Here is a 144179-nt window from a genome sequence, read left to right on the forward strand (position 1 = left end):
CCTAGACATATAGGAGAGCTCTTTCTCATACTGCACTGCTCTGTGTGTTTCCCTCATCAGCACTGGAATTTAACCATCGGAATTGGAGGGGGACAAATTTCAACTAGTCTGACCGTCATTACGAGAGCTATGAGGGCTCTTTTGTGAACTGCCACAGCTCAGCACCAGCCTAATTCCAGCACTGCTTCTTATGCTTTTTCTCTTGCTTGCTCTGCTCTTTTTCTTAATCTTAGTCTCCATTTTTCACATGCTCTTTTCTGTATCATTTTTCCCCTCGCAATTTGCATCACTTTTGTATCCTCCCTCTATCCTTCTCTTTCCTCCTGGATCCAGTATCTAGCATTCAAACCTCACTTCTTTTTTTCCCTCCCTTTTATTTTTCTTTTCTCTTCAAGTTTTCCTCTTTGGTGAAGACCCTTCTTGTTCTGTCAATCAACATTTAAAAAAGAAATCCCAGCAACTTTCCTCTCTGTACAAACTAAGACTTTCTTTAAAGAGACCATTTTTTATTGCAACTCAAAATATGCTCCCACTGATACTACAACTTCACTCCACTCAAGGTCATAAAAAGTAGCTTATATATTTTACCAGCCTAGTGGTTTTAAGTGTTTATTCTCAACAGATGTGAGCCTGAATTAAAATTTCCAGCACATGCCAGAAATCACAGGTATTGCTCCAAACAGACTACTACTCAAATGATTTCATGACACTGTCATTCCAGGAAAATGGTATTTCTAGGTATTGTATCAAAGCCCTAGACAAGCAACATTTGAAGCCCTAGTCATAATGCTTTATGTACTCTATAAAAGTACCTTTCATCCCCAAGTGTTCTTTCTTTTTTTATGAACTATCCCTATGTAGATGCCTTTGGGGTGGAGCTGTTGGACAGAAGTATCCCAAGTAGAAATTTTAGTCAAGAATATGAGGTTAGATTCTTATAGAACAAATGATCTAGGATCTCTGACATTTCTGCAATAAACAGAAAGCTTGTGATTTCAAGGCTCAGTAGAAAAACACAACATTGCTTACTTAAAAACTTTACAATTGTATAATGTGGAAATAAATGAAAATAGAAGTATTGAGGATTTTTTTTTTTTAATGAAAGATTCTTTGGAATGCATTCACAACAATTGGCTGTGATTTGAAACATCTTTTTGTATGTGGAATTGCATGCAGAGAAAAAAAAGCTAAGTCAATTAATTGCACGCAGACATTGGGCCAGGTAACATTCACGCCGCAGTCTCTTTACATAATACAGAACTCTCTGTACAGGAAAGAAACAGCAAACTTCCAAAATTATTATATCAAACTCTTGGCTGGGGTAAATGAGCACAACTCTTTTGTGCATTGAAAGTGGTATGAATTTATGTGGCTAAACTGTTATTTAATCACCAATTAATAACAAGAATCATGGCTCAATGTAAGACATTATCCTTCCGTCTAATTTGCCCCTGCAGTTTATAGGTCTGCCTTCCAAAGCAGAGGCTAGCCAGCAGTTTTCTACAGCTTCCACCTCTACTGCGTGCTCAGAAAGAGCAGACTCTCTGTCCAACACCCAAGTTATTGTAGCTGGGGCCATTTATTCCACCTAGAAAAAACACTTGGAGGTCTCCCACCTCAATGAAACATTACCATAAGCTCCCCTCCTCCGTTTCCCTATTGCACAGTAGTGGAGTGACTAGGCTCTGTATTTTCTCTATTCAGGAATCAGTTTCTCTTCTCTGAGATCAAGGGGATCACTTGCAAGACCATGCATGTGTAACACACTGGCTTAGCTCTACAGAGCAACACAGTCCTTCAGGGAACTATGACTTATTGCTATTTGTGCCCAGAAGACGCTTCCCACAGCAGGGCTGTGCTCCATACCTGGGTTGCTAGATAAGCTTGCCTGGGAAACTGCAGGTTTACTACTGGCAAGGTAAATACTCCTGCCAATAAGTCTGCATGTTACGATTGTCTAAATACAGATTGCTCCTTGCTCTTAACCAACCCATGTTTTTTCCTTTACAAACTGTTTGATTGTCTGCCTAAGCTTTTTTGAGTGTTATGTATACTAATTCATTAGCAGCATTTTCATGTAATCCCCATGTATTTATACATTCCCAGCTACACCAAAATGAACTCAGCAGGTGGTTAGCTAAAAATCACCTAAAAAAAGGCAAATGGGTTGCCATCAGTGGCAGGGAAATGGGGGAGGAGAGATTAATAGGGGTTTGCCCCGGCCTTGGCTCATCTTTTAATAATTAACTAATTCAGATAGCAAATGTACTCAGATTAGCAATGAAGCTGGAGTACCAACGCGTAACAAAGATTACTGTAAGTCAGTTTGATGCTGTCAATTCACATTTTTTAAAGAGCCGTGACAGAACCAGGGGCTTACAGTTTGTCCAAAACACAAACACTTCTGGATGCTGCACAGGTCTCTGCATGGTGGCTCTTCTGGGTGGCAATCACAAACCCAAAGTTAAGCTTCTCCTATGTTGTAGTGAAGCAGCAGTGTCACCCACATCTCCTGCAGAGTTCATGGCAAGTCTACTGTGTCTGTGTAACATGATGAGGAGAATATCAGTCTCTGCCATCAGAAAAACATTGTTATAAAGGCTAGGGTTGATTCTAGTATTGCCTTACTGGAGAGAAGGCTGGCTATGCCCTTTCATTAGATTTGTCCATTGCAGTAAAGGATGTTGGATCACAGTCTTACCTAACTTTCTCAGGCTGCTTTTGAGGATGAAGTTAATGGTTTACTGCATTTTTCAAAATCATTGTGTTTAAGTGAATTTTGCCATTCCTGGGAAGCTTCAAGGAAATTGTCTTGATAGGAGGACATTTTATTCTGTGTTTTGGGCTCATATGAAGTTACAGGATCTCAGCACACCTCTGCAAACCAAGCCAGAGTTCAGATACAATTGTGCTTTCCACAATTAAAGACACAAAATTCTCTTCCCAGATCCTCACCTGCCTGGTAAATCCCAGCTCTCCCTCTCACTGCTGCTATAGAGAAGCTACACACCCACAACTCCAGGGGGTCTGAACAGCGTTTGTGAGGATTTTGTGCATTCACATCACTCTTGCTTTACAGGCACATATAAAGTGTCCTTCCAAAAATTTGTGAAAGATAACATGCAACAGTTTGCCATCATTACTGCATCTGATAGGAAAAAAAATGCTGGGTTCAAATTGCCATTTCTTTGATGTGTAGGAACAGGCCAGACAGAAATTGCCAGAGCAGTTCTGACCAATACACCAACTGCCACTTATAGCCTATCATGAAAATCATCATATTTTCTCCTGTCAAAGCTTTTCTTCTTCTCCAAAACATTAGAGCTTAGCTTCCACTCAAAGTTCTTGCTTATGATCTGATACTTGTTGATGTTCTACCTATGTCCATAGCTCGTGCCTCTTGGAACATATTAAATTACAGCAGCACCATGTGCAATGACTCCTGCTTCCAGTCACCTGAGGAGGGAACTACACAAACCAAGAAAGAGTACCAGGGCTTACTAAGGAAAGCAAAGAACAATCTGAAATTGGTGCAAGCGAGCTGCTTGGGAGAAAATATGAAAGCTTTTTGGAATTTTATCCCACATTATAAAAAAAACACCGAGAGGTTTAGAAAGAGTTTAGCTATCCTTCCTCCTTCATTATTTCAGCAGCCCCTGCTTACCTGAATCCTGAAGAAAGTTATGGAGAACTTCTCTTTCCTTTTTCACTGTTTTTATTACCTCTTGCACCTGCTCAGAGCAGGTGTCAAGCATTCCCATTTCAGCACAGGTGTGAATACTTACAGGCTCAAGCAAGGAGCTTGTGAAAGGGACCGTTTGTTAGCTCCATGAGAGCCATAGATTTCTTTCTAGAGACAGTCTTTCTTTGGATTTAAGCAGTTCAGATGTATCTCAGAAAATCTGACTCAGCAGGCAAATTGTCTAAACTAGAACCCTAGCTCTGAACTCCTGACACAAATGACTTAGAAGAAATGAAAAGAAACTTCATAATCTCACAGAGCTACCAAAATTATTGATAGATTCCTTCTATTTTTTTCAGATAAGGAATTCTGCAAGTGTTTCAAACAGGCAGGGTGAAAACAGCCACTACCAAACTGTTTCCTCTTAAAAACACAGTTCTTGTTCTGCAGCCACTATTATGCTTTTGCAGGATAGCAGCATTACTTGGAGGTTTCTAATCCAAAGGTTGAGCTGGATGCCAGAGAAAGGACTGAGGCAATCAACTCAGTGAAACTCATTCCAGTTCCTCTTTGTTTCTTTTAAGTTGCACCTTCCTAATCCCTTCTTGCTGCTGCTGAGGATTTCATAGCCCCTCGGTGCTGCTGATTCTCTTTCCCCTCTGCTCTCCCCTGCCCTACCTGTCTCGGTGGCAGCTGTCACAGGCAGCTGTCGCAGGCCACACTGCTCTTCCCTTCCAGAGCTGCATGCTTCTCTCTCCACTCTGCACCTAGCCTGAGCAGCACTGTAGGAATAAACTCCAGTGTGTAATAAATAACCTAATCTAGTGGGTGACAAAATTCAGCTTAAAATTGTTAAACCCTCATCTTAACTCTTTTATATTAGATATTTTTGAACAGGGAAGGGAGGATAAAGGTAGAGATTTCCTTAATTTTTTTGCAGGTTTTTTCCTTTGAGTCCAGTGCTTTAGACAAATTATTTCCCACAGTACACGTGAGATGGAAAAAAAAAAAATAGCCACCCTACAGTAAAATTATAGGCAGTGCCTTTCTTTTTAATCAGATAAATTATCGCCAGCTGACTGATGAATCCACTCTGGAGAGGGCAACATGACACAGTTTACAACCTTAAGGATTACAGTAGTCCAGATGCTATCATCTTAATTGGAAAAACACAGTGTTGCCAACTGTTCATGTTAGAAAATGGAAGGTTGCATTATTATTATTTTTCCTTTGCCTCCACCCCTTTCTTTTCCTCTAAATAGCCAAGAACTATTAGATCCTTTGTATGGTTTTCCTTATTGGAGTCTTTTTATTGGCTGATAAAGACAGCCTTTTTGAGACAATGTAAGTCCCACTGCATGGGAACCGTGTTTTCATTCCCAACACTCTCATTTTCCTATCAAAAAGGGGAAGATAACAGAAATGCCTTTTCAAACATTCAAATTCACCCTCAGAAAGTGCCTGAGCTTAAGCCCCCGTGTCAATAAAACAGTAATTACATCATATGTGATTGGTCACAAACAGTAATTACAGTGGGGGAAGGGAAGAGGAATAACTAAGTAGCTAAGGTAATCATCCACAAGTCACGAACTTCCCGGTCTGACTTCTCTTGTTCTCCTCTTAGCTGCGTGCCCAGAACACCAGCACAACAGTCTAGAGCACTTCAAAACTTTTTATGTAATTACCTCATACTGCTGTGAAAAAATATAATTTTCTATTTAAAGCACACAGTGACTTTCAGAAGCATCTGACAAGGCACTGAATTAAACCAGCGAGGCTCAAGCTAATGCTCTAGCCATTGTTCCTTTTTTCTGTCCTTGGGTGAACCACTTAAATCACACTGTGTCTCAATTTCCCATCTGAAAAAATCCTCTTAGATTGTAGACTATGTCTCACCAGGTTTGATCCTTTTCTGGGGAAGGTACAGTCACAATGCTTAACTACATAATGTAAAATAATTCCAGTTTCTTTTATGCATGTGAAGCAGCTGGTGAAAACCTTCCTTAGCTCTGTCCTTCCTCAAAGTATCCCTTGTGCTGCGGCCAGTTTGGGAAGGAACAGGGAGGAGGAAGAGGGGGCTTGAGCCAATCTTTCGATGCAGGCAGTGATTTAAGGGAGTCTGTTCACATACAGTTCAAATGCAGTTCTCTCCTGCAAGATCGCTAGAGAGAACAACACTCCAACTGCTGGAGTATACTTATAACCCTGCCTCAGAGGGCAGGCAGCTAGGACAAGCTTTGAGGACGGGACTTTCAGAAGCATCCGAGAGAGTTAAGGACAAACCTCTTTGATGTCTTGGTGGGATTTCTGCTCCCACATTCCCTAGATACTTGGAAAAAAACCTTTGCTTTGTATTTGTTAATTTTTTAGAATATATGGAAGAAAGTCCATCTTCTATGAGATCAGAATTATCTCACAGTATTTCCTAACAGGAGATCTGTCAGTCACGACTGTCTAATTCCAGCCAATTGAATTGTACAGGTTTCTTTGCAGAGAAGATGGTAAGGGTAGGAAAAAAGAGTGAGATGCTCTGGGGGTGGTGGGGCCTTTATGGGCTGATGGAATTTTTATTACGTTTGATAGGAAGAAAGGAGACAAAGCTGTCAGTGCTGGAGGCACTTTGGAGCTGTGCTTGTAGGGTAAAATGGAGCACAAAATATACGTGAAAATAAAAAAATAGGTACTACAGCAATTAAAATGAGATATGAGCTATTAGAGGGGTAGAAAAAGGCTTAGTTTAAACCGCATAAAATTATATAAATAACACAACATAGCATAAAAAAACAAATTAACAAGTCCAAGGTTTGTGGGTTTATCCCAGAAGTCATAACACTAGATTACTCATGCCTACTGCAACCTTCATGCCTGATTTTTTATTATGATTGTTATAGTTTGTATGTAATATGACTGTGGATGTAAACCAGGTCACTCTTTCTAACCTTTCAAATTCTCATGTCCTCATCTCAAAACCAGACACAGAGTAGAACTGAAAAAGAGAGAAAGATGATTTAAGGGATGGAATGGTTTTCATACAAGTAATGACTACAGCTCTTTAACCTGGAAGAGAGACAGCTGAGTGGGTGTATGATAGAGATATTTAAAACATGAGTGGAATGGAGACAGTAAATAGACAATCAATATTCATTGTTTTTTCCAACACGAGGACTACAGTGCATGAAATGAAACTAGCAGGTAGAAGGTTTAGAAGAAAGAAAAGCTACTACTTTATCATGCAACATAGTTAAGTTTGGTAGCCCTAACAAAAGGGCAATATAGGTGTTAAAATTTACATTTGTTCAACAAATGATAAAATCATAGAAGAAAAAATCCATAAAGAGCTATTGAACAGGAAGGCAACATATTTCATCTCGGAAAGACTGAACTGCAAATTGCTGAAGGCTGGTAGAGTATGTGGACAGTATTTTCTTGCTCTGTTTTTATGAACTTCTGTGGGTGCTGATGGTGTTGCGGGTGACAATTGAAAATCCAGTCTAGTCCTGTCTAGTATCCTGGCTCAGCATGGCTCTTCTCAGGTCTCAGTTTCTGAGGTTTCAACGTGTGAAGTCATTTGACTGCTCTAGAGTCAAGGGTGATGGGTCATATTTGTTGCTGACTTGAGAGAAGCCTTTGGCACAAGTGCAGAGTCCGGCCTTCAGCTGCGGTTCAGTGCCGTGACCCTTCCTTCCAGTGGTCTCCATCCCGCTTGTCTGGTGTCAGGATGCCAGGCTGCATCTAGCACATGAACCTTTGAAAGGAGAGATGCTACAAACTGTCTGGCAAATGTCCTGAGATGTGAATGTAGCACCAGAAGAACACAAGACCAGTCAAACATGACATTGAAACAGAAGCTCTGAGATTTGACAGAATTGCTGTCCCTGTGCAGAAGTGGGGTTTGGGTCTGAAGGATGAGAAATGAAGCTGCAGACCCAAGTGTCTGTATAAAGAAAAAATTATTAAAATGAATAAAAGAAACAGGTCATGATAGATGATTATGCTCTGTTCCTCTCCTTATTGAGGGACTTAGAAGTAAGTAAACTAATATATTTTCCTTAATATTTCCATTTATACAATGTAGCTAATGTTATTTAGGCTTTCGTGGTCCTTTTTCTTTAATGGTCCCCACTCCTCCATATGTTGTCAAAAACCATATTGTGTGTGTTCTAATTAACCTTTTCCTTAATCACTGAAAATATGTTTTAAAATTTCACCCCTGTTGGCACTACAGGATTGGACACAAAGGTCACTGGATGACAACGCTGAAAACAAGGAGTCCGTGTGAAATGGAATGGGGACATGGTGCTTTCTGAGAGGAAGATGAACTTGTGATAACATAATCAGTTCAGTGCAACTGTTTAGCTAGGAGGTACATTCAAATCAACTGTCTATCCTACAGCCAAACAATTTTCCCTTTTTTTGCTGCACTGTGTTGCCAAGTAAATCATACTACAGCATGTTGGTTCTCTTCACAAGATGTCTGACATCTGTGTCTGCATTAAAGATGCCAGCTTGATTTTCTGCGAGTATGAAAAGCCACAATAAATCCAACACTTCACACCTTTGCTTGCTGAATGATGCTGTGCTGTAAAACTACTGGGATTTCCTTCACTTCCTTATAAAATATCCCAAATGAAACAGGAAAAAAATTAGTAGAACCTCCCTGCACAGATTTAAAATAAACCCCACAACTTTAATTTTATATCTTTGAGTTAGGTAGATGATTAGAAGACCAATCATAGGTCATGCACCCCTTCTGTCATTAGCTGGAATGGAAAATATTCTAATTAAAACTTCCATAAGAAAGCCTTTTGCAAGTTTTCAAAGTTCAGCAGACTTGGGATCTTATGAAGTGCTTAATAGCGAAAAAATTCTATGGAGAATTTTAAGTCAAGGAAGAAGAAACATGCCATTTCTTAATTAGTTTGTAGCCTGTTTCCCCATTGGGCAACCCCGCCTCTCAAAGCACTTTAAACAAAGCAATCTGCAAGTGGCTTCTTCTGCTACATACACATCTTTGCATATTCACTGGATGGGTGTTTGATTTGGCATTTGAAAACCATTCAGATTCAAGAGTCGAGGAGGAAGAAATCACCCATCACCATTAAAAATGGAGAGTAACCAGCAGATATTTTCATTTTATTACAGCCAGTAAATACAACCAGTGGCCTTTGATTCATCTGCAGTGTTCTGTTAGACCTTCTCCGCTTACTGAGAGATGAATATTTGAAGCTCTTACTATTGATTTCAAAGTGGAGCTGTACAAACCTTTTAATCTGGAGAAAAATAACCAACAGAAAATGCAGATCCTGTCTATTTACCTTCAAAGAAACAGAGAGAGAGATGCAAACCATGAAAAAAAAAAGGTGGAAAAATGGAGACTGAAAGAACCAAGACAGAAAAAAGGTGCATTTAGGGAATGGGAAAGACGTAAGTCTAGAAAGACAAATCGAAAGGAAATATCTTCAATGTTATTTTCTTGAAGCATCTATATTTTCCAACTCTCCAACCATCTAAATAAGTTACTATATTATTTTCTGTATTTTCCATTTTCTTGTGCAGTCTCTTCCACCAATCATCCCTGGAGCTGATTGCAAAAGGGAATCAACATCGATCAGGCTTTACTGAGACTTACTAACTAAGACCAATCCAAATTAAAACTCAGCCACTTTTTGTAATCAAAGTGAGATCTCTGACTAAATCTTCATGTTCTCAGCATTTTTTTGCTCTGCTATTTATCTTTCAGCCTTTTGTTTCCCCATTTCTTTTTTCTCATTGTCTACCTTTTGTCTTTTTTATATATCTCTATTTTCCCTTGCCTTTTGTCCTTCATGTTCACCCTACAAACATAAAGTAGAAATGGCAAAAACATAATCTGGAGTAAGCATCGTTAAAAGGGACTTAAGAGCTATTAACCAATTTACTGGCAGTGAGATCAACAGTACACAACCATAGCAGACACTAAGAAACAAGAGGAGATCTGTGCCACTGCGATGGTTCTCAGTTATTGATGGCAATCAAGTCAGGATTTTTCCATCTGATGGCTGTGTCCAGAGGTGTCTGATAAAGAAAAACTTTAGCATATACAGAGAGTTTGGAGCCTTTTAACTTTTCTTACATCTAAGACCACGTCCCCAGCTGCTGTAAATTGGCCTGCTTTAGTGGACCTACGTACAATATTCGGGAGATGCGAGAAGGAAGCAATCTTCGGTACATGGTGACATGAAGCCTTATTACTTCTACAAGAAACAGGAATGATGACATATATTCTTCAATGCCATCTGCTGGCACTTTATTTAATAGTGAATGCTTCACAAATAACTACATTTAACATTCTTATAAAAACAGGTGTCTGAAGATTCATATTGTTTAGCTTTCCATGACTGGACATACAGAAACATGAATCCGGATTGCTCATGACTACTGCTCCAATTCCCCCTCTAACCTTCCCCTCAGAGCTATCTGAGGGATGCTGCAGATGTTTTTCAGTGGCAGGAATGATTGAGCTATTTAAACAGTCTATTCCTTCTTAGGGGATCTAACTTTTTTCATTTTATTCACAAAACTTTCATGCTAGTAAGCATTTCATACACTAACTACACAGTAAAAATATTCTTCATCTGGTGAGCAAAGAGTCCGAGATACTCAAATTTACAGGGGATTTCCTAAATCTATTTGTATATAAAAACAATGAGAGTACTAAAAATTACAACCAATGTGCTTGCAGTCAGTGTTTCACATACAGCCATTAACTAGATCTTTTCCTTGCTCTTCCCCGTGTCTGTAAGCACAGTGCACAGAACGAATGCTGAGAAGGCCTGACAGGCTTTCTGTGTAGAGAGGAGCTGGTTGTGATGTTACAAAGCAGAGAGAGATTTGTAACAGGACCAACAGCTGAAAAATACAGAAGACTTGTAAGAAGCTTAATGTGCAATAGAGCTTGATGCTAGGGGTGAAAGGGAGGGCACTGGGACAACTAGTACTTCTGATCCCTGCCTAGTCTCCCTTTAACATAATGATAGATGATCCTCAATGAATTCTACATTATGGACCCCTGATTATACTCAAATTATTTTGAAAGCTTAGATTTATGTTAAATTAACACTTTCTCATGATTTCTAGAATAAGGCTGTCCAGTGCTGTCACAGACTGTAAATGAGCTTTTGCAGTATTTGGGGTTAGTCTTGTCTGGCCCATATTCTGTAAGAAATTTATCGAGAAGTTATGCCGCTAAGATTGTTTTCATACTTCTTCCACTTGAGAGAAACAGCAAGGAGATTACTTAATATTGTTAGCACTTATTGTATTCACCCTTTTGTGTATTATTTTAATTAATCGAGAACAGTCATAATTCAGAAGACCTTCTTCAAAGTAATCTGACTATAAGTCAATGCAAATTATTAACCTATTAATATTTTACATTTTACTGAAACACTTCGAACACCATACATCAAATTCTGCATTCACTTACCATCGTCCTTTTTTAGAGAAGCTTTTTTTTTTTTAAGCCAGCAGAGTTAATTCAGGAGGAAGATGTGGCCCCAAGTCACAAGGGATACAACCAGACTGAAATTGCTTAAATAGCACAAGAAGATTGAAATAGTTTGTGACATGTAGCATGTCATTCCCCATTGTCTTGCACCTTTTGTAGTCATTTATATCAATACATTTATACCAATGTCTGCAAATGGCAGACACATACATGATTGTATTCCCAGGAAACCCTGTGATACCAGACCCCATTCTTACAGATACTGCACAAAGAAATGGACTACAATTTATACCCAGTTATTCAGCTATGAAAGTCTAATGTGAGGTTCAGACCTACACAATATTCATATCCTTTTAAGTTATGCAAAAGCTGTTCTTTTTAATAATAGTGCCTCTTACCCATATTAATATATAAAAATATTGCTTGCATTTTAAAAAATCTATTTGGTCTTTCTCTGCAATGACTTCCTTAATTTTGTGAAGATGCATTGACTCTTTAATTTCAGGGCCAAAATCAGTATGAAACTAACGCAAAAATCTTTTCAGGAAATGGGCATGTTAAGATGCAGAGGTAACCATTAAGCTCCAAAGAGAAGGAAAAAGAAAAGGGAAGAAATTTGAAGATAAAGTCAAATGGTTGTTTGTCAGCCTACCAACAACCCCATCCTGACTACGTTTTACAAGCTCAATTCCTCCAATTAAAAACAAACAAAACAAACTATATTTTCTGAATGCATTGGATATATTTCCTGTACTCTCACCAGTGAGAGACCTGCAGAAGTTTAGTTACTGAGTTTCAAAGAAAGAGCACAGGCACTTGTTGTTGATTGGAAAGACTGAAACTTGTACCCATAGATTTGTATCATGGAGAAAACCGTCAAGATTTTGTACAGTGTTCAATGGTGCTAGTCAGATTTTTTCCAGCTGGGAACTGACTCTAGCTGTGATATAGCTATTAAGTCAAAAATGAGGACTGAACAAATCTTGATCTGGCTATCTAATAAGCTCAAAGATAAAATCAATCAAAGTTCAAGCTATTGGAAAATCAACTCCTGTTTAGGAACCTCTAGCTTAAAACCTTTTTGAATTATTTTCAGGCATGAAGATTTCAAGAGGCAGCAGGAAAGTATGTATCCTGCCCTAAAGATAATAATAGAAAATGAATCAGAGCTATCGAGTCTACCAGCAGAACCACCAAGGGAAAGTACCAGATGTGGCCACTGGTAGAAGCAGTGTATGATCTGGCACAGTGCTATATTGTCAACAGTTTGGCACAACTTTATTTTGGTCTGTCAAACACTCCTTGTGATGGCAAGTGAACTGTCCCACTAGAATTTAAAACAGGTAAAATGAAGGGGAAAAGGAGGAAATACATAGCGTTCCTCACGACTAAAGCGGTAAACCAACCTACTCTAAAAACATGCAGGCTGAAATCTGCCCTTAGTATAAATCCATAGGATTTAATTCAAGGATGAATTCAGGGTAAACGTTGCTATCTAGCCTCAAATTAGAATAAAGATTCTTAAAAATAGAAAGCACAACAACCTCATTTCATTTCATGAAGCTACACAGCTTTACATGCACCTATCATTTATTCCCTTCTCTTGATTACAAACTGTTTAACTTTTTGTGTCATTCCAAACTCATTTGGGCTTTGCAGTTCAGGAGATAAGGTAAAATATGTGCATCAATTTTTATGCAATTCATAAAGATGAAAAAGAAAAAAAAGGAAAATAAAAAAGTAGGAGTGAAAAAACAGAGAAAGCATCAGGGAAAGTAAAACTAATCCAGTAAAGATGTAAAAAGTAGGCTGAGGCATTAAGATAGGAAAAAAAGCATACCTTCCTTCTGGGTCAGGCTTCACCTTCCCAAGAGCCCAAGTCCCTCATAAATGGGTACTTTATTTTAGCTGGATTTTTTTTTTCCTGCCAGTACAGTTAGACTGAAAATATAATGTTCATGAAATGAACACTTGGAATCAATGGCAGCTAGAGTCACTAACTTTAAAAAGTTACTCTGAAATGGGTTACATCATTCATAAACAACATGTTGACCCTTTCGTTTTGATCAAAATTATCAGTATTTTTAGCAAGCCAGTAAACTATTTTGAACTCTCCCTTTCTCTCTGTTGACAGACAAAAGAAATATGAAATTACAAGCGAATGAGGAAAAAAAAAGTCTTTTCTTTGTGAGAACTAAAAAAAAAAAATCACTCAGAGGTTAAGATAAAAAGGACTCCAGTACAGTGAAGTTACCAGACAGAGAATTCCTTGAACTAAATGACAAGGAATACCCTGCCCAGAGGGGTTATTCTGTTGCAGAACGTGGCACCACGTATGTACCACGGAGAAAAGCACTCCTGCACTGCAATCAGGAAAGTGATAGGGACTATTTCCAAAAGTGTACACTATGTGGATAAAGTCCGTTCTCACTAATGTCAGCCAAAACTTCCAGTAGGATTAAGTTTTTAAGCCTTCTAAAATGGAAACTGTAATACTGGACTTTAAAAAAGAAAAAAAAAAGAAATCAAGCCTGAGGGAGGGCACTGAGAGAACCACAGTACGGAGGGCTCTGGAATCACTAAATGGTTTTCCAAATCTGCATTAATTTGTTCTAACAACCCAAAAGTTAGCACAGGTGGATTAGAAATAATACCTTAATATTGTGATATTGCAATAAAAATTACTATCCTAGTAAGAACCACTCTATTGCACCACAGAAGCATAATGGGAAAAAAAAAAGGTCAACATTTTCAAATTACTTAAGATATTTTTTGGGTTCATGAATATTAGGAAAAAAATTCCAACACCAGGATTTACTAGCCTATAAAACAATCTCTTAAGAGAAGTGAAGGAATCCAATGAGATTTATTGATTTAGGATGGATAGGACAAAGCACTAGAAGATGTCCTGTAGCGAACAATCTTGCATTGCCAGTGAGTTGCACAAGATGATCTAATATGTGTTTTCCGTAAGCCTCTGATTTAGCCAGATGCTCATAATTAAAAATATTCATCTGAGGGTGACTGAGTACTAAATAAGCTGCAAGTCTTTGGGAAAACCTGTCTCATGAACAGCCCCATTTTTAAGAAGAAAAATAGAGCCCAGTGAGTGCACCATATTGAAAAGTCAAATTAAAGTCACTGGAGACATTACAAGCCAGTAAAAAAAAATAATCAGAACAATCAGCTGTTAGGAAATGGACTTTTTCCTTTTCTTGAAAATGCTTCAAGTTTCTTTCCAATATCCCACTTAAGGGAAGGCTTTTGGATCCCTTCTTGCTTCTGGGCTGTCTACTTGATGTTACACTTGAAAACTAGGAAATTCTTGGCCAGAGCAGAAAAAAGCTCTTCTTCATGGACTGTAGGGGGGGTTTCAGTACAATTATAGAGAACTATATATAAGTTGGATCATACTGGCTTCCTCAGAATCAATATATCACAAAGTCCTGTTGCTGATGCATGGGCTTCTCTCTTTTACATTACACGTAGGATCCTTCAGTAAGAATAGGCACTGCACTTCGTGTCACATTGACGCAAACTGTTATGAGCTATACTACAGCATTGACACAAAGTTTCTAGCAGAAATGTAGAAAGAACACAGCTTGGATGTGACATGCAACCTTCTCTGAAGGTACCATTTCACAGGCTGAAATATTTTTTGATGCTGCTGTTAAATCCAAAACATAAAAGTTGGTTTTTGGATTTAACAATCCAAACTCAAAGTAGCTGTTTTCAGTTTGCAGTGAGGCACACACACTTCTGTCACCTACCCAGCAAAGCCTGGATTCTTTCATTTTCAAGAATTTTTGACCTCTCTTAACTCCATTTCTGTGGGCAGACACCCCACACTTACAGTGTTTGGGTGAAGTCACGTGTTTGAAGCAAAGGCTAGAAGTACCTTTAAACTGTTTTGTCTTTATCGTTTTCTATTGTTTAATATATTCCTCTTATGTGGGGCTACTTCCAGAGATTATCTGCAGGTACATTTTGCACGCAGCAAATGCTGTATATAGAGAAATTGCACAGGCATAGCCATGCCACGTCGCAGGGACATGACTTGCACCTGGTGTGTGCAGGTGCAGCGTGCTGTCCAAGCACTTCATGGACACAGGCAAAGGTGCCAGGTGCTTCTGAACCAGCCAAGCCTGCCTAACTGGGCCAAACTGTGAGAGAAAGGCTGTGGTTCTTGGAGGGTGATGTTCAGCAAGACAAGTGAAGAATTCTTCGAGCAGCTCAATTTATTTCCACTAAAAATAATTTGATGGAATTGATAAAGGGGAAATTTCAGTCTAATATTGTGACGCTCTCATCAGTGTCACCAGGACTGGTGAGACTTGTTCAACTGTGTAATAATCATCCAGGAAAACAGATGAAGTTTTGTCACATGAAAAATGGAAGAATAATTTGACACATCATTCAGATGTATACTTTCTGAAACAGTTCTGCACCGGCAGGTGGATAGGACAAACCAGCTCTTTTCCAGATCTGGGGCCAGCTCCTTATCAGCTATATATCAGCATCTTTTCTCTGAAATCAGGAGAGCAATCCTACCTTACATCTGACAGCTTGACATTGAATTTCTGTCTACCTGCAAAGCACCTCCACTGAAGTCTCACAGGGATTTTGACTCTGCAATTGCATGACATGAGACTTTCCAAAATAGTAATAGAAAACTGAAACACACCTTAGGAATAAGTGATTACTTCCTGCTAAGATACCTCTATGACAGTGCAAGATGCTTGTGACAACTCCATGTCAGTAGTGGAGGGCAGAACACAATCTAGTCCTTAATGGAGTTAGGAGGAGGAGGGATGTTTAAAATCATGTTGAAACATTCCTTTTCTTAAATGCAAAGCAGATTTCAGAAAAAAGTTGTTTCCCATTTCAAAGAATTTTACCTGTGAGCAGAGTTCTTTTCCCTTTAAGAGAAAAGACAGCTCTGAACAAAAGGAGTTGATATTAGGACACTCATTACAGGGCAATTGCAGTCTACAGCAAAGGCAGTTCTGGAACTTCCAAGAAAATCTTCTGCCACTTTTCCACTGGTCATAGATCACATTTTCCAGGCTCAGACATCAGAAGCCTGATAAGTGAGTAATCCTTAAAGAGTTTGCCTTCATCTTTGGCAACCTGCAGGGAAAGGGCTTCTCTGAGATCCAAAAGCTCACTGATGGTAAACGGTTCAGGTGAGACCATTTTCTCCAGCAGTTTTATCCTCACTGAAGTTAAACCCACTGCACCGAGTACTCAGTTGCTGTTTGAAGGGGAAAGGAAGAAAGAAAAAAGAATAAAATGCAATCTTTCTCCAGCTCAATCCAAATGCCTTTTCTGTAGACCTTGGAAACTGATTGCAATTTCAGCCAAAAGAGCTTATCTAGGGGGGCTACCTTTTGCTCACAAAGCATCCGGACCAAGAGATTGTATACAAAATGCTCCCTAGGAGGATTAAATCCAAGTGGGAGGCTCAGTTCGCTCTGTCACTTGGTTTGCTCCAGAATGGGAGGGAGGAGTATGTCGCAGTCTGTTATCAGCAAGGGCAGGATTCCACCATCGTAAAACCTCGCTTCACCTAGTCTGTGAGAAGTGAGAAGTGGGTCTGGAGCTCTCACCATTTCCCTGCCTGGGCACATGCTTGACAGCTCAGCCAGGCGTTTCACCCATGGCATTTCATCAAAGCTTCCACGTCCCCCACAACTCCAAATGCAGACACACACAAACACCCACAGAGTTTAGGAAGTAATAGGAGTGTGCTGACAAAAGTTCATCAGCAGCAAAGGCCTTTCTAAATCCACACAAATGTTTTCCATTAGCAAGATCTAACTGATGATGCTTACTTATAGGAGGCAAAATTGACAGTAAAGGAAGACAAGGTAAAAAGAGGAAATCAGGGTTAGACTATGTGATATTGCAGAAGGAGAAAGGGATCATACTCTATTTGGGAATAACAATATATTTATGTATTTGGGTAAGCTGTTTTTCCACCACTATGCTTCCACTCAACTGTAGAAGAAGGGAGGCTGACATCTGTGGTCTTTGCATTGTACTTTTCTAAGAGCAGGACACGTGCAATAAGTTATGTTTATTTTACTTGCCACTCATTTATCACCTCAACTAGAAATACCCCTAAAGAATAGCACTTGCATTGTAGCAGCTGACTAAAGGTTTTCCTTAGAAGAGACGTATGAGTCTTCACTTTCCCCCAGCACTGAGCTCTGCAGAGCTGCTGTCAGTCATGAGCTGTGCGTGGCATGCCTGCGTGGAAGCGAGGAATACCTTAATCAGAGCCACGGGAGGCCTTTGCACCCTGCTGCATACGTGAGAGGCAGAAAGGGGAGCTGGAACATGTGTCCTAACTGAAGGACCAAAGGTATGAATTTCAAATGCTTCTTTTCCGAGAGCCCTTGAGACAGATCTTAAGGGACAGCTTGGAATAGGACTAAACAGCTCTTTTACAAATCCAGACAAAATAAGAAGAAAATAAGGTACAGCTGGTCCTTGCAGGATACAGGTTACTTGTCTGGCTGGACAGTGGGTCTGAGGCCGTGCAGTTATTGCTTTACAACGTACATTCTGACAGGTATTTAAATGCATGCCCTCCCATGGCTACGGGAGACAACCTCTTGATTTTTGTTCCATTATAAACAGACCAAATAAAATTTTTTGTCATTCATTAACTCTCTAATATTTTCTTAATTTAATCTCTTCCACTTTCAATTATGAAAGCCTTTGAGATTTGAGTTGTTAGTCAGGCATGGGGGTTCTTTTAGGGGCTTCGTTTAAGGGCTTTTTGCAATGGTTTAATTAGCAATCAGAGGCTTAGCTGCTTTGCTCAGAGACACTATCAGAAAAAATAGTGATCCTCTGATATCAAGTTTGAAGAAGCACGTTTCTACTGATGTTTTATGAGCTGGGATAGTTCTGATTTTTTGTTTCATTCTCAACACCACTATCGTAAATATCTCAATTTTCTAGTTCTCCTCCAAACAGGTATTCCTTCTCTCCAACCTTGGATAAGCAGAACTTGAAATTTTCCTTACGAAAACAACAAAATTCATAAATTCTTGAGGTCAGAGAGGACCATTTGATCATGTAATACAACACTAAAGGAGACGTTTACAGTCAGGTCTGTATATAAAAATTATGTTGTAAACTTACATTGCAATAGAACCATATTTTATAACCTCACAGCACCAGGATGTGCAATTAGCTGCTGAGATGCTTATGCTCAACTGCACATGCATTTTTCTGCCTAGATTTCCAACACATTTTGAAAGATGTATGTACCTGATGCACTTTAAAGCACCTTTTCCTGTTGTAGAAAAATGATTTTCATTACGTAAAAATCTTTATATTTTGAACCCTTCATTTTAATACGTAGAGCCCCTCCCCTATGGGAGGATAGGGATCAAAGCTCACAGTATATCCACAGACTGGATAAAGCTTCTTTGTTTCAATGCATATAGTATTATCATGGAAGAGTTGACAGTATAGTTATCAATTTAATATTGTAGATCTTAATACAGGCTACATGTATATTTTGAATTTTAAACAAGGCTGTGTATAAAATGGAAACATAATTCATCAAGCTAGTTAATTAATCTTAGAGATGGCTGAAAAATAAATGCTAGCTTACTTCCTGCAGTAATGTTGACATTCAGAATTATTTTCTGTTGTGGGCCTTTTAGTGCAAAGTTATAATCTGAAAGGCTGTTAAGAAATATTTAAGAAAATTCCAGAAAGCTCTGAATAAGAAGTTTCGAAGTACCTCACTGCAATATTTAGTTTCAATATTTTCATCAGAAACATAATTGACTTTTTCTTATGGAAAACCTTCTTTTAGGAAATCCTTATTTGCTGCTAAGAAAACTTTCTGCCTAAAGTATTTTAAACTGTGATACTTCTGACTATTTAAAGTTTAGATTTGCTATAGATACTGTGAAGTATCATACATAGAGCAGATAAAAAAGTATAATCCACATCATATGGCTTTAAGGCCTTTTTTTCATGAACCACTAAAGCTGTTAAAAGCTGCTTTACTTCACTGGAAGTGAAACCTCTGGGATTGCATGTGTTCTGTGCCCAAGTGGCTCAGAAGAAATTGTCACTAGGATTTCAGATGAAGTTAAGATAGCTTAAGGCCATTAGAGCTCACTTTTCCAGACAGGCCAGGATGCTTTCATCATCATGGGGTACCAGGTACTGAACTAACCCTTCCCTTTGCTGCTTTGGCCAGGTGGCTGAAGAGGGGATGGGAAGGAACGATGAGCTGCTGTCCTGGCTCTCTTCTTTACGTCTTTGCAGCTGGGGAGGAGACACTAACTGGTATGTCAGCTATTTTCCCAAGGACAGCTTGCTGAAGAGGGGTGTAAATGAAGTGGGAAATATCTACAAGATGGCCAGACCCCATCCTCAGCTGCAGGACATCAGCATGCTCCCATTGAAATTTGAATTATTCTGCATGATACGAGCTAAGCATCTGTGTTCTTTTGGTCTGGGCAGCTTTAGGATGCTAAATTGATAGATTTAAAGCACGTTATCAGAGCAAGAGTAAAAGACAGTGGCAGTGATTAAAACCACAATGATCCACGTTGTGCCTTTTATATTTTAAATAGGGTGAGCTAGGTCATAAAATTTAAGTACTCTTGGTCTATAAAACAGAAAAAAGTTTTAAGGCAGCACCACAGAATGCCATGAGAGACCCTCTCAGACCTAGGAGAAATACAAGTAACCTAAAAGGCACTGGCTATGATTATATACATTACTTCAATTCAGTCTTTGGGCTCCCTGCTAGGAATGCTTGAAAGAGTGGCAGTGATGGTCAGTGGCTGATTTATGTACTAGAAGCATGCTGTCAGGGGAAAAAAAGTATATTCTGCCCTTTGTATAAGGCCTCAGCATTACATCAAAGTACTTTTAATAAAAATTATGCTGACAGGATTGCGGAAGAGGTTAATATCAATAGTTCTTCTAATGGAGGCAAAGTAAATATCTGGGCATCTGAGCTAGATTATTGCCGGCTAGCGTGTGTGCATGTGTGAATGTGCATGCGTGTGACTAAAATGACCGGTTTCCCCTGCAGAATGCACCACTGGGGATAGAATGATACAGGGAATGGCCTATGGTCTGTGTGTCTGATGGTAAAAATCAATGACTTGCCTTATTGAAAGGTGCCCTCAGGGGCAAAAAGCAGTGAATAGCTTATTAGTTTGTGTGTGCATGCTGGCAGATGATAAAGCAGCATTGAAATCAGTCATAGACCATAATAAAGTACCCATCCCCATCTTAAAGCTAGTGTGTACTTCTGTCTCAGGGGAATATGCCTCCATTAACCCAAACTGTGCAGTAACTCATCTTTAACCACAGTACAAATACGCAGTGGAAGAGGAACCAATAATGATTTCTTATGGTTACTGATGCAAAAAATATAGCGGATAAATTACTGGTGTGCAGGGCAAGATTATTTTTGGTATAATATTCCATAATTCTATTTTACTACTATCTGGAATGGTGTGGATGGACTCCAGCTGAGGATCTGGCCTGATACCAGAAATATTTTGCTCATTTCCAAAATAAAAGAGGAAAACACGGAGTGATGCAACACAGAAAAGATGCAAGAGACAGAATGTTCTGAGCTTTTTTCCCATCAGTGAACTCTGTTTCGGAGTATATTCAGGTCACCCATTCAGATACATAAGACCCACATACAACTACATTGTCACTGAAGTATTTATTGACCTTAAAATGTTGTCATGCTAGGCATTATGTGTCATGCCCTGGGATGCTTCGCTTTGATGGCATACATCTGATTAATGCCAATAATGCCTTCAGCAAACATAATAACCATTTAGTGTGAAACTTTCCCATAAGATCACTAGGGTAGATCCGGCCTAAGAAGTAGAGGTGATTTCTCCTGGTTGCAAGGTGAAAATACTGACTTCAGTAAGTATTTTCATGCTTTAATTATTTCCTAAGAGATCCTGACGGCATCTGTGCTTGTATCCATGGATATCCAAAACTAGAACAAAGTGTGTCTTTTTTAAAGGACTTGACACTTCAAATATGTAGTATTTTGTCTTGAAATATGTCATAGTGATAGCCATATGGGGCAGAATAATTCCCTTAGCTGGAGTAACTGATGTGTAGCATTTATTAAACAGATGGATAGACACGTGTACACTCACACACAGATCTGTTAACGTTATGTTAGTTGTGGCACTCCCTGAAGAACATGCCTCTGGAAACCACAGGCAGAAATCCTGTCATCATATTGTTATGTAGAAAGGTGCTAATGGCTTCCATAATGGAGCTTCTAATAAAATGCTATACAAAAAGACTTAAGCATATAGTATAGCAGTTGCATCCAGAAAGTCAATAGGGCTATTGCACCACTTAAGCACTTGTTCTTGTCTTAGAAATTTCTGAACTTCCCATTGCAGCAGCCGCTGAAGGAAGAGTGATCGGGCTACCTTTGCAACCATGCTGGTCCCAAAGGAGCCTTGCATCAGGAGTTTCCCAAGCGTAAAGTCAAGGGAAGCAAGAAGGAAAGTCTGTCTAAGCAGCTGGATTCGACTGAGATTTGTAAGTCTGCTGGAAAGAGTGGCAGAAGTATTTGTGGTTAGGACAGAGATATCCCAGTTGAGAAATCTACAGCTAGAAGTTGTTGTCCCCTTTTCTTAAGGAAGCAGGCCTTATCAGGTACAAAACGTATGCCTCTTACATTTAGGAAAATCCTTCACATTTCATCACAATGTAAAAGACCATTCCTTTTCTACTGCGGCAGATGTCTAGGGCTTTACTGACCGTACAGAGTAATTCAAAAGACAAACAAGAAACAGCAACAAAAATCCCCATCAAAATCATCATTGACAAATTAAACTTGTGAAAAACAAATGGTGATCGCTCTCTATTAACTACTCAGAAATTTTAACTTAAGAGAGGACAACACATCATGATGTAACCTGAAAAACTTTTGCAAAATATAGCAGTAGTTGTGAAAGAAATGTGATGCATCAGATGGAAGTGAGTGGCTGAAATTTTTCATTCTGCTTTGCAGAATAGCAGTTGCACAGCCCGATACAAATTTAATCTTTTTTTTTGTTTCACAGGTATGCATGCAGCATGCTATAAAGTACTGCTGAAGAAATAGAGCACTTGGGCTCTTCTCTTACGTTGTCTTCTTCAGAACAAGTCACATGTGATATTAAGCTGTAAACGTTTTCAATTATTCATGACTTCATTCCACTGTACAAAGCACTGTTTTTGGGGTGGTCTACATGTGTGAACTTGGACAAGCCCAGCTATGCAGGGGTAAAAGCATTTATAGCACTAACATGTTGTGAGGATTGATTGTGAAGAAAGATTGGAAAATGGCTAGTGTCTCTGGTAATATGGAGCACATATGTATCTAAGATTAATAATGATGTGCTTTATGTGATATATTATATAAAACATGTTTGAAATTTGTCAATATTGGACTACTCCATTATGGCTCAATCTTTTCCTTATCATTGCATTTTGGGCTTTCAACACAATCATGAAAGGATTTCAAATAACACTAGGAGAATACACAGGTGAACAGAAATGAAGGAATGGGAATTGCACTTGGAAAAGGAAGTGGGCTCTTTCTGTAAAGAAAACTGGCTTTTATCTCCTCACAGCTGACTGTATGCTGAGGAGTGCAGGCTATTCCCCAGCTAAATGTGCAGCAGCGAGTGCCAGATAGAAAGGCAAAAATAAATCCACTATTACTGCTAATTTTTAAGAGGAAACACAACTTCCTTGTACTGGTTCACAGTTTGTCTAGTTCTTTAAAAGATACACAGTGTTTTTGGACTTGTTGCACCACAGATGGAGAGACAGAATTAAAATGACTATGTTACCAGTATGGACAATTTTCCAGGAGGTTTTCCCCAACCAAGAGTAATATGCAATCAAGAAGACCAGTTACTGTACACTTGATTATAATGCTTCCTCCACAGAAAGTTCACACCAGTAACCACACTTGCTTGGTGCCTCAGCCTCTCCTAACCCAATTCCCTTGAAAGGAAAAGGATGAGTGATGGCCTCACCTGAGGACTGATCCCAAGCCTGCTGAATTCAATGTGTGCATTTATGTCAGCATTTCAGACGAGATAAGGCTTGTCCTTTTAAAACAGATCTTCCAGTTTCCTCCATTTACTGTGCTTTGGTTTGCTCTTGGAGAGCACTGGATTCCTTTCAAATGAAACTAAATGGGAAACACACTCCAGGAGCATACCTATGCATCCCAGTTTATGACAGGAGGTCAGTCCATGAAACTAGACTAGAGCTAATCTAAAGTAACCCTTCCTTCCCAAACACCCACACTGTAGGTACCAGGTCCTTAGCAGCCACTGTTTCAAGCTGCAGATATGCACCTACTGTGCTGCCCTCCTTGTGAACGCAGATATAGCTGAAGAGATTCCCTTCCGGACACCTGACCCCTGCGCAGCCTGGTAAAATTGAAGAGAACCCTGCACAAAAGAAGGGGAAGATTGGGTAGCATTATAAGTCATGACATAGGTTTCCAGCTAAAATGGGAAAATACATTTATTTTTTCTCTAGTTGGATCTTTCCTCAGGAGCTGCAATTTCACACACTGCAAAAGAAAATAAATGCAAAAATTATTGTGGACACTAACCCATCTTTTTTTTTTTCTTTCTTAGGAACCTTATAATAAGACTGTCCTGATTCCCCAAGGAGGTAAATTTGATATTTCTGCAGTGTGAATCTAGACCCCTTCTGGATATTAATCCACTTCACAGAGTCATTACGAATAATTTAGCATAAAAGCAGCCTTTTTCCTCACAAGACAAAGCGCTGAGGCTGAAGCATTTGTAGAGCAGTGTGAAAAACATACTGTAGCTGCCTTGGCTCCATTTGGATGGTGTATAAATAAGGAATTTTGGCTGCAAATCCTGTCAGTCTCTTAGTCTTATTTAGCACAAATATTCAGGAAAAACAATGATAATATCATTTGGCTTTCTTTTTTTTCCTTTTCTTTTTTTTATAGTGCTAAGTCAATGCATAATTACTGGAAAGCATTTCTGACTGAATTTTAGATGAGCATTTTGACAAAATATAATATTGGAAACAATCTTTATCAAACATTCATGTGTAGTGTGAGAGATAAAAACAGGAATCCATAATTCATACGGCAGAGTGTATTACCAAGTGTGAATAAGAGGCTGAATTTAAATGAGGAGGACTGAACAATATTTTCTGTGAGGCATCTGCTTTAATCATTTACATTATTCACTGGGTTTTCCAGAACTGTAAATCTTAAATATATATTTGTGTTTGAGAGAATGTGTATGTAAATACACACATATATGCACACATACACAGAGCATTATACACATCCACACATCAGCACATATTCACGCAGATACAGAAATGTGTGTGTATACAGAGACACAACAGCTTGATTCTGAAATCATTCTACGTGAATGGGAAGACTCCTATTGACAATGACGGATTTGGGGATCAAGACCTTAGTGCCTTGGTTTTTCCTCTCTTACCCTGAGTTTGCAGTGCTATGAATCGGATTAAGGTAAAAGGAAAGACAAGTCTTTATTTACCCTAAAATAATTGAAACATTTATTTGGTTGACAACACACATTACAGAAACGTAAAAAACCCACAGTGAATCCCCCTACACTGAGAAGAAATCCTAAAGACCTTTCTGTCAACTGTGGTATCCGACCGACATTCTTACCCAAACTGTTTTCAGGACTGGCTCCCTATACCTCAGGGTACAATGACAAGAGACACCCTTAGGTGAGCAGCTGTGCAGGGCTTGATCGCAGCCTGCATGGGGCCCCATCCAGATCCAAGGCTTCCCTTACCCCACTGACCCACCTTAACTCAGACAGGAAGGAATTTTAATCATCCCAGTGGTTGTTCCTTGACTCTGCCCATGCCACTTAGATGTTAACTCTTGCCAAGGTAGCAAAAGGAGTCACCTAATGATTGCTGGGTACTTCACTAAGCCCTAAACAGATTTTTGGTCCCTCATGGTTAAGTAGGCCATCTTCTCGTGGGGCTTTCAAATCCCAGAGTGGTTTTTTTTGTTTATGATACAATAACGCTTAGATTTCACATAAACTTATCTACTTGCTAATCATACTTAACACTTTCATACATGTACGGTTTATGCATATAGCAGTTACTGGCTCATTTTTGACTTGTAGGAAGGCAAGTGAGGCTGATAATGTTGATAAAGTTTGATGGCTTGCTGTTCCCCACACCTGTTTTGGAGGGACATCAAGATAGTCTTTCTTTTTCCAGTTGTGGTTACTGCATACAGTCTAGCCCTCTTACTGAGAATCCCTTTTCAGAGACTTGCTTAGGACAGTGTAGTACCTGAGGAAGACTCATGATGGCAAATAGCAAAAGATAAAGGCCAGCACTAACCCAGGTTCAGGGTCTAATGCTCACATATCGATTCTGACATTATATCCTACATAAGGAGTATCCTCTGTGCCAGCTTCTGTGTAACTATTTCATCTGCATAACTAATCCTTTTATTTCCATGTCCCAGTTTAGTGGCTGGTAAAGCAATATCACAAAGCAGTAGCTTTGTCACAAAGCTGTGTTTCAGGAGAAGGCCAGAGGACTAGAAATAGCTGAGCTCTACTGGAGGGACAAGGTCTGCCTCCTCTGATGGGGCTCAGAGATTGCCTGTTTAAAGAAATCTGACTCTGCTCCTTTCACTACTGTTCATTTGTTACAAAGAACCCACGTTTTTTTTTCAATAGAACTCTGGGTGTTGCTTTTTTATCCCTTCCACTTCTCACCCCCTTTCTATTTAATAAGAATGCGTTTCTTGAGTCTAGCAAATCTGTTTGCCAGGTCAGGAACAGCTAGTATTGCTGCACAGGAGGTTGTCTTACTCTGGTATGTATGTGTTTATTTAAATAATTATTACTTTCTTGGAGGGTAGCAGTGAACAAATGATAGAAGAAAAATACCAGAACAGTGCAGATCTTTCTCAATACAGCATTCACTGAGTTATGTTAAAGAAAATCACAAAGTTTTTAATTATGTACAGCAGACAAGTCGATGAGGAATCATGCATGAAATCCACGTACTCTGAAGACCAATGAAAAGGAATTTCACCTCTTTTTATGAAGCTGAGCCCAAGTGATTAAAATTATTGTGCCCTATCATTTTAATTCTCTTTCCTCTAAGCTTTCTTTAATGGTGCCCTCTTCCATGCTTAAGCAAAATGATGAATTAATTCAGTTTCTCCCCTGTGGGGCAGAAGAAAAGCAAGATCCAACACATCCTATTCTGCCAATATTTCATTCACAAGGCACATTACATTTACCCATTTTTTCCCTTCTTGATTGTTTTATACTGTTATCCTGAGGAATGTACACAGATCATAGAATTTGTGACTGTGAGTGTCGTGGTTTAACCTGGCAGGCAGCCAAATACCACGCAGCCGCTCACTCACTCCCCCCGCCCCCCCAATGGGACGGGGAGAGAATCGGAAGGGTAAGAGTGAGAAAAACTCGTGGGTTGAGATAAAGACAGTTTAATAGAACAGAAAAGGGAGAATAATGATAATAAATAATGATAGAATATACAAAATGAGTGATGCACAATGCAATTGCTCACCACCCGCGCTGACCGATAACCAAGTAGCGATCGGTACTTCCTGGATCACGCCTACCCTTCATATACTGAGCATGACGTCACATGGTATGGAATACCCCATTGGCCAGCTGGGCTGGCTGTCCTGATTATGTTCCCTCCCATCTTGTGTACCTAGCTCAGTCAGTAGGCACGGGAGCTGTCCTTGGACTAGGAGGGCACTTAGCAACAACTGAAAACATCAGTGTGTTATCAACATTCTCCTTGTACTAAATCCAAAACACAGCACTAGGAAGAAATTTAACCCTATCCCAGCCGAAACCAGGACAGTGAGACAGTCTGATAAGATGAAAAGTTAGATGTACTGCCAAAATTTTGCAACATAATTTGGAACAAAGCACTGCTGAGAGGATGGAGAAGAAGGGCAGGCACAGATTTGCTAGAAGAGAAAAAGGGGCTGAGCTCCCCCTCCATACTGTCCTGTCCGGGGTATATACTACTGAAGCAGTTGTAGAGCTCTTACAGCTTCCACTATCCTGGTCACAGCTGCATCCAGTGATCTTCCTTTGTGATATTTGGCTAGTCACTTGGGAGTACTGACATTGCCCAGCTTTAGCCCTTTAACTGAGATGGGAACCTAGCTCTGGCTGTGTCCCAGCTGTCCCTTTATAGCATCTGTGATGGTATCCTCAAGGCCAAATGCCTTAACCATACCTAGTCTGTGGAATGATCTTCAGGATTCTTACATGCTTCCTAGCTGGAAATCCAGGAAGTGTAACTCAGGGCCTTTAAACAATGGTCCAAGGGTTGGATGAACCATATCCCAGAGTGTCCCTGGTAGGGGTTGCCTGAATCCACCAGTCCATGTCCCACAGGGCTTTGTGGCATGGCCCTCACCACTATGTCTTCACAAAATGTCCTGCCACTCCGAACCACACAGTGTCTTTTCAATGGTTCTATGGCACAGGCAGAACATGCATCCTTTCCACACACCTGACTGTCACATCAGCATCTAGGTCCACTGTCAGCTTCTTGTCCAAGGGACAGGGATGGGAGGCAGTTTTGAGGCGGGAGGTGGTGTAGGTACTTCCTTTCAACAAGGTATGTTACTCCTGAGAACATATTTTGGAGACAGCCACTTTCTGAAACAGCCACTTTCATTCATGGACTAACTTGGTTTAGAGTCTTAGATAAAAAGCAGTTTTGTGTCAGAGTTATAAACAGCAAAATTGACAATAAGGCTACGAATAGTCACTCCTACTTAGATTTGCATGCATTCCTGCCTCGGGAATGAGCAACCACTGTAGATCCTTATCAGGGAAGTTGCTATAGAGCTTAAGATGGTAGATGATCCCAAAAGAGGAGGACAGGTATCCTGTATTTTGACCCTGATATTTCCAGGGAGGAGAATACTGAAATATCTGGCATACTAATATGGCTGTGGGCCTCCTCCAACCAAAGAATGGCCATCAGCCCAAAGAAAGCTTTTGATACCCTGACCCATGCTAATGTGGCCTCTGTAGTACGTGGCCTCTGTAGTATGTCTATCCTCCCAAGGATGACCATAGACGTCACTCCAGTAAGAGTGCTATTTAGCACTATGTATTTGGCCAATAGGGCACTTCATCAGTCAGTCTCTGGTCCATTTAATGACTGGGACTCCTTCAGGTGGAAGTATGTCATCCCCTGTAGAAGGCATGCCAATGCTTCCTTGTGTCTGAGTGACAGCTGGCTGCTGGAAGCTGGAAGTCTCGATTAAGGCTCTTTTGCTGTATTTTCTCTGAGTAATATCTTCCTAGTGGAAAACCCCTTCCATCTTCTTGGAAAAACCTCAGCAGCAAATAAGGAGTAATGCAGGTTGCCAGTGAATTTTCTGGGTTATTCTGCTCTCAGAAAAGGAAAGATTAGAAATGGGATTTGGTTTTGAACCAAATATTGGTTACAGAAAAGTGGTTAGGGTAAGGGACCTCTGTGTTTGGGTCCAAACTGCAGCATCATCCGTCATTCAGACTCCTGGCACAGGGCAAAACATTTGCACTTGATGCAGCCTTTGTCATGGTAATTGATGACTATATTGTCACATCTTTTCAGTAAATCACATCTTTTCAGAAGACCATCTTTCAAGAAGGTCTGGGTTGACTGTAGCAGGGTCATAGAAGTCATCAAGCAGGGAGAGAATAGACTGTGACAGTGGCACAGGGCACCCGTATGTTCCTGAAAAACATCTGTTTGAGTGCCCTTTTTGGGAGGGTAAATCAGTGCAGAAAAATGAGCCATAAAAGTGAGCAGGGACTTTTAGATGTCACGAATCATGTATTAGGAAGATGAGTGAAGTAGAGGTGAATCCTAGAAGGGCCTTGCTGAGGCAGAAGAACTTAGCCGTTGAAAGGTTTGTCTACCCATGTGATATGCAGATGGGATTCATTTTGGGTAGGTAGTTGTCCTAAAAGTTTGAAGTGTGAATTTGCAAGGGTGCTGCAGCTCAGGGAAAAATCACTGGTGGAGACCCCCAGTCAGTGTCAGCGTGACCATTAGGACTAAATGATGACCCACAAACTAGAGAGAGCCAGTGGACCTCTTTCACTGACCTACCACTTTTACCTTGGAGAAGATGAGAGGTGGCTTGAGGGCAGCAAGAAAATCCTCCTTTTGTGCTACAACGCACAGCTAGGCAACATAAAAAGAAAGAAAGTGAACAATGCCTCCATATGTTGACCAACAAAACAAAGGAGATGCCCTTAATTATGTTTCCCAGACTTAACAGTAGCACCTTAAAAGGAAGCAATTTTAACATTTTAAGCAATTGAAAAATGATCCAGCACAACTAAATCCATAACAGCGAAGATTAAAGAAAGTGCATGCCACTTTTTTTGTATGGCAAATTTCTCCTTAAGGAAAATAATTCAAACCTATATATACATTCATGAAAGAACAGATTTAGATTAGATATTCTGCTACAACTTGAACAAGAGCCATGTTAAAAGGTAGTTTTCTAATAAAGATTCCACCCGCATAAATAATGGATTACTGCAGCCTAATAAACCTACCCCTCCTACATAATTATGTGGGAAGTGTAATATTGTGTTGCCCTGGTCCAACATTCTCCTCCCCATCACACACTCGAACACACTCAGATTCCATTTGTAATTAACAGGAAAATTCTTTGTATTAGTTTTCTTTGCACTTTATAGAATAACAGAGAGATTAATTAAGAGGTCTGTATTTCTATTTCAAGGTTCAAGTACTTTCACTGAGCACACTGTGCTTTCAGAATCTGTAGTGTCAGCAGAATTCCTTACTTCAAAAGACATTTCTCTTCCTTAAATTTTCCTTTTATATATGCAATTACTAAATGGTTGTGAGCAGTTAGGAGGCCCAGACCACATCCTCACCTGTTGTAAATCTAAGGCCAGAGTCCGCTGTGCTGTGGATGTGTGCAAGGCAGGATGCATAAACATTATAAGACCCGGTGATACTGACTGCAGAGGCCCTTAGATCTTTAGCTGTCACCCTCTGAGCTGTCCTGGAAAATCTGAGCTTGGTAAAACCACCTATATTTTTATTGAAACCAATGGAACATCCCCACACCAGCTCACATGCCTGTGCTTCCCGTAGACAGTACGTACTACTATAATTTGGATGTGCGCTGTATGAGAGACATTACTCCCTCTGCAGCCCTTGATGTTAGTCATCTTCGCATGCTGTACTTGTAGACGTAGACTTGGACAAGGCAATGAAACCTCCTGCAGTAACCTAAAAACTACCACCTTTTTGTTTTCCTTTTTACAAATTTAAAATATTTTTTCTAGTCAATATTGAGGCTCACCCACACATCTAAAATGTTATCAGATTTTGCTCTAATGACTGAAATCAATTATTTCATTAACTTTAGAAACTGCTTAAAAGCACTCCTATACATGCAGTTAAAATTTGCTTGGCACACACACATACACATAGCAAAAAAAAAGCTTTAAACAATGCTCATACCTAATTGAAGCACACTGTTGTCTTTAAACATAGCCTTTCATTAGCAAACCAGGCAAATAAAAGGAAAACCACTCTTTTTCCTCTAATTATTATGTTCTATGACATCTTTTTCTACTTTTTTTTCCAGTGGGTGAACAGCCCTTTGAGAGGACTATGTATGTAGGTCCTAACCCTAAGAAATATTTATTTTTGTGCCTAATTTCTGTATAAGACTAGTGCCACTAGGTGTGAGAGTGAGACTGAACAACAAGGGCTTTGATATAAAACATTTAGTCCTGTTCAACAGAAATCTTTGAGTTTTGCTGTCTCAGTTTACATCTTTCCTTAAAGACGAACAGAGATTTAAATGACCACCCTGAAGAGGAGCCTTGATGTCTGCAAATGAATATACAAAAAGCAGAAAACAGCAGAATTATACTCTCTTCCACTTGTGCCCAGAAAAATATTTCTCTGCTGTTGTGCCATAACTAGTTCTGTGAAATGGGAAGTGATCTCTCTGGAATGAGAGAAATGTTATCCCGTGACAGAATTGGATGGAGACTGTGGGCCTGACTTCTGCTTGTTTGGTTCCTAAGCAGCTGAGTATTTTCAGTAACTCCTGTGGAGATCTGTAGGCAGGAAGAACACTCACTTACTAATAAAGGCACTGGCAATCAGGTGTTAAGGGGCAATGTTGTCCAGTGGACTCTTGTAACCAAGAATTTAAACTCACGGTCAGAGTTAAAATTAAGAAAGGAAGGGAATAATTTTCCAGCAAGGCAAGGGCCAAGGAGCTGCACTTTGAAGTTGCAGAAGTTCTTTCATGAAGACTTTATTGTTGACACCATCAACATACGGAGTTCTCAGGAGTAACAAAACCACTACCCTTAAAGCAGGAGGAGTGCCAAAGGCAACTGATCATTCTGGGATGTGCTTGCAAGGGCACTGTTCTTGTCCATCAAGGTTAGCTACAGGCTTACTTTATATGATCCTGCATGATGTTTAATATATAGTTATTGCAAATAAAAGACTAAGCAGCATATAATAATTGACAGACTTAGATCCAACCATTTATTTTTCAGTGCATCACTTAAAACTTCTTGAGAAATAAGGAATGTTTGTGTCTTTAAAACAGATTGCAGTGAAGTGCAGTAGAGTCAATATGAACTGTGAAGAAAGTTGTAGCTAATATGCAGCATATAAAAACATCTGGGACCAGACTCCCAGATGAGTTCAGCACCTACCCACCTTTCATTTCATGGCCATGTATGGCATTGCTTAAAAGCTGAGAAAAGGAATGTGGTTCCTAAATCTAAAAATGTTTTAAAGGCCTAAGGCAACTGAGTGTATGATAAAATATTCACTGACTGCTCCACACTAGGTAGTGTGAATATACTGGAATGATTAGCATATGATAACACCATAGCTTTAGACAAAGCCTGGATGGTAAAGATAACCCAACAGCCTAGCTCTCATTCAAGAAAATGGAGTAATAATTTGGAAAGCAGCTAAAAAGTTCTGAGCATTTTTTTAAGTTCTGTACACCAGAAAACTAAAAGACAAGCACTAAATCAAAGTAAACTTAAGAATCACAGGCCTTGCAAAAGAAAAGTCTTGCTTCTGTGACAGAAGCTGCCATGATACTGACAGGTTCCTCTCTTGCTCAGCCCCTGTGCTACCTTACCATGTCAGTCTTGGGCACGGGTGATACGCTTCAGACAGAGAATCCCACCCAGAGAGGAGAATAGCAAACTAAGGTAACCAAGCTAGAAATACCAAAATACAATTTTTTGGAAGGATGGATAGATTTTTGTGAAATGAGACTTTTTTCTTCTGGAACATTTGCTTAAATATTTTCCAGTCCAAAATAATTTCAAACCCAAAATGATTTTTGAAACAAAAGTTTTTGATCATCCTTATCTGACATGCATTGGAAAAGCTCAATTATTCTATTGAGAAGTATTCTGGCTGATGCTTACTTGCTCTGCTTGAGAAAGATCCCAATGAGATAATGTTCTTAGGCCTTTTTCTAATTTCCAGTTGGATTCTCAAAGATCAGGGAGCCACTTCGCAGTGCTTGCCCTTGTTATTGAGAGAGGGAGTCAGAAAGCATTATTATGAAAACATTAATTTTTTAAAAATTAGTAATAATAATATTCCCACTGTTTATATAGATTGACTTTAAATAAACATATATTAAGATAAGATTTGATGCCTACACCAAAGCACTGTTATAACATATATAATTTACAGAAAATAATTCATGATAATTTAATTAGCTCTTTGTTTCCCCTTGATTCACCACTGAACTGTGAGACACTTTGTCACGGATCTGCAGAGAATGAAAAAAATCAGAGATGTAGCGAAGCATGTATTTTGGAAAGTAATGAAAATTATGCACTTTCTACGTAGACTTTAACAGCCTGTCATCCAAGACAAGATCCCCATGGGTCTTCTAATCCCAAACAATATTTTGGGAAAATCCTGTCATCTCTTCCCACTACAGCCTTCTGTAATTGAGACTGAGAACTGTATTCAGTTAATCTTTGGGTCCACCTAAGTATTTATCACCCTTCTAAGTCTGCCTTTCAAGGTGCCTTTGTAAACCTCGCTGTTTTTTGAAGAGTAGACTGTTAAATCATGCTCTACTGAAGATTTCTTTATGCAAACAAAGTCTCTCTTAAAAAGCGAAAATAAAACAGAAACCAGAAGTATTTATTCCAAGTAAAGGAAACTCCATCTGCCTTTAATCAGTACACAGACAACAAAGAGACGGTGCAGATTTTCAGTCACGTGCTTTTGCACAGATGCGTAAACCAGAGATTGTGGGTATGTAGGACACAGGCACATACGTATCCCTGTGCTTAAGTTTATCCCCACACACCTCATAAATGACACACACATGCAAAATTCTCCTTCCTCACCAGTTTGTGTCCGCAGATTTGCATGGCCATTAGATTTTTTTTGTTTAAGCCAGAGTTTTTCTGGCTTAAAAAATCATTGTTTCATGTTCTTTTTTTAGGACGACTAAGAGAAAAAATGAACTTTAAAAAAACATCGTGACAGTGACAGTAGTTAGGAGGTTAACCTATTGCTAACATGACCTCAAACTGAGAAAGCTTTTCATCACCAGCTCAGATGGTAGCAAATAAAAATCATTATCTATCTGATGGTTGCTCAGAAATCCAGAAGGGCATGAGCGGAGTACCTCATTCCATTTCTTAGTGGATAAATATGGATTCACAGCATGCAAATGCTTCTCATGCTGTCAAATGTCACTAAATTAGCTGTGGTCAAGGGTTGATTAGGGATCATAAAGGATAATAATCTTTTTTCCTCATCCAAAAAACTGCTCTCTACTGAACAGGGCAGCAGTTAAAGGATGATATTAGCTTTTTTATATGTTCAATAGAGTTCAACAAAATACACTACGAGCCTGAACCTAAGGCTGTTTTATTTGGCACCCTTCTCACAATTGCATTTGTACTTCACTAAAACTTTGTAAATTAAAGTGTCTTAAACCATAGTTGCTTAGAGCTCATGTTTAACCAAACCTTGTTCTTGAATCACATTTAATATAAGAAAAGAAAACTACTTGTTTCCTGAAGCTTTATCAAGCATCACTCAGACCTATCAGGCCCATACTATCTGTTCATAATTACCTGGCAAGGTGATGAAACATGTACCAGCCATGCAATCTCCTGTATTGATTTCACCTCTCCTTCTCCCTCTATTCCCTTTCTCTCAGCCCTTGTGCACACTCTGTTTTTCCAGGAGCATGTCTGGATTACTCTGTGTCTCTAGAAGCATTTAGAGGATTAACCTATAACAATAGTCCTGTTACAGGACTAACAAAAGTCCTGTTACAGGACTAACCTATAACAATATGAAATCCCACCCTGTTCCCCAGAATTTCCCTTATATTGGCATAGGTTTATTTTCAAAGTGTGTGTTAGATGTTATATTGAGCACAATTTTTTCAGTGGGGAGTGGGGAACGAGAGAGCATTGGTCTTAAAATGTTTTTGTTTACATTTATTTTAAAACTTTTGTATTCCAGGAGGTAGGAAAATAGGGTTATTTGGGTTTTTTTTGGGGGGGAGGGGGGAATACGAACAGATCGCTCCTCAGCTATCTTCTGGCTGTATCCTTGGGACTGTGCCCAGTGTTGCTGCACATTGCTCAATTAACATACTTCATGTTTTACGAGGTATAAAGTTGCACCTCATGAGATGCATGACCCTAAGCCCAGTGGGACGTGGCCAAACTTGTCACATTAGTGGGCTTTCAGAAAACTGCTAAATTCATTGCTTTCTTTGCTGTAAACCTGATTCAAACTCAGGTCTCAAGCTGAGAGGCTGGTGTATTAACCTTATGGGCCCACTTGACTCTCTCCTAAGTATCATGATAGATTTCTTTTAATCTGCTGCAGAAAATAAATTGCTGGAGAAAAAAAAAAAAGTTTTGTACTCTTTAAAGACTAATCACTTTCAGGCACTGTATGGGCAAACAGCGAGATTCAGAATGAATCCTTTTACTGCATTACTCATGACAGCTTACAACACAGACTATTAAACATTCATCAATAAAAATTTAACATCCCATCTTCCCTTTGATATCCTCAACTGCTCCCTACATAAGACAACAAGAAGGCTTTCCACAGCTCAGTGTGGTGGCAGGACATCAAAGCAGCCTCCACAGCTAGTCTGCTTCGAACAGTTTCTTGTATTTAGAAAGCAGAGTTGTCACATGGGAGGGGAAAAAGCAATGCAGGATATTCTCTCTGGTTTGAATACATATAATCCCTCCCAAGGGGTGCAGTATGTCCATGTTGTGGCTCAGCAGCAAGTTGCAATTCACTTTTCTTCAGATAAGTATCTGACAGACCACACAGAAGCAGAAGAGAAGAGCTGGATATTTCCCTTTGTTAAACAATGAGCACTGCATGCCAGGACTTTAACTGCTGGAAAAAAGGAAAGGCTTTTGCTTGAAAAATTACCAGATTTTATTATATCCTGGATTGAACAATTTGTTGTAGCTACTGTTTGCTGGAGAAGTGAAGTTTGTAAACAAATAAATCTATTTGCTTTCCTGCTGCCTTAAGAAGATTTGTGCTTGACTTTGAAAAGCCAAGCAGCAAATTTTCAATGGGCAAGTCCGGTTCAGATTAGCAACTTCCATTTTCAGCTACTTAACAGAAAAAAAGCTGGAAAATTAGAGCTGGAAATTAAATCTAGAAATCTCAGAGGCAAGTTCACAAGAGAAGATTTGGGGCAGTTTCTGCACCTCCAACCATGCTCAAATGTCATTCCTCAGCGATTTTTTAATTCTCTCATGTCTACTCTGGCCTAAAGCAAAAGGACAGTGCTGCATGAATTTGAGGGAGAAAAAACTGGCTCAAACTTTAAAAAGTTGAGTCTAGGCTGAAGGTTCAGCCCAGTAATGTGATATCCATTTACCCACTTCAAATTTAGGTATCACAGATTTCACCCGTTCTCAGTCCCAATCTGGAACACCAGCAGGTGAGTTTACCTACTTTGTATGTACCATTATACCAGTGAGTCAGCTGGAAATAAAGATGATATTAAAAATAATTATTTCTTATTTCATCCATTTGCAATGTTTATTATAAAGCTTTAGTTTCATAGGGGAAAAAGATGGAATTTATGGAACGGCTGCTTGAAAACATACTATTCTCAGGCACTGAACCGCATTTGGAAAGTGATAATGTCTTCCTTGAAAATATCCCCCTCCAGTTCCCTTTCTCTCCATATACATCCGTCTCACCCAAATGACACAGGTTCCCTTTAATCTATTTGTTTCCCTGGAACTGTTCGAAGGGCTGTTTGATCTGGTTTAAAAAACACACCCTTTGGCCAAGCTGGGGCTGAGTGCAACTTGTCCCTCATCCCGAAATTAGGTCCATTCATCTTGCAACCAAATTAATTGTTGCTAGACAGACTGTACACCAGCAGCTCTACCAGAGCACCTGGCTATATCTTCTCCCAAAAACTGCTGGGCCTCAGTCGTATTTATTCGCCTGACCCTGACTCAAATCCCCTTGCAATTGGAAGACTTCTGTGATGCAGGTGGATTTCGGATCAGATGCTAAACTGAAAGGGACCTTAGGGTTGACTAGAATTCTTAGTTAAGTTTTGTCCCATCTGCCTTTCTCTGGCTTCTACATCCTGACGCTGGTCATTTTGACTGCCTGCTGCCCACCTGTGGCGGCCTGGGGTTTCAGGAGCAATGCTCCTGTCCAAAGTCTGCCTGTTCCAGGAGGAGTGAGGGGTCAGAAGCTGGAAAACAAATCTTACAGTGTGCATCTTTTCAAACAGTTATCATTTTCTCAGTCACAGCTGCACTAGGATGAGGCAGGTACCAGGGTAAAAAAGAAGACAGCAAAAGAAAGAAAACATTGTTCTCTTGGTGGTAGAAATCTATTTTTCAAGACTGGATTCTTTCAGTTTTCTTTTATCAGGTGACTGATAACTTCCAGAAGCTATCATTCAGCATAGCTTTTGATAGCATGTTACAGTATCAGCTTGCTAAATAAATTGAATTTATGTCAGCAAAGGGCGTGGAAATAAGAGGAAGGGGAATGTTTGTGGAATTGTTTTAGAACAATTATTAGGCCAAAAACTCATGGAGATTAATATATTCTCCTATTTTGTTTTTACTCTTTAAGAAGTGGGTTTTTTTGTTGTTGATGGTTGTGGTTTTTTTTTTTTTCCGATTTGGACATAATTCTGTATTCCACTACCCAGGACCTGTCTGCAATTCATTTAAGGGTTTTCTGTTGACTTTCAGGCACTAGCAGTGGGATAAAATGGGGAATAAAATGATCTAGGTAGGACAAGAGATTTCATTTAGTTTTGAGAGTCAAGAAGGACCAAACCAGGAACATCACAATTTCCACTACACCTCTTTATGTTGCTTCAGAGATGTAAAAATGTGTCAATACTATTAGAGCAGGCGCAGTGCTGAAATCCCACAGCTGGTAGTGCAACCAGTAGTGCAACCAATGGCAGAGATGCAGCTTTGAAAACAGTGCAGTGCCTTGTACGTCTCATAGTACACTGTGATTTCTGTTCTAATGCCAGTTCATCCTACACTTGGTTTGCCTCTGGAACAGACAAATATCTGAACAAAGACTATTCAGAATGAAGATTACTTATTTTATCAAAATTTTGTACATTTCCCAGTGACAGTCTAGTTTTCATAAGAATGATATCACTAAGGATACATTCACTCCCGAGACCCATTTCAAGAGAAATTTAAACAGGTAGGACACAATTCACCTAACTGCAGTTTTGCCAGGATAGTGAGACTAGCATCTTTCATTTCTCTGAATTTCCATGGGAATTTTAAAGACAGCTACCCATTAGCATCTGCCAAAACATAGCCATCCTTTCGAGCAGTCTCTTTCTTGCTCTTTCACCCAGTTTCCATTACATTCCTGAGCAAACGCAGTGCAAATACTCATCAGGATTTTTGGCTCTTTAAATATGCTAATACTCACTTAAAGGGGTGTGGTATGTGGGTTCAAGTCATGTGGATTTGATTAGTGAAACTTAATTGACTGAAAATTGTATGATAAACATGCATATTAATAATGACTTTTACTTCTTTACTACCAAACTGGTGCAGCAGCCATTTCTATTTTTAAGCAGGATATATTCCTAATATAATAATCACATGATATCCAGACTAAGGCTTTGCTGCAGGGCAGTGCTGCATCTATTATCTCAAATATGTAAGCTGTGACTATCATTTTAAAAGTAAAATTATCTCGATGTACTAGCTGTGCAGACAATTTTCCTTCTCTTGAAGTAGATTCCAGACAAATGTCTGTCCTAACTGCAAAGCAATTTGGGCAAATTCTCAGCACTTTGGTCAAAATTCACACCTGTGCAGAGAGACTGCACAGACCGATGTGTCATTCAAGTCCCACTCAGATTCCTAAAAGACGGTGAGAGGGGAAGGTGCTCAGCATGTCAGAAAAGCAGGCCCCTTCTTTTACGGTGGAGTTCACTGTTTTCAAGTGGCTAGGCTAGTGTTTCGCACAGCGATGAAAGCATTCTCTGGTTTAAAATCAAAAGCTTCATATTTGGAAAAATCCTTAAAGCTACTGAGGCACAAGTTTAGCTAGTTATAAATCTGCCCTGAAGAATTTTAGCTCTAAATTTGCAGGATCTTTTCAAATTTGCACAATCTTTTCAAATTTGCACCCAGCCATAAGTATCAGCAGACGTATATTTTACTAGTACAATTAGTAATTTTAAGCTCAAGTGGTATTAGTGACGGTATTATAGCAATATAATAACAATGAAACTATAAGCTGCTAGTATTAATGTACAACAGTCAGTCAACACTGACTTTGACATTTGTGTAGTAGAAGCAGAGTGTAAAAATAACTCATGACAGTGGTGGAATAAGAAAAACATCGATGATACCAACACAGCTGGTAGATTTCACCACTTTGCATCAGTTCTATAGGCAACAGGGGGAAAAAAAGCATGTTAACACATAGGAGCTCATTTCCCTGCTGGTAAAAGAAATTTAGGGTTGTGCAGTCTCTCAAACATCAGCCATCTATCTACCCCTGGTCCCAATGTTTCAGTGAAAAAGTCCTGTGCATAGAACAAATAGTCTTATAAAATGCCGTACTCTTGCATACTGCAAATCTGAACTAAGAAGAAAATGCAAAGAATTGAGTACAAAATTTTCCCATCCATTTGATTACCAACCACTTTCTTCCAACAACTGACAATCAAAAGCACATTAGCTGCTGTCAGTCACCATCACAATTTTTATAATGTTGATATCTGTATAGCAGGAATTCAATCAACATATCAACTCAGTTCACATATGTAAACACACAGAAGCTCTTTCAGTCATGATAACGCTAACTATACTAGAGATTTTAAAATAACTTCATTTTCCTTCCTCCAGCTGCTACTGAAATATATTATGAATGAGAGTATTTAAAATAACTCAGATAGTATCCGTAGTCTACAGGTAGCGAAGTAAAAGAACAATCTGCGGGATTAAACAAGTATCACACAGAGAAAACCACTATTGTCTAATTTATAGTGCCTGCCCTAGCAAGAAAGGAGACCAGAGAATACAGCATTGACACTTAAACCAGTGCATCTCAGAGAAGTCGGCACTGACCAACAGCACTGATGAAATGCAGTTGCCACAAAGAATGCCTCCCTCAGTTAACTCTGAAGTGAAAACTACTAGCACACACTACTGCATAGATACGAGAGGTTTTGTTTAATTACAGCAGTGGTCCCACGAGGCCGTGCTTGCAGGCACAGTTGGTTTGAAACTAGTCTGCCTGGGAGTGATCGCTGGAGTGGTACAATAACCTGTAAGTTGTCCTGAATTACTACTAACCACCAGTGTAATACCAAAAGTAACAGTGCTGAGTCCTGAGCCAACTCTGCATTCCTTAAATGTTTGAATATTTCTGTGTGTTCATTTCAAACTGAGACAAACAGCTTGAGATTCAAATGTCTCTGTTAAGAAGTTACAGCACAGTTGCTTAACCCTGTATTTGAGCTCATCATTCATTCACAAGCTTCTCCTCCCAGGATGAATTTGGCACACGACGTGCTGGTCCAGGGATTTCCCACCGCTCCCTCCACTCACGTACACACATTTCACACTAAAGCACTTGGCTGGTGTTGAGCTCTAGACTGCGTGAGTACCACTGCACTTGCTGGGCGGCAAACGTGCCAATAAGGAAGAAATTCTAAAGAGCAGAAAAGGAGAGATAGTAGGCATTTAACACAAAATATCTGACCAGCATATGTTTATATATAATGAGCTGTCAGTAACAAAAGTAAAAAAGAGGGCAATATGTTCAATAGTTCATTATAGTGCATTTCAGTTGTTTTGAAGAAATAATGGTGGAGCTGGTGGTTAACCACTGCTCTTGACATGTTACAGATGTAACCAAGGGCTTATAATAAAACCATGAAGTCTCCTGCTGTGAATGTTGTCCATTATTTGTTGAAGCATCACTTCCCATATAGCTGGAAGAGGGAAAACAGGCAGTACACAAATAACGATGTAAGGCACAAAATCACAAAGAAAAAGTCACAGCTCTATATCTAGGGTGACATATTGGTCTTAAAGAGACACTGTCAACATAAGACAGTCCACAGTCTAGAGCTTAAAATCAGAACCTGGAGCTTAAGTTAGTCACACTTCACATTAAGAATCCATTTGAAATGGTTTATAGAGGGTTAACAAGTGGTTAATAGATTCTTTAACCCATATTGCAAGACCTTGCAGGTTTTGTGGTGATTATAGATGGTTGCAGATGGTTCCACGTACATCAGTAGAAAGTGATAAAGATAATTATAAGTCACATTTGACCCTTTTATAAACAAGCTATAATTATTTATTAAAACATCCACTAATCATTTATTAACTTTTCATACATTATAAATGGAACTCTTGGTTCCACTGCTGATTCGCTGTAATTTCTCAGAACATTCAACTTACACAATTCTAAAACAAATAAAACAAAATCGGAAGTTACAGACCTTATGAAAATACTACCTAAAGTTAAGGTTCTGCAGCACGAGTTATGAAAGTCAACTTGAGTTACACAGTTCAGTCACTGTCACAATTCCTTCTACCCTTGTTACGATTATACACATTTATTTGTCACAGCAGAGTTCCATGATACTTAGTTTTTATGAAATAAATTCACAATCCTGATTAAAGAGTCACTGTCATATTTGGTTATAAAGTGTCCACACAACTTATATATTATGCATTAAAAATAGACAGGCAGTACTAGCCCAGAAATGGAAAGGATTATGATTATATCTCTTTTATGTATATGGAAACTGAGACATGCAAAGATAAAGGACTAACTTTTCCTGAGAGATCGTTGTCTTCAGCTGGAGAGTGTACACCACTGTGGAAAATGCCTAGCTTGATTTTTAAAGATGAGAAGCAGAATAAAATCCAGTGCTCCAGTTTCCCAGTGCTATGGGACATAGTTGTGCTTTTACAACAGGATCATCCTGTCACTGCTTGTGAGTATCAGAGATATATTTAGATCAACCATTTGGAGCTGAGGACACCTGGGACATATTTAATCCCATCCTCTTTGTAGATTTCTCTTCCTACTTCTGCCAATCCCAAATATTAAAAATAATAAAAATGTGAGCCAGGCATCAAAGTGGTGTTTTTTTCTTCAGTTGTTCTTTTTGAATTATCTTAAAAACCTATTAGTTTTTATCAATGGGTAATCACATTTTCCAAGCTTTCCAATCACATCTTCCAAGTGTAGGATCTAGAACTTTGCTTTGTAAGTTTTCAAATGAAAGCTAAGTTACTTCTGAAAAAACAGCCACTGCCTCAACGCTTGCTAGAAAATCAGAGGAGGTGGAAATACTGTATTTTTCACAATTTCTAAACATACAATTTTCCTCCTAATTAAACCAGACATGCTATCTAGCAGATAAGTCTGAGTTATACCCAGTTCCAAGGGAATCCAGGGACCACACATTCCAGCCTTTCTTGTGTCAAAAAAAGTTAAAATAATTTCTACAAATTCCTGTATGCCATCAGACAAAGATCCATCCTAGTGTTTTCATCACTTTTGTTTCTGAGTCTAAGAAGGCCCAAGAAATACACAAAAAGAAAGAGAAAAGAAAACAAGCTGAATTATTTTTAACTCAAAACGGCTTGACTGAATTTGATTGAAACACTGGGCAATGTTCCAGTGGTGAAGTGTGTGTTTTATACTATCCAGACTGCTTTGCCCTTTACTTCACATAACGCTAATGAGTAACAGAGCAACTTGAAAATCTGAGCACTGAGGTGCACACGCGTTTGGGTTAGTCTATTCCAGTCTTAAGAAGGATTATAAATTGGGAACTACAGCTCTACTGAGGTGTGCAGCTGCATTAATGGTTTTATATGTAATACTAAATCACTGTACCTGTTCCCAGGATTCTTAAGAATCAGACTACATTTGATTCCCCTCTCAAACAATTAGACTGAGCATCTACAATACAGCAGAACACAAAAGAGCAAAGGCAGGTTATCAAGTGTTAAGCAAGAAAATGCCTGTATACCCTCTCTACACTATGTAAACAGCCTGATTTTTGCAACCCATCCAAGACGGAAATCAATGCTGAGTATGTTCTTAGTACTCCTTATGAGCCAAACAATACTTCTATCTCTTGTCTTCTGGGGAAAGTGGCTAACACAATTGTTCTGGAATAATTTTCCATGGAGATGCTATATTAAAAATTTATAATATTCTAGAGTAACTCTTCTAAGATGACAGTGATTTCTACTTTGGAACAAGAAGGCCATATAGTTAACTCTTCCAGAACAGTTTATTCTGCAGTAGCTATACTGGTATGTTTCCTCATGTAAACATGGACATTGATGGATTCTCATCAGATGATTAAATCCTGTTTATACTTCTCTTAACCAAGGGAATATTTTCATTCTCTATTAAAATTGACCCAAGTCCATGCTTCTGTCAAAAGGGACAGTTCTGTCTTGTCCTTCAGTTGCATAACGCTGCTACTTTTCTTCTGTAAACACTTGTGTTTTTGTGATTGCCCAGGGATCCAAAAGAAAGAATGAAAATTAATCCAAGAAATGAAAAAGAGATAGTTTTCATCGGCATCAATACCTGATCTGGTTGCCCACAAAGCTCTGTAAGATGAGTGCTGACAGTAGAAAAGACATTGCATGTGCAATGAGAGTGGGGATATCCCATTTTGTATCTGTGTGAATTTATACTGGTTGAAAGTAATCATGAAAGTGCACCCTGGCATAATTTCCCTTTCCTTCTTCCCTTAAGATCTGCTTTTCTTTTAAAATTACAACATAAACCCTGGGGAATTCACAATTATAAAACAAGCAAGTTATATAGGAACATAGAATTCATATGACACACACTTTCTTTTTCCCCATGGGTAGTAACTTTTCGCTACTATGGTGAATTCTTATAAAATGCAAAAACTTTGATTGTATTTGTTTCAAAATATAGATTATCTAATGATGTTGTTTGCGAGACAAATTATGACAGCTGGATTACATAATGCTAATACTTTGTTTTAATTTACCAGTGGACACCTACTGAGTGACTGGCTGTTGTCAGGTCTTCTTAGTCAGTTATTTTAATGCAACTTGAGGTTGCATTTCTGTAAAATTGTGGCAGCTAGGTGAAGAAGTGAGAAATTACTTTCTAGATCCGTACAGAGGGATCTAGATTCCTCCAGTAGAGGGAGAGAAGCTTCTCTAGAGTTCAAGTCAAAGCAGGTGCTTAATGAGGGTACTGTAAATGACCAAAGGAACCTCTAACTTTTGCTTGTGACTCTACAGAGAAAAACTTGGCTTAAAGGAAAAAAATTTAAAGCTTATCATGTTAATAAAAATAACGAATGATGTATCTTAGATCTTAGTGGAATGAGTTGCATAGTCCCAGGTTTCACACTTGATTTATTCGAAGGGATTGGATGGAAATGCAATAAGACAGAGAGAGAGATACTCTTAAATCATAGGAATTAAGGTTAAGGAGGAGAAGCTTTGCTTTTCAATTCAACAAGCTGTATGAAGGAAAATGGAATTTCCAGAAATCCAAGACCAAATCACCTTGGAACAAAGTAATAATTTTATCGAGAAAGATTCTTCCCTAGCCTTTGACCAGTGTCTCTCTCTATTGAAAGAAGACCACTAGCTAAGAGCATTGTACCAGCACTTTCTGGCTTCTTGAATATTGTTCTAGGTCATCAGGAATCCTGAGATTACAATCTTGAATGTTGGCCAACACCTGGTTATGCTTTGTATCTTTCTTCTTTTTACTATTTTTGTCTTATGTTTTTTATTATCTGAGAGATGGATGAGGCTTTTATCCTTTGATTATAGAGTGTGAAATTGTGTTGTATGTACGTATGTCTGAATGATCCTATAACATCTACACAAGGAAGATGTCAGACAAAAGCTTAAGTATTCTTGAAAAAATATAATAAAAATACTCAGTAAAATGGGTCCTGTGTTCTGGGTTTAACATTTCTAAAAAATATAAAGCTGTCAACTATTGTATTTCTACTAATCAGAGTGTTCTTTTAAGACCCATAATGTAATATCTGTACCAATGGGAAAATGAAGGAAAGAGTTAGCCATCGCAATATAAATTAAAGAGTGGAAGCTTTCTATTTGGTTCTGATTCTGTGGTTCAAAAATAAGACAGTAGTTTGATTTCAGCAGAAAAATACTCAGTCATCTTCAATTTACATTTGGTTGACCCAGTTAAAATGATTTTTTCGGGTGTTCTAACTCTGTGAACACCCATGCTCATAAGTCACCCTTCAGAGTTTATAAGTCTCATTGGTACTAATCCAATACTGAATTCTAAATTAGTATTAAAACCAGCTCATTGATTTCCTCACAATCTGATTTGTATTGTTTTAGACAATGTTTATTTTGCTGTTATGATCAGTAGCCTAGCACTTGTGACAGCATTTTCTTAGGTTTAATTTTTTAAATACTTTTAATAAAATGCATAAAAGGGAGTTTGTGTTTTTTTCCATTAGTAATGCGTTTCGGGGATCTTTCAGATTCTAGCTAGATATAAACCAGTTGACCTGAAAGCCATGACCAAGCGTGGACTCTCACGCAGAATTAACATCCACTCTGTTATGCTGACTATACCTTCTGGATAGGCCTTGTAGCTAATGTTCAAACACGATAAACAGAAATTCAAATTCAGACTTGTTTTGCTGCTCTGCTGAAAATGTACACGAAACTTTCTTTTCTCCTGCATTATACCGGCCCCAGACCAAGTATTATCTGAAATACAGTAGATATAAATATATATTTAACCTCTGTGTAGCTACAAAAGAAAAGCCATGGGTGCTAGCAGCATTTGTATTTTACACACAACCAGTTGCCTCAGGCCACTAGAGGCTACTGCAGGCTAGTAGTAACACACATTTTCCAGACTATTCTGCCATTTATTGTTTAAAAAGAGAGGACATGGAAACAGGAGTTAACACACCTGATATGTTGAAGTAACTTGAAAAAAACTAAAATTAAGGACTATAAGGAGCGTCTTTGTCTACTCCAAAAAATTTCTGCCAAGAGTCTGAACAGTGGCATTAATTAAAAACATAAATTGTTTTTTACTAAATAGATTAATCAAACTTTGAATCACCTTGCACTCACCGTCTTAAAGCAAAATTTAGAATTTCCCTTTCCTAACCCTCAAAACCTCAAAACATTCTGTTTTGTTCCCAAACAAGTTTCTAAACAAATACAGTAGAAAAAACTCACTGTTGCCGTGGGCTTTGAGGAATCCTTTAAACCAAGACAAACGATATTAGATTAGAATTGGAACCCCTCACATTTATTTTATATCTTCTCTCATTTTCATAAAGGTCACAGAGATTCAGGCCTATATGTCATCTGTATGCTTTAGAAATTTTTTTATTTTGTTTTACCTCAGATGTTTCTGCACTAACATAACTTGTTATTTACAAAGAAAAAGTGCATCTACACTAAGCAAACGTATCCTGACCTAAGGAAACTCAGCGTATTTCTAATGAATATTGGCACGAACACTCCTCACTTCTGAGAACTGGACAGTAGTTTATAACAAACAAGAAGTGAGAAAATATATCATTACAATTTGGATGTTTGATGTTCTTATCTGGGCTATGATTTCAGGCCTTTGACAAGTGAATAATAAGCATAATATAAAAGTAATCATTAGCAGCGTTATGTAGAACTGTTCATCAGTTCATGAACGTATTTAACGTTAGCTCTTAAAGGAGGCTTTTAAAATGAGAGAAGAGCTGCTGCAAAGGAAAATTAAAGGACACTTGTCAAAAAAGGATTAGGAACTCTAAAGCTAAAGGATTAACATCAAATTGCTGCTGCAAATGTACTAATTACTTGATGCTTAAAGAATTTGCAACAGATTCACTTAGTAAAATAATTTTAGAAAGTTAACCATATTTTATATATTGAAAATATATATATATATATATATGTTAGTGGTCACTCCAAAACCAAATTTTCTCCCTACATTGTGTTTGTGCAGTAGCCAGCACAATAGGGATACAATAATGAGCTGGGCTTTTGAACACTACCATCATGCAAGTGAATAACGCAGGAAAGATGGTAGTGCAAGTGCACTAGTACAAGGGAAACTGAGTCAGGTTGTGCAAACTTTTAGGTCACTGGTCCAACTGACAGCAATTACCAGATTTTATTTACAACATTTTAAAAAAACTACCTGCTCTCAGTTAATTAGTTAGCTGCTGTTTCAGAGGTTTCCAATTCCACACTCTGAAGCAAATGGGTTTTTTCCCCCCAAGATGGCTTTATCTTATCTTGGTTTACTGCCCGTTTTCCAAATAGGCTGTGTAAATACCACTGGCAAAATTATCATAATAGTATACTTTAAAGTACAGAGGTTATCAACATCATAATACAGATCAGGAGAGAAACTGGACCACGACTTGCGCAGGGATTTATCACCATCTGGGACTGTTAGCAATGAATGGCTTCAGAGGAGCCGCATCTCCCTCCTGGTGAACTCCTGCTAGCGCAGGGCTATGCAAACCTCATTCAGGCCCATGGCCCATGCCTTGCTCTGCACTAACAGGCGTTGCCTCCGTGTTCGGCTCACTTTGGGCTGCAGGAGCAGACAGGTGCAGAGAGGTGGACACGGCATGCTACTGGCAGCATTAGTCTGGAAAAGATCCAGAGACAGCTGATGGCTGAGCTGTTCAGGATCCAAATGGAAAAATTCTACTGAACGGAACAGATGTTAGTAGTGCAGGAAGTTCGAAACAAAGGCTACGTCTGAATCTAAGTCAAGTTTTGAGTTACACGTGCTCTGATTAGGACAATAATTAATCGTCAGTCTCCAGGGCAGAAAAGTAATCCTGGATTTTTGGATCAAGAAACTGTTTTTCAGATATCGATGAACTGTCATTTTAGCATGTTTCAAGAACATTGTGGACCATATTCTCTGTTACTATGAACGAAAAGCCACTGAAGGAAAAGGAGTTGCATGACATTTTACTAGTAATGAGTTTGGCTTTAAAACGTCATTAACATAAATCACTGACACAAGTTTCATAAGGGCTTTCCAAGTCTTGACACTACTGCAGAGCAAAGAAATGAACATAATATTAATATGTCTCATTCTCAGAGTATAATAGTAGTAGTTTGCTACTCTCTTGGACTCTCACTCCTGAATCTTTTGGTGAACTACGCTGGGTTGTGCTGGCCAGACAGTGTCTTACTGCCATTGCAATGTACTTTTTGAAGCATATTACAAAGCAGCCTGTAATTATATTACACTGGTGTCTTCCAGAGAAGGTATAAAAGGGGACTAGTAGAATCGGTAGGCTGTTTTATTTTAAAGTAAGTTCATGGAAAAAAAAAAGACACTTAGACAATGAAACAGAATGGCATGGCCAGGAAGTCTGTAGAAGAGCCAGGGACAGAACCTGAACTGGTCAGATGTCTGTCCTGTGCCCCAAACAAGGCATGCTGATGGAAATTTTCATTTTCCTTGCTTTGAATTAGCAAAACTATCCATGAAAGTCACTGTTACACAGTAACATCCAGTCACAGAATAGAGAAGAATGGATTTTTCAGTCTGAATTTGTGACTGATTTTGAAGTTTGCATTTTTTTGTCATTTTAAGTTATATGAAGTTCTGTTCTGCTCTGTGAAGATTTCAGTAGGTCACTCATTACAATTAACCTGGGAAGAAAGGGCACATGCAATGGTCTGCACTTTCTTGTTTGTTTCAGATAAAAAAAACTTGTCAGAAAAAATTGTATTTTTAATGCAAATGTATTCTTGTACAACTCCATTGCAACAGAGATGAGACATTCTTCCACAAGAAAAAGAGGAGCTTGCCCAGTAGATAAAAAGAAAAAACATTATCTTGAAACAAGAAAAAAAAGTAAAGTATCTGGAAGGATTAAATCACGTGGAGAAACTCTCCAGTCAAAACAAAGTTGTCCTTTTGTAAGTTATTTTGTTAAATTTAAAAACAGACCTTATGCTGTCTCAATTTTTCTTGTTGTTTTTTTGAATACCAACTTGAAAGAGCATTAAATATAAAGTATATCTTTTTATTTCAGCTACTGAACATAAACTGTACATGTAAATTAGCAAGAAGATTGGGCTGAAGGGAAATGTAATTTCAAAGATCTAGTGTACTCCAGCATGAAACTAGAGGACTTTTATTTTGTTTATATGGGTTACTGAGAACAGGAGTCTATTTTGTGGCTTCCTTTTCCTTTATGTGGAACTTGCACAAGCTGGAAATGCTGTTTTCAACCCAGGGGAATGACAGATGCATTTAATTCTACTTCATTCACTTTAGAAGTCCACCTCTATTCTGCAAGGTACTCAGGCACAAACATAACTTTCAAATGTAGCTGTTAGCCCATAACTAATGTCTCACTGTCCTCACCGAGCCCTAAGCATGCGCTGAAACACTTTGCTGACGAGGGACAAACTTAAGCATGTGCCTAACCAATTTTTCAAGTTGAGATAGATTGAAATGTAATCTGTTATAGCTCCCTGAAGGCTAATTTGTATAAAATTTGAGAGATAACATTCATATTATAAATAGAAAACAGATCTGACTTAAAAATTTAGTGATGATTTAATCTATGCGGTGTTGTGTCAAAACAGGAGTAATTATTACAGGAAAAACTGGAGAACTGCTCATGAAATTAATTTTTATTTCTTGTTGAACTTCAATCTCAAAGTGTGATACCTTAGTTCTTGCTAGAATATATGCTATGGAAAGAAAATTTCCAGTGTTGGCACTGGACTTTTGAATAGAAGATCACATAAAGGATGGTAGTAATAACTCTGATTTCAGACATCTTAATAACTAAATCTCATAGAGTGTTATAATGATTCATTCTAGGGTCTCAATAAGGAGGAAAAAAATTGAAATAAAACACCTTAATCATAAGTCATTCAAATGGCAAATGTGAAACAGATTCCAAACCTTATATCCATTTCTTTTTGGTGTTATGTGAACATGCGTCTAATCTGGAGAGGTTCCTGATAGAGCAGCTATGATAATTGCCTAAGTCATGGACATATTAATAACTGTAACTGCATAGTCAGCCATTAAGAGCAGCTCATATTTTAAGAGGTGACAAACGGGTTTGAGTGTCTAGTATTCATAAAGAGGATGATTCTCAAAACCACTAATAACTTTTTAAAATGCAGATGGATAATCATAATGCATTTATAGTCATGCTATATAGCTAAAATTTATATTATACTTACGCAGACAAGGTTATCAAAAAAGGTATGTGAACTGACTTTTAGTGAGAGTTGGTCAAGGGTAGATATTTACATACTGCAATGATTTCATTTCACCCATATAGACCTACATGTGTAATTTCAAGCAGCCATTTCAAGAAATCTTAACCATCATTTACAAAGCTCACCACACCTTTTGATGACTCTCTAATCCCTGAGAGAGTCAGGTAGAAAAGCTTTTTCTACCTAATCCAACAAAAGGAAAATAAAGAATTTGTAAAATTCTTCCACATTCTATAGACACGGAAGAAAAGTTTCTGCTGAGATGGTGGCTGCCAATTCACTCTGGTTTTCCAATGTCATTCCCCAGCCTCTACCCACTTTCAAGTGCCTTTCAGACTTCACCATTGCTAATATTGGTATTAGTGCTGTCAGTTAGTGATTTTTACCTTGCTGCTACATTGGTGACGAAAATAATGGCAAAATCCAACTGTAGGGAACGTCTTCACATGCCATTAATGTTTATCACCTTTATAAGTCAGTACTTCTTACCACACAAATGCTAACTGTCTATATCTCCCCTTAGGATCTGAAAGGAAAAAAAAAATCAGTGCTGCGGAGTAATCTATCTGTTATAACGCTCACTGACTAAATCCCATGTTTTTATTAATATTAAACAAAAAATATGAATACAATGCAATGTGCCAGGATAGCATTAGAGAGGAGAGGGCAAGTGGCATGTATTAGTCATTGAGGTTAGCTTTTTGGCTTTCATTAATATCAGAGGAATGAGGAAACTGAAACTGCTTCTTCAATACAATCCCCTAGTTAAGTCAAAACTCACTGAGAGGCAAAGAATTTAAAATAATGTACTGTTGTAGCAGAAAAAACATACAGTAATGAAGTAAACCAAACCTTCGTTAACAGTTATCCTTATTTACATACTTGGATCAACATAAAGGAATCATTAGTAATTTGTATGAACATGTTACTCTATATCATTACGTTTCAGAGACAGTTTCCAACCCAACAGAAAGAATAAAACTTTAATCACAGTCAGCTGAGTTCAGTGCAATGCAGGAGGAAAATTTCATGATTAATTCTGTTGGCCCAGGCACAGGTGCCTGGAAAACAGATTAAATAAGTCCACTAAAACATCATTTGCCCTTATTAATGCTGAAGTCCCATACTGCGTATTCTCTAATCACCAACATTTTCCACAGTTTAAGTTAGATGACTGAAGCTCTTATATACCTTTAAAAATCTCATCTTCTTAGTTCTTTGTTCCACTTTTTACTTCCTCAGAGCAAATCTCTCCCTCTCATTGCTGAGATTCACAATACCAAAAATTTCTCATACTCTAAAAATTTGTTCTACTTAGTCAGTTGTCAAGAATATATTTTAGTACTTCCTGATTTCCTTCAAATACCATCATGAATAGTGAATGCCCATATTCCTTTTTGAAATGTCATTATTGTTCATATAAAATTAAAAAAATCTATTTTTTGGAGACTATTGCATTTTCTAGTCAATTTGTACTGTCTCATTTTCCATCATTTGTCCCCAGTAATCACATTGCTCAGCCCTGATTAACTTGATTCATAGCTTTTAACATATTTTAATTGTTTATAATTGATTTTCATGTCTTATTAATCATAAGAGTTATCTACTATATATTGATCTCAAACCTCCATTCTTCACTAGTTTTCTGCCTTAGTTCAAGGATTTGAATGCTTTACAAAAGATGGCAGTGTCTTCTCTGGGACTGATGGCCCCGTTACTTGGAAATGCTTTCGCTCTTTTTTTCCTTTAGAATGCAAATTCCTTGACCATTTTCCAATTGCTTTGTGTTTTGTTGATGGGTGGATTTGGTCTTCTGTAGAGTCTTCCAGAATGTGGGAAGTTTGTGGTTTGCATACATGGCCTGGAAAAAGTAATGTGGCAGAAAAGTTACAAAGACCCCTGAGGGCTGAAATGGAGTCTTATGGCAAGTAATGAGCTAGAGCAGTCCTGATGCTCATCTAAAGTACTTTGGGATCCAAAGTGGCCCTGGAACAGTTTGAACACCAGAAATTACATGTATGATTGACAAGCATATTTTCTACCCTCCCCCCAGCTGTGCCAAGTGCAGCTGACGCTCTTTTCCAAGGAATCTGAAAAACAGAGTTCTCTAAATTGAAGATGATGTCTCTATTTCTATCTATTGTCTCTGGATAAAGCATAATTATGGATAAAACAGAGGTTATTATTTAAGATCCTTCAATGAATACTTAATCTAAACATTGTTTGCTTGCAAACTCTTCATAGATTCTGTGTGAATTTCAGAAGTGGGACATATTCTCTGTTCCTTAACTGAATGGCCCCCCCTTTCTGCTTTCACTCAGAACTTGTTCTATTTGTCACAAATAAATTTTATTTTCTTAATAAAGGTAATTTTGGATGCTGGCTTGATACAGTCATTTATGAAACCTGTCTTTTAGAAAGCCCATGGATGACATAGGCTCAAAAGAGTCCATAGTTGAATTCATGAAAGACAAATGTATAAATGTTTTCCCTTTCTATTTCTCTACCCCTTGATAATAAGCCCTTTTCCTGAATACTCAAGAACAGCATATTTGCATTGCACACTGAGGAGTTAATAGGGAACTGCTCAGCTTTTTTTCCCTAAATACTCCACAGCACTCTAATGCTTGGATTTCTTTTTCAAAGCTTTTATTAAAAAAAAAAATCTGTGACAAGTAGTATTTTCAAAAAGGAATAGTTGTTGCATACCCAGATCAGTTGCAGGCAGCAACGTTCAAACACACTGTGGCTTTAATGTCCACTTGATTTATACACCTTTCCTCAAGGACTCTACCTCTTGCACTGCGAATAAGCAAGATTTCTAGTGTTTTCATTCCACTTATAATGATAATCATGTGGCAGAGGGCAAGCACTAACCAATCACAAGCAATATGATTACTATATAATTACTGGGTTTCTAATAAACAGGCTTCAGATTTGCTCTCGAAATAAAACAGCACGATTTAAATAAACAAACGTAACGAAATGTTAGTAATGGATATAAAAGGAGCACATTCTTGCACCTTACACTAGACTGATGCGTTCCATTAGCGAAATCAACATAACAAGACTTTTGTTTTCTTTGTGTCTGTCATTTTACAGTTTTGACAAGTAAACATTGTTTAAGTAAAGCAATGTAAATATTAAGAGGTCTGGTTTTGCTATTGAGGTTGGGAAATAATCAGATTTACTAAAACGGGATACAATCACAGATACTACATTGCATGGCGTCTGCGCTATAGGCCTTGAAAACCGAAATGGCTAATTAAATGTGACACTTGTTCACTGGAAAAAATCATGCCTGTGAACACAAGGGCTATCCAAAGAAGAGCGTAAGAACGTGCCAGTGTAGCAGAGACAGTTAACTGAGGGCCAGCAGGGCCCACCCAAAGAGAGATTTGGCAAGTGGGAGAGTGAGTCACAGAGCAGTTACACAATGTGAATTTGCATACTGGCCCAAAAGGGACAGTAAGTGAGAGAGACTTGAAAATAGCTTACAAATACAGGAGCAAACCCAGTGCGGCTAGAAGTTAAATGAAAGCTTTTATTGCACAGTATTGGAGTGGAAAGATAATACAAAATTTCAAAGTTGCAGGGGGACTAACCTATGGTCGTTTAGTGGTACTAAAGAGAAAAATCTCAGTGGGGTAGCCCAGTGGTAGCTGTGTGGGCTCAAGTAAAACACCTCCCGGATTACTAGAACAGCACGTCTAGCAGCAGCTTGCTACATCCTTGGAGAATATGCTTGTAATATGTCAGTGTTTGACACTACAGGCTGTCAGATATAAGGACACGGTGTGCCTCCCTCTCTCTCCAGGCTTTTTTGGGACTCTGACAAGGCTATTCATTCTGGCCCGGAACAGTTTGGTGGGATATTAACTCTGACTGGTGTGTGCCTACAAGGAGGTTTCAGTCCTGTGCCTCACTATCCTCTTTGGATGTACCTACATAGAAGCAGGTACAGTTGTACATACGTCAGGTTCAAGTGGATAAAAAAAATATACTTTCTCATTTATCTTTTTTTTTTTTAAAAGGAATACCACAGATAATTTCTGTTTTGTGTGGAAAAGCTATTCTCTTTATTGCATAAATATTTTTAAGCAAAAAAAACCCCACAATCACAAACCAGCCAGATCTACAAATAAGAATTTCTTTGCGGGGAGACACAAAAGTATTCAGTGGCCTGATCAGCACCGTACCCAAATTTCTACCATTAACCATTTTCAGCTGCTCCTCACTGCGCCACTAAGAATTTTTTTTAATCCCACTTTCATAAAAATATGGTGAGATGATGTTCATTTTTAATTCCTGTGGGCAAAATATAATACGTCATGCATTTTTTACCGTCTATATACTTGTTATTATCTTTACATCATTTCACAATGTAGTGATGTCACAAAATGCTTTATTACTGTCATTATAACAAAAGAAGAGTTGGAAAATTGCTATTTCATACTGAGTGAAACAATTATCTTTTTTCTAGACTCATGGTTGGGTTTTTTTTTTTGTTGTTTTTTTTTTAATTAGTTTGGCATTTCCTTAATAATCAGTTTAATTTGTACTACAAAGTAAAAATTATATTTTTCTGAAAATTTCCATTTTTTAATCCAATGGCAATGTTTCTTGTAGAATAAAAAAACCTGATGTTTTGGTCAGCTTTACACGTCCATTTATCAAACAATACACAGTAACTGAATGGTACAGTCACTGACTGTCCACACAAATATAAGTTTTATACAACTTCCTGCAGAGAGTGCTGGCTGTTTCAGCTCAGCTCATGTATACGTTCATACCTTTAACTTTGCAAGTCCCTAGTTTGAATTCATGTCAAATGCCAGTGGTTAGATCTGGACTTGTAGCAAGGGAGGAGGAAAATGACACCTGTTCCAGGCTTCCTTCTAACTTAGATTTGGAATGAGAGTGAACATCTGTTAACACTACTAGCTTTTCTTAATGTAGCATCATCAAGGTTCTCTAGAAATGTGGTACGATATGTGGCTCAGGCTTTTTTCTTTGCTATTTCTATCACTGAATTGCTTTTGTACAGATTTCCATATTCTAGACCGCATTAATTATTCATTATGTAATTTCTGTGAACAATTCTTGGTATCTCAGTCTCTCTTCATTTTGACTGGACGGACATATGGGTCACAAGGATCCTTGATTAAGTAACCGTGTCACTTAGTATCAGCTACTTGGAATAAACATGATTCTGAATTAGGCATTCACCCTCCATGACTCTTCTGTGATATTTCTTTTAAAATTTTAGGAACAATAAAGGCATTTGTTCCTGTAAATGAATACCGGGGAATCCTTAAATGTCAAAGTTTCTAATATTCGAACAAACGAATAGCCAAGGAAAAAACTGAAGTTCTATGTTCAGACTGCTGTTGTGCTTCTGATATAAGTATTTGTCCAGAGTTCAGAATTCTAACCATTGACTTCTGTTACATACAAATAATATCAGATTCTGAACAGGTTTTTCTATATAAAATAAGATTTAGGAGAAAAATTATCAGTTGGACTCATGAAAATATCTGAAATGTGACAAGTACTAAATGGTGTGTCACAAACTTTTATATGACATGCTGAATTTTGAAAAAATTGATTTGATTACCGAGTGATAGTTTTTAAGCTTTTGACATGATTTTTCACTTGTAAAGGCTTTCTAATGGCTCATTCACTTTGGGTATCTTATCACATACTTTATTTGATTTGTAATACAAATAATGAAGTCACAGAGCTACATGATAAAAGAATGATGTTAAATAAATATGTATGCCACAAAAAAAAGATATTAAAGAGCAGTATTCAAGACAGAATGATGGCACCATGTATATGAATGATACTAGGCTTGGCGATGCACAAAGGGAACAGCAGCCCTACTCTTGCTGCATCGAATGATGACTGGAATTGACCCTGATCCAAGATTAGCAGTCAGGCATGTCATCGGAAACTTTTACATAACCGTATGACAGATGTCAAAGAGCATACATGGGATGAATGCATCCTAAGAGTCAGGATAAGCTGCAGTTATAACTGATGTGCAGTCCTTATGCTTCCCAGGATTAAATAAGATGAGTTGCAGGGTGTGCTCAGTACTTGCAGCATACATTTGAATGGGATCTCTGATCTTTATTCTCCTTTCATGCAATTTAACACTGGAGCTCTTACTGTGTGTACTTTTAACTGGAGGAAAACTGTTCTCCATTCCAGATTTTAAGATCTTTTTTTGATTGATTTACTTTGATTGGTTTTACCACAAAACACCAATGTGACAGGGAATCAGTCACCTGCAATAAAATATTGCCATCTCCAGGAAGCAGTTATTCTGCATCTGCATAGCTTCCCATCAGCATTCTAAAGATCAAAAAAAAACTGATGAACTTGGGACAATAAAAAAGTAATGTTATAGACAAGATCCTAGGAATTATGTCCTATATCATGAGAAATGCCTGAAAATCTTTTACAAATTAGGATTGTTTTGTAGTTTATGCAAAATTATGGTATTTCCTAAACCTACCCCAAATATAAGATTTGTGGATGAGATTATAATTAATATTGATTCAATTTCAAGATAGAATTTGAAGCTCTGTCTTGCTTTTGCCCTCTGTCAATAGCAAATTGATCAAGAAACAATAACTTCAAAATGAATTGGCCAGTCTTTTGCATTGGCCAGTGATTTAACCTGCACTACCACCCAGAATTCTTTGTGAGCAAATTTTTTTTATTCATAATAGGAACGAGTAAGAGAGACTGTGTGGCAATAGAGCAGCAAAGGACTGGCTGCTTGTAGTAGGAGTACTTAAAAGAACGCAGAAGATGTAAATGCAATATGAAGTTTACAATTTGGCTTGGTCTAATACTTTTACTATTTCATGTCATATAAGTCAGCCTCTGTCTTTTTTACTTTAATGTTGCATTTCACAAATGAAGTGTGGTGGACTTTTTAGCTTTGCAAGAAAAGTTAGACTTGATTTACTTATGCCATTTAAACAGCTCACAAAATAGAGCAGTAAAAAAAATTTCCTTATTTGAATTCCATGTAGACTCTTTCCCACATCTAGTAACAGACATATAATAATAATAATAACAGAGCAAACGGAGAACTATGAGGAGCCCAGTCTTGGTACAAAACAGGAATCTACCATTTTAAATACATGGATTTATGCCAGTGCAAAACTGCTTTCTCAAGAACGGTATCAACCCAACTATCTACTTGACAAATGAGATCATAATCATATAAAAAGTCTATAAACAAAGTTCTGTGATGAACCTCAGCATAACAATTATAATTTCTTGTGTGGAAAAAAAAAATTTAAATTGCATCTGCTATTCCTTTTGGTAAAGGAGATGTGCTATGGAATACTTAATACAAGAAAGAGCTAGGCATATTTGTAGGATGAAGGACTTCCACCAGCACAGGCCTGGCTGAATCAGTCATGCTAACTAAATCAGGGGACAGAAAACTTGAGCAATGATAACAACTGTAACTGTAATGGTCTAGCTAAGGAGGGAGAGGGAATCCCTTATGAAGTCTCTCAAAAAAGGATTGCATGAATAAAAAAACCCTTTAGAAGCAATATCTACTTTTCCATCCACACACCTCATCAGAAGTCAATAAGCAGCCGTTCTCTCTGTAGGAGGCTCCACTGAATGAATAAATGAACAGCCATATTCTGTAGTATATTTCTGAATCGCTGTTTTGTTTGATAGTACTCACTGAACCCTTAGATAAATTTAGAGTCCTTGGTTGAGAACTTCAGTTATAAGGAGGACAAAATGGAAACGGAGCCAGAGGTACTTAGTTAAACTATTTAGCATAGTTGCATGAAAGCTTCTAATATCTTTTACTGAAAATTCAATTTTCAAGTAAGAAAAAAATTTCCTTTAAAGCTGTCAACAATGTTTTTCATTTGAGACAGTAAACAAATCCCAGTATTACTAAGTCTTGAACATTGGACCTGGGCACTTGGAGTAAGTCTTGGAAACAGTCCCACTAACAATTGTTTTTTTAAGACTCCCCAAAGACTCAGACACATGCAAGGTTATCTAGAAAAAAATGTCTGAAACCCTCATACAAGAGGCAGATGAATAATTTCACTGTGTGAAAATCTAAGTCTTATGGAAAGAGAGAGACAGAATTAGGCTAAGTAAATGCCCCCATCCTTGCTAAATTCCACTCAGATTGCTCTCAGTTTGAAAAAACATCATACAACAGAAAACCAGGTAGAATTGTAGGAAACAAACATTTCTTTCTTAGTTTAAAAGTTAAAAGTTTAGCATGGGCTGAAATACCAGAGGTTTTTTAATTCTAACCAAACCTCCTGCTTGTTCTCTAGGTTATTGACCATGTTTCTCCACTTACACTCCTGTTATGGTCAATGATGGTTCATAATCAAGTAATACCTACTGTAGATAGCAGAACTAAAATAATCAGCAAGAACCCCTGAGTTTTCATCACCCTTCCATCAACTGTAACAAATTGAGCTGGTCCTAAATTTGTTCAGGGCTGAAACTAAACTGACTGTATTATATGCACTCTTTTCCTACCAATGTGCTACATCAGGAAGCCTCAAATTAGCCTTTTAGCCCCCCCATCCCATTCATACATATGCTGAGCAGCCTGTAGCTCTCTCATTACCATTGCCCCATGCGTTACATGTTCTCTGTCACACAGCAGGAGACAGACTGAATTGTTGCATAGTTCCCCAACAGCATTGTTATTTCAGGCAGTCCTGTATATGGCAAATGACGTTTATTAGGCTTGTGGGTTGTAGCAATATCTAAAGCCTACAATGCCCTTGAGAAACATGGAAGAGAAAGTGTCTTCTTGTGAAACTGATATTACATGAAAATAAGCAAGAGTGGCCAATTTGAAATCCAAAGGAGTTCTGCTATCTTCTCCAGCGGAGCTGGAATTTCAGCATGTAACGGATATAAACTGTTACATTCCCAGGGTGTACGCTCTCGCTCTGTGCAGACACTCATGGTGGAGATGAAACAATGGTAAATTACTTAGGGCTCTTCCTTCTTTAACAAACATATCCACATCCCTCCCTGTGAGCCGTCCCCAGCAAGGTAGGGAAAAAATCAATGTTGTGGATGTGGCCCTATGTGTACAGCTCCTCAGTGCTTTGATGATCAAAGATACATCAAGGTCTGACCTTCCCAGCCCATCATACTCATCTTGACTTGATGTCACCATTGTTACGATAGCTGCATAACATCCTTTGTGCCTCCACAGACATTTGTTTTGTACTGCACAAATCCATACAAACGTATGTAGACAGCTGAAAGGAGCTTCTTTCGGACTTTACCTTAGAAAACCCTGTTATTCAGTAAGAGTGTGAGGCTATCAAGATCTCCTCACTTCACTATAACTTAACTTTGCCTCCCAAAGGAGACAACAAGCGCCTTACAAGAAAGGTCTCTATGTCCTTGGGGAGAAAGAAGGGTTGTAATGTTCTAATTGTAATGCCAAAAAAAAAGAGGGGTAGCTTTGTCTCCTCCTTATCTGTGAAGATAAAGATGAGATGAGATGAACTTGCCTTAGCATCTTTTGTATTTTTTAAATCACTTACCCCTTTGCACTTCAGCTGGATTACTATTCCCAACAGAGTGTTGTGAAACTATTCAGATAAAATATTTAAAAGTGTAGAACTGGTAATTTTATATTGTGAGTTATGAAGCCTTTATTTAGGTTCTACCTTTTATTAACCTCCAGGGTTCTCCTACTGTCCCTAATGACATTATATTGCATCAAAATAAAACCAATGCTTTTTACTGGGAGCTGTGCTATTTCTCACAACTTGGTAATGCTAATGTTTAAATTCTGAGTCCTCTTACTGCTGATTAAACCTCCAAAGACTACAGCAGAATTTCTGCTTCACTGCTAGAAAAGAAGAAAACCAGCACAGTTTGTACCAAAGAGATCACTTGAAGAATGTATGTAAGGTTACTGCATTTATGAATAAAGCAAAGCATTATCATTTTTAATAGGAATTAAACAGCTAGAGGGAGAAGTAGGGCAATGCTGTGATCAGTGCAAAGGAAAACAGTCTAACCATTTTAATTAACTGTATTTTAATAGCTTTAGTTATAATTGAATAATTTAAATACCAAGGGAAATAGTTAAATCTCCTAAAAGCTTTCTTTTTATTTACATTTTAAATACAGTTCATGGGGAAGGGATGGCACTGTGAAGGCTTAAAATAAATGAGTGGGGAAAACCTTACTAATTTCTGCAGCTGCTGGACCAACAGGAAATATTTATGGGATCTTAGTCATTGCTCTCTGCAGGAGCTCCAGTCCAAATCCGAATATATTTTCTATTTTTCTCCCCGCTTCCTCAAAATATTACACAATCTCTGGTGCTATTGCCCTTGACTGTTATAACCATAAAATGCACAGGAAGATAGACGTGAAGCAAGGATCATCTAACCCATTTTTTTTACATATGGACCAGTAAAGAGGATCACTGCAGAAAATGAAACTATTGGTCAATGCAGAGTTTCATTTAGACAGACCATAATAAACCGACACACACACATTTATCTTATATACAAAACCCAATACCACTCATAAGCAGAGCCCTTCCCTACTATACTTTTCATGTTGCCTGTAATGATGGAGACTATTAACTTACATGGACAAAATTGTGGAGATCTACTGTTTTGCAGAGTTAATCTGTTATGAGGCTCATGCTTCCTCTCACACAGACTTTACCTCTTCATGGTTTCACTTACTCAATTGCATTACACTAGTTTAAGTGAGAGGGTGTCCTGGTTTCGGCTGGGATGGAGTTGATTTTCTTCCTATTAACTGGTATAGTGCTGTGTTTCAGATGTAGTACGATAATAATGTTGATAACACACTGATGTTTTAGTTGTTGCTAAGTAATGTTTACACTAGTCAAGGACTTTTCATCTTCCCATGCCCTGCCAGGTGCGCAGGGGGCTGGGAGGGAGCGTGGCCGGGACAGCTGGCCCAGCTGGCCAATAGGCTATTCCATACCATATGACGTCATGCTCAGCATATAAGGCTGGGCAAAGAAGAAGAAGGGGGGGGATGTTTGGAGTGATGGTGTTTGTCTTCCCAAGTAACCGTTACGCGTGATGGAGCCCTGCTTTCCTGGAGATGGCTGAACACCTGCCTGCCGATGGGAAGGAGTGAATGAATTCCTTGTTTTGCTTTGCTTGTGCGTGGCTTTTGCTTTCCCTATTAAACTGTCTTTATCTCAACCCACGAGTTTTCTCACTTTTACCCTTCCGATTCTCTCCCCCATCCCACCAGGAGGGGAGTGAGCGAGTGGCTGTGTGGTGCTCAGTTGTCAGCTGGGGTTAAACCACGACAGAGGGGCAGGAGTCCACGTCTCTCTGTCACTCCATCAGTCTCCGAGACATACCATACCATCCACTGAGCCCACTGTCTTGCCTGCCATAGTGGCCAAAGGCAAATGCCTTTGCAGGGTAAACACACAGTGATATCTCTGTGATACAATCTCCTGGCATTCAGCAATTTTTGCAGTTTAGGGACTTCCTGAGCTAGAGGAAATATTTCTATGTTTAAATAATACAAAACAGAGTTCTCTTCCAGCAATGTATCTACATGACTTTTTAAAATGATGTAAACTTTTAATGTCCAAAGTATCCCACGGTGAAGTCTCTCTGTCATATCTCTTACAGTAAGAAACATCATCTTTTGCTGTTTTGACCCTGCCATTACTTGAGGCCAGTTAGTTCTTGTATTAGAAGAGACAGTAAAGGATAATGTTCCAGTCACTTCTGCACACTGGTTGGGATTTAATAGACCTCTGTCATATCCCCCCTCACTGATTTCTTTTCCAAACTGAAGAATCCTAGTCTATTTAATCTTTTTTTTGAAAGCTCTTCCAGACCTTTGATCATCCTTTCCCACACCTCCACTTCTCTAGTTCTCCTAAAACCTTTTCAAAAACAGAGAAACTCTAACTGCAGGCAGTATTCTGTTCACACATTTTTACCTCAGCAAAATAATGTTTCTAGTTTTCTTTCTCGGCTTCTTTATTTTCAACTGCATGTAAAATATGGAATGTATTATGCATGTACAGCATTTGGTAAGGACAGAGACAAAAGGTGTCAGTAACACTATGCTTGGAAAGAATTAAAATATATGTATAAATTAAAATATCTGTATATTCTTCATCAAAATATGTAAACTCAAACACAGTCAACTTAGGAACAGATCTTACTACTTTTTTTACCAGGTATCATTAATGACAATTTAGACTAAATGAGATTTCAGTCAGAACAGAGCGTTACTTAATGGAATTATTTAGTAAGTGTTCAAAAATCCTTATCCAAACGTCACCCTATAAATTTTGATAGGCTCAGATTTCTAATTCTAGCTCACGTGTTTCTGGAAATATAAAAAGAAGCATATTGAATCTCAGTGTTATTGTTTTTACTGGGTGCCTGCAGTGCATTAGGTGCCTCACAGGCAAGTAAAGAGATTGGAGTCTGTCCCAAAATGCTTCCAATCTAAACATGCAAATTTGATTAAGAGGTTGGAGGGTGGATCCAATGTAAAAACAAGATGATCAGTCTGGTGTGGTTGACATTTTTCATTAGAGGACATTTTGCAATACTGTAACTTTTTAAACTCAGTTCTTCTAGACGTTCTCACATCTTTGACTCTTAAAGACATTAATCCCTCATAATCATCAAGGTTAACATTATCCTCAGGTTTATTTTTCCTTCCCTTATTGTTGGAAAAGTCATGACACACCACCTTGCTGTAGCATGCTGTACATTTGAGGAAAACCAGGGAATAGGATGCTTTTATTGCCATGGATGACAAGCTGAAGAATCCCACAACTGGGAATTCTGACAGGATTCCAGAGGGCGTTTGACTGCCCCAGTGTACAGAATATGATGTGAACATCTAATCTAATTTACATCTTATGCCTTGCTATTACTGAAATACAAAATAAGAAAAAACATAATATGCTTCCAAAGTTTCAATCCTGGCCTGAATTTCTCACTGATTTCACTGGAAGCTTTACTAATTTTTATGAAACACCGGAAAATTTAAGAATACTGCTGAGTATTTGGGCAACCAGTTACACCACTATCTATTGACTCAAACTCATGTAGAGTTAAGTTTACATATATTCAACATGGAATATAATGAAAATTATTACCTTGTTCTCATTAGTTTCCTGAAATTCACAATTCACAGTAAAAACCAGAATCATGAAAAAAAGAAAAACTTTTTAGTAAACCCTAAAGAATTGTCATTCCTACATTTTATTATGGTCTAAGTGAAGTTTCATTGTTGTTTCTGTTTCATGTTTAACATGAAATATTTTACGTATTCCACTTGGCAACAATACACTCATATTATTTTTTAAATTCTAAATTCATTCAGAATTTTTTTTTTGTCTTTTAATTCCAAGTCAGGCTTTGTTTCTGAGAGGTAGAGAGAGAAGGCCAACAGTGGAGAATTATTATAACTTGGTAATACCATATATGACCAAAAAAACCTATCTAGGATCAAGTCCTTTCTATAGCTGGACAGCACTAGGAAGAACAAAGATGTTCAGCTGGTCATTGGCTGAGGACTTTTCACACTTACAAAAGATGATCAGTAAGCCTCTGCCAGAGAGGGAAAGTAATTTTAAAGGACAATATCACTTTGGAGTTATCACAGTGAGGAGAAGAAAAGACCATGAAAAATGGCAGCAGGGAGAAATTCCATATTCTAGAAGTGAGAAAGTAGAGAGGGGGAAATCTTTAATTCCTCAAAAGAGTCTAACATTTGTCCAAATAATATTAAAAACCAATGAGTAAGTTGAGGCAAGAAGAAGGATAATAACACTTTATTGTTTAACATCTGCCTATGTATATTAAAATAATTTTGCTAGAAAACCTGTGCAAACCCCAGCTATGCATATGAACTGAAGACAAGGCTGCCTCCACATTTGGAGCTTTAGGAAAATATACGTTTATGCTGCTGAGGAATATGGAAATGACAAGTCAGCAGTAATCCTGGGGCCCAGGGATTTCTAAGGATATGACAACATGTAGCCCTCATCTCTCAATCAGATCATGACATTCTACCAATTACATTATGAATATAAAGACAGACACAGCCAAAAAGTGAAGCAGAGGATGCAGTCTACCTAAATATCTACTGTTGACTTATACAACTTAGAGCACAAACTATGTCTGACATTTTAATATGGATGCCACAGGTCTCTGACCCATTTTGCAAATCTGCAACCCACTATCTTATTGATTAAAGTTCTGCAATCTTCCCCTTCTTTCCCTCCTTCAAGTTGCTTTGGGTGTCAAACAACACACTTGTTAGGGATCTGGCCTAATCCCAAATGACACATCTGGAAGGTGTGGGTGGCACTCATTAGAATATGCTCTCCAATAAATGTTCTGCTGAGGTTCTGACAAAATAAATGCTCATTTTCATTATCAGTCACTTACTCCTTGCCACTTCAAATGCACATCCTCCAAGGAATGGCTTCAATCCAAACTGACATCTGAATTACAGTCAAGCGTGATGCCAGATTTTAGTTGTTACCATGAAAGTGCACACGTAAAAGTGGAAAACAGAAATAGCTATTTACAATATAGAAACAGCATCAAAGGTGAGGCCAACCAAAAAAAGGGAGTAGTGTAATTAGTTACAGAAATAGAGGTTTTGCAAGAAAAAGACCAGAAGAGAAAAAGGAGTAAGAATAAATAGCAGCAGCAGTTTGAAGAGCCTAGCTAGGGACAGTTTAAGAGTCCCATCTATCAGTGCGAGCAAAGAATAGAAACAGAGTGATAAGAGCTAACTGTCTTCATTATCGAATTGTCCAGCAATCTGTTAGCAATATGTACAGCTGATTTCATGCAAAGTCTACATCTGTCTTTGTGAAGCTTGTCAGTAACCAGGAAAGGGATGCAAGGAAAGAATAATCAGGGAGTGTGTTTGTAGATCTGTAGTTACCATTAGTAGGAGAAGCTGGACATGCCGAAAATAAGTATGTGGTTCTTTTTGACATGAGACTGAAAGTAATGAAAGAATGTTTACAGTATGACTCTTTCTCATAGGGGAGAAAAAGATATCTATGATCTAAGCTGTATGACAGATGTCAAGAAGACTGATGTGTGGGTTAGGAAGATCCTTTTAATGACATGCTTGCAGCAGTTGGAAACAACTTGTCAGATTAATAGCAATTCTTTTTACTGCAGACCAACCCAAGGAAATGGAAGTTCTGCCTTGGAAAACACAGAGGGGAGAAAGATTTGTCTTACCACAAGCAAACAAAAGACTTTATTAACATGAGAGCAAAATTTACAGAGTGAAAGTTTTATTTTTTATCATTTTCAGAGTTCAGGGTGCAGTGGTATATGTTAAACTGTATCAGTCAAATGCTTTGGACCATGATATTTTACTCTTCAGCGATAGCCATGCACTGCGCCTATGCTTCAAATTCCCCAGTGAGTAGATAGGTAATACTAGATCCTACAGTTTACAAAGCAAGGCATAGAGCGACTAAAGGACTTGCCAAGGTCATACACCAATTTAACCAAGTCTCCTGAGTCTCATTTAATGCCCTAATTACAAGATCTTCCATTTCCCTTTGTAGTGAAACATGAGATTTACCTGGTGTGCAGTTGTGTTTGAGTTAAGAAGCCACACAGAGTTTCTTACAATGTAGGCCAAAAACATGGGAAGGAAGAAAGCAGAGGAGAAGGGGTTTTGTACTATGCTCCTTCATAAGCCAGAGTGCGATGTTCAGAGAAACTCCTAAGGCACTTAAAGGAATAAAATGAAGTTGGACTACAGCAACCTCTAGAGAGTATTCACAATAGGGTAGTAATTGGACCATCTGACTCTCAGATACAGCAAGAAAGCTGGATCTTTCTTCAAATTTTAACCGTTCTTTTTTAATAAGAACTTAGCCTATCTGCCATGGTAAACAGACTAAAATTCCAAGTCCTTAGTTAATTCTGCTTACTTGTATTTTTCCACTGTTCCAGCTGCAGTTGCTGTTTTACTTGATTTCCTTTCCTACTTGATAGTTTAATGTTGCAATGCAATCTTAAACAGATGGCTGCACTTCAGAAACAGGTGACTTCCCCAGAAAGGTCGGCAGTAACACACAATCCTTAGAGATGGAAACAATTATTTAAATGTATTCTTTTCTTTTAAAGAAAACAAATGCATGACTTCTGCAGACCCTTTTGCAGCAGTTTTATTCTGAAGTCTCTTCTCACCTCATATTTCAGGAGCATTGCTTTCCTTCAGAAAGCAAAGTTGTCGTTCCTTTCTCACAACATATTTTTTAGGTTTTAGTAGATGCTGGAGCATTCAGTACAGATCAAGGCCCTCTTACGCTGATCTCCGCACAGTCCCTTCTCTAAAGACAGACAAGTAATAGGTAAATAGATCTTGAGAGTTAAAGGATTTGTTCAAGGCAATGTAACAAATCAGCAGTGGAAGAAATAGGACCTGAAATACCTCAATTTAGGCAATGAGTTATGGATACAGATATTAGAAATATGTAGTCAGTATATCCGTATTGTAGACCTGAGATCAAGTTTGGAATGCAGTTTACTCCTCATTTTCTCTCTTTTTTTTTTTCTTTTTTTGAAAGAGGACATATAATAATTTAATGCATTTTTTCCAAAGAACCTCTTTTTTTTGCAAATTAGTATCTTCAGCAATTTATTCCCTTTTTTTTTTTTAAAGAAAAGGACTAGTTTAGCTTGGGGAAAGTAAATAAGATCTCTATGCTTAGATCTGCATTTTAATGGCAGTCTCTGTACCACAAATGAGTTTCAGATCATAGCTATGATCTATTATTATGTACCACTGAAAGTTCATTACTTTAATGTGTAAAACATGGATTAAAATGTGTCAGGAAGTGACTACAAAGTACTTAATGAATCAAGTCAAACTGGACTAAATGCTAGTGTAAACAGCATAAAAATAAATCTTCTGAAAATTAAAACCTATTTTCTTACTTAGCTTTGGGGTTTATTTTAGTTTGTTGTCATTTCTGTGTAGTGAACATTTCTTTTGGGGCAAAATCCATTCCCTAATAAGTTTAGATAATGTATATTTGCAATAAGAGAATAATAATGCAGAATGACTTTTACTATTTAAGAAATTGAGTCCTTCTAGCTGGCTATCATTTCAGATGTAAAATTTTCTCGACCTCAGGCAAAATATGTCATTTATAGATTGTAGCAAGTGGAAGATGAGTCCTGTGGTCAAAGTACAAGATGTAATTTATGGAGCTCAAGGTCTTACTCCAAGCTATATCATACTATTCACATGTGAAAATAAACAAGTCACAAACTCACACATTTAAGGACTAATATTAATTACCATCATAAGCTGAAGTTTTCCGAACTGCAACATGAAGAGTAGAAAGACACTATATATTTTAAATAGGTCTCACAGTAACTGGGAACCACTTAATGCTACATTTTTATGAAAAAGGTAAATGTGTCTGGGATATATCAATCTTAGTATTTCCAGCAGAAGTGGGGAAGTATAAATTGCATTGTGCAAAGTATAAACTATAGGTACAATTTACTCTGCTTTGCCGCATCATCCATGTTCAACACGGATTAATTCATGTGCAAAGAGTATGCAGAAAGGTTTTAGCGTAACTAGGAAATGACTTGGAAGATCTTGTCTTCCAAGGAAGTTGAAGAGAGCTTGGCTTGCTTATTTTTTTGAAAATTAACAGCTATGTCTGTGGTCTATAAACATATGAAAGGAGTCAAATTGGTCAACAGCAGAGCTTTCAATGCTTAAGTACAAAGCTGGTATAAGAACAAGCAGTAGTAAACTGGACAGAAAAGCTTTGGCAGAAAGTTAGATGTTTCAGTCACTAGACAAATGAAGTTTTCTAATGCAGCAAAAGAGTTGGTTTAAAGATGGAGTTTGATAAGTCTGCGAACAGGGTTTTATGCTGCTGCTGCTGCTGCAATAGCAGCAGAATGGACTTGATGACCAGAAGTTCTGTTCCTGCCAATGCTGCAATTTCGCTGTAAATCACCTCAAGTCTATGAAATCAGGATAATGTTCTGCTGTTTCCTCTTTGAGTAACACAATCACCAACCTCTGAGAACCGTTCAGATCCTGTGGTGTTGACTACCATACTAAAGGTTATACATAATCATACCCTACCTCATTAAACCATAAATCAAATTTGCAATAACTCAGCAATACTAAGGTACACAAACTGGTCAGACTATTTATTAGGCACTTCTTTATTTAATTCAGACAGATTTTCTAGTTCTGAATCATCTACCAACACAGAAATCCACTAAATTCATTATGGCAAGTATTTTTCTAAATCATTATTTCATAGGGTTAAGGTAAATTTGTGATGTAATAAGAAGTTTGCATTGTCTTGCAATTGTACTTCATCACCTCTATGGACAGATATATAATACAACTTCTGGGACACTCATTCTTATTATTCCACAAAAAACCCAAATTCACTACTAATAGTTGAAATTTTACTCTCAAATAGGTTTGAAAGGATTTTATTGACTGAGGTCAATAGGAAGACTTCCAAACTGCAGAAGAATCAGCACAATACAAGGAAGAGCTTTTATTCAGGTTATTTTTCCTTTTTTTACCGCACAGAAGAAAATAGCTATTAACATAAGCTCCATTATGCTAGCTGATATATTGAGGCAAGAAATAGTGATATGCAGTTTTGAGTGTGATGATTATTTGATGGGATTGTTCTACATTGTTTATGCTAAGCTTTCGGTTGAAGCTTGCAGATTTAATTTATGGAAAATGCCTAGAGTGTTTGACAGATGCTATAAAATCAAAATGAAATAATTAACTTGAGATGAGAATAATAGGTCTAAGGACAAAGACATGAAAAGAACAACAAAGTGATTCAAGGTGGGGGAGCAGGGAAAAGCAAAAGCAGTGGACTCCATCTAATTAGAGTTTTCAAAAGGTGACTGAAGAGTGGACTCATTGCAAAGGCTTTGTAAAGGCAAAGAAAAGGCTTTACAGAGCAAGAAGATGGAGATGCCAATATCTAGTTGGCTAAAAATCAAAAAACTTGACCGCTGGTAAAGATTTACCATTGGAACAAACTATCATGGCCCAAAAAGACTCACTTGATATGTTCAAGTGAAGACAGGAAGCCTTTCTTGAACAGACATACTGCTCAAGTACAAATTAAAGTAAACAAATTACTCAACTGACTACACTTAACCGTGTAAAGCACAATGGTCTGTGAAATACAAAAGGTGAGATTATAATGTAATACTAGAAGGGAGCACTGTAATCACTTCCTGCGTAAGATAGGTATTGTGTGAATCAGACAACAGACAGTCCTTCAGATTAAGGTGCTAAATGAATCAGTCTGTGATCTGCTCAATTTATGTGCCTCCTGAAATGTAGGACTGCCCTCCTAACAAGATCTGGACATTAAATTGCACAACTGTATAATCTTTTCCCCTCCTGCATCCCCTCCTCCCCATGCTATTTTGATGGCAGTAGTAAACTCAAATAGGAGGTGAACTGCTGATGCAGTCAGTATGGCAGATATTTGAGTTTTTTTACAATAACTGCAAGGCAGAGCTTGAAGACAATGTAGTGGAATTCATTAAATAATATAAAATGACAGGGAGGTTACCATTGCACAGCAATTGCACCCTACGGTTCTTATAAGGCATGAGGCAGAACCAAATGCCTCCCTGATCCCTGCGGGCATGATTATTTTACAATAACCATGCCCACACCCTGCAGCTGCTGTTTGCCTTATAAAATATATTTCATTGTCCTGTGGTGAAGAAGGGAATTGTCATTCTTTACTAATTAAAAATAGAAAAGGTGGCAGTTTAAGTTGGTAAGTAACAGCTATAGCAGACCTGACATTTAACATGAGTTAAGTCTGCTGGCCCTTCCACCTCATATGGTTCTGAGACATTGGTGCCTGTTACAACTTACAGCCTAGTAACACGTGAGATATAGTCTTAGTTTGGCCTTCTAAAACTAGGTCCTGTGGCTTTGTGGGGTGCTCTGAAGTTCCTTTCACTGAAAGACCTCCTCACATCTTATAAAGAAACTTAAAAAAAAAAAAAAAATTAAAGACCTGTTTTATTGTATCCTTAAAGCATGGAAGGATAAATCTCTATAGTGTAAGAAAAAATAATAATAATTGAATCATCATAAGCAAGAGTCAAAATGCTGTCAAGTGCTGTCTGACTTTCATGAGTAGATTCTGTCCTCTGGAAATACTACCATACCCTTGCTGTTTTACCAAGTTCAATAAAGGGATGTTGATATGAACAAGGACCAGCTAGCAAGCTGCAGGCAACTGTGAGGGTTCCTAGTCAACCAACAGCTTACATGTGGGCTATGCAAGGAGGAGCCACTTTCTGTACATCGGTGGCTTAATAACTTCTACAGTTTGCATGGCTTCCCTTGCCCCTTCTGGCTGCTTATTCAAGATGTTTGTAAAAAGTATTCTGTCAGATGCTGCTTTCCTCCTGAACCTGCTGTACAATCAAAGTAGACTTTCGGTATCAAACATTTACCCAGCAAAAGAAAGTGAGTTTATACTTGCAGGATTATGATGTCTGTGCTGCACAGGATAAAGCGGAAAATACACTGAATCCAAGAAAAACTGTCCATATTCATCTAGATACATATAATAGCAAAGTAAATATAGACATCAAGCAGTAAAACATCAGGATAAATGAAGATGGGGAGGGGGTGTAGACATTCTCTTTTGCCCCAAAGTCTCAAAACAAGCATAAGAGATGCACTTCTTATTGTGATGAAAAAAAACCTGACAGAACAATAGTTTGGAGAAAAACAGACTTGTGTAAACAGAGTTGCTTGAGGTTATCCTTACTATTCCTAGCATATGCTTGCCCACTATTTCTTATAAAATAATTGAGCTCACATAGTTGACACAAATCTGTTACCCCCAATAAATAAATTCTTATTTTCATAACTACTGAGTTATGCAATTGCCCATTTGGGAAGATCCAGACTCAGCACAGCTGAAGCTATTTATTCAGGTAGCATGATACAAACACCACAGCCAAATAATGTCAGAGCACAAAAGGAACTAACAGGACTACTTTCTAATGTAGTTTTTCAAAATACCCTTGATCAAGTCATGATAAAGCTTCTATACTACTATAATTTGTTACAGACTATATAACCTCTCTATGGAGCCTGAGAGTTGCTTTTAATTCATCAAACAGATTTAATCTTTCAAATGACTACCAAGTTCTCCCCCTCCTCAGCTTTTCTTGTAGTTTCTTAGATAACTTACTGCCTCTAATGGAACATTGCAAAATAGAGTGGCAGCTTTCTCTCTAATCAAGTTTTAGAAAATTATTCCTGATACCATTTAAACCTAAAGGAGAAGAGGAGTAACTTTACTTCATAGAAAGAGCACTCAATTTTATACCACCCTAGCACAAAGTTTCATGACAAGTCACGGTCACCAAAGGTAAGCCTGCGACTAACTTCCCCAGCTTTTAAGAGGACAATTGGCTGGGAACCCTTTACTCCATAATAGCAGCAAAACCTGATAAAAAATCTCTTTGCTTAATAGTGCAAACAGGCTAACTCAAACATACACCTTATCTGCCCATACATAGAAGATTAGAAGGAAAAGCTGAAAGAACTTTGTGCAAAGTTTGAATCTAATAAAGGGAGAAAAAAGCAAGAAAAGGAGGGTGTTTGTCTTTTTAGCTCGTGTTTTCCCCTGCTGTCCCTCACAAAGAATCTAACCCCTAATAGGAGCCAAACCGACCCCTTGGAGCACCTCCCTTTTACAGAGTGCTGAGGAACTACTTAATTCTTGACAGCTGGGTCAGCCCAGAGGCTGGAAATCCCTGTGCTTAGGGGATGCAGCTGTGGACTTCCCCCCAGTCAGGGGAGCTTTAACTCTTTCCAGGCCCATCTCCGGCCAGAATCCACACACGGTATCTGCTCGTAAAGCAAGATGGCACTGTGCACATGCCTAAATGCTAGAGTTCTCTGCAAATACTCTGTTAGGAAAGTATTTCTTCAATCTGTGTCACTGGAAATCTTCCTTACAGAAGATCTGTCACATTTTGTCACCTGCAATGTAAACAGTTTTTCTGAGAGACCGGTTTATGCTTTTTTGCTCTCAGCTGATATTCAGCTGAAATCCAGCCATGCTGATTAATAAATTAGTCAAATATGTAATACTAAAGTCTCTGTACTACTCACATTTGCAGAAGAAAAGAAACTATTTAAATCCATAAAACTCAGAGGAGTTAATGACAAAGTGATATTGAACCAAATTAGCAACCTAAGGGCTAAATTTGCCTAGATCCATTGCTCCATTAAACTTTTTGACTGTGTGGGGTTACATGTCAATTAAGCAGTCCAGCCTACTTAGTATTATGAAAAGCAAAAACGGATTGGGAAGCCAGCAGCTGAGATGAGATGTATGATGCAGAGCCCTTTCATCTACTCATTTGGTCATGGCACAAGAGCACTAGGAGGAATGTCTCACCCTCCTCACATCTTTGTATGCGCCTAGGCTGGCTCCAACCACCCCAAGAACGTTTTTCCGCCATGCACGGCATACTGCATATACTTTCCACAGTGCTGGTCCAGAGGAACCTCTGTATATGTTCATTATGATGGGCTCTCTAGACCATTAGGAGGCTGGATAACTAGCCAGAAGTGCACAGACATAGTGGTCATTACCCATTACACACATCATTACCCATGCTGCAAGAATCGTACTGGGCTGCTTGGCCCGCTCCTCCCACGGGCTCTCCCCTTCCTCCGACTGATGCAGTTACAGAACCCGCTATCAGTTATGAGTATGAAGCTGTGGGTCTAGTTTTTGCCATTTACTGCATCCAGGCAAAACTTCTGTGCCTGTATGCAGTGAGATATGAGACTGGGATATAACAGTATAGGTATGCAATGGGTATTTTTTATATATACATATTTCATATATAAATTAAATATAGTGCATGGCAACTCAGCACCTATTAATCAACTTATAGATATTTTAACTGCCTCTATAACCAACAATGATTGCAAGCTATACTGCCTGAGTATCACTTCAATACCATATATGCTGGACATGAAGCTCATGAAAATGGCTTCCTGGGCCATCAAATCCTATTCTCCAGAATACTAGCACCCATTTCATATTGCCCTTTTCATAAAGGTATCAACCTCTGACAAAGTTTATTAGAGATCTAATCAGTTTTATTCCATCTACAAGGCTATTCCAAGACCTCTCCCTTAGGTAGTAAAAGTCTCTTCAAATTTCCAGCCTATTTTAATTCATGGCAAGTTTAATTTAGTTAGCTCTTTTGTCTCCATGATGTTTATTCCTATGAAGTATTTATATAGTGCAATCATGTCACCCCCAAAGGGAGAGAATGGACTAAAACCAAGCCTTTCAAAAAGTGTTCAAAGCTATATTCTTATTCATTGTGTTGACTCTTGGCCTTGAATAAAATACACACACACAAACAGTTCCCGCAGTTTTTAAGGCTAACACAGCTCAGCCTCACAGGCTACCAGCTGTAGCTCCTTGTCTGTGTACAAGCCATGTGAAATTTGAAGCTGCCAAGATCTTCACGGTAAAAATAATCCCAGGTGTATAGGCCCTTTCTGGAAAAGTTGATCTTACATGGGTAAAGGCAGCAGTGAGACACTGTTCAGGAAAGGTCCAATTAATCAAATATTTCATAAGGAAAAAAGTAAATCAACTCTCAGCCATAATGAAAATCTGTGTTATTTAGAAACATGCAGTGGTATTTCACTAACAGACAGCAGAAACCCTGCTATGCAATACGTGCTTTAGAGCTAGGGAATCTGCCACTAGTTCATTAGTGGCTTTCCCTGCTGATTAATAGTGGTAAATTGGTGCAGATCAAATCAGAATAGCCAAACTGTCTCATACTGTTCTAAAAAATATCAAAGGTTAGCCCCTTCCTAAAGGCCCTCCAGTTACGTTGGTGTGTAAGCTCATGAAAAGAAATGCTCTTATGATTGCCGTACTCACCAGGAGACAAAGCATAGAGTATGAAGCTTTTATTCAGATGTAAAAAGAAGGCTGTATTACCCAATAGTCAGCCATTTGCATGATGATGGAGAAAATGAAAGAGAGACCCATGGAAAGCAATTCAACAGCTTGCACTAGAAAATTGTTGTCTGATACTGTGCATCTAAGCTTCAGTTGCAGATTTATGCTTTGGGTGGATTGTGTTATATCTCTGAATCTCCTTCTCTTAGAAGGGGGTAAAAATGGAATTGGATTTATATCCCTGTGTTTTCTGAACCAGACACTGGCTAATAATATAGAAGTCTAGGTACAGAATGACATTAAAGGCTGTGAGTATTTGATGTTAATCAATGGATGGCTGTCTCAGTGGGAGTTTGCTCATTTCTGCCTTAAGAGAGCTAAATTGCTACATCTAGCTATGCTGGGCAGTATTGAAACAAGCAGTCAATACTTTCTTCCAGAATCAATATATAAAAAAATAACTCAATGGAAGCAACCTGAGAAATGTGCTAGGAGAAGGAAAGTGAGCAGCAGTCTGTCTCGTGCACTATACCTCATGCTGGTTAACCAGACAAAAACATACATACACCTGTAAGAGGATACAGTATTTCAAAGAGAGTTTGCTTGACCCAGAATTGTCTATGTAAACTCCTGAACATTAAGACTGAAGATTAAAAGCAGAACAGGCAAATATTCCCCCTTCCATTGACACCTGATACAGAAAAGCACTTAATCATTTGCTTAAGTCTACCCCAATCCAGCCAAGCTGTTAAGCATATGTTTAAGTGCTAGAAAGTCAATAGGATATAAGCATGTGTTTAACTCCTTTGCTGAAAGGGGCAGTTTGCTGCTCAGGATGTGAAAGATGTGACATGAAACACTGCTTCCTGCATTGGCCTTTGCCCAATGCCAAATCCAACTTTCAAGAGGGGCAGCTGGATCCTTTCCCATCCTTAAAAGGAGGGAATGTTCAAGATGTCACAAGTTGTCTCCCCCCTGAGAGCTGCTGAGCACTGGGAGTCTTCCTGATCTGTTTCCAAAGGAATAAGATCTCTCCATAGGAAAGAGAGGGAACAGGGAGAAGTCCCTAAGAAATACCAATAGCCAAATTTCTGACCCAAGGCGGAAGATTGCCTTGCTGCATCAGCTGACCCTTACCATTAATCCAATATTTGGAGCACCATTAATCCAGTATTTGGGGAGCACTGGAAGGGACTTACTACTGGTTTGATGGGAGAATAAATAAGAGTCTTCCTGAAATGCTACGGTGCATTTCTATGAAGCAGTTGAAGTACAAGTGAGAGCTGCAGAATTCAATAGACTGAGTACAAAAAGACAGAGATAATGTGCAGTGACATGATAACACTGAAAGCATGCGGTATGGGTGTCTGTCTGTATGCTTGGGCTTGTGTGTTTATGTGTAGGGGAGAGCTGCACCTGTGCCTCAGTCCCAACATCTGTTTTATTAATGGGTCATATGTGGTCTTTACAAAAACAATTTTGTTAATGCGATTTGCAAAACGCGAGTCCCAGGAGTTTTTTAGTGGAAGAGTAGAGATGCACCACACTGATTTCCTGATCAAAAAGTAAACATGGGTGAAAAAAAAAATAGTAGTATACTTCAGAAGTAATATTATCTTCTTATACAATCCTAAAGGAAATTCCATTCATTTCTCATGGTCTCAAAAGAGCCAATTAAAGTTGCTGTATCATAAGTTCCTATAAATTAGGAAGGAAATGGAGGGTTGTCCTGATGTGCTTTTAACATCATATCCACTAACTTTTGGTAAAAGCTCTCTTTATATAAACAGAGAGGCGAGACCGAAGTGTACTCTGAGAGGCAGCATCCTGGAAATGAAGAGCACCTCAGTCCTTCTGTCAGCCCTTATTGTTGTGATGTGTGTCAGAGATCTTAAGTGACAGCTAGAATTTGGGGTCAGATTTGCTCTTAAACTCAATTTGCTTTATCTTTTCTGTAGTTTTTTTCTAATATAGTAGCTAAAATAATGGTTTGCTAGAATAAATGTTGTTGTTGTTTTTTTTTTCCTTAAACTTATCCATTATGAAAAGTGTGAGAGCATGGAGCCAATTTGGTTATTGCTGTTTCTCTGGAAGTGATGAATCTCTATTGGACAGTATATCCAAGCAACTCTTCACCTGAACCAGCAACCCAAAAATAAGCTTAGGAATCTCAGGAACATGAATATGTCTTCTCAAAACCTTCAAGGACTATTTTGGGTGCTAATATTCGCAGGCAGCATGTCCTAGGAGAAAAGCATTCTCTGGGCATAAACCATTAAAGTTTTGACAAGAAGCAGTGACAAAAAGAGCCTCAAAAGTTGCCCCTGGCAGCTGAAAAGAAGTGAGTGTTATTGGATATGACAGAAAGTGAAGTGGAGCTGGTTGCTAACCAGGTATATAGGCTGGAAATAGATGATTAAAAACACTGTGAGCCTTAAGTATTGGATCAAAGGAATAGCTGATTTTCTTTCAGCATCTTTCTAAGTAGACAAAAATAAAGCCAAATGTATTTTTGTTAGATCCTGCTTTAGCAGTGATCTTTATTTAGGACTGTAAGAAGACGATGACACTATTTTCTGGTTCCAGATCAGCAGTTGTATAGATAGCCCCAGTTTGATGCCCTCCGTTATGAAAAATCTAGCTCAGCTGATGTTCTTTATGCTTCTCCTGTCCAGAAGACATGCTTCGCCTGTCAGTCACCTGGGATACCGATTGAAAGCAACTAGAATAAATCATGCTCTTGTTGGGATAAGCAATCTACCAGTTTAGGAGAACTTTTTTGAAAAAATAATCTTTATATATATTTTTTTCCCCTCGTCTTTTTTACATAAGTCTTGTACAGCTTTTCAATTAGTCTTCAACTCAGCACACTATTTAAAGAACTACCTTAACTTTAGGATCATACTTAAATAACATCAAAGTCAGGCATATGTTTAAGAGTTGGTTTTGCACCATCTATTGAATTGTTGGACTCCATAAAAATCTATAATAATAATCATTTATCAAAACATCTGTAAGAATTTTGCTTACATGTTAGAAACCATTTATAAACTTAAATTCAATATAGAATTAGAAAAATGTGACAGAATTTTAACAGCATGGTCAACATAGTTACAGCGAACATTTAGCAAAATATGCTGGTTTTTATGCCTTGTATGTCTATACACAAACATACTCAAAATAAAAATATGTTTTCTGAAGCAATGTTAAATCTGTTTCCCAGATTTTTATGTTAATTTTGCAGCTGGGTATTCAAATGTTTATTTAATGCATATCATATTGTGAAAATGGCAATCATTTACACTAAAAATATAGCTTATAAATGAAAAAATTACTGTAAAAAATATATCTTTATTAATTTCATAATTGTTTTCCAGTTCACAGTATTTAATCTCTTTTCCACTACACAGTAGTTCCTGTCTGGCCCTTGTTCTCGTAGATGGTGACAATGGGGACACAGACAGTGTCTACTTTTGATTATTTAGGTGCTTTTAAGAATCTAAAATTTGGACCCTAAATTACCTGTGCAATATATCTGCACTTCTAAATGACAATTCACAGCATCTGAATTAGACATTTAAAATATGAAACAGTAAGTTGTCCCAAAAGTTTCAAACATAATTCAAAAAGTTAAGTGAAATTTTCTCTTCTTTTCATACCCAAGCTTGCATATAGCTATTTCATTCATAGAAAAAGTTCTCAAACCTTGTAATGAACATTTTTTTTTCCTTCACTTTGGGGAAAACTCTAGTAATAAATAAAAACCCATAAATAAATCCAGTTGTAAATCAAAAGCTATGGTAACATCAGGGTTATGGTGATTATGTAAAGATTTTGGGAAAATTAGGGAAGATGAGTGGTGTAAAAGGACATATAGTCCAGCTTTCTACCAAGTTGACACATGCCTCTCTGAGAGTTGTGTTCATAAACAAAGCTACCTGGGTTCAGTTTCATTCTCAGTATACCAAAATGAAAACCCAGTATTTGACACAAATTGACTTTCCACTGCTGAGATCTTGCAACACTTTAACTATATCGCATCTGATCATTATTCTTATATCCTAGAAATGTGATCAGTAATACTTCTTTCATACTTTCAGAGGCCTCTACAAAGAATCAATTTTTTAAAAAATCCACAGCTAACTGAGAAACAAGTCTTTGTCATATGCCTCAGGGCATATAATTGATAATAGTTAGCCCAAATGGCACTTATTGCAGAAAAATGTAATCAGCTGCACAGCAATGAAAAATCATGATAGGACTTTCTTTTACATACCAGTGCAGCCAGAAACATAACCTGGAAGGTCCCATTGGCCATTAAAAACTGTTCTGACTGTAGTGAGGTCATGTTAGGTCAGCATAGATGCATATATTACTGACTTCTGTATTATAAGTAGACATTAACTTGAAATCAGACGGCTATAACCCACTGGAGATTAGAATATGTGTCTACGCTTCATACAGCTGGAAAGGACAATGCAAGGAAGCGATGCACAGAACTATAGTTCCCCGTCCAAGAGGAGCAGATAGCAACTGGGTCAGAAACCAAGAAATACTAAAAGCAACGTCAACATGAAGATGCAAAGACTCTACCATCCTCCTTCTGGAAAGGCATTGGGAAAGACAAATAAAGCCAGCTGCTAAATTTAATGGCATTTTCTTTCTTTGACTGCACATTACAGTACCACTATGAGAAATTAAAATCCAGTAATTTCCCAAATTTCAAAATGATATCCTGGCGCCACTGGGAAGGATTCAACTAATTCGAGTGAAAATACACCCAAACTGAGAAAATCTTCATACAAAATGATTATTCAGTCATAGCATCATTAAATTAGATTAACTAATGGTTAATATAATTAAATTAATCATGGCTAATTGATTAAAATATATGTATAAATTTTTGCAGAATTGTACCTTTAATTGAAAAGAAACTTGGTCTAGGTATGTATGAATGGGAAATGGGGAAAGGTTGGGAGCAGAAGGTGAAATTAAAAGTGCAGTGTATTGAAGGAGGCCAGTAAAGCCTGAGAAGTAAATGCAACTAAAATTTGTGGGACTTTATGTTTTAAAATGGGAACATTGTACCATGTAAATCCAACAGGATGTTCCCAGCCTCTGGGTGAGAATCATATTATTGTGGGACGGGCTAATGTAAACACAGGATATTCTGCAAGCTCATTTTGGTTGCAGTGCACTTGTTATCACAGACCGTTTGGAAGCAGCTACTCTTTGAGCATTTAATAGTAATTAGAAACTTTCAAAAAATCAAAAGCAATATGAGTATAATAATATATTGATTTTAGCATTTTATAGTGCCCCATTTGGTTTCATGTTCTTGAAAAAGGAAACACAGATTTAATATCCTAATTCAGCTAAAAATAAAAGCAACCATTTAATTAATTAAAGTTCATGTCACTCAATTAAAGAGTAAGTTTAGAAATCAGCAGACCATTTTTATAGGTTTATAAAGCTATCATAAATACTTGCTGTAGTCTGATTTTTTCTGCAATTTTTAGTTTAAACATTTTAGGTTTTTTTTTTTTGTAACTAAGAAATCCATTTTCTATTTTGATGTTAGAATAAAAAGGAGAAAAACATCAACAAAACTTTTAATTGTCAATTTTTGAAAAGAGAAAGTTATGAAACTGGCTTAGAAACACTAACAGTACACCAGTGCTGTATAATCTACAGTAGGTTTAATTTATTTAATTTATCTCCAAGAGCTAAATATATCTCATTCTGCACTCAGGTCAGTGACCCATTACACATTTCAATTATAGTGTTTATCTATCCCAGTTTCCCCCTTTCTGGGTAGAAAACATCTTCCATCTTCCAAACATTGTCTATACAATGGAAGCACAGAAAACAGTAGTGGAAAAGACCTTGGGAAAAAGAGCTATACTTATGTAATACCTGACAAATACATCTAACTTCTTATAAGGCATCAATCTCATTCATTGATTCAAAGCCCCTACCACTAGGCAAGAAGTTTGCATTATATATATAACATAATGCAAGCTGTTTACATTAGTGGTTTAGTTCAGGGCAGTAGTACAGTTTTCAAGTCAATACCAAGTGTTATTTTAGTCCTCAGAGCATTTTTGGTGCCCATAAGTTAGAATCCATTTGGAGAAAGATAATCTGAAAGATCTGCTACAGGTGCACCTCAAATGCTCGCCGACACCTATGGGGAAAATATGGGTTTGAACCAATGATTCATCCTTCATGTAGTTTCAAACTTCATGGATAGTCGGGATGTTCACTCTAGGGGACCAGACTAAATTTAGTCTGGAGGAAAACACCGAAGTGCATTACTGTAGACATAAAGGCTTTAGTACCAACTGTTTAGATCTACTGCCAAGCTCCTGTTGTGCCTAATTACCTGCTAACATAGTTACAGCCTAAAACCCTTTTGCTTTAATTTAGGCCCATTACTTCTCCTTCTAGACAGTAAAACAAATTATTCTCTGAAAAAAAAATTATTCCCTTTGTCTTTTAAAATAACATTTACATTCCAGAACACTGTATCCAGGTCTTCATCCAGTCTTCTACAGACATCACAACCTAATCCTTCACTCTTTCAAGACTTTACTCCTTGCTTTTATCTGGAGCTGCCCTAAGTACTCCACACCGTCCTAGAGGTGCGGTGCCCAGCCTTTATTGGCACAGTATGAAATGCAAAGATTATTTAATGTATTTTACAGAAGATGCTCCTCTTACACATTCCAAAACAAGATCTGCATTTTTCCAATGTAGGAAATGGACATAATGCTGATTCATACTCACTTAAGATCTATTAGAAGGCATGGATCCTTTTCTACAAAATTGCCACAATTCTACAAATTGTTCTCCAGTGCATGTCTGTGAGGCTGATTATTGCTGTCTAAGCACACAATCGCACACTGAGTTGCCTACAAAGTTCACCAGTAGAGCTCTGTGAAATCTGGATTTTCCATTTCATAAGAAATTTTGCTTAGATTTCCTACAATAATTTATTACTGCTTCATTTCATAGGAAATATCATCATATTTAGACTTCAGAAACATAAGAAAAATGCTTGTGTTGATAAACTCAATACACTTCATTCTCATTTTCACTTGATAAAATTGTATATCTTAGTCTATACATAAATGATTGAAATACTCATTTCAAAGTGAAACATGCTTTTTAAAAAGTCTAAATGAAATACTTTTAGTAGTATGTTTACCAACTTTTAAAGAAACGCCATCAAAATTGATGTGCTTCAGCAAAATGTTTAAATGAGCTGACATTTTCCTATATAAAAATGTATTATGTCAAATAATTTTTGACCAGCTACTCTCTGTGTGATATCAAGGATAATTTTGTTCTGGATATTGATTTGAGAAAATATTATACATTAAGAAAAACCTCGAAGGTTGGTAACCATGAGGGGCTGGCTGTGTAAAATGTGGAGGATAGTATCTCCAACTGAGATAGGACTGTATTTCGCAAAAGCACATTAGAGAGTTTAGAGGCAGTACAAGCTGGCCAGTTATTAAATAACGCAATAGTATGCTACAAATGATCAATGTATGAAAAATGGAAAAACTTCACTGAAACAGTTCTTCACTGCGAACTGTTTTGAATAAACTTTCTTTTTTGACAAAGTTCAAAAATATCTCAGAACATAAGGTGTCATTAAATAATGAGAATAAAAATATAATTAAAATACATCAAAGTGATGAAAGATTAAACTTTTTTTCCTAAAGCCCTTGTTCTGTATTTCTTTTTCTTAGAAGATGTTGAGAATATATGCTTTCATTCTGACTACTGATAGTTCAAAAATCTCAATAAATGCTGTAACAGTAGGGCCTGAATGTTTCTGCTGTTGTGCAATGACAGTTCCAATGTAAGAATTTCTGAATGTTGGTGTTAGGGAAATTCTGATCCGGGGTTGCAAGATGAACCCATCTCTGTTAATCATCTGTGAGCAGAATTCATTCATCTTGTATCCTCAAAGCATGACACAAACATCACTGATTTAATAATTGTAAACAACTAGATAAGCATCCTTCTGTTTCATACATGAATAAAAATGAAACAGGATGACTGACTTTCTCGCAATAGCGACTCTTTGATAATTTAACCACCCTTTTTTAAACAATGATTAAAGGTGACGTATGTTAATTAATTAATATTTATACACAGCTAGCATAGGGCTACATAGTATCATCCATAGTTGCTGGACTTTGTACTTGAGACAGATGAGAAACGTTCACACACTCTGTCCTGAAGCTAAAGCAGTCACCCAGAACACACTGGAAAGAATGAAACATAACTGAATTACTTTCCATGCATTTCTCTTTCACACTCTCAGTCATACACAACAACTGAATACCTAGAGTGATCGTCTCTCCTTTTAAACTCTCTATCCACTTTCTTTTCCATTTTGTCTAACTACTTCTCAAAAACCAAACTGAGCCCTAGGCCATGAATCTCACCTGAGATTTGCTTGTGCTAACCTGTGTGCTGCTTGCTGGTTATGTATCTTCCTTCTGTATATTTTTATCTATTTATTTTACAAGTGAGAGCTGGGTCTGCTTCTCTCTATGCAGTGCCTAGCACCATCAGGGCCCACTCTCTATCAGCAGCCGTGAAAATCTTGTAAGGAATCTGTAGCTCCAGTACAATTTTTTGGAAGGCAAAGCTGCTGCTGTGTGTTAAGAGAAGAAATACAGTAGAGTGCTACCACTTTGGTATTCACTTTTTTCTGTTCTTTAACTAGCTTACTGTGCACTAAGATGGACTATGGCTCTGCTTCTCAGTTATGCTAATAATGCTTTGATAGCACAAATCCTCTTAAAGTAGATGTAAACCATTCCCTGAAAAACACCACCTATGGGGAACCCTGCAGCCCCTGCATAGCATCAAAAAGGCTAAGGGGTTTTACAGAAGCATTGCTTCCAGAGCCCAAATATGGGCAAAACTGGGGACTCAAGCAGTTTCAAGCTGTGGACTATACATTATTTCAGGGAATCTGCTAAAGGTATGTAAAGAAATTATGCATTCTGTCAAGCTTCAATCCTCGGCACACAGGTCATACCCTCCATTGGGAAACCCCTGCAAACTGGAAGTTACCAACAAACTTTGCAATATTAGTCTTTGCTTCCATATTCGGCCAGGGACAACAGAAGGTAAATTCATGTACAGAAAGCACAAGACTCCGTCTGTGCCAGGATATAGGTGTTTTAAAGTCCTGTCTATTCTTCTCCCACACTGTTAGCTGTATTAATACAGATTCAGGTGCCAGAGTATGAACAAAAATATCTGGATTGTGCTAGTGTGTTTTATAGAATAAAAAAAGTCATCTGCTAAAATAGGTGATTAAAAATATCTGCTTAGAAATAACCATTTGAAAGGTGATTACACATTTGTATTTTTTCTCTGACAGTTGAATGTGGCAGTTTATGGAATATATATACTTTTCCTCTTCCAAATTCCTCCCGGTAAGTAGAGGAGGTCATCTGCTTTTATTGCTAGCATTTGAACTACAGCAATTCACTGTCCTTTAGCAGTATGAAAAGCCTCTAATCAACTGGTAGTGGCTACCCCAGCTGGAAAATGCTGTATACAGTAGTGAAGATGGTACCTGTTCAGAATGAAAATGTACTGCTATACTTGCTTAAAGCTACAGGTAGCAAATCACCACTCCTTGCAGGTTAGTCAGTTTGGATTTGATCTTTAGAAAACTGGGGTTCTGAGAATTTGCAGCTCTTGTTTGCAATAAGTCGACTAAAAATGACCAAGGATTTGCATGCCACAGTCCTTTTTCTTCCCTCTATTCTTTTGAATAATTCATGAAAAGAAAAAATATACACTTCTGAATGGCACCCTATTTACCCAACAAAGAAATGAGTAGAAGATGTAAAGCATGCAAACATTTTTTTTTTATGTATAATTTTAGCGCAACAGTTGTTGGCAGTCTCCCACAACCATCTCTTCTCAGGCAGAAATTAGTCACTAGGAAATACAGACATGATTGTTTACCAGTAAGGACAGGACACAAGACATACCCTCTATAACCGTAGTGTATGACAATACTGTTGCCTGAAGATGTCTTCATAAATGCACTTAGCAGATGTATCAGATGGGATATTTCACACACTAATTCCTCAAGGCATTGTAAAGAAGAATTAATCAACTGTATGCAAAAGAAAGATGCAGAGAGGAACTATAAAAAGAAGGCACACACATGCAATTCTTACATTTTTATGGCTTTTAACAAGTGCAATGAATGCTACCAGATAACAGAGGTTGCCTCAATAAATGCACCCAGGAAACCAGTGAAGGTAAGTGAAACTGTGCATAAGACACTACAGCAGCCAGCAGGGAACAGCCTGCAGTCAGAAGATGAGGATTTGCACTAATGTAGTTGATAAAGTTAAAAAAACCTAAAACCAAAATCAAACCAAAACCCATCAGTTGTGATTAGACCACAGCACCACAACCATGCTAATGAAAAAGCAAAGGAGAAAGGGGACAAAGACCCAACCAATGACTTTCATTCCGATGTGAGGTAGTGCTTTGGGCAACTGCAGGGCAGGCCCTGACCTTCTGGCCCCACTCATGTGCAAGGCGGTGAGGAAGTGATGAAACAAAAAGGAGATAGCTAGCTGTCCACACCATGTACTAGGCCCACTCCACATAAATACTGAAATCTGATTATTCCTGCCTGTGAAAGTAGAGTGTAAATTCTGCTAACTTCTATTAAGATGTCTTGGCCAAGAAGAAACCAGAGTAATTGTACATGTGGAGACCAAATACCTGTACATAATGCTTTCTTTTCTGCAAAGAAGGAGAGGAAGAAACAGATGTGACAGGGCAACCTGTGCTTTCAACGCTCTCCTTATCCACGTTAGCTTTTCCCTGACCCTCCTCTTGAGTGGTGCTGCTGCCTTGACCAGTCACTCTGGGAGCAGATTTTGCGCTGCATCTCTAGCTCATAAGCTTATCTGTGTTACTACCTGTAAGGCTTTTTTCCTCTGGGAGACTGTCAATACTTTATTAAAATAATTCAAAAAGAGCTGCCTTATAAACAAAGCATTATTTATCATTCAGCCAAAGCACTTAGAGCAAAAGGATAAAACAACACACAGGACTATAAATATTTTTTCCTTTACCAAACGCTTGATCTTTCAAGCATTATTACCCTCTTTTCATTACGGCTACTCCCATCTTTGGCTAGGAGAAACATGTGGTATATCGTGTGAGACCATGAAGCCCTGTCAGCACTCACAGACATTTTCAGGGCAGTGCTGGGAAACTACTCAGCTCCCTTTCTCCCTTTTCATCACCAGGGCAGGGCTGGGAACTGTAAAATTTTTCTAGAAAGTTGGAACCAGGATAGCAGTACTCCACCCCATTAATAGTTTTCCCATCGTTTCCCTCAGGACATCAGGTATTTTTTAGATTATCTTTGCTATTACTGCATGTGGGGGAGGAGGGAGGTTTTCCCAGTGGTCTTCATTGCTTTTAACTCTACAGAGAGGAAAATGTTAGAAAGGTAAACTGAGATACACATGAGATGGAGAGATAGATAGATAGATATAATAATTTTTTGTTCTTTATTCTCTTAATGTCCATACTTTCCATGACTTCTGTGAATTAGTCAGAGGAACCCTGTCATGCAGTATACAAGTAGGGATATTAATAAAAACTTGTTTGATTTAAAAGCAATATAGACAAATGCCTAACAGGGAAGTTCTTGTTCTCTTTTTCTTTTTTTTTAAATAATGATCCATAAATTCTTGTTTGTCTTTAGAATACAGCTAAACCCTAAGAAAGAATGACGTACCACATATTTTAAATTACTACTGTAATAATCAATTTCATGGGTTCTCCAAGGTTGAGAGCAAATTAACCAATCAACCTCCACTTTAATCAACTCTTAGGTGATTAGGGCAAGTGATTTGCAAGGCAGCACGAACAACACATATCAGCTTGCTGAGTTTCTGCTGACTCAAGAAGCCTTCTGTGTTTGCATAATAGATCTAATAAAGATTGAGAACTACAGCTGTGGAAGGCTGCCTGATATGAAATATTCTGTGAAGGATGTTATGATGATAATCTTTTTACTGCTGTCATACAAATAACTCAAGTTGGATATATGCTTTGTTTGCACACATGCCCAATTACTGGCTAGTACCTCCCAGAGTGCAGCTTTTCAAAACAATAATAAAAACCATAGGCTGCCTCTACTTAACGTTAAATACATAATATGACTAATCAAGCAGTTCTGCTCAATGCCATTGTGCTTCTTCCTCAGATAAAGCTCTTCTGACCATCTTAAATGTCCTCCTGAGAAAAAATATACTTCTGAATGTGGAGTTCCTCATGATACAGTCCTCACCTGGTGACGTAGGGAGATTAAAGATAGCTGGTGATGCTGTAACCAGTAGGTGGTTTAAATATTTGCAGCATATTTTCCTGGGAACTGAAGTGCCAATATATCCCATGTTACAAAATTGTTCTCTCCAAATGTGAGATGAGACTTGGGGGAGAATTATGTCTTTGAATCCTGACAATATAAAAGGGTTAAGTCCAGGATGCAGTCTAAGTTATCCAGAAGCGTTTAGTATGCAGAACACCTGCAGATTCAGGTGTTCCCCCAAGAAAGATGCAAATGTTCAGTATTCCTGAAGATTTATCCTAATAATATTAATAGCAACAGCAATTGTTTGGGTACTTTCTCCAGAGATAACATGTGCAGATAAATCAAATAATTATACAATTGAATCTAGGTATTTAAAATAACAGAAACTACTTGTAACTACGCAGTGCCTCAGGTACACATACTCAGTTCCTCATGACTGCAGGGACAGTTACGTGCTGCCACGCAAGAAACATAACTGGCCCTTTTGCTAAAGCCATCTTTTCTCTCCTGCCTAACAGTTATATCTCCTGCCCCACTAAATCTCAGCAGTGCTTTCTGGTCTCTTTTTGCCTCAGACATATTCTCACAGTCATAATCTCATATAAATCAACAACTAAGTGCCGGGTAGTCAGGTCTCCGGTCCACTGGAGGATATGGGAATCTCAGCTACTTTCACAGGCTCCTGTCGCTCTGGGTTTCAGTGAGAACAGCAGCTTGACGATGTGAGCAGATCGTCATGGGGTAGCGTTTGTCTGAATTTTCAGACAGTCTCAGCAGAGAGAATTGCTTAGCTTCAGAAGCTAGACAAGAAACTTCCAGGCCCCAAAGCTGACTAAATCCTTAAGAACAAGAAATTGCATTGGGCACTACCGAATTGTGTTTAACAGAGGTTCCCTCCCACAGCTGACATGGAAGACTTTCTGCAAGTTACTACTGCTTAATGTCCAGCCAAACTTTGTATGTGCTGTGGCAGTTAACATTTTTTGACAAAACTGCCTTTAGCATCTTGGCACTAGCTTGCAGCCTCTAAGGTAGACATAACATAGGGCCCAGTCCAACACCCGTAGAAACCAATAAAGGCTCCAAAAGTTAGATGAACAAAGGGTTGATGTACAAATTTCCAGCAATAAATGTTTTTTACTCTGTATACAAGCACCCAAAACATGTTTAAACAAGTAAATTGAGATTCAGAGATGTAGAATGCTTTAAGAACCAAAACTGAAGGTATACTGTGTAATGTTACAAGGACAGTAATGCTTTTTCCTCAGGAACTTAAAATCTAAAGCTAACTGCTACTGCAAGATCAGGTTGAAATTACCAAAGGAGAGATAGGAAGGGAATACAACATGCCTTCTCCAATCTGGTATCCTTGCTTTACTTATTAACTGTGTTAAATACATGGTGAAGGAGAGGAGCAATGGAAAACTCACAGCTTGTGATGCCTGGGAGAATATAGCTAAGGTGAATTTAAGCTTTAGTACCACCTTCATAGGGGTGGGCTGTTGTGCCAGCTGAATAGTCGCCAGGTGTGATGCAGGCAGTCCTGAAGTCTGCTTACACCAACCAGCCCGTGAGGCAGCACTGGGCTGAGTCCCGCAAATCTGACCAGGGCACTTACCCTACTCCCCAGGCATGGATGTTCAGCCTTCTTATCCAGTCTGAAGAGCCTGGAAGAGGAACATGAACACCACCCATAAAGTATATGGAAATGATTTAAAATCTGCTGGTAACTTTTTCTGGTTGAAACTGTCTGACCTCCTCAGAATGACCAAAGGAAGAATCCAGGTTCATAGACAAACTGTGAACCATTTAACAGGATTTTAGAAAGGAAAGCTCTCTCTGTACATAAAATGTACACATATATGCCTTTCCCAGAGTAAAGTCTGAAACAGAAACAAAGGCAATACACGGGAAGAAGCACAAACTACAAAGAGAAAAACACTTTAGTGAATTCTGCTCAACAAAGGACACCCAAATGGTTTGTATAAGTCAAAATTTGAGACAAGGAAAAAGGATTACAGTATAAAGAAATAATAATTATAATAATAAATATTGTAATCTTTCACTTCATATAGTAATCTTTTACCTCAGGGCTTATTTTTACTAATTAGAAACTTATGAGTCTATCAGTATGCAAAACTTATGAATGCAACAGTGTGCAACATATATCAGCACAATATTGCTGTAAATATACACGACAAAGCTGCGCTAATCCCAGTTATATTTGGCATATAAAAACCACATTCAAATCTCGATGGCTATTGCATTTTTTTCTCTTTCAGGTCCCTCGTACAAAATTTAGAAAATATACACCAATACAATCCTTTCTTTAAAAAAGAAAAAAACATATATGGCTTAAGAGAAACACTAGTCACATAAAATTTTCCTCATCCACTTCCATGTATTATTATTCCAGATATCATTAACAGGTCTTCATTTGATATGAAAAACTACATCTCTAAAAATATTTTAAAATATGTGCTTGATTTTAAGCCATTTTTTCTTAATGTACATAGAATTCACACGTATATTTAAGTAGTTTTTTAATTGAACTGAGTTCTTAAAGACAGTAAAAAATCCAGCAAATAAACCTATTAGAAATTTAGAGGATCTACTTCTGAGTGGCCTGCAGCTTGCAAGCTAGTAACACACCAAAGGAGTTTATAATAACCTTCATTTTGTAAAATAGTATCCATTTTATAAAGAATGCAACTATCTTATTATGGCCTTCCAAGGTATGTGTTCAACAGAAATTCAGGAATTTATAGGTGGATTGATGCACAGATGATATCATAGTCTGCGGAATGCATTGCAACCGTGCAATCCATGCTGCTAGGGAACCACACACACACACACACACACAGAAAAACACAACTGATCTTCAAATCCTGTGACTTTGAATCTTCTTGTGATTCATTTTACTCCATAAAAAATTAAAATACAGGTAAGCCTGTATAAAACTATCAACTGAAAAACATTTGCCTTTTCACAAAGAAAACCAATAGAAGACATTCCTTAGAAAGTCACTCTTTTCTTTTTTTTACGTGTATTTATCTACAGATTTAAGTGTATTTTTGTTTAGAATAACTGATCTCAGAATTAATCAGATCAACATGCTTGTAAATGTGTATTTTTTTTTTCATAAACTTGTGTGGGCTACCAATCTCTATAGCCCTAATAAAAAGAACTGTGTGGCAATTAGCTCTAACCCACCCATATATATAAGCACTATTACATACTGGGAGCAAATTATTGGGGTAAATCATTAGAGTTATAATAACAAGATCTGGAATATATTGAATATCTGGTTACATTAACATGCAATCCAGCATACCTTAGGAAATTAAAGGAAACATTATGCAAAGAAAAATAATCACTGTTTATTTCTATTATAATACCTTCATTTTTCAAATCTTTTCTCATTTTGTCACATAAGACATTCTAAAATCAAGCTGTGAAACAAGAAATACTAAGTGGCAAATCTCTCAATCACATTTAGTTTCAGGAACTTGAAAAACAAGTCACTTGTAATGTTTCTCCATTTGAATTTTGTGGAAAAGACTAACTTTCAATTAGTGTTTTGAAAGAGAAATACCAGACAGGTACCAGGGCCAGCCTAAAAGTAGCTGGCAATAAAATAGCATCTGTTCATAGAAGTTTTCAGACCCTCGCGACTGCTCATGTGAACAAGCTGTTGTGGTTTTGTACTGTCTTCAGAGGGTTTTCTGCTACCTGTCTTGAGAACAAACCCAGATCTGCTCCCCACCTGTTTTGTGAATCTTCACGCACACAAGTCCTCCCACGGTGGGAGGACCCGTGGCCAGGCCACTTCGGGGCTTGGCCACCACACCTCTGGCTTCCATCCTGACTGCCCTCCACAGACCAAGCCCACGGTCAGCCCGGACATGGAGGTCACTAGCAGCACAAAACTGAGTGGACTGGGACGTCTTTAGGCTGTAGGAAGAACGTCAAAGGAATAATGCTCAGGGCACTTGGGAGTGAGCCAGAAGAAAAGAAGGGCCTACAAATCAGCACAAGAAATTACTCATCAGCACAGTAATCACCCACAGGGCTCTCAGGGTTAATCAATTAATACTCTATGTAAATCACACATGAACCTGTCACCTCTTTGCTGGCACTGTGGTCTTTAGCAGTCTGTCTGTTACTGGATTATTTTAACATTCCCGTGAGCCTTGTGACCCCATAAGGGCACTGCACTGTGGTACAGTTTCAAACCACGCTGAGCTCAGGAGCACTGCAGAAGCATGAAGCAATGTACCTTTCAGCACCCTTGTCTCACTGATCTTCCAGCCCCCAGTCTTGATGTGTAGCCAGAACTGCTCATTCATTATGACTCTACTAACAGCAGCATGTATTAAAGCACCAGATTTCAATACAACCAGCCTGCTCAGGTACAGAGAAGCCAGTATCTTTTAAAATATATTTCAAAACCAAAACCTAAACATTATCACAGTTCAGTTACTTATTTACTGCATTTTGAATTAAAGCAATGTTTGTATCAAGCATTTAGTTTACTCCTACTCATAAACTCTATTTCCTAGTTATTTGAAGCTTACATTATTTTGAACCACACTGAAAATAGGAAATAGTGTTCTCAGTGAAGAGACTTGATAACAGAGTTGAATTCTGTAGCTAGACAGACAGAGCATGATAATTTGCTCTGCATACAAACTTGCCACCAACTCCAAATTATCTTCTTTAGAAACTACATTAGTAAGGTGAGGCTACAGGCCATGGCTCCACACCTAATTGAAAGTTTAGCCTTTGCTCTCAGAAGAGGAACTTTACTCTTTTGTTGAGGATGACCAGGTCTCAGCTTCTGCCCTGAAGAAATCTATTCACCAGAGTTTGATATTTCTGTTTGTCCTCAATGTTTGCTCACTGTAAAGGTAAGCATGTGCCTAGTCTCTTCAAAGCTTGAAACCTATATTATTTGCCCCAAGAGGACAACGTTCAGTCCTTATAAAGTGACTACATAAATTGTTTTATGTAAAATGCTTTTAATTACATAAGTCTTTTTTAATCATATCATACATAAAGGAAACTAGCCAGAAGTCTTTTCCTGGGACTTATGGAATTAACATCAAACTTTGTCTTTAACTCTGGCCTTTAATATATAGACTTTAAAACATGGCCAAGAAGTTATACATCTGGCACCTTTGTTCTTACTGTATTAATCTGTTCCCATCCAGTATGAGGCCTGAGTTAACAAATCACTGATGCTGGATATCATCCTCAGGGAAGTTTTGACTTTGTACTGTGTTTTATATTGATGGCATGGTGCTGCAGAACTAAAAGAGACACCTGCCCTGGCTCAAAGGCATGTCTTTCACGTGATTCAACTAATAAAGTCATATGAATAGTAATTTATTACTGAATTTTATGCACACTGAAGTCACCATCTATATTGTTCAAGACTGGTCTGATCCTTAAGATGCTACAGGATATTATCTTGCAGTGCTGTGCCAAATAATCTGAGCTGGCTGTGGGTGAGTTAGGCTGGATACCAGAAAGAGTACGGCCATATTAGCATGCTGGTCTAATGCATAATGTTCTGATCTACCTTTTTTCTAAGCTAATATATCAGCTGAAATAATTTTGATGGAAAGTTACTCTGATCAAATTACTACTGCTTCTATTAGTTAGGTTAAACCCAGTCATTTATACATGAGTATCCCCTTCTGAGTCCTTGAAAGCAAATACAGTATGAAAAATATCATCAATGCAGGGGTTTTTTAAACAGCGATTTCTCCAGTCCATCCCACACCACGCAGTCAGCATTCAGTGTTTGGTCAGATCAGACACCGAGACTAGAGACAGCTTTACAAAACTCTGTTATTTCTCACCTGGGCCACACAGTTTTCTCTGAACTACCCAGAAAAAGGGATTAAATAGGCTAGTTGAACAGCTTCCTTTCTCAGTCCAGCGTAGGCCCTAGGGAGAGGACTGAGCTCAGGAATGTTGATGAGATTCCACATTTATCTTCCTGCTGAAGAGGTGGTTTCTCTAGCCTCTTCCTTTCATACTGTTTTTGCCTTTTCAGTCCTCTTGCACTACTTGCACTCAGCCAAGGTACTTGTAAAGACAATGATCTCGTTTTTGTCCTCCTCCTGAGACCTGGACTTCAGGGGGTTACGTGCTTTGTCATACACAGCAGGGCTGCTCTTGGTCTCTCGCTCTGAGTGAACAAGCGCGGCTGTCTATGTGCAGTAAGGGAGTGTGCCCTGTTTCCCCCTCACAGCCGACCTGCTGCTACCAACTGGATTGCTGCCAGAGGGATAACCCTGCTGCCTGGATTCAAAACAGCAAGTGCGTCCAAAGAAAAGAGTCCATCTGTTATCCTCATGGGGAACAGGAAGAGTTTTAATCCATGGGACGCGGCCTTTACTCCCTATTCTCATAGACAATCCCTTTTGTGTTCTTCACGACAGAATACAGAGTAGGACTCAGTGAAAGCAGATTTCTAGATAATGATACCAATTCAAATATATTTTAGTAGAATTCCCCCACATATTTGCTTGATGGCTTTGTGAGGCCAAAGTTGAAAGATGCTACGATTTTAGAGGGACAACATACAAAACTCTTTTAAAAACTGCTGCTATAACAGCTCCAAATCAGTGTCCGTTGAAATCATTGCTTCCTGCCCCAGTCCTTCCTTGCTAAAGGCTCTTATCCATTCTTGCCACTCTTCAAGATCTCACGAACCATTATTATAACCACTCAATTAGGACAGACGATTAGCTACTTTTTGTCACTAATCCTATGTTTGTCTTAACATCTCACCACCATTTTCAGTCTTCATTACAGTCTATAAATGGAAAATTAAAGAGAAATGTTCAAAATTCCTTACTGAAATTAACTGAAAAAGGAAAATATCTATGATGCAAGAACCATGGTCTGGTGCTGAACAAATACAGTTATTAAACAAGTCAGGCTAGTCAGGCTTATCAGGCCTCCAGTACTAGACAAGACTGAAAGCATCAACACGTCAGCTCCAGAGAACGACTGCCCAGAGAGGACCTGACAAGGGCTGGAAGCTGTAAGTATAAGAAGTAAACCACTATTTAGAACAAAATGGGTACCATTTTACAAATTCTATTACCTCTCTACTAGATTTATTACAAGAAAACAATTCCCACTTTCTTATACTTAATACTTTCTCTGAATGTTTTTTTTTTTGTTCTATACACATGCATGATGTTTTCACTGGCATTCTAAGTCACGCAATAACAACAACAAAAAGATTTAGCATACTAATTAAAATATTTATTCTAAATAACTTCTCAGAATCTAACCTTTATTCCTTCTCTCATTCCCCTTTGCTTACTTATCAATATGATAGGGCATGTAAGACAGAATATCTATTTGAGCCACTTAACTATAGCTGTAAATTATGTCTTTAACTTACTCCCATCAAACTGAAGTCCCATCTAGTAAAGGATTTGGTAAATCAACAAATGGTTACAGGACTGGTGCCACAGCCAGGGGTTCAGCTCCTTAGACCATGGGACTCGCTTTGAGAAACCCAGTCTGCTAGGGGCTGATGGGGTCCATCTGTCAGAGAAGGGGAAGAGCATCTTCAGTCATAGGCTGGCCAAGCTGGTGAAGAGGGCCTCAAACTAAAGTTGCCAGGGTAGGGGAACCTCAATCCATCCCACTCCTACCAGTTTGATGCCAGTGCCAGCAATAGATGCCCAGAGCCTGGAGAAGGATCACAGGTCAGCAGGAGAGCACCTGAAGAGCAGCACAAAGGAATTCCAGCCAGTAAGTCAGCTTCATTGGGGGCCCAACTTCAATGCTTCTATGCAAACGCACTGAGCATAGGCAATAAATAAGAGGAGTTAGAGACATGCGCACGCCTGCAGGGCTACGATCTTATCAGCATCATGGAGATGTGGTGGGATGGCTCCTATGACTGGAGTGTTGGAATGGAAGGATACAGACTCTTTAGGAAGGACAGGCAGGGGAGACGAGGAGGGGGTGTTGCCCTCTATGTCAGTGACCAGCTGGAGTGCATGGAGCTCCACCTGGGGATGGATGAGGAGCCAACCAAGAGCTTATGGGTCAGGATTAAAGGGAGGGCAGGGACAGGTGACATTACAGTGGTGGTCATCTACATGTCACCCGACTAGGAAGACTGAGCGAGTGAGGCCCTCTATAGACAGATAGGAGCAGCCTCACGTTCACAAGCCCTAGTCTTCATGGGGGACTTCAACCACCTTGATATCTGTTGGAGGGACAACACGGCAGGGCATAAGCAATCCAGGAGATTCCTGGAATGTATTGATGATAACTTCCTTCTCCAAGTGATAGAGGAGCCAACGAGAAGAGGCTGGTGGGGAATGCGAAGTTCAAGGGCAGCCTTGGCTGCAGTGACCATGAAACGGTGGAGTTCAAGATCCTTAGGGCAGCAAGGAGGGCACACAGCAAGCTCACTACCCTGGACTTCAGGAGAGCAGACTTTAGCCTGTTCAGGGATCTGCTTGGTAGAGTGCCATGGGATAAAGCCCTGGAGGGAAGAGGTGCCCAAGAAAGCTGGTTAATATTCAAGAATCACCTCCTCCAAGCTCAGGAGTGATGCATCTTGACAAAGAGGAAGTCAGGTAAAAATGCCAGGAGGCCTGCATGGATGAACAAGGAGCTCCTGGACAAATTCAAACACAAAAAGGAAGCCTACAGAGGGTGGAAGCAAGGACAGGTAGCCTAGGAGGAATACAGAGTAATTGTCTGAGCAGCCAGGGATCAGGTTAGGAAAGCTAAAGCCCTGGTAGAATTACATCTGGCCAGGGACACCAAGGGCAACAAGAAAAGCTTCTATAGGTACGTTGGCAATAAAAGGAAGACTAGGGAAAATGTGGGCCTCTCCAGAAGGAAATGAGAGACCTGGTTACCCAGGATATGGAGAAGGCTGAGTACTTAAAGACTTTTTTGCTTCGGTCTTCACCGGCAAGTGCTCAAGCCATACCGCCCAAGTCGCAGAAGGCAAAGGTAGGGACTGGGAGAATGAAGAACCACCAACGTAGGAGAAGATTAGGTTCGAGACCATCTCAGGAACCTGAAGGTGCACAAGTCCATGGGACCTGATGAGATGCATCTGCATCCTGAGGAAACTGGCAGATGAAGTTGCTAAGCCACTATCCATCACATTTGAGAAGTTGTGGCAGTCCGTTGAAGTTCCCACTGACTGGAAAAGGGGAAACATAACCCCCATTTTTAGAAAGGGAAAAAAGGAAGACCCGGGGAACTACAGGGCAGTCAGTCTCACCTCTGTGCCCGGCAAGATCATGGAGCAGATCCTCCTGGAAACTATGCTAAGGCATATGGAAAATAAAGAGGTGATTGGTGACAGCCAGCATGCTTTTACTAGGGGCAAATCGCGCCTGACAAATTTGGTAGCCTTTTATGACGGTGTTACAGCGTTGGTGGATAAGGGAAGAGCAACTGATGTCATCTGCCTGGACTTGTGCAAAGCATTTGACACTGTCCTGCATGACATCCTTGTTTCTAAATTGGAGAGACATGGATTTCATGGATGGACCACTCGGTGTATAAGGAATTGGCTGGATGGCTGCAATCAAAGAGTTGCGGTCCAGGGATTGATGGAGATCAGTGACGAGTGGTGTTCCTCAGGGGTCGGTACTGGACTGGTGCTGTTTAACATCTTTGCCAGCAACATGGACAGTGGGATTGAGTGCACCCTCAGCAAGTTTGCTGACGGCATCAAGCTGTGTGATGCGGTCGATACGCTGGAGGGAAGGGGTGCCATCTGGAGGGACCTTGATAGACTTGAGAGGTGGGCCTGTGTGAACCTCATGAAGTTCAACAAGGCCAAGTGCAAGGTCCTGCACATGAGTCGGAGCAATCCCAAGCACAAATACAGGCTGGGTGGAGAATGGATTGAGAGCAGCCCTGAGGAGAAGGACTTGGAGGTGTTGGTTGATGAGAAGTTCCGCATGACCCGGCAACGTGCACCTGCAGCCCAGAAAGCCAACCGTATCCTGGGCTGCATCAAAAGAAGCATGGCCAGCAGGTTGAGGGAGGTGATTCTGCCCCTCTACTCTGCTCTCATGAGACCCCACCTGGAGTACTGTGTTCAGCTCTGGGGCCCCCAACATAAGAGGGACATGGACCTGATGGAGCGAGTCCAGAGGAGGGCCACGAAGATGATCAGAGGCTTGGATTACCTCTCCTATGAAGATATGCTGAGAGAGTTGGGTTTTTTCAGCCTGGAGAAGAGAAGGCTCTGGGGAGACCTTATAGCAGCCTTCCAGTACCTAAAGGGGGCCTACAAGAAAGTTGGAGAGGGACTTTTTGCAAGGGCATGTAGTGATAGGACAAGGCTTTAAACTGAAAGAGGGTAGATTTAGATTAGCTATAAGGAAGAAATTCTTCACTATGAGGGTGGTGAGGCACTGGAAGAGGTTGCCCAGAGAAGCTGTGGATGCCCCATCCCTGGAAGTGTTCAAGGCCAGGTTGGATAGGACTTTGAAAAACTTGGTCTAGTGGAAGGTGTCCAATCCAAACAATTCTATGATTCTATGATAACTACACAGAAATTCAAAGTTTTAATTTGCTAACCCTCCTGATGACTTCATATGATAAGTCTTTGTGTTAGTAGGATGATTTTATGGTGCTGATCTTGAACAGGAAGGGACTTTGTCGCAGAGGTGAGTCTATAAGCAATCATAAAACAATCTAGCTATCCAGCCTCATTTAAAAGCCACCAAAGTTTCTTAACCCCTCTACTATTCTAGGACAACCGCTTCAGAACAGTCCTTCTAATTTCTAAAACATATGATGCCCAGTTGTATTTGTATCAGTCTTATCTTTAAAGACAAATAGTCCTTTTTCTTTTCTGGCCTTTCCTTGCAGCAGAAGGAGCAATCATTTTATCAGGCTAAACAAATCAAGGTTTTTTTTCCTTCTTTTATGGAGTAGGATATACATTTCCCTGTTCATCCCAGTAAACCTTTTCTGTTACAACTTGAAATCATCTTTCTTGCTTAAGAGACCAATGTACTCACCATTCCGAAAGAAATCTTACTTGAACTTACTGCAATGCTATCAGTGCTTGCCCATATGAATTATTTTACCAGACACACCCTCAGAACACACCTTTTTCACACCTGTATTGCACTGGTGACTCATAGTTCTACTGTGATCAACTAAAAGGCCCAGAATTATTCCTTCCCCCATTGTTTCCATTTGTATAACTTCTAGATTATAGTATGAGTTCCTGCTTTACAATTTGAACATTAAATTAAATCCCACCTCTATTAATACAGACCAGCATCCAGTTCTTTTGTGACATTCTTATCCTCCTACTTGTAGGTGATGCCTCCCTTATCCACTCCTCATCAAATGTCTTTAGCTCATGTCTATTTTCTGTGCCCAGGTCATTAATGAAAATATTAAGATTAGTCCTAAAAGTGGCCCTTGAGGACCTACCTGCCTGTAGCCTTACTTCCCCTTTCAGCACAATCCTCTGTCAGTTCTTTTTAGCCAGTGCCTTATCCACTTTACAGTTCTTGCACTAATCCCCATCTTGCCTGCCTTCACCAATAATTTCCCATGTGGCACCATATCAAATGCTGTACTGACGACCAGAAAGATTAGAACTACCACATTTACCTTGTCTTCAAACAAGCTGTTAGAGAAATCTGGGAACCAAGGGTTGAGTTTAGATAAAAATCTCGGTAAGAAATAGGTACTGTACTGGAGGGAATAACAGGAAGAAAAACACTCATGTTAGGGAGAAAAAAGGTAGGCATCAGGATGCCTTGGGCCTTTGAACTAAAATAGGCAGCATTTAGAATTTTTATGAATGACTTTGAAAAGGGAGAGTACAGTAAAAACATTGGCTCCTGAATTAATTTTTTTCAGGATAATATGAGTGAAGAGGATTTTCAGAATTACAGAAATAAGGCGAGAGAGAAACTCCCCATGAACAGGCAATTACACTGCAGAGTCTGATGATAAGTGAGAGTTGACCCACTTGTGTTTCAGGCAGCTAGCGCTGGCCTTTTTCAAATGGATCACTAACAGTGATGAAATAATTATCCATCTCTGTGACGTGGTTATACTACTAAATTAAGCTAATTGAGGTGCCTCTTCTCTCCTTTGCTCCTCAGCTCCTGAGTCTTCCAAGTGTATCCAACAATTCTTCTGACAGAAACAGATACTTCGTCTTCTGCTGCCTCACACGTTGTATCGTGCACATGCACAGTGCCTAGCTACGATGGAGGGAATGGTTTATACCAGATAACTCATACAGGCAATTTAGCCACCTTGTTTTCCCTGTTACTGATTTATTCTCACATAGATGAAGAAATTACCCCTGGTTTTCAGTGTGGACTTGTTGATTTGATATATTTTAGATTAAAAGTCATTCAAATTATCATAGTAAATACTTGCAATTGTATATTCCATTGCTGAATGGATAAATTCTCTGTTGAATACGACATCATGTTTCAACTATTACTTCACAGGCTTTTGGTAAATCACATTTTTTAAATCGACTTTTGAAAAAGAAAAACAACATTTGCATTGAAAAGTACGCTTTTTGATCCATATTCTTTTCAGTGAACATTTTCAATGCAAATTAAAATTTTAAAAAATCAAAAATATCTTTAAAAAGTGACAGGTAATTTTTGAAATGGAGTCAGTCCATCTAATTCTGTTTCTTTTGGACGAAAACTGACTCTCGCCACATACTCAGGTTTTAAAAGGAAATGTGCACTTGTTTTCATTTGTTAAAAGTGGTGTTTTTTTCAAATGGTAGGTTCAGAGGGTTCATATGAAACCAAAAGCCCTTCCTATCAGCTTGTGCAGACAATGGAGCAACATAGGATATTATGATCTGGCAAACTATGTAAATTCACACATCCTGCATGCTACAAGTGGGAACTTCATTTCAGACCTGAGTAAATTGGCATGGCAGAGGCAGTAGAGAGGCAACTTAAGGAAGGAATCCTAGGGATCAGCCCAGTAGCCCAGAGTGGCCCCAGCCTTTTTTCCCAGCCTCAGGAATGAAATAACAGATGTCAAGATCCTTTGTTATAGCCCTGTTGTGACCTGCCTATAGATTGGGATGTTTGAATTTCATCTCCCTGCCTCCACTAAGAATCTATTTGAAAGCCTGATGACATTGGCTTTGTGTGGGTGAGGTGGATTTCCCCTATAGTGCATGTCGGCACAGTAACACTTGAAATGCAGAACACAAACATTTTCTTAACAGTGCTAAAAGTCCTCATTATTCAAAGGCATGGAAAAAGGCCAGAAACTCTGTTCAGATTACCAGTGAACCATTCAAGCCAGCTGTACAAAAGTAGATATTATAACATGTGAGAAGATACAGAGAAAAGTGATGACTCCGTTGACTGTAGGAACAAAAGCAATGACAGTATAGATAGTTTATAGTACTTAATGCCTATAAACTGAAAGGTAAGAAAAGATCAAGAGGACTGTATTAATTGAAATATATCTGATTTTAAGATTATGGCTGCTGCTGAGAGATAATCAAGCATACATTTTAAAATAGTGGGTAAAATGGAAAAGAATAATTTCATACCTGACATTGGAATTACTTACCCCAGAAAGAATAATGTCTCAGATACTGCCTGACCAAGAAATGGTGCAGAAGCAGGGAATTTAGGGTTCTCTCATGTCCTTCAAAAGACAATCCGTACCATTTTAAAGAAAACAATATTAAAAGAAATGAGCCTCAATGGGCTGAAGAGCCTTTTTTCATTCCAACAATCCTGATGTTCTTCATAATGTGTCTTTTTTTAAACATTACACCCCTCAATTAACTCATAATTGCTGTCCGTGCCATATGAATTATGCAGCATTTGATGTAAATTCAGATTCCCTGGCACTGAACAAATCTAAGGGCGTTTCAGAACCTGGTGTAATTACAAAAGTAATCCCTGTAGACTGAGGAAGAAAATGAATATCATCTACTTTTTTGATCCTGGTTGGTTTGTATGGTACTCCTGTGCTAAATTCTCCTTGGGCTGCCATGAAAGTGCAATAGCAATGAAGATCCTAAACTGGTGTAAATGAGCACAGTTCAGGAGAAATCGATGGAGCTACCCCAGTTTACATCAGCGGTAGCTGTGGCTCTAACAAATTTCTCCTGATTCAAATTTTATTCTTGGTGAGTCGTTTACTGAAACTCTCTTCCTGAACTAAAATCTGAGTGGAAAATATTACTGACAAAAGCAAAACAAGTCTTGCAATATATTATGCTCTGAATTATTCAACTGTTGAAAGATACCACATTTACCCAAAACAGCAGAAACAGGAGGAGGCTGCAGAAAATTAGTGCATTGAAATATATGGCAACTTGTAGAATAGTGGACAAAGTAATATTTCTCTAATTCTTTATGTCTGTGTTTATTTCTTTAACCATGTTTATAAGAGATAATAAATAAGATATGTTAGGAGGGAGTCTACATTCTAAGTGATTTCTGATGATCTCTGAATGCTAAGAGTCTCTCAACAAATATAAAAAAATAGTTATCTAATAAGAATTATGTACATCAAACTTTTTTTCAGTCTACCTAGCACACAAAAATTGATTTCAGAGGGTCTTAGGCTGGGAATATATTTGATCAACAAACATCCAGAATTCACTACACCCTCCAGATTTAAAAAAACCCCAACATACTGTTAGCCTTGATATCAAGGTGATCGGTGGGAATTTTGACTAAATACAAGATGAGAGAAAACAAACTAACCATGATAAGGTGCTCAAGATGGACTTCCATATGCATTTCTTAGCTAATGTGCTATTTTCAGTTTAGAGAGGAACAAAGTAACCTATCCTAATTCTCTAACTTTCCAAATCTGCAGATAGTGGTGAGGTGCGGTATGAGGGGAGAGGAAGTCCTGGAGAAGCAGAGACAAGGAATGCCCGGAGGAGCAGGAAGAGCAGCAGAAATAGACAGAGAAGACAAAAAACAAGGAGGGGAGACAAGATATCAGGAAGAGATTATGAACAGTATCACAGGTGGCTGGCATGTCAAATCAACAGTTCTTAAAGCCTACAAGCTTTCAGTGTGCATTTGCCCCAGCTCAAGTGAATTTGGGCTAATGTAAATCTTTGCTTTTAAACAAATTTGACACTGAGCTTGACTAAATTCAATCCTGAGCTTTCACAATTTATTTTTCCTTCAGTACAAGAAGATATAAAAATGCAAGACAAGACTGAAGGGAATTTTGGCCAGAAAGCCTCAAACCCCCCACTAGCAGCTGACATATAGAGATCCCTGAAGAGTCTGAGGAAAGAAAGTCTTGTAAGACTCTCTTCAAACCCTTACTTTAATTAAATATTTTCAACACAACCATCAACATAAATAAAAACAGTTCCTTTTTTAACTACTTTAGTTCAACCATAGCTCAGATTCAGTGATTCAATGATATTCTTTTATCTTCTTAATCTATTTGACAAAGATGTGCTGTAACCAGTGCACTTACAAGAAAGCAGAATTTCTGAAATACACCAAGCACACCAATACAACTAATAAGATTATAATCTTCAGCAACTTTGTCATTATATTTGCTGTGCCCAACCACTCTAAGAAACTTCTCAGGCTGCACAAATAGGAGGGAAGATGGGTTATAAGGCCATGAAGCACTTGTGTTTAGCATCCTGCTGATGACTGCGCTGTCAGGGATATTTATGCAGGCCTCCTGATGTATTACCCGAGTAGCTTATGATCTTTGATACAAGATATGTACAAAATACAAAAGTGTGAATATTTCTACTTTACAGAAGATAGGTGAGAGTCAAGAAAGATGATGTGATTTTCCTGAGACAACTCAAAAAAAACCCCTGTGAAATCAAGGGTACTGAATTCAGCACGGCCAAACTTAGGCTTCCTCCTCTACAACATGGGTTAAGTAAAATGCTACCTCCAGTTTTAACCTGGCAATCACACTCATTTGTCTAACAACTATGGGGGGGAAGAAGAAGGAACCAGCTCCTTTGTGAATATACTGTAAACACAGAACTTTTTACAGGAATAAAGATCCGAAGAGTCAAACTGAATAGAAATTAAGTGCCATATAATTAAAAAAAGTGACTAAAAAAATTGCTGGCAATGTTCCTCATCCTTAGTATTTCTGGCTTCTGGGTGGTTGGTATTTCCTTACTGCCTGTAAAGGGAATCATTAATATTACCCCTGCTTTGCTGCCTCTTTGTCTCCCCCTCCCCCTTCTTTTATCTCTTCATATAGAGACGAGTGCTGTAGTCTCTACTGAAAACTGAAGTATAACCATCTAATTGTTAATCAGCCAGTAGAGAGCGGCTGATAAAGCAAAATGCCAGGATGACTTCCAGTTGAGAGTGTAAAAAATTAGGCAAAAAATTGATGTTTGGTGTACTTTTACCATAACTTCTCTTTCTGGGTACTTATAGCCTTAAAACCATATTCTTAAAATCAAATATCCTTCATTTTCAACAAACATTATTATTCTAAATTGGTTGTCAGTTGGTTTGCATTGACTTTAACAGGACCAATAGTTAAATGACTTGCCCAAGGTTGTACGGGAAGTCTGTATGAGGACGAGGAAGATTTTATTAGCTGTGTATATTAACATGTTTTCTCTCTGGCTGTGACAGCTCTAAAATTTATTGCCGATTCCTAGGTAGTGCTCTCTGTATTGCTATCCTGAAATAATCTGAAGCAAAATTATTTGCTTTCAGGGTTTTTTTAAAATGTCCTAAAAAGATGAGGGGATCTGACTTTATTTCCTGAAACTTGGAAATAAAGTTGCGTTGCTACTGAAACAACATTCAAGAGTGATTATGTTTCTGTCTAAATATTTGCCAGTAAAGCTTTTCATTCCCGCCTCCCCCTTCAAAGTCTGCTACATTCAAAATAGTTAGTCACACCACGGAGCACAGAGATTCCTTTCTGAACATTAGCCATCCAATCCAGCTTTTTTTAGAAGCCACCAAGAAAACGGTGACCCCTTCCACACACATATAATACAGACAGCCACTCATGCATTAACAGCCATAAACCCCCAAAGGTCGTTTCCATGACAACCCCAGGGTCCTTAATGACCCTGACAGTTCAATGATTTTGTTTTGTTTGAGAGTGAAGGAATAATAAGTCTTCTCCCATCACCCCCTACCCCCTCCGCTGCACTGATATGCTGTTCATTATCTGATCCTAGGCTCAGCCCTGGAGACAGAGCGGCAGCCAGCTCTGAAAGACAAGAGCCTCACTGCAGACAAAGAGCAGCGAAGGAGCTGAGCGTGCTCAGCATACTGCAGCAGCACCAGCCTCATTAATTCCATCACTAGCCCAATGAGTTTAAGTGAGTGCCAGGGGTATTACAATAGTTTGTAGCAATATGTTGCATAAGTGAGCCCCAAATCACTGTACAGTTATTTAGAAAGTGCATTTTGCATACCACTAGCAGGAGTGCTTTTATTAATGATGTGTACCAAAAACACAATAAGACATTGCAGCTAGTCTGCAGCAAGACCTATAATTTTAATGATGTGATGAATAAGGCAATTAATGTACTTCAATCTATTTCCCATATGTATCACATTTAACTTCAGAAAACTAAAGAGATATCCAAGGGAAAGAAGTATAATAATGCATCACTAAATGAGTAGGCTATTCCTAATGCTTTGAATGCACATTTCTTAGTTCTGCTCTTCAGCTGAACCTTCTATTCTTTAATTAGAAATCAGCTACAGGCATATGCAGACTTCCATTCCCAATATTAAACACAGTGTATTCATTAAATGGTCTAGAAACTGGCTCATTGTTGATCTGATGTCATTCTTTATGAAATTCCACTAAAGGCCGCTTCCATTGTTTACATGAAATTATACACATTCATTTGCTCACATTCCAGCATTATCTCATCTCCACTATGCTCTTACTATTAAACCAGCCATATTAAACCAGCTCTTTGGTGACCTATTTTATGGACGGATGGATCTAAATTGCCTTCGTTTTCCTTCACTTCATAGATTAACTGTGCATTGAACATAAATGGTATAAGTTAAAGCTTCCAAAAGGTTCGTCTAACTAGTATCAACAGCCATTGGCCCTACAGCTTTCAGAGTGGCTGCAAGTCGCAACTGTGCGGAGAGGCCACAGTTGTGTCTTCCTCTTCCTACTTGTACGAGATCTCGGGGCAGCATACTGGGACTGAAACACTTGGTATGGCCGAAAAGTCCCTGGTTTTTCTTTATAGGTAAATATGTGACTGTTAGGGTAGCTTTGTACCTGTGACATAAGAGGTGATCCAAACTTTCTAATGACAGAGAGAGAAGTCTTTGATGTGCTTTAGATCAAGTTCTATTCATTTCTCTGTATTCAACTTTATTGTATAAGGTTCAATCCTTTGATCTAGTGGTGATGGTCTAGCCATCTAACTCCAGATGGCTTCAGGAGAGACTTGGATTGGCAGAATACCTCAGGGTATGCTCATCCCTCAGAACACAGGTCCCATAGTGTAACCATCCATAAGGACTGTCCCTAACTCTTTAGTTCAACACTCTGCTTTTTATCCAGAAAAACATTTTAGGCAAATGAGTATTCCCAAAGAAGCCATCTCCCGCTGTACCTCAAGTCAATGAGCTGTTTGATTTTTTGCTGCTAATCATATGCTTACATTCAGTCCTTACTTGGGAAAAAGTTACTCGGTACTCTGTGAGATAGAAAAATTAAGAAGAAAAATATAAAATTTTACTTTATTCTGAAGAGTGGAATCTAATGTGAATTAAACTACTTACAGAGGAAGTCAGAGTTAGGACCGGAGCACAGGCACTAGACCCTTCTGCACTTTCCTAGCACTCAATTTCCACTTCCTCAAATATAATGATACGCCTTTTAATCTTGCCTTCACTCAGTTTATTCCTCTTCACTACAACCTAATGCAAGGTCACTGGAAAGTCAGAGTAAGAGGCAGCACAGCAACCTCCAAGCCTCATGCAGGAAGGAAAAGAGATTTAAAGAAAAAAGTTAGCATCTTGCTTCTACAGCTAGTTGTTCTCAGCAGCATGTCTTCATTGTATACTACAAAGGAAATCCAAACTACCAGTTACAGACATACTATAGCCTATGTGCTCCCCAAATATGACATTTCCTCCTGCCTGCCATCTATATTTCTCTCCCTATTGACAGAGCTTTCCAAGTTCTGCAGGGCTTCCCCACAGAGCAATGTACACGCCTTTCCTAAACAAGCTCTTTGCCTTTCAGTTTTATTACCATGTTCTATGCATACCCTATGTTAAGCAGAAAAGTCTTGGTCTGATAGCAATTAAGCGTGCCCAGAGGCATGGATTCTCTCCTCCAAGTGTGCATGCAGTTCTCATTAATGTTAATGGCGGCTATGCACCTTATCATAAGGAGGAGCAGGAAGATTCCTAAAAGTACCTAACACCTGGGGAAAACCTAGCTGGTGAGCACAATGATGTTGTGTGCATGTACATAGGACATAGTCCTCTGATTCCACCTAGTTTTCATAAACAATGTAAAGTCTTAGGTCATGAGGGAAAGAAATTAAGCACCAAATATGTCAGGATTCTTATACAGCCTCCAAATGTAACTACGCTGTCTTTTTCTGGCCTTATAACAGTATAACACAGTCAGCTATGAAACACAATGTGTAGCCCTGCAGAAATTTGGAGAGTTTTTATTATTTTTGTCACAACTAGAAATACTCAGCGAACCTGGATGAGATTAGGACGCTACTGAAGAATCTCTCCTCAGCAAACGCGTAGCATAAGTGTGTCTTCCCCAGTAAGCTTAGACACAAAACAGGCAAGACAGACAAAAGAAGTGATTATCTCCATTTTACATGCTAGCAGCAGAAGCATATACAGATAAAGTCACTTGCCCAATTTTACAGTAACAGGAGGCAGGAATAGGCAGCAAATTTCCCGAGATCTATCCAGCTCTTTCACTACATGAACGTCTTTCCCTCAATCTGAAAGCTTCCCCTCCCATCTCATTCACTTCAAAAGTTCATGAAACAAAAATGCATCCAACAGGATTTTTCGTGGGATTCCCTCTTTGTTACATTTCATCTTGTTACAGTCATATAGCACATGGTAACAACCAACATTTCAAATTCCTCTTCCAGCAGAGAACAAAAGACTCCCACTGGACCAGGTTCTACTACGTTTTAGTAAGGATACTCTATCTAGAAAGTGAAAGATTGAAGCAATACATAAGACATGTCCCTGCAGCTTTCACTTCTGTTTATAATCCCAATTTGCCAGGGACAATTCTAAAAGTTGTTATTGTACGCAATTATGTACAAAACAAGCATGGTGCAGAAAGAAAAGAAGAAAAATGTGGTTTAAATTGAAGGTCCATGTGGGAAGTGGCACATCTGAATATGTATGAGGCAAGCCTTTCCCAAGAGAATGTTAGTAATGAGGGAAAAAAACCTCAAAAATACAGTGTCTGCAAACCATGATTCCTCTCTTCCAACACCACAATTATTAAGTATAATTTTATTCATTTATTTGGAAAACATAGGATTTCAAGTTTTCACATATATACTGTCTTGTGAAATAAAATTGCTGCAAAGTAAAAATATTTTAATGGCTAGAGAAGAGATCTAGGAGTGAGGACTGGAGAATTCTATTCTTTATTTTGCTACTGCCCTCCTGAGCAAGTTACTTCACCTGATCTTCTGTAATGTATGTCCTAAATGTCTCAGGTGATGTGAAATGTACTTAGGGTTACAAAACATTTTAAGATAACCAGATGGATGATGATTCAGCATGAGCATAAGTGTAAGGTAGTCTTAGCTATGCATAGTTAATTATTTGCATTAATGTAGTATCTCTCTTTGCTTATATATAAAATAAATTTGTGTTGAACCAAAGAGAAAAATTTCTTGAAGTGGTGTAATTTAAGGAGCCATTTGGAACTCAGAAATATGCATTTCCCTTTTTTTTAATGGTATTGCTCATAGCTATAATTTCCACGGTAATGAAAAGACAGGCACCTGAAATGAAAGTGTTAGAATAACAAGCCTTTTCTATTTAATTGTTAAAAGCAGGACAATAACTGCTAAAGTTCAGATACAGCAGACCCGAAAAGACATTTTTTTATCACCTGGCTTGCTCAAACGTAATCCGTGGCAATTTGCCCAGGCCTCCTAAGGTTGAATAAGAAGACACTACTGTTATTCCTCCCAGTACTAGTTGTTTGTGCTAGTCTAGGCACAGTTTGATGTCAAGAAACAGGACTACTGCCAGGAGGACAGGTATTTAACACTGGAATAAAATATACTGGACCACAGTAAACTCAAGCTTTGATACTCTACTTATTTATATTGGAATTATCATGAAACTTGGACATACACTGTACTTTATTTAGGCATTTTGCCAGAGACACTATCATTTCTTTACTTTTTATCAACATAAAGTGCTTCTACATTATTTGCAGAATCGTTATCAAGTTAAAGATAATTTCATTAGGTTCTACAACTAATGACACGGGAGTGTTCTTTTCCTCATCCGGACCAAGCAATCAAACATTCTGTACTTCCTTCCACCACCAGTCTGTGAAACCAGCTCTTGTGCTTCAGCTCAGCTGAATTCCAACCTGGCCCTAACAGGAAGATACTTCAAAAGGATCCAATTCTCAAGAGCATGATATTTCAAATCAGCTGAGTTCAAACTAATTTCAAAATTTCTCAATTTCTTTTCATTATAATGCAATTGTTTGAAATTACCTACTTTATTTGAGCCATCAGGATGCACCTGAGGGCAAAGCATTCCCAAGATGACACAGGTAAGTCAATAATGTGTTTGAATTTCTGATCCTCATCTGTATAAAACAAATTGTTTTAAGAGACCTTTGCTTTCTTCTGATTCTGGGACAGTAAGTTATTGACCTGCTCTCCTAAACCAATTTATGAAAAGCATAAGAGTTTACCTAAAAAGCATAGAAATTTCCTAGACATAAGGGATCATGCCTGGTATAGGCATCCTGCCCCAACCAACCTTTCCTAAGCATCACTACCTTGACTGTACACTGTACCAGCCACAAGGAATAACATATTACAGTCACAGCTTCATTGCCACCCAGTGAACATCTGGAACAGAGGGATCCAACTCTGGTCTGCTTTATCAAATCAGAGCCAGAAACCCTAACAAAAGTTTTGCAATTGGTTTCAACAAGAATGGTTCCTCACTGTGAGAACGCTTTTAAGCTTTTCTGATCTATGTTATAAAACACTAACCTTACTAATTCATCCCCAGAGAAGTGATCTAGATTTTCACCTGTCCACATCTATGTTAGACAAAGAAAAACTTTATATCTTATGCATTTCTTTTCTTTTCATTTTCTACCTCTAATTTGTTTGCTCTGCTGCTTTTGTGACTGATGAGAGCAATATTGGTAATCCCACATGTCAATAAACATTAGTTAGGTGCCAAAAAATCAAGAGATGAGTTTTAAAAAGCAAGAGAGTTTTGCTTTCAATTTTATACTGTGCAACAGAAAATTTTGAGAGCTTGCCACATGGAGATAGTTTGAACATAACAAACCTTTTCTTCATTTTGCAAGTAGTTGTAAGACAGTTCTCCTGGCAGCATAACACTGAAATGAAGGAGGCAGCTAGCAAGCCAAGAGAGCACTAACAAATTTGACTTAGAGGTAGAATCCTTTTTATTGATGATTTTTTTCTACTTTCCTCTCACTCTTGTGCTCTGTAGCACAGCTGAACAAGGAATCTTTTTATCCCTTTCATATTGTGTTTCCCGAACATGTATGCTATAACATGTCTCATATTTTAACACAGGGCATTCAATGTTTCAATTAATATGAATTTCAATAATCAATCTTATTAGATTTTTTATAAAATGCATAAAAGTATAGTTGTGTCTGTGTCTGCACATACTTCCATACCTATCCATCCGTATGTTTTCATAGGAACATGAAAACATTTTGGTTAAAAGATTCTCAGATTACTCACCTCTTCTGTCATACTCAGGACTAAATTTACTGTTTCCATTACCTCACAAACATTGCAGTATGCTGCTACCAATTGCCATCATGAATGTATTTTGTAAGCAAGGCCACGCTACACTTGTGGACCAAATGGTGTATGCCAAATGATTATGCAGGCCTTGAGGCACTCTGAGTGTATAAACATTTACAGTACAACAGATCTTTGGCCAAGTAATTGATTACGGGGCTATGAATGTCACTGGATTTTATTTATAAAAATCCCATAACATTGGCTCTACTTCATGCAGAACTAGCACTGGCAGGTTTTAAAAGTAGGATGCTCTTAGGTGAATTCAGGAGCAAGCAATCTTTGGAGCAAATTGTGTAGAACAAATAGGAGCAGGTCTCATCCCAGCTACCATTTTTCCTGAATTCATGATATCTGAAAATTAGGCAAATGTATCACAAAAATACCCTGTCTTGCTCTAGCATAAGTGAACATGAAGAGGACTTCTCCATAGGGAATATTACAGGAAAAGTACAATGACCTTGAGTTATGTCAAAAATAATGTAAGAGAAAAAAGATAAAACACATCAAATATATTTTAAAATAAAACCAGTTGAATGTTAGCTTTAAATACAAACATTGAATAGAAAATGTCAGATGCTGGACAAGCGATACATTATTACAGGAAGTATTTTTTCAGTACTATTTACTTTTTCCATCAAATCTTAGTTAACTGTTTTGAAAGGTAAGGAGAAATTTCTGTGAAAAAGCAGAACGACATATAGTGATAGTCAGCTGTATAACTCACAGTAAAAGTCAGAGGCACCATTTTTATCTCTAGAGATGGCACTCTTATACACACACATAGCAATAAAGAGCCATGCATAAGAATGTTGGCCTTTAGTTTTACATCTGCAAAACGCAAGTCCCTGACCCATAAAGTCATACGGACAGTTAACTTTGCGCATTGTGCTAAGCCTGTTGACATAACACCTCATTCAAAAATGCACATAAGGGCACATTCAGACGTCCTTCTCTGGAGCTGAATTTGCTCTCCTGATTACTGATTACAGTTTAAACCATTTTTTTTCCTTTCTCTTGCTGCTTAGCTAGAAGAAAATAATGTGTGAGTGCTCCCTAATCTGCTTCAGTGCAGTCGGACACAAAGGGTAAACTCACCTTAAATGACTGATAGACAAAAGCCAGCTGTAGGTTGGAGGCAATGACTTTAACTATTCCAGTTGTTTGTAAAATGACTATCTGTCTAAAACCTATGCCTTTGCAGAGCTGATAAAGAATGTGCTACCCTCCACAGCACTTGTCACAAATCTGCTCAGTCTACTTCTCTCGGAAGTACCAACTCACACACTCTAAAAGTGGTCTCTAGACACTGTTCCCTACAGGCTCGGTGATTCCAGATCCTCCTCTTTCTACTTTCCTTGAATCTTTGCATTATGGGTCAAAGTTTCCTTCTAAGCATCATCTCCGTCAGAGATACGTGTTTCTGTGAGCAGGTAGGGGGAACTGTGAGCTTCGCCATGTTCAGCAGGACAACAGTGGGGCAGGAGACTCATTCCAGAGTTCTGAGTTCACCAGGTGACACCACCCCGCCAGCTGTCTCCAAACCCAGATACACCCTGAGAGAAAAATGATGCATTGTTCAGAGTAAGTAAACAGTAAACAAACCCGGATTTGTACAGTTCTTGTTATATTTGTAAATGGCTGAGAACGTATACAGTGAAAAACTGAACAGATAACAATTCTGTGTCTCAGTCTTGATTTCTCTCAGAACCTTCTTCTGAGCAAAACCATTCAGGAAGGATGGGATTCTGGGTTTAATATCCAAAAACACTTTTCTAGAACACTGATACTAAATGTGGCACCAATACTAAATGTTGCAATTTAAAATGAAACAGATGAATTCAACTTACCCATGATATAACTAGAATATAATTTAGGAAGATCTGTCGTATGTAATATTGACACTACAATAGCACCCAGAATTACAGTAAACACTGTTAAAGTACTCTGTGACTATTAGGAGCAATGCCAAGCTACTTCCTGGCAACTCAATGGACCTGAAGAATACAAAGGTGGTTTTGGGTTTGCTTTGCTTCCCTTGAGGTCCTGCCCTGAACAAAGGATAGCCAGACTACATCCAAGGTCTCAGAACAGCTAATATGTTTTTCCTTGTGCAGGATCTGTAATTGGAAAGCTTTTGGAGCAGCGGGAGGGCAACCATGCAGTTTTGAGAGACTAGCTAGCACATTTCACCTGTCACACAAACAAGAAACAAATCACTTCCAGTGGTAAGAAGCCAACAGCAGCATCTCTAGAATAGATATGGAACAGAACTGCTGCTGTTAGAAATGATAAAGACCTATTGATCTGCTAGCCCAGCCACCTGCAAATTTAAGACTGTACTCTACAGGATGTCTGCTATTGGTTTTTTTCTAGACTGGTTTCAAAAGACTACATATTGATGATCTCACCACTTCCCTTGTGGTTTTATTCCAATTTTCACATATCTCCCTTTCAAGGGGAAGGGGAGAGGGGGGGATTGCTTGATATCCAGCTAAATTAGGAGTTCCTTAGTCTGTAACTAGATGTCCCTTTAAGTAATTTCTTGCTTTCTTGATGTTTACTCCCCTACAGAAAGGTCTCCTTTTTACCTTTATTTACCCAGCTTTGATATTGCCTCAGAAATCAGCCATCCCCTGAATGGTCATTCTGGTCAAATGCCCAGCACTGGTCATTTTCTGGTTGCCCTTTCCAACTTGTTAGACTCTTTCTCTCCAAGTTCTGTGAGCAGCATAATTTTAGCAATCATCTGTCCAGGCTGACAGACACAGAGAATAAGAGAAATCCAAGAGTGGAAGGACCTAATTAATAGAAAACTAGGAAAAAGCATGTAAATGCACGGTGTTGGAGCTTAAAATTAAAATAGGGAAAAACATGTTGGTTTTTTTTTAGAACCTTTGTAATTGTTTCATGTCAGAAGCGCCCAAGGCTAACCGGCCTTTGGTGGATTGATAAAGGACCAATGTGTCGGATCTTATTTAGTGGAAGAACCTAATTAATTATTATACAGAATTAGATGCCATTTAACATTGCTTATATTACTGATGACTCGCTAATTTGGCTGGCTCTGATGTAATTACAATTAATTTATGTCCTTAATCCTAATGCTCTAACCTGGCTTTGATTTAATCAGGCGATGTGGAGGTATCACAATCAAAGCAGCATTGAGGAGCTCACTGCTAAAAAGAGATAATCACACCTTCCAAAACATATCCTTCCTACCACTCACATGTCTTGAAACACTGAATTAGAACAGTGAAAATTCTCAGGCAGAAAATGTCAGATAGCAAAGCCTGGTTAAAGTGCAGAGAAGAGCTGAGGACACTGCTCAAGATTCTTCTTTCCTTTCTCTCAGAATATGCAAGAATAGTTCTAGTTATTTAGCTGCAATCTATAGATCTCTGGATAAGCCTGAAGAACAAGTAAATCTTCATGCCATGCCATCAAGACAGGACAGGTGACAGACAGTAAAGCTGAATTGCTTATATCATCTAGAAGAACATATCAGTGCAAATGAAAATAATAGCAACAGAGAGCTCAATTCAGGTTTGCCTTGGTGAAAAGACAAAGCAAAAGCAAGTAATGATCCCCTTCTTCTGGGCATGCTGGTCTTTTGCACCACTTATGCATCCCTAATTGTCAGCTCCCCTTGGCCCTTTACCACTGCTGCAGTTTGGAGATAGCTGTCCCCTCTGTCTCATCCCAGAACAATTGGCTTTACAAGGAATCTTAAAGGTGGGGAGAGACAAACAGGTCTCTCTGAGCCATTTCTATGCTTGTTAGAGAAGTCCCTTGCTGTTGGTTTGTTCTCTGGTGCAAGGGAGACAAGCAGTTTTGAGGAATCAGTCTTAGTCTTCAGGTGTTTTCTGAGAAACTGGATATAAGGCAAGCCTGGATCCATAGCACGTCATTTTGCTGTGGATTTCCTTCCCTCCTTACCTTGCTTCCTGATTTCCCATTGGGCTGTAGATCTGCCCCCAGACCCTTACAATACAATGTAGTCCCTGCCTTATTTTCTCCTATTACTACTCATGTGTTGCATGGGTCTGAGAAGTTTCCTGCTTGTTATATTTCTACACTGCTAAACTATTAATCCATAGGTCATTAAGTTAATTTAAGTAATTCCTGGGGAGGTATTTTAGCTACTCATTCACTCTTTAGCGTATAACTTACATGTGCTCCACTATGAAAAGGTTCTTTGCTGCTGCTGGATTGAAAGGCACAGAAAGTCACTCTCTCTCTCCCCCTTGGAGGCCAGCCTGACAGAAAAAGCAAGTGACTTCAGAAAGCTGAAGAAAGACTACCAGAGCAGAATGCACATGGGGGCAATGCAAACCTGCTTATTCCTTTACAAACAGCACATCTTCTTTCAGCCCAGAATAGCATACGTTAGTGAGGTTATCATAACACTGGAACACAGTTCACAAGCTGGAATGCCAGAAAGCGTTCAGTTTCCAACACAGGGAATTTAATTGCAGTTACCTTGGTTATGTTGCTTTGCAACCATCAAACTGCTCTTATTTCCTATAACCATGCTGCCGTTAACTGGAGTACAGTTACAAAACACTAAGCTTACCGTTACTGATGGCAACCGAAGGAACTGCCATAACTTATCGTCTTGTGTTTTGTTAAATAAAGGACACTTTTTATGAGAAAGGACACTAGCTTCCACTTATGCTTGCCTGCCTACGATACCTTCTACTACATGCAAGGCCAAATTTGTGAGCCCGTGTGAAAGACTACATTTAAAAGACCCACATCTTCCCATCTCTCCTTTCGTTAATTCATAGCGTACAACCTTTGCCCAGATGTAATGCAGAGAAGGTGAGCAGGACTTCCCCCTCATCCACCCTCCCCTTGTCTCGTACATATCATTGTATTCAGGCTCCTGCACACTCAAGTCATCCCAGTTCAGTACAGCACCTAACCTTATCAAATACGTGCTAAAGTCCTGCTAAAGTCCCTGAGAGTTAAGCATACGTTCGTGTGCTTTGCTGAAAAGAGACAGGCTGCTTAAGCAGAGCGTCAGAGAGTAGCCTGCATCCTCTTCTATGTACAGATTGGGTCCAAATTGTTCCAAGCAATTTCATTAGTCAGTCTCTAAGACAAGCCTGACTTTATCAAATTGTCACAGTTTGCACAGAGGAGAAAGAAGAGAGAGTAGTTTTGAGAGGGGAGGAGAGCTGTCCCTTCCGTGTATATGAAAACATCTCCCCAACAGCTGAAAAAACTGCAGATGTGTTGTTTTGAGATGCCTTCTCTCTCTACAGCAGGCATGCTCCAGAGGAGATAACGGCTGCCATCCCACCGAGAGCGCTGTTATATGATCCTCTTTCAGTTATTTGAAATATGGACTTCACTCAGAGGATTCTAGGAATAGCTGCTCCAGCTGTTCTGGAGAGATAGAAAGCTGTCACAGGAGACATCGTTAGACTCTGGTAAAATCAGCAGCTGCACTAAAGATCTCACATAAACCCCTTAATGGTTTGTACCATTCAGTCAGGAGTCAAGGAGAAGTGAAATGTGGTCTATGACTATAAGGCAGTTTGTATTCCATGCATCAAGGCTGTGCTTGAATTTGGCAGACAGAATAGGAAAGACCCTAAACAGATCCTTTTATCAAGTGTCTGAGCAGTTACTTGATCTAAGAGGTTTGTATACCTGCAACCAGCAATGTAAATGTCTGAGACAAATTACAAGGCAGCAGCAGTGCTACAGTGAAGGATGAAAGTGCACGCAGAAAGGCAAACAAGCAAAGCATTACAACAGCCACTTAATGGCAAACACATTTATTAACATCAAGTGCGATGTTTGTAGGTTTTCCCTGCCACAACCAGCTGCAGATGCCAGCTACTTAAAAAGATGAAACAGTGCAGTGAATAAAATAGAGGGATTTTTTTTTTTCTCTTTTTTTCAGTGTAGTCTGCCTGCATTGTTGGCAGTGGAAGCAGGCTCCTAGCTCTGTCTTCGAAGGAACAAAAGCCATGCTGGCACACAGCGAGCAACTTGATTTCACAAGGCCTCCTGGGAAGACTGTACAGGAGCACAGCTCTGTGTCTGGCAGCTGCATCCTTGAATAAAAAGAGGAGGAGGAAAAGGGCACGAAGGAAGGAGCACACAAGGTCTCCATACCATACATGAGAAGCTTTTACACACAATCAGACATCCTTGCCCCAAAGTATTCAATAAAAGAAGTGTTCAAGGTGAACCACTATACTTACTGCACGCCACAGCGGCACATTTCAGAAGCTACTGTTCTTTTATTAGAAATGCTTCTCAAAGGTTTTATTGCCACCCATAGATTGTAAGTGTTCAGGTTTTTTAACCATAGCAAAAATAATGAAGCAGTAGAACTAAATACAAATTTGAAAATTCAAGATACTTTATAAAGCAAAATTAGCATTCTTTCCTTTTCTTTTTTGCTTTTACTCTGGAGAAATATGCAGTCAAAACGCCAGTGAGGAATGGTCATATTTCAGTGGAGTACATCAGCTTATTTCAGTTGAAGGGATTGACTCAAAATAGGTATTTTATCATGCCAGTAGTATGACATGGACTGAAAACAGCTACAAAAACGAATGCATGACCCAATAGAAATTCAGACAGAGATAAAGATATTCATATTAGTACCGGATTAGCTCTGAAATCTGAGAGTGTGAGGCAAACCTTCCATATCTATAGTACTGAGTTGCATCAAGACCTTGATCTGAGTAAGGAAGGTACAAGTAAAAGCTTGCTCTTTTCAGAACCTTAAAAATATTATGAAGTTCAATGGAGACAGGACAATTTTCTTTCTTAAAATTTTCTTAAAATTTTCTTAAATAGAGTCGAGGATTTTCTGTGTTTCAGTCCTAGAAAACTTCCAGGCAAATTAGAAAAAGAAGAGGGGAAAATTGCTATTACTGTGATAATATTGGTGTCTCAGCACATTTCCAGGATTGGTCTTTTCATTTAACTCCAGTGTATTTAGACTCATGCAGAGAATTAAATTAATCATTATACAATGGAAATTAGGACAAATTTCCTTAAGGGCATATTGACATTTTATCCCTCTTGTTCATTGGCATAGATGTAAACAGGAGCTGCAAAAGAGCGAGATCTCTTCTCTTGCCTATTTCACATTCGTAAATCACAGCAGGGCTTCATCTGACAACCCCGTTCTTCCAGCATGGAAGAATGAGGAAGGACATGCACTCCCTGAAAGTAAACCTCTGGCAGCGCGGCCAAAGGAAAAGCAGTGTTCAGTTCTGTAAGCGAGATGGTGAACCTGAGCCCAGTTGATCTGAATAGTGGGGATCTTGAGCCTCTTAACCTCTTTTAAACTTGTTTCTCTTAGAGTTTGTGTGTGGTATCTTATTGCAGCTTCTGTGTCAATAATGGTCCCCTCTTTTGTCCCGCTTGACAAGCCATGCACAACATGCTCTATGGCTCTGAAGATAGTCTTATTCTCGCAGACATAAACTGAATAATCATCTTTCTGTTTCAAACATAGGCTCCATAGCAGTTGGCATATTTATTTCTAATCAACTTTTAAAATGGCATCATTCAGAGGTGCTTAACCACATTACTTAATTTTCAGTCTGTATTGCTATCGATTTCTAATATTCTCTCCAGATATAGGACATTACTCAATAAAGCATTTTGTTTACATAATACATTTATCTGCCAGCCAAAAAGCTGGGAAATTCTAGTAATGTTTGTAAATTTAGGATTACAGCTCTTTCATAAATGAGTTGATACAGCCATTTACTGACATGATGCATAAGTATACATATGGTATTTTTCAAGAAATCTCTGAAATAAAAATGAACATAAAATACTAGGAAAATTAACTTTTGTTTAAAAAAAAACAGAAAAAATAACCAAAATCTTTTTTTTTAAGGCAGACACTAGCTCTATGTCTGAGTTCCTCTTATTTTCTATTCAGACCAGGGGCTTTCTAGGGTTCATTGCTTTGGGTGAAGAATGTTAGTTCTTGATGTCTTGCAAACAGAAATAAATAGAAGATACATCTGGGAAACTGAGGAAATTGCAAATATTATAGTTCAATTTAATTATTAGTTACAGGACTGAAAGAACTGTGGATTTATCCAGTGAGGAAAGAAGAAGCCAGAAAGAACACAGAATGCTTTTAGATATTTATCAGTTGAAACCCTGATAAAAGTGTGAAAAGTGGTTGCTGTGAAAAGCTTTCTGTACAAAGTTTTGAGCCCACTCTCTCTGAAACGTGTTTGAAGTGGACCTCACAAGTGGTACACAGGGTTTTCAGCTCTGGCAATTCCCAACATCTGATACTAAGCAGTTACATGGGAACCTCATTTTCCACTGAAATATGAGCACATTTCTATCTCTCTTTGCAAGGAAAGACATGAAGAATGTGGATTGAGTATTCAAAACTTGAGAGCTCAAAATAGAAAAATCAAATTAAAAAGGACTTCATTGTTAACAGTCTTATGATGATGATATTCTAAAAAACATGCACAAATTTTGGTACACAGGTTTGATAATTTTTGAAAACTTAGTTTTGCCAAAACTGAGCTGTTTTAAGTGAACTGTAGAAGAATAATTTGCTTACTTATTACAACAATAATCAGAAGGCCTGTTTGCTTGTTTTTAAATAAAATTATTATTTTCCAAAAAGCAGCTCAGTTCAATGAATTTAAACCATTTGTGAATTCATTACAAAGTCCTTGAGAACTTGAAGATTTGTCAAAAAAAGTATAAACTTGATGTAAAATATGTACATTCACACAGTAAGTATTTAAATAGCCATAGTGCCTGCATTTGATCCATTCTGACTTCAGTGTTCAGCGCATGATTTCCACATTCCTATTTTAGACAGACGGAAAGTCTTATTCTGAACAAAGTTAGAGTCCAAATCAGAGAAGTCAGTTATTAACCTCTACAATTCATCAAAAGTAATGTGAACACCCTTTGGTTAAGAAAAATGTGATACGACATGCTAACTACTTAAAAGAAAGACACAACACAAATTTCATAGGAGTTGCTTGTTCACATAACTGAAGAGCTGAGCAAACAAAAAAACCTCACCTATAGGGACTAAGCTGTATTTAAATATGTTTGCTTTTGAATTCACTTTTGTGAGAACTTCAGCCAAGTTTCTTCAGTTTAGAGAATGACAATCATAAATGAAGTTAACAATATTTTCACAGAAAGCGAAACTTGAATGAGCCAATGTGGAAACTGGTCCTACCAACAACTATATTCAACCAGGGGAAAAAACGTCACCTGTGTATGCAGCCAAAACAATTCAAATTGCAAATATAAACAGTGAATAGCAAATACTGAAAGGACCACTGTCAGAAAACAGTTTGTCAGCAATTCACTGCCTGAAATATACTAACAGCAAATATTTGCTGAATAATTGCAATCAACAAATTTGTTGAAACACATCCAGTTGACAGACAATTTATCAATGGAAAAAAAAAAGATAAATATATGAGAGAAGTCTTTATAGTTCTTTCATTAATCTTTGTGGCCCAACACCACAAACTTGAAATTTGGAGAGTTACACTGGCCCTGCTGCCTCCACTGTGCTTACACTAATTCTAATGCTATTTACAACATTGCTAGCCAAATTATTTCCATACAGCTAAATAGTCTGCGTCTTCAGATTAAACTTTGTACTGTAAGATTATCACAGACAATACTTGCTTTATTTGGTTATTCTCAAACTATATATGTCCGTTAAAAACAGTAATTAAGTCAGATGAAACACTGGAGAGGGAGACAGCTCTCTTCCCGGAAAAGAACAGAGCCTGCTCGAGCTCGGAAAGCTAAAACAGCTTGTGAGGTGGCAGGGGAAGAGAACAAGAGGATCATTACAAGGAACAGAGGTCCTGATGCTCACATGCAGAAGTAGAGAGTTTGCTGGGAGTCCCAGGGAGCAGATAGTAATGCATTAGAGGACAGCAATTTTCAGGAGGGATGGGAGAATCTGTTGCAATTCAGAAAGTCACCACGGTATAGCTACAGAAGCATTTTAGTAGCTCAAAAGTGCATATTTTTTTTTTTTTAAGCAAATTTCCATATTTTCCACGCTTACCATGCATTGATTCACATCATGAAGCTGTTTTGGAACATGCAAGTTGGATTGCTTTTAGATGAAATTAAACTGGAAAATGTCTTCCAGGAGCATCTCTGATGTGCTCTGACAGCTAATGGGCATTCAGTCCATAGGACTAGACTAGAGCTAGACCAAAATAACCCCCTGAAATGTGTATGGGTGGACGTCACTGACTCAGCATCAAATATTTTGCTCTATAAAAACACTCCAATTGCCTTAGAGTAGCTGTTAACATGGATGTACCTTGAGGTGATTGAAACCAAGCCTAGAATTAAGGATACATATAAACACACAGTGGGCAGGATGAGATTGGTTTATAAATCCTGTATTCTGTCTCACCTATCCATTTCAAGGTTTTCCTAGTGTTAAGTATCCCCTTTTAAAGTACAATAAAATTTGGGCTTTTTGAATTTAAAAGCATTTTGATCTATCTGGCATACGCACACAAGGAAAAGGTATAGTCAGGTCCACTTCAAGGTTCTTGCCTGACCATCATTTGGTCATCTGAATGTCATTCTTTCAACACAGTTGATAACTCCTGGAAATGCTGTCCTACACAAACATTAGTAACAATAATTCTTATTGGTCCAGCATTCTAACTCTTTTTTGATGCCAAACTTGGTATTAGTGCTTGCATCTATCTATTTATAGACGTAGTCCTGCTCATATGCATACACTAATAAGTGACAAGCAGTCTTATCTGGTCCATCATTCCTAAGGTATTACCAGAATTCCAGCCGTGCACAGTAAGCTGCATGCCATAAGGAAAGAAAAGGGGATTAAAAAATCAGCCTAACTCCCATAGACTTAATAGATACATTGCTGTGCCCAGAAGTGGTATTCTTTTACTTCTGAAATGGGGAATATTTACGTAGAAGAGAATAGGTACGTTGGGGAACAAGTAAGGAGTATGAATAAAACTAAAGAAATCAGAGAAGACTTGGCATAAATAAGTCAATTACACAGGCTCTTGAACTGAAATCTTTAATAATGCATAAAGTAAAACACAGACATGCAGCAGAGCTAATGCTTGCAAATGAGCGAGTCTGCGATGCACAAACATTTTCCGAAAGCGAGGATAACATAAAGAATATGGTATCTAAAAAAACCCCTGCAAACCCCACCCCAAACCAAACCAGGAATTGGAAAAGAAAATAATTTAATAAAATAAAACAGGATTAAGAAAAATGTCTATTCACATTGCATTTAGAAAAATTTCAACAGAGAAAAGAAGTTGAAACCTAGTGGAGACCAATATATCATAGTAAACCTACTGTAAATAAATTAGCATGTTTCCTCAGAGTCCATGTTGTTAGCTCAAGCTCTTTGCAACCCATCCTCTCTATTGTCATCCAGCTAATTTCATTCAGTCAATACGTATGTATGGAGTTAGTTAGGGATCCTGGGGATAGCTCTACTGTTTCACTTTTCCTGCTAAATCTGAACTGCCGTAAGGTGCTGGAACTGCAGCCCTGAGGACTAGAAATCACTCTACAATTGCAGAAGAGCTGAAACAGTGCAAGTTCCTTTACACTAATACAGAAATGTATTTGAGTAGGAGACTGCAATTAGATGGCAAAGGGCAATTGGATCTCTCTCAATTCTACCCTGGTGCCGCTCCTAAGGCTACAAAGAGGTGCACAGATTCCACGTGGACAGCCGAGGAGATGCTGCAAAGACACACCACCAATTCCAAACAGCTGCTTTGCACAGCTCAGTGCAGGCAGACTTTCTCATGCACAGGTAGCCCTCCTAAATTCACCAGGGTATCATATGGTTGCAGAGACCTGTGGTTACAGAATAAAATACTAGAACTGAGTTATATCACAATTTCTTGGGATTTTTATCACAGAAGTCCTTTGAGTAAATACATTTTCCTGTTGTTTTATATCTCTTAGCTTTACAGTGCTGATTTGAACACTGGAACAAGAGCTGAGAGAGAAAGACGATGCTCCTCCCACAAAGAGAATTCCAAGACCACCTTTTCTGAGAGTGAGCAAATGGCTTAACTTTTTGGTGACATTTAAAATCTATTACATAGAATTTCCTGCTTCATGAAATGTTTTAAAGCTAAATTTATAATTATAAAATATACCATGAAAGAGTATTTATAAAGTACTACTTACTATGTTTGGGCAGAAAATTTAGTTCCATCAAAACTAAAATCCTTGTGGTGGTGCATTCCCCCATCCCCCCTTTTCCTCTGGGCTATGATATGATCTCAGAACCTTCTGTTAAGCTTTAGTCATTGTGTATGAGTTGGGCGGTTAAGCGTCCCTTGGCCGTACCAAGCACTCTTGCATGGCTAAGGTGGGGAACAACACTGATCGTACCAGGGACACTAGCTACGTGATCAAGGTAGGGAACAGAAACAAGAGATAATTCGTCATCTCTGACAGCTCTGAAGTTCTCCCTACCTGGATCATAGCTCAAGGGGAACAATACCATTGTTACTACCCTGGACCACCTCGGATAGTAGCCAAAATGGAAATTTACTGATGACTAAAGCCAATCATCTTGCAAACCTATAAACAGCGGTACCAAGTGACACCCTTTGAGCTCTCCTGGACTGCAGCGGGCTGCATCCAGAACCTCCCTCTGAGTGGGACACCTCTCAGGGTCTGCAAACTCGAATTTGCGATACTCGGAGGATCCCCAAGATTTTGGGCTGAGACACTCCTTGGGGCTCAACTCTTCGCCCGTTGGGAAATGCCAAAGCATTTAACGTGAGTATTTCACAGGACTCGAGGGGAATTTTTAACAGGCATACCTTTATAAATTAACTAACTCTAGGCCTTTCATTTAGCTTTGGTACTGTGGAGAAGAATTGTGGAATCGGGAGCTTCAGCTAAGATCGGATAGGACTTTGGCCTGTGCGCTGAGAACTAGCAGACACGTACATATGCTTGAGAAAAGACCTGAACACCTGGGCTTAGTTGTCCCTTCTGTAAGGAAACTGTAAACATCAAAATGAAAAAGTTCTCAGTTAGGAATGCTGCTTGCAGTTACCCTGAGGTGTGGCCCAATGAGTACCAGCTGATTCAAGAGCCAAAACAGGTGAAGGGAATTGTGAGCAGACATGTGATCGTTGCCGGAAGGAAGATTTAAGAGAGGCAATGGAGAGTGACAGATGGGTGAGGCAACGGAGAGAGACAGAAGGCTGAGGTGATGGAGAGAGACTGTGGGACTGCCCTGTTATGATGGAGGTTCCAGTGTTGCTGCGCATATATATATATGTGAGGGTCTGTGCTATCTTACACCACAAATGGCGCCCGAACAGGGACTGAAAGAGGAAAGCCTGAAGAAAGAAGGTCTTGAAGAAAGGAATTAGAAATATCCAGTGGTGTACCCCTGTTGAGCTGGACGGAGGACAATTCAGAATTGATGTCCGTGTTGTAGCGTAAATAATTTCTGTAGACCGTAACGTTATATGACAAAAGAAGATAGTTAAGATGAATATTTGTCTGACTAAAAGGAGAATGGTCATGCCCATATTGGGATTCATCATTACTCCGGGAACGCACTCCCACTCCGACCCTGAGTCACTCCGACATGGTACCATATCCATATGCATATATATATATATATGTACTGATTGATCTAGCTCTTTTGTGCGCTTACAGTTATAATCTGTAGTTACATATGTATGTATTGATTGATCTAGATCTTTTGCGCGCTTACAGTTATCTGTAGTTATTGATCAATCTAGATCTTTTTGCGTGCTTACAGTCATAATCTGTAGTTATATATATATATGTATTAATTGATATAAATCTTTTTGCGCACTTATCTATATAGTTATTAACAAGGATAATCTGTAGTTAAGTTGTTTTACTCTTTGTAGTATTTGTAGCAACTTGACTAATTCTTTGTGCAAGCTGTCAAATTGATCCATGTTTAAGCATTGTAAGACTCTTAAGTTGCTGCTAAAAAACCCTTAACCCTTTAGTCATAAACTGTTGCCCAGGTCTGAGACTAAGGGTAGATCCAGCCGCACCTAGGTTCCCTTTTGAGAAGGAGTTTAGAAAACAAAGGGGTCTACTCTGAACCTCGTGACCCAACAGGAGGTCCTTCCTATCCCTTTCTGTATTAGACATAAACCGTTGTCCAAGTCTGAGACTAAGATTGGGTCCAGTTGGATCTCTTCTGAACCTCATGACTCAACAGGAGGGTCTCCCTTTTACCTTTTTATCCTTTTATCTTTTAACCCTTTTACTCTTAATCTCTGTACGAATCATTCCAACACAATTTTAATACAATTTTCCCGTGTGTAACTCAATCCATGTAATAAGTAATAGAGTAGACCTTGCCATCAAATTCTGTTAAGTCACGTTTCTATAAATTTCTATTAAAATCACCCTTTGCCAATAACTTTGCCAGTGATTCTTTATGCGGCCTTAAAACCACCCATTCGTGACAATCCTATTCTACAATTCTGATTTTTTTCCACACAATACAACACATTTGAAAACAAAATTAAGTTTGGATCAGTTGAAATGCTTATTTGATTATTTCAAGATATTTAACTGTGCTTTCAAGTATTTTAAAGTTTTGAAACACTGGAAAATTTCTCCAATATTTTAGAATGAAAATTTGATCTTAAGTCACATTTTCCTGCCCATAATTTTGTCTTAGGCAAATTATTATTTTCCATATAAACCCGTATTTTGTTAGAAAAATGTGTCAAACTTTAAACAGAACATTCTATATTCTGTTAAGTCAAGACGTAATTATTTTGTACTAGTTTCATATCTCACTTCAGGTCACACAATGCAAAGGCTGTCCTCCTTTTACATATTTTACCTTTTGCTTTATTCATGAATACAGAAGTGGGATTTTACAGGATCTGACCTCTTGGTCAAACTTCCACTAGCAACTGAAAGCAATCATGGCAAGGTTAAATGTTGCTGTATGCAGAAAAAAAAAATCTGTTACTCCATCTACAGATCAGGCAGGAATCATCTTTGTTTTTGTTTTGTAATGTGGTCTGAAAGAATTCCCACCTTAACTAAGCAAAAAATAGTAAAAAAATGGAATGTTTCTTACTACACCAGATTTTCACTGTTTGGGGAATATTCCACAAATTATGTTATGCTTCCTAGATGTATTTTTATTCCATAATTTTGCAACGTGAATCATTTTAACCTGATGCTCGTGTGCCAAAAATACAGGAGAGATTAGTATTTTGAAATGTGCACCATACTGCTTATTTAATGACATAAAATATTGGTAAAGTTTTGACTTACCTGAAAAAAATCATTAATATCACTTCCTGAGACAGCACCAATTTCTATCTGCAAGTTTTACAAAAATTCAGCCAAAAACTGAGCTGCGAAGGTAATTACATATTACAGGCTATGAAGTCATGCACTGATTTTCAAGTTTCTTGTAACTTTTACACTATAACAATACAGAAAAGTAAAAATTATGTATGTTTACTGATTTCATTACAAATATAAATAATAAGGAATATAAAATAATCTATTTGGATATAAAATAATAAAGATGTCTCTTCAGGGATCCACTAAGCCTCCCAGCAAATTTAATTACCCAATAACTGCAATTAAATTAAATCAAATACCAGCACCATTAAAATAATGAGCCAACAGAAAATAAGCCAAACAGCCAGGTACCTGTAAGCTCCTCCTACACCTAGGAGGAGCCCCTCAGTGCTTTTCCAAAACTGTAACAGACTGATGTACGACCAGAGATTGAAAATTCAGGCCACTTGGTACCAATGGGGCAGTCAGCTACAGAGGTTCAGATCCCTCACAAAATTTGTCCTTACAGCTACCTCCTCTACCACCTCCTCATAACAATGATCCAGCTTAGATATCTGTGGTGATTGCAGCTATAACTACAAGGCACTGGAAGAGAGATAATTCCTTTTGTAAGAAGAATTTAAGCCTCTTAGGACTTTTAATATCATAATCAAATCTCCAATCACAAGTTTTACAATCATCCGTTTAAAAATTACCTTTATCGGTACCGTGATACCTATTAGTACCTGAAGCAGATCCAAGATCACAAAGTTCAACATGCCCTAATATGTTTTCTGCTCGGGTTTTTGTCTTGCCAAAAGAAGCATCACAACAGTCTTGAGATGAGTGGCAGGAACAGTGATGGCAAGGCCAAAAGCTGAAGTGGTACCTCCCTACCAAACCCCCTATCTGAATCCCTGGTCTAATATGAGTCTTAACTAACAACTTGATCTGCTCCTTAAGTGGAACAAATAAATAAAAATATATACTCTCCCAGTCAGAGGGTATTCTGTTTGGGACTGCTGAAGCCCCTTCCTCCAGCCTCCCCCCATCACCTCAGCCTTTCCCGGTTAGTTCCCATCAATGTGCATCCTGACTGCATGAATACATGGTTTTGACTGACATTACATACCCACTTTGTAATTTTGTTTAGGGACCCAAAATCAAGATGCGTCTGTAAATTTTAAACAACTTTCACTGAAAAATGCGGTCTAGTTGTAGTTATCACCCTTATAAATCCCAACTATTTTCACTTGTCAAAGTAATTTCTGTTTGCTTAGGAGGGATTGCCAGCACACTTCCTTAGGACATTTGGATTCAGAAGCTCCAGACTATACCATTAGTCTGCTGAGCAGCTTTGGAAAACTTAATCTTACTGCACCTCAGTTTACCTATTTGTTAAGTGGTGGAAATGAAAGTGTCATTCGCACAGCAGTCCAAGATCTTAGACTGAAAGTGCCATATAACATTGTCTGCATGTTATTTTTATTTCCTGTAAATAGGCATTTCTTATTCTTAATCTCATATTTTAATCTTATTCAAAAAATCTCATATTAAGATGCCAAAAAGCATCCAGGTTAGCTAGAACATGTACCATCTCAAAAAACTTACATAGAAAGGAATGAACATTTTTCTAGCCTGTGATAAGTCTATCCATATGTTCAAACATATCAAGATTTTCTGTGTTGGGTTTCTTTGGGGGGGTGGGGATGGGATTTTTGTCACCATCTCTTACTATAGTCTCATAGATGGACACCTTAAAATATGGGGCAAGAATTAGAAAAGCCACTGCAGAAAGAAATAACGAGGACAAAAAATAATTCCAGACTATAAAATTTATAAAAGTCACAAAAAAAGACATTTAGAAAGAATGGAGGTTTTGGGGGGGGGGGAGGGGGAGGATAAGGAGAGTAAAAAGATGTGGCAGGAAAGAGAAATATAAGAGAGGAGACTAAATGGAATGACACAGAGAATTTAAGAATTGTGCAGGGTATGAAGAGCCGTAAGAAAAAAAATCCACTGTCAAGCCAAGACACGTAGCGGAGATGTAACTGTTCGTATCTGCACTTGAGGGCATGAAATAATTCCTTTTTTAATTTTGTCTTTTTAATCCTGTCAATTGGAGCTGTCACTATGGATGTAATAGCAGGTATCCCAATCACAATATCAAAGACTCTTCACTGACACTCCTTGAAACAGCATTAATATCTGCTCACTAAGGGTAGTCCATTTGAATGTTCTCATGCAATGTTGTAGCTCCCCTTTAGTCAGGTATCAAGCTGCTATTTCACGCTCTGCTTGTAAAATTATTAACAGCTGGCCTAACGTTAGATCAACTGGAGTATGGTTTGCTAGAACAAGACAGTGCTTAATAAGACTATTTCCTACTCTATCAAGTTATTACCACCTTTGTATTTCCAAATATCAGAAATGGCCTTTGAGCCCAAAGCAGGATCTAACTTTTCAAGAGCGACAGACCTGAACTAAGATGTCAGACTTCGATTTTGGGGAAAGGTGAATTTCAAATCCAAACTTGGATCCACAAATGTTCTCTGCAAATAACAGGCTCAGTAAAATCCAGGTAAAAATGTCACAGAAAAAACTCTTGTTCCTAGCATCTTTTATATTCTGTGTTAAGGAACCTTGAAGTGGATGACAATAAAATGAGAAATTTTCCAGCAAAATTGGAAAATTCAAATCTTTCCCACTCCCCACTTCCCCAAGCATATAGAGCCAAGCCTATCTTTGGGTACAGCGGTTCCAGGCAGTGCTGTCTGCTACTGGCAGCTCAGGACCCTACAGAGTGTAAAATTAAAAAGGCTCAACACACAGCTTCAAACTTGCCTTGAACACAGTTATTAAATTCCAAAACAGCAGGTTTGTGTGGCCCTCCTTCCCTACACAGAGAAAACCCATAGGGCAGCAGTTTTGGATCAAAACTCAATCTCACTAGGGAGTGAGTAAATCCAGTTACAATAACATAGTCCTTGCCCCAAAGAGCTCACCATGTTCTTAGGTGGCTGCTTGCTTATCTCATGTCTGATTCCACTGGCTCCTGTGCCAGTTAAATGGATTCTGCTATTCAAAAATGAAACAATGATCTCAACCAGTAGCAATAGGCTAATACTGTCAATACAGTGTGCTTAGGGGTAGCATACGCTATGATAATATGGCAGTTCTCACATTATAGCTGGGGATACCTACTGACTCCATGTTAGATCACATTCATCCCTGATGTAACTCAAGAAATTACATGACTGGCTGTGCCTAGGATTTTCATCTCAGAAGATCCCTAACATTGATATGTTTCAATAACAGAAATGTAACATCACAAATAAGAAGGTGGATATGTATCATCCTGACTCTTTCTGACTCACTGGCTAGAAATGGAGGGCTAGCTGAGGTTTATATTATTCTAGGACTTTGTCTGTTTGTTTAGGAAAAGAAAACTGAGGCTGTAGTTCTACAATAAGTTTTCTCAGAGACGCAGCCACCTCATTTCTCCCTCACACTTGCTCTTCTATACTTCCCCATGAAATAAGCCAGCCACAGTCGTCGTACTTATGCAGCTGCCTGTTGTGAAATAATCCAGGTTAAAGTAACAGTAACAATCATGGTTTTTTTAACCACAATACAGCAAAATATCTCTTATCTCTCAGCCAGTGGGTGAGTACTGCAGGGATACACTAAAGGTAACTTTGCAGTGGTTCTTTGCACTGCTGAAGCAGATTCAAAATGGCAAGATAATGATATATTGCTTTTAATGCCATTTTCAACTTTATTGTGGCAAAGGCTATAGGGGGACAGGTATTCCCTATGAAAACAACCGAAACATACAGTTCTGTAAGGAAACCCAAGTGGACTCACATTTAAATGTCAAGTCCCTAAATTTTTATAGCCTGGGTATAGAACAGGTTAACACACGGATAGAAACGCAGTATGTTAATATCAACCTCTGAAAAGCAAATTCTAGATATTCACCTCTTGTGCTTGAATCACTGTAAAGTAGAGGAAAAAAAAAGAAAAAAACCCAAAACCGCCAACTTGCATAACTGGGCTCTAAAGCCAAATGCTACAATTTAGTATTCTGAACTACATATAGATCATTGTGATGTGACTTGCAGTGACGGTTCAGCCCTTTAGCCACTTCTATCAGAAGAGTTGTTATATTTGTTCAAAGCTAAGCGGTACGAAGGAAATATATTAAGCAGGCCTTAGTATTCACTGCATGCGGTCAAAATCTATCTGCATTTAAAAACACGTTCAGACCATTCTTTTATTCTAATAATGCTTAAGTATTTTGGCATGTTTATTTCTTCTGGAACAACAAGAGCTGCATTGTTTTTTACTTAAAAATAACCATTTGATAATGAAGTGTTTGACAAATTGAACGTAGTCTGCAAATGTATACAACATGCTGCAGTCAGCTCATCAAGAAGAAAAGGATGAAGAATATGTTAGAAATGAATCAAGAACATGGCTTTTATTTCTTAGAAATTTATCTTGTTTCCTTATGTGGAAGCATTACCTACCCAAAATAAATTGTTCTCTTATGTTTAGAGCTAAGATTCTGTAAAAAGTATTCTAGGGGTTAAAAAGGATCTTAATTCTGCAATGATTATTTCCTCTTTACTCTTATGTTTCCTTGAAATGACCATGTGGGAATTACTAAAATATCATCAGAAAATCCTTCTGGTAGGAAGGCAGGAGAAGGAAGCACAGAAGCAGAAGCCCAGGAGATCTGTGGTAAGATTGTAACTCACGTATGGATTCCTGTGGTGCAAGTAAAATTTTCACTGACTTCATATGGGTTGTAGACAATGGATATCTTATGAGGCACAAGCAAGTCTTCTGAGCTGAAAATGCATCTTCTGCAAACATTTCCAGCTAGCGGAGCTTCTAAAGTTCCTGAACACATTGTCATGAAACAGGAAGTCTAAAACAGCTGCAACATCTGGCTTGCAGCCAGTCAGTATTGGCCAGTTGCACTGTGAGTTGGTAGTTTGAACTGAAAGTGCACCTAATCAATCAGCTCGAGTGGGGGCAGGCAATGCTGACTGACAGGCAGCGGTTTGTGGGCTGCCACAACTCTCAGCTTGTGATTTCTTTCCCCCCCCTGTCACCAACTGCCTGGGTCCCATGCTTGTGTTTGTGGAGGGCTAGAAAAAGAGAGGAAAATGAGAGAGAAATGAACATACAAAGACCAGCAGGAAAAAGTGAGGGTAGAGGAGAAACAACCAAGCGTTAAAAGGGAAATGAGGACACAGTAGGAAGCATCAGACCAGCAAAGAGAGAAAGTTCAAATCTGAGTTATGAGAATACTTTCATAATACTAAATATAAAACAATGACACAGAATATAGGCTTGATTCTTCTGCTGAAAATGCCTTACAATACTATGGTTGTTTGATGCAATTTAAACCTACACTACTGGTATAGATTTTCTGATGGCTACTTCATCTTTTAAGAAACCAAATAAAGCCTTTCTATACAAAGAATTAATTTATTCAGATGCATTCAGTACTGAGTTGTAAACCTGTAGTAATTACTACACAAAACCTGCAAAAAAACCCATCAAACATTTTCAAATTCTTGTGGCTCTTTGACATAGTGCATCATGTATTGATGCTTTTTGTATGTGAAATTGTAACCGCCCCTAATAGATACAATGACTTACCGTCTTGGTTAATGCTTGGTTAACCCTCATACCTTTGCTCTCACTCCCACCTCAGCACACAAAAAGGACAGGGTACATGAAAATTTAAAAACTACAAAATCTCATATAACAAGTCATTAATTAGTAAGTTCATGGACAATTATGTAAGAGAAAATGAAATCACATGATCTGCTGAGATCAAGCAAGTATATAGAAAAGAGTAATTTTATACCTCAACATAAGCAGACTGCTTTAAAATGTTATAAGTTGCCTTTAAAATGCAAATTATTAATATTGAATTACTTATACACTCATATCTACTTAAAGGATGCAATACCTAATTGGTTCATTGGATAACAAGCAACCCAAAGTGGATCTCAGTTCCATTACATTTTCAGTATATATTACAAGTATGATAAAATAGATTACATATTTACTACTTACACGAAATATTTATCTAGGTAAATGATAAAGGGAAAGAGAAAATATGGCACTCAGAAGCAAGTTAAAGAAGTATATAGGAAGAGACAAAACAATCTATACTAAATTAATTTGGAAAATTGTAGTATGCAGTCATGTCATTATTATTTCTGTCATTGTGATTTCATTAAGAATTTCATAAAACGTCATTAAAATTTGGTGTGCGCTGAAAGTTTTTCTGTAGGAGCCTAAATGAATGAAGTACTTGTGACCTTCAGTCTGGGTAAGTACTTTCCAGCTGGGAAGTGTAAAGCTGAGTGTATGCTTACATGCCCAGTGGGATTAGAGCAATCTCTTTTGTGGTCAGGTACTGTTTTAAAACAGAAGTAGTAGTCAGTTCAGTGCTTACATCATTATCTTTTTGAAAATGCACTGAATTCAGAATTTCCTTCATTGCTTACCAAAGAACAGAACTCGGATATCAAGGGACTGATATCTTACAGGTGTTATAGAACCATGAGAAGCGCTAATAACAAAATCAAGGAATAAAGTGTAAGAGATGCAACTACCATGAATCACTGCAATTCAGGAGGTGCACAAGTTAATCTGACAAGAAACATCATCTGACAGTGAATGAATTTGCATTCATTTACTAATTTGTAATGCACATTTCAAGTTGATTGACATAACTCATAGCCAGGAAACTCAGTCACTTGCTGAATTTAGTAGTCTGGTAGTATTTGAAAAAAAAAAAAACCCACGGGATTAACACCTTGGGAATGCATAGGTGGATCCAGACTTCCTTTGAAAAAAGAAAAACATCAAGAGAGATGTAAACAAGTATTAAAAACAAATAGAAAATTAAAAATCTAGGGATTTAGCTATATAGCAAATTAAAGACTTTCAGATTTTGAGAATGTGCTCTGGGGAACAAAGAAAGCCTCTAGATACTGTGAATTATACCGTCTTAATCCTGAGAGATAGTAAAATTTGATATTTACACACACACCATAAAACAGTTGTGCTGCAAGTAGGATACCTGCTTTCTTGATAACATATTATTTTTGTTTCATTCACATTTAGTAAAGCTTTTCCACTGGGACTAGCATTCTTAATTTTGCAAAAAACATTGTGGAAACCTTACCAGGTCAGGATCTGTACTTCAGCCCTTCTCCAAAATATATATTGATACCAATATGCTGCACAACAAATTCAGAACTGACTGAGAAAGGCATTAGCAATCTGCTCTATCCCAAAAATGACTTCTGTTTTCTGTACACATCTACCACCCGCTTTCAGCTATGCCTAACGTGGCAGAGCTTTATGGTCTAAGCATGTGGGTTGTTTGTGCAGGCTGAGTTCAGTGAGAGCTCAGGAGCTGCACTGAAATCTTGCATCTCTCTGCCCCCTGCCTCCCTCCCACTGCTTCATGTTCTGCACTCCATTCCATTCCCAGACTTTGGCAACCCACCCTTAGCTCATTTCTTGTTTTTCTATGGAGGATAGAAATCATTATTATATCAATATTTAAAGTTGCCTTAGAGGAATGGAAATAGTGCTAGTTGCAGGTAGATATTATGCTGACAGCTGATAAATGGGTGCCATCCGTTGTTTTTTATTTTTATAGCTTCACCCAGGCCAGGAATGATTTAGGGTCTGCTGACCAGATAATAAGAAAAGTCACCTGCGCCCCACATTTCCCAAGTTTTCTTAAATTTTCACTTTAGAAAAAAAAAAAAAAATCAATGAGCCACTTACTAATTGGCTGGGTGCAGCTTTCCAAGTTATGCATTTACAACCAGTGCAAGCTCTTGCACTGTTCAGCCAACTGGAAAACATTTAAAACATACACGTAAGAGGGGAATTAGTCTTTTGAAGGAGCCACGCTGTATTGCAGAGGGTGCCACTTGATCATTCTCTGGACGTGAGAGAACACAGTCTGCAGACTCCTATTTGGTGACATGTTAGATTGCAATTACTGCACTGCTAGCAGGTAGTCAGCGCAACTACGAAGACAGCTAAGTACCACAGGACGGTTCAAATTTTGACTCAAGTAGCTTACTAGAAAGTTAAACAAGCCTACAGGGTTATTTTTCAGCTTAGAGTGATGCTGACTGTGACCTCACCATGGCTAAAACATCAGTGTCTCTAACACTTAGAAGCAACTAGTACGTATTGACCTCAATAAGAACAGCAACAGTCCAGAATTAGAACTCACTGAACAATACAAAATGTTTTGGCAGAAGATATCCACAAACAACATTCTGCTAGTGTTGCCCCTGCTTTCTGTGGAAAAAAATTACATAATTTTCTAAAATTTCTATGTAGAGACACTGAAAATCATTCCTGTGTCATTTTCAAGTTTTGCTGTTCTACAAGTTAAAGCATTCGCTCTGCTAAGGAAGTGAACCCATACAAACATAGTTATAATAAAACTACTATTGAATAAGGAGGCAGTATTAACTGCCAATTTACTCTCTACATAACAGTGTTCACAAGGCATGAGTTAGCACCTGGGCCCAGATCCAAGACACAAACTGAAGCAAACAGACTCCAGAAATTATATGATTATGCCATCAAAGACCTTTAAACAATATGCTTAGTTCTGATATTTTGTATTTCAATGCTTTGGATGAGAGGTGATACTGCAGTTTTCAAGACCAAAAAGTTGAAGAAATTTTCTCCTTCCAAATGAATTAATTTAGCTGTGTGTGTGAGGAATGTTTTTGCATCCCATAAATCTAAGTGCACAAAACAGACTGAGAATACCAACATTAGCAAAGATTCAAACATTAATAAATAATTGACTCAAAGGGATTTTCTTGACGTTCAACTTTGTAGCTTATTATGAATCTATAGTGAAACAAAATATTTTTATGTGTTTACAAACTTAGAGCAACTATTTAATTTGATTATACAGTACGATATTCTCATCATTTTCATCTCTCTGACAGCAAAATCTAAATTCCTTTAAACAAAAATCCGATATGATAAAATCAGAGACGTCTCTTAGAGGGAGTAAGCGGAGTTCTGCAAGGCAACAGATTTAACAAGAATCTGAATAGAGAAAGCACATGAAACCAAAATATCCTTTGCTGTTTTTAAATGTTGCTTATGCTTCCCATATAGATGTCATGCTAAGCTCTTACTGAATATTATAATCAACATATTCTTGGTAGAAAACATAATCACGAATCAAGTTTTTATACTAATATTTGCCTCTTAAAAGGCATTTATTTGTAGAAAGCCACATTTTAGTGTAAAATCAGCTTTAGCAAAACATTTTCAGCTACTCACATTCAAAATTTTTATATTTTTGTTTCAAGAGCTCCTGAATGTTTTCTGTATATGTATGGAAACAAGGGGCCACATTAGCAGCGCTTTAGACTTTTCAGTCTTGGCCAAGATTTTGAAAATAAAGTTATTAGCTTCCTATATATTTGAACCTGATTTTTTTTTGTTGCATACCTGTGTGATTATCCCAAGCAGCTAACAGGTAACGTAGTATTTCCTGTTACAGCAAACAGGGCTCACACTGATTAGAAAGATTTTTCATGGTATGGCAGAAGTATTTTGATACAAGTTCATCTGTAATAACTCCAGACATCATTAGCACGCCAAAGATGACAGGAATATTCATACAGCAGAACCTAGACTATTCAAAGGTGGAAGAAATGATGAAAACTTACGTTATTCAATACAAGAACACATTTAAACTTTCGTTACTTCTCTAGTGGTTTTTTCAGTGCCCTAAAATCAAGGACAAAATAAAAAATTTCCTTGTATAAAATTCATCTTTTGAAAGTTCATTGCTTAGTCTCCCATCAAATGAATGAGATTTACTAAATTTACTGACAATTTTTCTTTTTTTCTTTTTCCTTTCTTTTTTTTTTTTTTTCTTTTTTAGGCACAGACTTTTTCAAAGTAAATTATCTTCATCTTTAAGCTTCCAGGTCATGTCATACTACGATGTCATACTAAGGTGTTTTTTAGTTATAAGTATCACAGAGCCAAAATTATAAACTAGTAGGCAAGTTATATCAGCAGAAGATCTGTCTGAGTTTAATTTTTTTCATAACTGTAATGATTTCCTCCTATGCTAAATACAGCAAAGAACACTACAAGGCTCAGAATTCTTTAGGACTAAATTAATAACACTGGAATTCGGTGATGTTTCTTCTTCTTCCATTGACTGCATCTGTAGAATATGGTTTCTACATATTTCCAAAAAGATCCCCAGAGGACTGGCACTTGAAGCTTATGGCTAAAGATTGAACAATGAAACAGGTCAGCTTGTCCTAAGAAATCAGGTCATTCAGCTGTATTTCATGTTATCATTTTGACAACGGGGGATGGGGGAACAGATGCAGTTGTAAGCCAGCTCTTTGGAAGAACCACTTACAGAACACAGTGAAATAGCAACACTTCTAATTTCATCTTGAATACACAGTCCAATTACTACGGGTGCTGGTCTCCCTGTTTTTTCTCCTAGTTTTTCTCTATGAGAAAAGCAACACTTAAAAGTAATTTCAGATCGATGATCCCATGTCTTGTTTTTTTTTCTGGAAGGAAAACACCACTATTCAAATATTCACTGTGGAGGACATTTTATCGCTGTAGATGTTTGCAAGAACAATTGAACAATCACACATTGAACAGTCACACATCTCATCAGAGAATTTCAGTTTGTGGTAAGATGCCTGTCGTGAATGAGTGGTTTAGAGGCCGCTTAAAGTATCACCATCAAAGGTATTAGCAGAAAGTGATTTTAATAGAGATTTATAAAGGTACAACCTAACAGAATTCGATGGCAAGGTTCGCTCTATTACTTATTACACAGATGAAACATATAAAGGAAAATCATCTAAGGGTTTATATTTCAGGGACAGTCTAGGTTTCATTCACAATTTAGCAACACTTAATTCTCAACTAATCATTAACAAATTTTATAACACTTAATCATTAACTAATTCAATATTTGCAAAGTGAGTTAGTAAGTCTACTACAATCACAACTTAATTACAGATTATGCTTACTATCCGTTCACACACACAGAGAAACATATATATATAAATAAAAATATACAGAGGGTATACCTGTTAAAAATTCCCCTCAATTTCAGTGAAGAAATATTCACGTCGAATGTCTAGGCATTCCCTCTCAACGGGCAAAAGGGTTGAGCTTCAAAGGGGACTCAGCCCAGGACCCAACGGTCCTCTGAATATTGCAGGCCCAAAAGATCGCAAGCTCCGAGAGGTGTCCCACTCAGAGGGAGATGCTGAGCGCAGCCCGCTGCGGTCCAGGAGAGCTCAAAGGGCCTCACTTAGGACCACCGTTTATAGGTTCGCAAGATGGTTGGCTTTAGTCATCTGCAAATTTCCATCCTGGCCACAGTCCTAGGTGGTAATTACTAAAAAATTCTCAAGGTTTCAGTGTTGTTCTACTGGACACCTGGGCCAGGCAGTAGGAGTATGTTCCCAGCCTCAGCTATGCAGGGTTTCTGATACAGTCAAGGAGCGCTCAACTGCCAGACTTCAATACACCAAGGCCGAGGTTTCATGGAAATTTCTGAGATCAACAAGCGGCCCAGATCAACAAGTGGCCCAGGGAAGAAAGGGGGTGTGTGAATGCGCCACCACAACGCCCAAAGCTTGAAATGAGAATTTGTTCAATATCTATACACTGAAAAAGGGATATCCATATGGTTTCAGAATTCCCTTTGCTTAACTATAAACTACAGAGTACATACAAGATTTTCTCTGCATACACCCAACAAATAATTCCAACTTTCTCCATAAAGTCACTGAAGCTATCTATCCTGAGATGGCCAAATGCATAGTTCTGATATATTTTCTAAGTCTTCATCCACAGGTAGCATAAAGTGAAGCCAGTGGAGCTGTTTGTTACATAGCCTCTAACTACACCACTGCATAGACAGCTGCATCCAGTGTAGAGAATGAATCGGAAGGATACTAAACAGAATTAGAGGGATGGCCGATTGCTGCCATGTCCTCCGTAGCTGCCGAGAGAGCAAGCAGCTTGGAAATGAACTTGTGATCTGCTGACAAGTTGGAACAGATGGAAATTGGAGAGCTCTTCAAAACTTCTAAGAGTTTAATTAAAGCCAGGCATTTTCAAAGCTTTCCCAGTTCTTTTGCAAAAGGCTATACCTGGGTCTAGGTCTACCAACAGAACCGTTTCTAGTCCTTTTGTAAGAATTGTCAGCTGTGTCAAGGCCTTAACTATCTTTCTGAATACTATGTCTGTGGCAAACATATAAAGCAAATCACTGCAGTAAGAAAATAAGAATTTTTATTCAGTGTGAATAGGTTTTTAGGACAACATACATTGTTAGTAAATCCTAGAGCTGACCAGCCACTGAAGTCAAACATAGGGAATGGAAATCTTGAAAAAAGTTTTGGATCAATCATCATTACTTTTTGGAACCTCTGCTGTAACTCCTGTTGACAGGAAGCTTACGCACATACACATAAATATACACACACATACTCTACTTTTCCAATGTTTTTCTAATACGTGCTCTTTTTCTCTTGAAATAGCTGCTTAAGCCCATTTTGTACTCAAAAATTGGGAAGAGTAACAGTTCATGAAATTGCAAATGAGAGAGAAGGTAGGTCTGTTTGACACACCCTTTACTGAAATGCAATCAATACTCTTAAAGTGTTTCCAAACCCCTAACTGAGCCAATACAGCAGAACAGAGTCATATGATACATCCAACACATGAATTGATTCTGATTCTTGGCTTACACCTACTTGACTGTAAACAAGTATAAGTGAGAACTGGGAAGTTACAAAAATGCTGTCAGGGCCCTATATTGGCCTAGAAATTGCAGATTTTATCAGAGGAAAGAAAACAAGAGCTGTAAGCAAGGAGGACCAAGCATGATTTGAAGAACACCCACATACCTGGTTACCCAGCTCAGAGAGTTACTTGCAAGCCAGAAAATTCTAGGCAGGATAAGAGAAAAAAAACATGTGCTGTGGATACCAAGGACTGTATATTTGTATGTCAGACACATGAACTGGCTAGGTGGCACAACTGTAAAATGTTGGTCTGTGTATTGTATATTAAGACAGGAGTAGTTGAGGCTATTTGCTTTCTAGTCTCTGGACAATCAGGCCCTACTGCATTGCTCTGTGACCAGCAATATACAGTACTTAATTACAACTCTACTCGCAAAGCTGCCCGAATAAATAAAACCAAACTAACAATCTGTGTATGAAGTCAGGCGTCTCCCTTAAAGGTTGCATATTTTTGGCCACTGGAAAGATCTCGGAAGGAAAAGCCACAATTTTAAATGTTTTTTTTTTAAAAGAATGGTCGCATATATCAAAAGAAGTGTTTCACGGCAGTTTAAATAAGTAAATTAATATTAATATGAAAGAGCTTGTAGAACTGTCCACTGAGATACTGACCTAAATCTTTCACTAGAACAATTTATGTGCTTATCAAAAAGTTTACCTACCTTGCTTTTTCTCTGTCTTTTAATTCTGCCAAACAAAGTTTCACTCAGGAGCTTAAATACCAGGCTACATGTAAAAAATAAAATTAAAAAGTGTTCTTCTTGTCTGTTCCCAGATGAACTAGAAATTGGAAGGAACAAACCAAATTCCAATTTGCAGTGAATCTGAATTAAGTCTGCTTTAGCAGTTAGACTTTGACTAGGTGGCCAGGCTCTAAGATATCTGTAATCTTTCAATTGCCACCAAAAATCAATGGAACTATGCTTAGTTACACCACCAGAAAATATTTTCTCTCTCTGCTTCCCAAAGATGCAAATCAATTGAAAATGCACATTTCATCTACATCTGGAGCACTTCAATACACCATTTCCTTTGATGGTAACTTGTTCTATATTGCATCGACCATCAAGCATTCAAAACGCATGTTGTTCATGAGACACCATATTAAAGAGGATAAGAAGTGGTTGTACCATGATAATTCAGCTGGCATTTGGCAGTAACCACTACATTCATTTCAACAAGCTTGTCTTTTAAAAGTCTATTCTTGCCTCATTCCCCTGGGGAATCCAATATGACTATAGCTAGATGCATAGAGAATACAAAATACCCTTCAACACAGCTGTGAAATTCTAACCCCAACTCATAATAAAAAAGGTGCAGAAAAAACATCTGTGGAGCTACATGACAGTCTTCTTAATATCACAAACACTCTGGTCAGAACATTTGGAAGATGCATTATCTAGATAAACATTAACAGAAAGGTCCATCAGAGAAATTTCACCAAAACTACCACCTTTTATTAAACCCAGGGGAGATTTTAAAATCACCCCATTATTCTGATGGCTTTAGAGAGCCTGTTTTCTCTGGCGAAAACATGCTTGAACGTAACATGAAAGAGATCTGGCTTAACCCTAGCATTAAAATATGTGGAGAACCGCCTTAACAGCAGAGCCAGATTGAAAGAAATATTTTCATCTTGGCAGACTTCACAAAATCAGGAGTAGTGTCTTTTGATCAATGTCAGCCTAAATGCCAGTTGCTTGCCTAGCATTTGAGGATTGAGCTCCATATTAGACATACTTTAGCCTCACCCACACTGGCACTTATCGAAAAGCCAGGGATCCCTCATGGAATTTTGGAATTCTGAAGTCTGGAACATCTGGACTGTGCAAGGTTAAAAAAAAAAATCCTAGGCATGCAAAACAGTTTCTAAGTGGCAGGAAAGCAAAACACCTCTCCAGAAAGATATGTTCCCTCTGTATCTAAGAGAGATAATGATCAGTGTTTCAGTGCAAAACAATAATGTGAAAATGTGAAAAATATCAAGAATAAAAGAATTTGAGATGACACTGATATTTTTTAAAGTGAGGAAAACATGGTGTTCACAACCATAGTGAGAAATTATTCCAGCCTAATTCTAAAACGTAATTTCTGATGAAATCACAAAAGCATATTTGGCATTTTCTCAGTGTGCTTGCACTGAGTAGGATTATTTACACCCTTAAGATGAGTAAATGCTTAAAACATTGAAATGATTTTGCAATTTGAGTAGAAAGATATCTGTTACTTTAATTTAAGTGGTTGCATGCACAAAAAAGAACATTTGCAGGTATGTAAGGTAATATATAAAAGTATAAAAACCAGACCCCTCACATGGGAAGGTTTGGAAAGGATACTACATAATTTGTTTTGGAGAAAAAAACTGCTTAATTAACAAAAAAAATGTAAGAACAACTACATTAATAGCAGAAGAACACGTGATCTTATCACATAGCTTGAATTTTGTGCCTATCAAAATCTCTCTCTTCTAAGTCATGCTGAATTCTTTGGAATGACCTCTCATTCAGCCTGCTGATCAAAATTAATTAGATATATTAGATATCTAGTGGACTGAAACTGTATCAAAGAGAGTTTTGAAATAATGTTACGTGTGGTACAAAAGTATTAACACAACGATGGGTTAAAATTTACCTATTGTCCACATTGCCCTAACAAAATGTAGCACATGAAGGCTGACACCCAAGTCTCTACCTACTTAAGTAATTTTGCCCACTAAATTAACCAAGACCAACTATCAAAGATGTGAAAATATCAAGAACCTGTTGGGCTATGTGCAGTTGCAGAAAGGAATTCCCTAAACATGAGGAATCCCTCAGCTATCTAGAGACCTACCATTTCCAACAATGCTCTCCCTGAAGGCAAGGCCAGGATATGCTGGAAAGGCTGTGGAAGAGTAATCTGCATTTTGGCAACACCTATCCTAAATACCATTCTCAAGGGAGATGTTTGTATGTTTTACTATAGAACAGGCCTGGGATCCATCTAGTGTGCACTATAGGTGTAAAAAATAGAAAGGCAGGACCAAAATTTGTAGCATACCACCCATGCAGACATACCCAATCCACTGCGGAGAAACACAATTCAGGAACAGCACAGAACCCAAGCCAATTTGTATTTTCACAAAGGTAGTATGGTAACAGGTTGAAGGTGGAAAAGGAAAAGGGCTTTTTATGATAGGGCTGAATAAAGTTGGTTCCTGTCAAAGGCAATAAGGGCAGGTGTTACTCAACAGTCCACCCACAATGTTTAAAATATATGATCTGAATTATGACAATATTTGGATGAATTGTTCTCAGTGAAACCCCCTAGAGCTCTCCAACCTTAGCCCATTACTGTAAGCATCAAATAAAAGTAGATTCACTTTTCAAGTGGAACGGTTTTAGCATCACATTAAAATTTAGTCCACATACTAAATCAGTTTGAGACATAAATGCATTTTTCCCTTAACATCACAGATAGATTGCAGTTTCAAACAGGAAAAAAAGTTTTAAACAGGCAAAACACATTAATAACCCATCCTTCACTTTACTATTGAACATGATCTGGTCCAGACTACAATGGTTAGTATCAGGCACTTGAAATGCATCTTTGCCTGATATCACATAAATTCCCTTTGAATGTGAAGTTACTTTAACCAGGCGAAATCCAGTTTAGCATAGACTGATTTCCTGATAGTGGACTTAGTAGCTGGGTATTTATTTATTCCTCCTTCATGACTGTGTGCTGCAGAAAGGGGAAAAACTAACATCTAGTCAAGTGTAATATTGCATGTGAGACTTAGTTCATTTTTTTCTAAAAATTCCACTCAGCACAGCTTAGGCTGGTTGCAGGACTGTGTGCCAGAGAGGGAGGAGGACCATTCTTCCCAGCCCTATTTCTTCTCTGTCATCTGCTTAGATCTTGGACCTACAGGCCCAGGTGTTAGGGGCAACGTCTACTCTGTTTACTTCTCCATCAGGAGTGCTGAGAGTGCAGAAGGGCGGAAACTTGGCTTTGCAACTACAACACACTTGCTCTAATTACATTTTTATAGAAATGAGAAACTAGTTGTGCTGAAATTGCAGAGATTATAAACACTGTGTTCTATATTGTGCCACCAGCTTTTAAGCAGATGGCTCAGTTTATTCAGCAGGTGTCCTGGTAGCGTGATCTATTCCAGTGTTTGACTACAAATAAACTGACTAGGTTGACCAACCCTTAAAGGATTCATGAAAACTTCTCATGTTCAGAATAGTTCTCAACAGGAATATTTATATATTACTAGTTTTCATGTGTATCTACTACTGCCTCCATTCATGATCTCACAGCCTTTTAGACATATATCAGCTTTCCTCTCCCAGAAAAAGTGCCGCCATCTCTGCAATTCTCAGCTGTAAAATGTAGGAGTGAAAATTATGCTATGAATTTTTTATGATCATATCCTATTTGGTGTAAAATTCAAAAGTAGGATTCAGTGGAATATATTTATTGGTTATATTTAGATCTGATAAAAAAATATTTGTGATGTGAGCTAGAAACAATTTTAGCCTTGCTTAGAAATGTGTTGTACTAATTCCCTGCTTGTAACAGTAGATAAGAACACAGGAAAGGAACTTTTCAAGTGTGTATACTTATATTACTTTTACTTTGGTGAGAAAACACAGTTCTCTGTAGGACTGCTAACAGATGAATATTTTCTTTTTATGACTGAGCTAAGAGATACAAAAATTAGATGCTGCTAGCAACCAGGAGCTAAGTGTACAAACAGAAGGGGAAACAGAACTTCAGAACCGAGTCAGTGGAGTTCTACTGAACACAGATTTTCTACCAAATAAAGATCTGGACAGTCATCTGAAAATTTGTCCCAGTGCCAGAAATAGCATCACAAGAAGGAAGTATTTAGTTCAACAAGGTTAGGATAATTGATGGTTGTATTTTTATCATAATAATAATATAAAAAACTTTCCTAGGTATATTTTAGGACTTCTTTTATTCAAATAATCTAAAGTTAGGGAATCTATTGTACCTTGAGTTTTTTGAGCGCACATTTGATTTTGCCAACTTCCTTTCATTGTTGTATTTCAGAGTTTGATATAGACAGAAAAATTTCAGTTCAACCTCTGATTTAACAATTATGGCTTGTAAATGACTTCATTCTAGAGCATTTATAACTCATGGCATTGGATGCAGTTAGAGAGTATAAATGCAGATATTTTAGTGAATCTGTCTTTTTTGCTGCCACAACTATTTTTCCAGCTACTGCATTAGCTACCTTTACATATACCTGTGATAATTAAGTGATAAAATATGGTCATGTACAATAGAGTGAGACAGTCCTTTAAAATGCCCTTGTGACTCTCATTTCCTTATGAATGCTGTAAACTTTAAGGCTAATCCTGTTCCCATTGTGTACATGCTTTCATTCTTACACTGCTGCTTTTAATAACACCATGAACTAGAAATGAGGCTTTGGAAAAAACCTCTGACTTTCAGTACACCTGTATCCTTTGTCTGTATTTGCTAAATACTGTATGAAATGTGAAGTTCTACTATCGGTACCCTTTTAATGACATATCTGGGGAACTATTCACATGTTTAAAATTAAGCACATTCTTAAGTTTGTCAATGAACTGATGCTTATACCTGTGAAAGATTTTGCTTGGAGAGGAATCAGAGCTTGGGGACTAGAAAATGGGAATCACTACAATATAGAAACCATTAATTTCAATACAACATTATATGTTATTGCAGTTTGTGGATCACTCATCCCCAGAGAAACTTGAAAACAGAATTGAGCTAATAGATACAAAGGCCACACCTGCAGATGTGGTACAGGTTTACAAGCATCCCATACAAAGCCTATAAATTTCCCTCCTGAAAATTAATACCTGCTATAATACAGTACATGTGCAAAAATCTCTGCAGGCTGAACAGCACCCAAAAGTCCAGATGGTTTACTTCAATGCAACATTAAAAAAAACCCCAAAATCTAAATGGGCAAAAAAGACCAGCACACTCTGCACCTAGAGATTGTTGTAACTGACAAACACAGAATAAAACCATCTTCATTAACATTTTATATTCTCCTTTTTTTCACTTTGCAGCAGAATCATTCATAGACTAGGCAAACTGCATGACATCTTTTAATGCATCAAGCCTATTACTTTACTCAGTCGATCATAAGTCCAGCTACACCTATCCAAAAGACACTGTCCACTCCTATTCTCCATCCCTTTGGAATAATAATTTTTGAACACAGCTTTAGCTGACTATTTCTATTTTAACCAAGTTCT

This window comes from Calonectris borealis, chromosome 7 (genome assembly GCF_964195595.1).
Source record: "Calonectris borealis chromosome 7, bCalBor7.hap1.2, whole genome shotgun sequence".
NCBI classification, from domain to species: Eukaryota; Metazoa; Chordata; class Aves; order Procellariiformes; family Procellariidae; genus Calonectris; species Calonectris borealis.